We start from the raw sequence: 124,408 nt of genomic DNA, 5'->3' as shown, positions 1-124,408 counted from the left end.
GAATGTATTATTACTTACAAAAATAAAAATATTATTTATATAATGTTTTAAAATGTAATATAAATTGAATCTATCAAATCCAATAATCTATATTTATATTAAAATTTTATTTTTTATTTTAGAAATTTATAAAAATAAAAATATTAGTAATGAAATAATTATTGTGGTAATTAAAATTTATGAAATTTCATATCATATGTATCTTTGAAATTTAAACAGATTTGTATATTTTAAGTTAGGATTATATACTTATATAAACTATCAATTAATATTTTGATTTGCATTTTATAATAACATATTTATTATTTACAAAAATGAAAATATTGCTTACCAAAATTTTGAGAATTAATTTTTAGTTGACATTTTTGTTAAAGCTAAAAATTATTAGTAAAATAGAAAAATTTTATATAATAATTGAAATATAATAGTTACATATGTTTTGTGCCTTGAACTTTAATATAAAATAAGATAATAATGGCTTTATTTATATATTAATTTGTAAAAATCTATATAATATGTCTCTTGGGATCTTGATTAATGCATATAAAAAAAAATTGTATGATATCTACGCATTCCGCTATATTAATTGTAATATATTTCTTCGTATATACCATCAAATATACAATTCTTATGTATTTATACATTATTTGTTGCTATTTTGACATTAAACATATTGTCAGTAATATATTTATGAAATTAATATTCATTTTCCTAGGGCATCCAAGTATTTTCATGTTTTTCATCTATATCCATGCATTTCCAAAGTGTATTTGTACCCGAGATATCTGATACGATACTCGATACCGATACTTTAATCCTTGGTGCGGTGCTCATCTTTCCACCTTTTGTGTCATATAGGACCTGACCCACAAGAAGCTAATTGAAGTGGGTAAGTTTCGCAATGGCCTATACATGCTCTCCTTGATTCTCCATCAGCCTTTCACATTCAAGGATTAAAGTATCACTATCAAGTATCGTATCAAACAAGTTGGATGTGGATATTGATACACTTGGAAAATACATTGATATGGACAAAAAATATGAAAAATGCTAGGATACACTAAGGAAATGCATATAAATTCAATAATTATATTAATAACTTCAAGTTTAATGTCAAAAGAACTATAAATAATGTATAAATACATAGGAATTGTATATTTTAATGGTATATCTGAAGAAATATATTACTATTGATGTAACGGGATGCATTGATGTTATGCAATTTTATTAAAATCCAAGGCACAAAAAATATGCAACCATTCCACTTGCATTATTATATCAATTATTTTTATTTACTATTTTCAATTTTTAACATCAATAAAAAAATCAACTAAAAATTAATTTGCAAGTGTTCAGTAAATAACACTTTCACTTTTGTAAACAATAAATATGTCTATATAAAATTTAAAATTTAAATGAAATTTTGAAGATGCATATCATTTGAAAATTCATAAATATTTTAATTACTAAAATAATTATTCATTATTAATATTTTTATTTTTATGAATTTTTAAAATAAAAATTTAATTTTTATTTAAATGTAGATTAGTGGATTTGAAGATTCAATTTATATTATATTCTCAAATATTTTGTAAACAATATTTTATCTTTGTAATAATAAATATATTGTTATTTAATGCAAATTAAAATATTAATTAATAATTTATAAAATAATTATTATAATTTATCAAGTCTATATAAATAATTCTAAGTATTAAAATAGTTATTCTATTAATAATATTTTTATTTGTATAAATTTATTGAAATTAAAAATCATTTATATACATGTGGGTTTGATCAATCATTTATTTTATTGGTTTATAAAATGATAATTTTGAATATTATTCTTGTTAATTTGTACTTGGAGTTATTGAATATACTATTTGTTTAGATTAAATGTAAGAATTAATTTTAATAAAAGATAATTTATTTCATTTATTATTAGAATGTGGAAGGTGGCTTGATGGTTAAGATCCTTGTAGTTTTGGACATTACGCGACATAGGTTTTAGGGATGAAATCACGTTAAAATTCCTTCATTCCTGAGCTGCAAGTTAAGTCTTCAAATTCAGCTTGTAGTGATGCATGCAATAAAGCTATGTTGACACGATTACCATTTCCTGTCAAGCAAGGTAAGTCCAACACTTGTATTGCTACTATACATTGTGACATTTTGGGGGGGCTACTGTACCCCTTCTCTTTCTGGTGGCAACCTGGGTGTTTTTGCTTAAACATAAATCAGAGGCCTTATCTTATCTTCAACAATTTTGTATTTATGTTCAAGCTCAATTTTAGACGTCAGTTCGATGTATCGATCAAATAACAGACTGGAATTTTGTTCTGGAAGAATGGGGTCATTTTATGCTGCACATGGGATCGAACATCAGAAAACTTGTGTCGACGCACCCCAACAGAATGGGGTAAGTAGCACGCGCTCTGAGGCTATTTAATCAACTACATGTCTACCCCATTACTATCTGGTAAATCTCCATATGAAGTATTGTTTGGCAAATTTTTTTATTATGGCCATTTACGGGTTTTTGGGTGTTTGTGTTATGCTCGAATTCATGATAGCATTTATGACAAATTTTCCCCATGAGCAATCAAATGCATATTTTTTAGATGCCCACATGGTCAGAAAGGGTTTTGAGTTTATAACCTAAAAACTAAATAGGCGTTTGCATCCTGAGATGTTCAATTTTATGAGCATGAATTCCCGTTTCTTGAGGAATATCGGCCACTTGACCCAAACACACCCAATATGACAACCCCACCTGATTCTAGCCCCGTTTTGTGGGATGACATTTGACCCACTAATTCCATATCCATACCCTCCCAACCCACAACTGACCATGGCATTGGCATTGGCACAACCAATGAATTTAGTTCATCTGAACCATTACAGCCAAATCAGATCAAGGAATGGTTTTCTAATTCCCAACATTATCTCAAACACATTCTCGGCCCACCAGGATCACTAGAGTTCCTAAACGTTTCCAATAAGACTACATATGTCCCACCCTACCATCTTCAAATGCCGAATTGTTTGAACCACTTGACAGTTGTAACCATAAGCCACCTGGCTTAAATACTATATAAATAATTAATGAAATGCTTCATTGAAGCACACTATTTTTTTTTTTTTCTGTATTTCTGGCGTCTGAGAAACCATTTACACCATTCGTGCTCATATAACTGGGATTTTTAAGGCACACCTCCCCTCTGCAGCCTCATTGGCTTAGGCCTCCTTTTAACATTATCAAAATCAACATTGATGGGGCGTGGTGCCTGACTCATTCTGGTATTGGATTAACCATTAGGGACCACAGTGGATCTTTCATCCTTGGGAGGGCTCTAAGCCTAAGTTGCTCCTCTCCTAAACAGGCTGAAGTTTTCCTTTCTTCAAACACAACCTTGGAGGCTACATGCTATTGTTATTCTTGAACGCAGGCTCCTGATGAGTTCTCTGTTCTCTTCGCCAAGCTTCCTTTTCACATCTCGCTCCTGTAATAGGTTTCTCACGAGCTAGCCAGCTATGCCTTCAGGCATAAAAAATCAATGACCTGGTCATCTCCTTCTGATTTTGTCAGGTTTCTTGTATTGGACGAGATGCAGATTTGATGCAATGAATTCGCCTTTGGCTTCAAAAACACCAGAAATTCCTCCACTAAGTATTGGGCCCAGGCCCAACCTACATATTTCAAGCCCTGGTTCGGGCCCAAAAATTTGCCAACCAGATGGTCCGGGCATTTCAGGTTTGGGGTGTGAACTATGAATTCCTTCTATGAATATATCATAATATCCTTGCTATTGCTAAGCAATCATTATCATTCTCTTTCCATGAAATGATAAATCTGATCTCTAATCTAGGGGTGAAACTAGATGAGATTGAATTAGACATCCCTATATCCAAATTAATTTCATCCATTAAATTTGTACTGAAATTTTTCTACCACAAAATGTTTGAATTAATTGAAATTTAATTTATTCGTCAGATTCATATAGATGTGATTTGGTAATTGCATATCATTAATAGATTAAATTAAAATTAATAAAATGAGTAGAAATAAATTTAATATCATATCTCATGAACAAAACTATAAAAAAAATAGCTTCTACTAGACCTGAACATGTAAATACAACATAAAAACTAATTTAATTCATTAATAAATACTGTCATATTCATATCATATTAGATCAGACTGGGATGGATCCCAACTTGATCCAATTATAAATATATGTTGAATTCAAAACACCTTAATTGGATTGGACTTCAAATGTAAAGTCATACCATTTTGCAGTCTACTTAGTTATCTACCATAAATGGTAAATATAATAATAAGGGTGAGGAAAAAAGGACTAGAACAGATTCAATTGGCAAAATAAAGGAAAAACCAAGAAAGAAACGAACAGGATTCATTGATTGAAGAAAGGTTGGACCATTCTTGACGCAAATACTGGAGAACTGTGAGTTTTTGAATAAAACCAGAGAACACTACAACAAACAGGATAGTGCGTTCTTAGAAGTCAGCAAAACAAATAAAAAGAAGAGAAGGAAAAAAGAAAAGTTAAAAGATAAAAACTCCCAATTGAAGTAGCAATCTGAACTTCACGAGCTATCCAATCTGGGGCCTGGTTCGCTATGGTGCAATACCTTTATTTTCTCTTGGTCTTGGAAGGCTATGCAAGGCAGTAAAGGCTGCTCGGGCTTTGCCCTGACTGAAGCTGAACTCCCTCGGCTTACGTACCTCGGCTTACGTACGTGATAAATCGTACTGTATGTTAAGTTAACAACGTTATTGCCGAAATGGAGGAGCCCGATTGCCTCCTGCCCCCTCATATCCCCAACTCATGTTTTGCCGACATATATTCTGCTGGTTATGGTGTTTTCATTCGTGACTCTCAACAGGGTTTTTTAGCAGCTCTCTCTCTCTCCCCCTCAGAGAGATGTCCCATGTGCGGCAGTGTTTTCTGAAGCTAGCTGACGCGGTCCTTTTAATTAGGTTTGAGATTGGCCACCCATTGAGAACTCTGCAAAATCAACTCAAAAAACAATAACTGTGCAAAATCTGCTCCGTAATTGTGTGGGCTCACGTCAAAACAGGTCTGAAAACTCTATTACTCATTTCTTACCGAGCTCTGGTTGCAGTTCTGGCTGATGGATGGGTTATCCGCCGTTTTGGTTGTTGTCTAGTAATTAAAGAGGTTGCTGAGAGTATTGCTCGTATTAATCCCGATATTAATTAAGTATTTTTTGTATTAACCCCAGTTGGTAATGTTCTACTCCCGTTCATTCTGGTCTGATCGATGAATTATATTCCATGATTACTAAAAAAAGGTGGACCACTAATTCAAGTCATTGAACTAATTGACAGGACAAAAGAAGATTGCATTCGACTTCAAAGAATCAGATAATCAGTTGGCACCCGGTTTAGGTTCATTCTTTGCCTTCCAATTTGCTAGGTAAAGGCAGTAACAAGCTTCCTCTGTGACATTTCGTCAGTCTACGTCTACCTCTCTAATATTCCTGTAATTTCAGCTTTATATGAAGCATCCCCAATACTATAATCTCTCAAACTCGGCTGCCTTGTTTAGGGGTTGTCATCCCCACCCCCACCCCGCCTTTCCAGAACGCAAATGTCTATTTACCAGCAATTAAGTTAGCTATGCATCTTCTTATGTAGATGACCGTATAAACATCAATAACCCAAGAGTCCAAGACAATGTAGTCAGCAGGTTATGGTTCCAGGCTCCAGAAAATAAAAAAGAATTGCCGAAAGAAATATAATCTGAAACCACAATAAACCCCAAAATGAAATAACCCCATGTCCGCCATTACTAGGATCTGTCGGAGCCAATGTGACAACTGGAGCAGAGCCATTAAAAACAGAAGTTTGTGGTGGAGCCTCAGAGGGAGAGGGAGATGGTGACAAACTTCTTAACGGGATAACAGAACCAAATGTTGTAGGCGATGCCGAAGTATAATTACTTTGGTTACCTGCATTATTATAATTAGTATAACTAGAAAATGTCAGCTATATATCCTGAACGATTGATGACTAGAATGAAATACTCTATTTGGAATTATTGATGAAATTTAATACCTGAGCATTGCATCTGAGAAGAACTCACTAAACTGCAATATCAACCAAACAGATTAAAGAATAAAGACTAAATACAAATATATATAGTGCAAATACATAAAAAATAATACAAAATATAAGGTTTTGCACTCTATATATTTGTATTTGTATTGTTTTCAAATTGAGCCTAAGGCTCAGTTTGGAAGGAGTACAAATACAAAAAATGTACTGTATAAATACATACAAAATACAAGATTTTGCGCTCTAGATATTTGTATTTATATTCCTTCCAAATGGATCCTAAAGAAAAAAAAAAAAAGCATTATCTGAGATACTAAGTTCACTTTTTAAATGTTCTCTACATACATAAGTAAACTCGTCTAACACTGAAAGTGGCAAAACTACCTTTTGAAAATCTTCTGGCCTAAGTGGCCACGATATAAGCACTTAGTGACATTGCAACCTGTTGTTGTTTTCTCCTCATGGATGTCACCTACATAGAACTCTGTCCCTTTGCATTGCAGATGAGAGCAAGAGGACCCAACAAAGGATGGGGAACAGGTTAAGCTGAGAAAGTATAATATATAATTAATTATCAACCAATACTAAACATTTGAGTTTGGACCACAATAATCAGTTGGAGAAAGTATAATATATAATATATAGTAACAGGATTGAGGACTTACTCGAGATTGTTTGGACCACAATTGCATTTGATGCAATTGTTTGCAGTTAGGGCATAGCTACCGTTTGGAACTATCAAACTTTCATTGTGCCAATTCAGGTTAGCTGATGAACAGGCTGCATCCATGGAAGGAAATTGCAAATTAATTTATGAAGAGGAATTTGATGTTGTTGCTGTCATAGAAAATGTCAAGGGTCGGATTTATGGTATGAGTAGAGCTTACCACTCTAGTCTAGCCCGTGCATAGTTGCTAAAAGAACTTGTAGTAGGAGACTTATGACAACATCAACTGGGCCAAATGGTACCAAGTCTAACCCAAATTATTTTTGCGTTATGCGTTGTTAGATATTTTTTTCTGGGTCACATGTTGTTAGATAAAGTTGTGTTAATTTTATTATTTCTTTTAATTTTTATTGTATTGTTTTATTACATTTTATTAATTTTATTACTCTTAAATGCAATGCACAGGCTTTGTTGGACATTTCCAATTGAGCCAAAAGCTGAAACCTATCTATCTTAGCATTATTCTTGGGTTATGTATTGTCTAATAAATTTTAAAAAATAAACAAAAATCTATAAGGGATTAGGGAGAGGGAGAGTTACTCTTTTATTAAGTTAAATGAAAAATTAAATTTGCATTGATTCTATTTAAATTATGTTTTTATTAATTTGTATCACTTTTAACTAATAAAATAATTGTTGCTAAGTTCGTTAACAATTTTTAATTGTTTGTTAATATGTTATTTTTATTAATTATTTAAATTTAATTTTTTATAAAATTAATTTTACTAATTTTAGAGTAAGTTGATAAAACTAAATTATTAAATTTATTTTAATTAAAAAGCTAATCATGTAAAGTAAGTTTCAGATTTTTAATTTCTCTTTATATATATTTTTATGTCACTTTCTGATTTTCAATATTTTCTTAATAAATATTACTTTTCATATATACATATATATATATATATATATATATATATATATATATTCCATTATTTTTAGTAAATGTTTTATGAATTAATTAAAAAATAAGTTTCTAATTTTTTGTTATCTTCTTATTTTATTGTTTTTTTACAAAATTTGTAATATTTTTTTCTTTTATCTTCCCTTGTTTTTCTGAATTTTCTGATATTTTCTAACTAATAAAATTAATTTTAGTGAAAATTCCCCATATTTGCTCTTTTTATTTTCAAAATTGCATAACCAAGTTAAACCAATCAAACCAGATCAGTCCATTTTAATATGAACTGGCACTTGAAGCTAGTAGGTTAGATGGTTTTTCGGTATTCAAATAACCCAACCCATGTCTTCTTGATTCATAGCTATTTGATCTACCACTCAATTCTTTCACAACTTAAGTTCGTCGCTATGGGGCTATAAGACAAAGGAACAATTCATGTTCACAGAAAAATATTTTTAGAAATATAGCAATGAAATTTGTACATAAATTATAGAAAAATAATGTCAATTTTTAACATAATATTTTTGAAAATATAATAGAAAAATATTTTATTCAAACTTTAATTAATAGTTTAATAGAAACATGTTAATTAATAGTTCTTCTAATATTTATTTTCAAGACATATTTTCTACAAATTTAGATAGTAGATTTGGTAGACCAAACTGGGTCAATCAAGATATGTTCAAATTGGTAAGTAAAAATTTATATTTTCTTGGCCCATCCTTTTGCTATAGTGTTCAATAAATTTCAGCATCAATACAAATAGTGATGTGTGGGACCCAAAATGTCCCATGGAAAGAGATAGACTTTATAATGTCAATATTAAAATATTATTTACAATTATAATAAGATTTGTAATTAATTATTAAAAAATATTACTTTACTTTTATTATTTGTCTTATTGTATTATTTATTTTATATTGTCAATATTAAAATCTTATTTCAACATTTAAGTTTCGAGTTAAATATTATTATTTCAATACATTGATGAAAAATTAAATGCATGCATTTGGAATGCCGAGAGAGAGAGAGAAATAGAGAGAGAGAGAGAGATGGGGAGGGAAAGAAGCGTTAGAATTAGATGGTTTAGTGGGCATGTGAGATAGACTAGGAGATACTTTAGGTGCGAGAGATAGTTTAGGATATGACTTGAGAGAGAGGGGGGAATCTTAGGAAGAATTTAATATTTAGATTCTTAAGATTTGAATTGTTGAGAGGAAATGATGATGTGGCTTAATAAGATAAGCTAAACCCCTTGAGGCTTAGCATAATAAGAGGGATAGAAAAGGGAAGAGAGAGAGAGAGAGAGTTATGGAGAAATCAAGAAAGGGGGTTTGGAAAATGGAAATACATGATGATGTGGACTATACACACACACACACTAGGGGTGCTCACTGCTCATGTACCGGGTAACCGAACCGTGGTCCTTTTTTTGAACTGAACCAGTAGTACCAATTTTTGGAAAACTGGTAACTAGAACCAAACCGAAACCAACTGGTTAATCAATTGATCGGTTCAGTTAACCATCGGTTCAGTTCACTGGTTTTTTAGTTTTTTAGTTTTTATAATATATATTATAAAAATATATATAAATATATAATAAAAATATTATAAATATATATAATATTATATTTTAAATAATAAATAATATAATATATTATAAATATATATTTATATATAATGCATATTTATTAATTTATAATATATATAATATACATAAATATATAGAAAATATATAGAAAAACATGTATACTGGTCAGTTTGGTTAACCGCCGGTTTTTTTATATTGGTTAACCGAAATTGAACCGATACCTTCAGTTTTTTATAAACACCGAATCGACCAATTCAATTAACTGATTTTTCGGTTCGGTTTCTGTCAGTTCGGTTTTTCAATTTTTTTGCTCACCCCTAACACACACACTTTTTTTTTTGTCTAAGAAAGGGTATAAAAGTTATTTTATTATAGTTTTAATGTTAGCTTTAATGACAACTAAAATGCTCATATTTGTGTATTTAGTCTATCTCGGGTGGAAGTGTAACTTCAATTATTACTTTCCACCTCATTTAATCTCCTCTCATTAACTCTTATACTTAAGGCATTAACTACCATTTTCTCTTATTAAATCATATATTTAAGTTATTTTTTACTAATAAATGATACTAATTAGATCTATGCCAATATTTTTAATAATATAAACCTAAATGTTTTAAAACTGACTTAAAAACAAAACCATTGTTTATCCAAGTGGTGGCTAAACAATTCAACCATCCAAATCAAATTGATCAACCTATGAAGTCATAATTACGTAATAAAATTTTTTAAATAGAAACAAATATAGAAAATTAGAAAAATGTAGAAAAAATTAGACACGTTTATGATATTTTTATTAATCAAATTAAAAAAAAAGTGTAATAAACAATAATTATTTTTATTGATGATGAAAATGATATACATAATTTAGAACTTACCAAAAATGAAATTATTTTACTATTTGGTAAAGATAAATAATTCAACTTTTGGGTTGAATGTGTTAATATTTAATGTCATAAATAAGTAATTAAAATAAAAAAAAATGAAAAAATGAAAAATAGATAAATTTTGCAAAAAAAAACATTTAGGCACATGTATAATGTCATATGTTTATCATATTAAATAAAAAGTAATTGTGGCATATCAAAATTATTTTTACACACATAAATAAAAATATATAAAAAATTGAACACATCTATAATTATATATTTACACTACTATTAAAAATATGAATAAGATTATGAAACTTTCTTTCAACTAAAATATTTATTTTTTGAATTTAGTCCCTATTTAATTGTGAGGTTTAAATAGTAAATTGAACTACCACTTTTCACTTCATTCAATTCCCTCTATTCAAATCACCAAAAAGATAAAACATTACAAAAGGAAGAGTCCAGCCAATATAGAATGAGAGTTAATACATTAAATGTAAGACTTAACGAGAGGGGATTAAATGAAGTGAAAAACAATAATTGAAATTATATTTTTAACCCTCATAATTAAAAATAGACTAAATACACATATGGGCATTTTAGTCGAAAAAAGTTTCACACCTTCATTCCTACTTTTAATAATAGTATAGATATAAATTGTGATGGCATTACCAAGACCTAAGTTGGGAACTATGGGTATTGTTTTTTTTTTTTTGGTGGAAAAGGTTTTCAAAGTTGTTTTGTGTGCCAAAGAAAAGGGATGGAGTCCTATCATGATATGATCTGATTCATAGTGGTTATATCCATGGTTTTGAAAACCAGACTGGAGTAGATGATCGGACCGATTAACCCATAAATTGGTCACGCAACCGGTTCCATTTCACCCTAAAACCGCTCCTAGGCCAAAAAATGTTGATTTGTTAGCGACCCGCTAACCTAGGTGGTTGAACCATTGAATTATCGACCCAGACAACGATTTTTGTCCTTTTTATTTTAACTATTTTTTATTTTTTTAATCAAAATGGGTCATCCATTCAAACCGGATGGTCAAACCATTTGACCTGGAAACTGGTCCCCAAAACAGTACGGTTTCAGCTCCGGTTCAGTTTTTAAAACATTGGTTTTATCAGCACTCCTGGGTGGTGTGGTTTCATGGCAGTGTTTCCAAATTTTTGTGCAGATGATCCAATTGGCGAATTGTTCAATGGTGGCCTAACATACTCAAAGAAGAAAAGAAAAGGCACAGGATCAAACCCGCATAACTGTAGGCTCTATGTGGTAAGAGATCAGCTTCGGTCAAGGCAAATCTATGTTCACACTGTGCCAATAGCCTCTTGCAACCTTGCATCAGGAATATCTCACTATAAAATAAAACACATAATTACAGAGATATTCCCAATGCAAGCTGTAAAGATTGATCCAATGGGCGTTGCCTAACGAAGCCGAACTCATGTGGTAAGGTCAGTGAACCTCACTCACGTGCATCATGCACTGTCCCTATCCCACAAGTCCCGTTATGTAACATCAAAAAGCCTCAACATTTAAGATAAAATTAAGGAAAACTGTAGCTCTTTTGGACCTGTTTACTTTAAGCTTGTTACGATTTAATGACCCAACTTACCTAATGTCATGTGATCTAGTGATGGTCAGGAGGTCTGGAGGTGTGGTTTGATTTACCACCTACATCTTCTCGCGGCATACCCATTGTTAACAATACAGGCCCTTGAATCATGTTTGTGTATTTCAACCCATGTGCTTTTTGGTCTGCCCCAGCCCTTTGGACCCTTCAACCTGTAACAAAATTACTTTTCACATTTGCAGAAAATGGTTCATCATTTAAAGTTGCTCCAGCGAGGAGGGTTGAACTCGATATGGACCTAATTTTTTTTCCCTTCAGTGGTCAACTGGTCATTTTCAAACTTGAACTTTTTTCTGCCTGAGATTTTAACATTAAACCAATCAATTTTTCCTATTAAACATGATTTAAAAAAAAAATCATTTTTTTAGTTTACATGCAACCTAACCCCACCTAATGATATCCTAGTTCATGGGGAAATGAATTGAAAGCCGCTCCAAACAGTCAGGAAATAGGAAATGTTCCTGAAACCCAAAAGCATGCAAACATGCTAAAACAGACATCCAATTGCACAATATAGATTTAGGTGATTTCAATTGTCTTAATATTAATAGGTGATGTGACAATATATGTATGGATCTTTAGGGGCTATTTTTGCTGAACCTTGATAAAAAAAAAGTGCAACCACGCTGTGATGAAGCATCCGATTTGGGCTTAAGGTCCGAGCCTGAGGTCAAGTCTGATTTTTTCAACCTGAATTCAGCCTGTACTGTAATTTGTTGCATTTGGATTGGGCTCGGGTTGGTCAATGAATTCATTCTAAAATTTTGCACATAAACACACACACACACACATATATATATATATATGGATAGATAGATAGATAGATTGAGAGAAAGAGAGAGAGATGCAAAATTAACATATATATATATATATATATGTATGTATGTATGTATGTATGATTTTTGGGCTACCTACATTTAGGTGCGGGCCCGGTCCAAAAAATAAAAAAGCCCGATTTCTTAACCCAAACCCAGCTCAATGACCGAAAATCCAAGCACAACCCGTGTAAATTTTCAGACTGTTGTAACCCCATATGGGAGATGCTTTTAATGTATTCACACTTTTACTTTCAACAGATCGAGTTTCTCTATCTTTTAACTAAGGTGATGTTTGGCATGATGATAATTCCTCATACCTGATTTTTTGAATATTGATGATCATTGAAATTAGTGATTTCCCAAAAATTGCTCTTTTTGTTATTTGGTATCATTTCCTCCATGTCAACCAATTTTTTAGATATCACTTTTGAGATTGTTTGGTATTGATTTTCAAGAGTGATTATTTTTCGTTGAGGCACTGGGCACTGACCACCTTGCCCCTACCACATAGGATGCCACCTCACCCAACAAAAATCGGAATCACCTGAAAATCAGGGAATCACCAAATGTAGTGATCCCTCACCCAATCCGATTTCATGGATCGATTTTCTGCCCTCACCCAACAAAAATCGGAATCACCTGAAAATCAGGAAATCACCAAATGTAGTGGTCCCTCACCCAATCCGATTTCATGGATCGATTTTCTGCTGATTTCCCAGAAATCAGCATAATCGGCCAACCAAACAAGGAAAAAGACCACTGATACTTCAATTTCTGAAGTGGATCCAACATGGCACTGATTTTTGTTGAAATCAGCATCCATGCCAAACATCACCTAACTTACTTTACACCTAAAATAGAAGTATTCACCATCGTTTCTATTCCATGGACTTTTCAACTGTGCATTAACCACATGATAGTAGGCTATTCATTCTTTTGCTCAGGCCATGTGAATGTGAGGATTCCAGGCTTTGACACCAACATGTATCATTCAAGTTCTGGTACATAGCTTTTGACTCCTACTTTCAGTTTTGACCTCTGAGTCAAGGTGTAATAATTCAATTAGTGTAAGTTAAATGAACTGGAGCATTAATCCTCCATTGGAAACAGGATGAATCGAGTCTGGATCTGCTGACAGCAAAGGCCAAGCTGTAAGATGTTGCAGAGCTCTCAAGCTATCAAATAGGCAGATAAATAGATTGTTGAAAACCACCAGATGAAGGAATGCCTTGGCTTAATTGTAAAGTTGTTTTAACCTTTTACAGGCCTCTAAGACGTTGCCTCTGTGACCAAAGGCGCTAACCCTGATGAAACCTTCGCCACCAGGTCCAAACCCACTACCTGGAGTTGTAACTAAGTGGGTCTTCTCAAGAATCTCGGCAAATACATCCCATGAGCTTCGACCAGGGAAGTGGACCCACACATAAGGTGCATATTCCCCTCCATACACCTTAAAACCAAGGGAGTTGAAGGTGTCCACTATTATCTTAGTGTTCTCCCTGTAAAAACTAACCACATCATGCATTGCCTGCAGGATTTAGCAATCAGTTAAGAACTATAGGAGATAGTTCTGTACGTTAACTAGAAAGTAGAAACTAATACCATGGAAGCTAACCTTGATACCCTCTGGAGAAAGACAAGCCAGTCCACCAGTTTGAGAAATGTTAGATGCTCCATTGAAACATGTACAGACAATACGGTTGAAATCCTTGGCAACAGGAAACCCATCAGAGAAAAGAAGCTCTTTGGGAACCACAGTCCAACCAAGTCGGACTCCAGTAAACCCAGCATATTTTGAGAATGATGCCGTCTCTATAGCAACCTGCAACAAATATCTTAACATGTTAGACACATATGAATTATGTATATATATAGTTGCATCAGCTGGGAAGCGCAGGGAGAAAATTTCCTCCCTACCCATTATACGCAAATAGAATCACATGCAGAGGAGCATGGACTCACTGATTGGTTAATCCTGCCAACAAGAATGTCTTAGGCCAGAATAGGACCCAATAGGAAGACCCTTATAGTCCCAACCACTCCACTACTTAGAATTGTCAGAACATTATTGGCATGCTTGTTGAGAAAAAAAATTAAGGTTGGCACAATTCCATTATATTTTTCTTTTTCTTCACATAATACATACAAGATAAAATTCATTAGACATAAAAGAAATGGTCCAACAGAAAAACGTACAGTTAGGATTATGTTTAAATTTATTAACTTTGCATTTTCCACAAGTGGTGGGCTGCAGCCACATAGGTAGTGGTTGACAAAGAGGAAAAACATATCTTTTAACTGAGGCATTTACAATGCACAAAGCTCTTTTTCCCTCCCACAGTAATAAAACCAAAATATATTTACATTATAGGAACCCTATGCACATGAAAAGATACTTAATGGACTACTACGGTACTGCTTGAGCTCCTATGACCAGGTTCAACATTAAAAGCCTGTGCCCCATGTTTATACAACATAAGAATTATGTTCCAACTATATATGTCCACTAATAGCAGAGTTCTTTCTCGCAAAGACATGTAACTGTGGAAGTGTTCAGTATAGGTGACTCCTCATAATGAGACTAATCATTACATTGATATATGTTCACTCTACAGCATATAAAGCAGGTAATTGGTCACATCATAGTGTCATACAATTATGTAAACCAGACTCAATTTTAATCTCTAACATTCAAGGTAATGCAATGTTTTAATTAGTGAAGTTAGCCTTGTCAAACAGCTTTAGGATTGGTCTTTTGTAGTAAATGGGATGGATAAACATAAAATTGAAATGGGAAAAAAAGAAACCAAGGAGTTGATCCAATTGGGAGGGTTTCAACTAATCATTTTCATCCTTACCTTTTTTGCTCCAGGAATTTCAAATATAGACCGAGGTCTGTCATCCGATATGTACATGGCATATGCAGAGTCATAGACTATGATAGATCCATTTTCCTTGGCAAATTGTACCAGCCGTATCAACTGCTCTCTTGTTGCAGCGGAACCAGTAGGATTGTTTGGTGAACAGAAAAAGATAACATCTGTTGGCCGAACAGTTGATAAATTCGGAAAGAAGCCATTCTCAGGACTGCATCTCATATACTCGATGTTTCGATATTTCTCAACATCCTTTTGGAACTGACCAGTTTGACCCATTATAACACTTGAATCAACATATAAAAAAAGCTTCACTCTTTTGGTTCAAATAAATAAAAAAAACAAAGAAGCAGAATAAGGTATCTGTTTAGTCAAGAAACATATGTTCCTTAGATTTGCAGATAAGATAAATATCTAAGATGAGTAGATTAAGCTGCAGTGCTGCATACATTTGTCATTTCTGCTTGGACCAAAAATACATGCATGTAAATGGTATAGAACCTCCAGAAGCACAGAAGATACTCTCCAAACCCCAAAATGGGTCAATTAGGACTTAAATTATTGGTATTTCATAACAGGACCTTCTGATAGACATTCCTTAAAGATGTGGAGTCCATCAAGACAGGAATACCAAGTTGATCTAATTATTGATATTCCCTAAGTGGGGGTCAATGCATCAACTACATCCACCTGGATGTCTGCCATGTACAGAAATGTAGATAGACAAGTGAATTTTATACTGCAGTCTGTTATCAAATACTGCCCATCGACATTACGTGGACATTCAGAGAAACATACATGAAAAGGAAATATCAAATCAAGATGGTATAACGAAAAACTCATCCAAAAAGTTCAGAAGATTTACCGGATATGTGGGTCTTGCACTGCCATTGTTACATTAGAACCAAGTAATGTCTGCCACAAAGGAAATCAATGTCAAAATCAATTTCTGAGAAAGGAAGCATCCAAGAGTTTCTCCTAACATGTGCTGGATGTTAAACAAACTACAGTACATGTACATGTAAATCTCAATGGGAACTTGCTCGAAGAAGTAAACCTAAGGCCTTGTTTGGGAAGGCTATTGTTATTCAGCTTAACTTAATCCACTTTTCAAGGCTCGGCCATTTTTCTCAGAACTCTGGAAAAGTATAGGGCTGTCAACGGGTCGGGTCTGGGCCAGGACCAGCTAGAACCGGAACCAACCCAACATGAAATACCGAGGACCCGGAACCAAACTGGACCGATAGAATCTGTAATTTTTAGACCCAGAACTGAACCGATTGGTTCTTGAGAAAACCGGGTCTGACCCAATGGACCCGATTATAATAAATATATACATTTAATATATATTAAATATTATATATATTATACATTATATATATAGCTTGGGCCGGGCCTGAATCGGTTCGGGACTGGGTGGAACCAGTTCTGAACTGATAATAATCGGGACACTATATCAGGACCTGGACCCAGCCCATCGGTTCTAGTTCCTGGAACCAGAACTGACCCAATCCATTCGGGTCCATCAGGTCTGTTGGGTCAGACCCGACCCATTGACAACCCAGAAAAGTATCATGTTTGATGCATTTTTATAAAGCAGGAAATCTAGCATTCAACATTCCATGAAAAGAAAAAGGAAAAAAGAAAGATCCAACTTTCTGTATTTTTCTTCACCACATGAGGGCTTGTTGGTTTTCCAGATAGGTCACACCTCAGAAATCCCCAAAACCACATGAGAAGGCCCTCCTAAATGAGCAAAAGTTTTCCAAATAAAGGACAGTAAGATAAAACAAGACAGAATCCTATTAGATATCTGAAAAACCTGAAGACGAGATATTTAAAAAAGCTAATAATTTTTTTTTTTATGAATAACTGATTACTTCATTGAATTTTAAGGAAAGTGTACAAGAGAAAGTGAGAGAGGGACAAGCTCTCTTATCTCTCCCCTTTAACTTTAGTTATAATTACAATTACAGTGGTGCCCAAAATGTTTGAATTCTCCCAACCCCTTGCATGGCCAGTGCATCAGCCATTGAATTAGCTGTTCTTTTCACCCATTGTATTCTCAGTTCCATGTCCTTTGTGATTCATCTGAATTTTTTCTTCTCATTATTATACTTCCACATCCTACTTTCCTCATCCAGTAGCCAAGCCACTACCAGTTTGGAATCCCCTTCAATGATTAGCTTTCTAGCATTCATGGTTGTAGCCCTTTGCACTCCTTCCATAATGCACACACTTTACCCTCCTCATCCCTGATTAAAGTTGGAAATTGAATTGAAGTCATATTAGATTATAGTTGTCTGTCAATACTATCACACCATTGAGAATTGATTATTTTTTTAATTTTTTTATACTAACAATTTCCTTTCGTTTTGTGAACTAAATATATATAAGATATAGGGCAAATTTCTTAAACTACCCCTAAGGTTTAGTTGACTAACTATACCCCTACTGTTTCAGTATTGTCTTAAAGTACCCCTACTGTTTCTGACAATTGTCGCACAGCTCCCTTCCCGTTAAGTCTCCGTCACAGACCATTTACATGTGACTTCACGCATTAATTTAATTTAAAATTATACCCAAAATACCCTTTGATAACTACCACACCATCTCAACCATTTGATCCTCCTCCACCAACTCCACATATCCGGCCACCATCACTCCTTATTCATGGCTTCCACCGCTTTCCTGAAACTAGAGCTTGAAAGTAGCCGCTCCAAAGAAATTGAAGACAGCACACTCGTACATTCTCTTTGTAGTCCCTTTCTTCACGTATATCACATGTCTTCACTACCCATTATCCGGTGCTAATGCCACCGCCTCCTGCACTGTCTTGTAGTTTCCGTTGCTGTCTTTCACCACCACAACATTGGCTTTGATGTCCTTAGGCAAGGAACTACAAAAAAGTACAGAACAAATTAAAGTGTAAGACAACTGCAAAGCATCAAAAAAGTACAGAAGGTCCCAACTCTCGACATTTGTCCCGCTTTTCAGACAACGGGAGTCAGACACAGACAGATCTCGATAGATCCATTGTTGGAGCCTGGGCTATTTGTCCCAAGGTGATATCGATAATGTCTCTGTTAGAACGGAAGATTGAAGCTGATACAGCTGTAGCCTTTTGTGAGAGAAAGTCTTCCAAATGATAATTCAATTGTATGGTGGTAGCCTTCAATCGTCGGAGCCGGAGCAACACACCCCATGAGAAATGCAGACGGATACTCCATGACCATGGAGCATGGTGGGTAGTGATGGACGTAAAACCCATACACGAACATGAGAAGAGAGAGAGAGAGAGAGAGAGAGAGAGAGAGAGAGAAGGGAGGGCACAGTTTTTTTTTTTCTTGAAAACTGTAAAGTGATTCATTGAAAATCAACTAAAGAGCCCCCTGTACAAAGAGAAATGAACAGAGGATATACAAAAAACCAAAAACAGCCCCATACAGCCTCAATCCCCCAAACAAAAAACTACTCACTCCTTACAAACAAAAAATTAAACTAAAAAAAAAAGCACTTGGATGTCTGCCTTTAAACAACAGGTGTACAGTCAGCCATGAGAGAATCATCCCCATAATTTTCCTCAAAACATCTTCTTTTGAGTTTTGAATTCCTTCAAATAATCTGTTATTTCTCACTCCACACAGCCCACAGAACAGCTGCGGGAATAATGCTCCAAGCCACCTTTCCAGCTTTACTCAGACCACTCAGCCACCGAGCCTCCATGAGTCCTGTAACATCCGCCAGCAAAAATAGCTTAGCACCAAAAAATTCCACCACTCTTAACCGCATCCAGTGAGTAAAATTGCAGTAGCAGATGACTAGATGATTCCATGTTCCCAATACATAGGGGACATGCCATGTTTACCACTTCTAATCCTCTTTTGACTAATTGTCTTTGGTTAGAATCTTATCCAGCACTGCTGACCAGACAAAAAAGGCTACCTTTGAAAGCACGGTTCTAACCCATATTCTTTTACTTGGGAAAGAGATAGCTTCCTCCTTTGAAACTGCTTTAAAAAACGAGTTTACAGAGAACACACCTGATTTCTCAAAGCTCCACTCTTTTGTCTTCCCCTATTCCAGATATGTTCAAGTCATACAGAAGCTGGAGCAATCTGATTAGGGATGCCACCTCCCAATAATTTAAATTTCTCCTGAACTGAGGGTTCCAAGAGCAATGACCATTCTTCCTTTCCAAACATTCAGCAACAGTTGCATTTTTGTTTGTGGTGATTTCAAACAGGTCCGGAAAACATTCTTCAAGGCGCCCTCTTCACACCAGTTATCCTTCCAAAAGAGAACCCTCCTACCATTTTCCACTTTGTATTTTATTCCCCTAATAAACTGGGGCTGGATTTTTTGTATGGCCTTCCAGATTGAGCATCCATAGGGAGAGCTTATCTCCTCTGTTTCCCAATCCCTGCTACTTAGCCCATATTTGGCTACTATCAGCCTTCTCCATATACTTTCTGTCTGTTCATTAAACCTCCACAGCCATTTACCAAGAAGATCTGTGTTTACCTCTCTACTGATCTGATCCCTAGGCCCCCCATTTGTCTTGAAACAACATATTTTCTAACAATTCACCAAGTGGCATTTTGATTCCTCCCTCCAACCCCTACACAAAAAATCCCTCATCTTTTTTTCTAGCGTGGCAGCCCATATGGCCGGAATAGGGAATAAGGATAAGTAGAAAACTAGGAGGGAGGCCAGAACACTTTTTGATGAGGGTAGATTTGGCCCTCCTGTGAAATTGTGACACGTGGCACCTCGTGACAACTAGGAAAACACCCAGCCAACAAACTTACGAAGTTGGTGACCCACCCGGGCACCAGTCTGGCTAGCCTGGTGCGACTGCACGCGGCCTGACGCGCGCCTGCGCGGCACACACGCGGCTTGCGCGAACTGCGCGCGGCCAGCGCGAACTACGCACGGCCTGTGCGAGCTGCGTGCGGCCTGCGCGACCTGGCCGACCTGGACCAGCCTAGCGCATGATCCGGCCAAGCCGCCCATAAGGCGCCCACCGACAAACCTGGCCTAGACACTGACCCGCCGACTGACACAGGCGCCAGCTTGACGACCTGGTCTAGACACTGACCCGCCAACGACACAGGCGCCGACCTGACGACCTGGCCTAGACACTGACCCGCCGACTGACGCAGGCGCCCCCCTGACAACCCGGCCCAGGCGCCAACCTGGCCGCCTGACACAAGCGCCAGCCTGACGACCTCGAGGATTTCACCACCGTACCCCGGTTCTGACAAGATGCGACGAGTCTTACCGTTTGGAGGCTTTTCACCCACCTAACCCGCGAGGACTCCGGTATATAAAGACCTCACCCCCCAAAGGGGAGGGGATGAAAAAAGGGAAGTACCCTCGGGACCTCTGATTCAGTTCTCGCAGGTCCTTCAGCTCCCGCCGCCTACAAAGAGGAGGAAAAGATGGAGTTCTCGGAGGTCCCTCAGCTCCCGCCACCTACAAAGAGGAGGAAAAGATGGAGTTCTCGCAGGTCCCTCAGCTCCCGCCACCTACAAAGAGGAGGAAAAGATGAAGTTCTCATAGGTCCCTCAGCTCCCGCTGCCTACAAAGGAAAGAAGACCACCTCATGCTGAGGGCAGTCGGATTGCGCCGCACCAGGGAGCTCCATCATTCTCTAAGTCACCGGCCGCCTAGTAGGCAGTTCGCCACCGAGCAGTTCGCCACCAGGCAGTTCGCTACCAGGCAGTTCGCCACCAGGCAATTCGCCACCAGGCAGTTCGCCACCAGGCAGTTCGCCACCGGGCAGCTCGCCACCGGGCAGCTCGCCACCGGGCAGTTCGCCACCAAGTAGTTCGCTACCAGGCAGTTCGCCATCAGGCGGTTCGCCACCGAGCAGTTCGCCACCAGGCAGTTCGCCCTCAGGCAGTTCTCCACCGAGCAGTTCGCCAGTAGGCAGTTCACCACCGAGCAGTTCGCCAGTAGGCAGTTCACCACCAAGTAGCTCATCACTAAGGCACGCCATCACCGGGTCAAAAACGAGGTACTTAGCCAAAAAATTTTACATCACAAAACGACCGCCTAGTAGGCAGTTCGCCGAGCAGTTCGCCACAAGGCAGTTCGCCACCGAGCAGTTCGCCACCAGGCAGTTCGCTACCAGGCAGTTCGCCACCAGGCAATTCGCCACCAGGCAGTTCGCCACCGAGCAGCTCGCCACCGGGCAGTTCGCCACCAGTCAGTTCGCAACCAAGTAGTTCGCCACCAGGCAGTTCACCACCAGACAGTTTGCCACCGGGCAGTTCACCACCAGGCAGTTCACCACCAGGCAGTTCGCCCCCAAGCAGTTCTCCACCGAGCAGTTTGCCAGTAGATAGTTCACCACCGAGCAGTTCGCCAGTAGGCAGTTCACCACCAAGTAACTCATCACTAAGGCACGCCACCACCGGGTCAAATAACGAGGTACTTAGCCAAAAAATTTTACATCACAAAACATTGGTACGTGGCCAAAAACGGTTACATCAATTGGAGCTGTCTGTGGGAACACGCTACAAAAAGCTAAGTTCTCATCCTACAAAAGCTAAGTTCTCATCTTGCCAAAGCTAAGTCCTCACTTTTTAGAAATTGAAGCTATCGCTTTATGGTTTACATTTTTTATGAGCTTAGAAACTATGCAGGGAGCTAACAGACTAAGTAGCTCTACCAACCTTACTTTCAATTCAGATAATGCCACATCAGTCCTCTCCGCAAGGTCCCCCCTACAAAGATGAGCTCTTCGTGGCTTCTGCGGGAGTTGGCGGCCAACTGACTACATAGGCGCCCTTACCGGTCGAGCCTTCCAAGGCTCCCGTGTGAGCTGGCAACCTAAAGTTAGTAGTGCTGCCCCCGAAGGTTGAGCCCCTAGTAGCTTGTTGTAGGAGTAGGTGACCGGCATTACGAAGCTGATGCAGGCCAAGCCTACGGGCCACATTACTACTTAAGACCTGGTCGCCTCTCCGGCACGGGCAAAGTCAGAAAAGAGTAGACCACTAGTCACTCCAAAGCCTACAGGCCACATTACTACTTAAGACCCGGTCGCCTCTCCGGCACGGGCAAAGTCAAAAAAGAGTAGACCACTAGTCACTCCAAAGCCTATGGGCCACATTACTACTTAAGACCCGGTCGCCTCTCCGGCACGGGCAAAGTAAGAAAAGAATAGACCACTGGTCACTCCCAAAGCCTACGGGCCACATTACTACTTAAGACCCGGTCGCCTCTCCGGCACGAGCAAAGTTAGAAAAGAGTAGACCACTGGTCACTCCCAAAGCCTACGGGCCACATTACTACTTAAGACCCGGTCGCCTCTCCGGCACGAGCAAAGTTAGAAAAGAGTAGACCACTGGTCACTCCCAAAGCCTACGGGCCACATTACTACTAAAAACCCGGTCGCCTCTCCGGCACGGGCAAAAGTCAAAGAAGAGTAGACTACGAGTCGCTCCCAAAGCCTACGGGCCACACTAGTAATTGGATCAGCACTTACTAGCTCATCGACTTATGGGCCAAAAGAAATCTACTCCCTTCGCTGAGTTACTATCAGCTCGGGAGTGGGGGGCTATTGATGAGGGCAGATTTGGCCCTCCTATGAAGTTGTGACACGTGGCACCTCGTGACAACTAGGAAAACACCCAGCCAACAAACTTACGAAGTTGGTGACCCACCCGGGCACTAGTCTGGCCGGCCTGGCACGACCTGCGCGCGGCCTGACGAGCGCCTGCGTGACCTGCGCGGCGTACGCGCAGCCTGCGCGACCTGCGTGGTGCACGCGTGGCCTGCGTGAACTGCGCACGGCCTGCGCGAGCTGCGTGCAGCCTGCGCGAGCTGCGTGCGGCCTGCGCGACCTGGCTGACCTGGACCAGCCTAGCGCATGATCCGGCCAAGCCGCCCATAAGGCGCCCACCGACAAACCTGGCCTAGACACTGACCCGCCGACTGACACAGGCGCTAGCTTGATGACCTGGTCTAGACACTGACCTGCCGACTGACACAGGCGCCAGCTTGACGACCTGGTCTAGACACTGACCCGCCGACTGACACAGGCGCCAACCTGACGACCTGGCCTAGACACTGACCCGTCGACTGACGCAGGCGCCCCCCTGACAACCCGGCCCAGGCGCCGACCTGGCCGCCTGACACAAGTGCCTGCCTGACGACCTCGAGGATTTCACCACCGTACCCCGGTTCTAACAAGATGCGACGAGTCTTACCGTTTGGAAGCTTTTCACCCACCTAACCCGCGAGGACTCCGGTATATAAAAACCTCACCCCCCAAAGGGGAGGGGGATGAAAAAAGGGAAGTACCCCCGGGACCTCTGATTCAGTTCTCGCAGGTCCTTCAGCTCCCGCCACCTACAAAGAGGAGGAAAAGATGGAGTTCTCGGAGGTCCCTCAGCTCCCGCCACCTACAAAGAGGAGGAAAAGATGGAGTTCTCGCAGGAGTGAAGGAAAAGATGAAGTTCTCGCAGGTCCCTCAGCTCCCGCTGCCTACAAAGGAAAGAAGACCACCTCATGCTAAGGGCAGTCGGATTGCGCCGCACCAGGGAGCTCCAGCATTCTCTAAATCACCGGCCGCCTAGTAGGCAGTTCGCCACCGAGCAGTTCGCCACCGAGCAGTTCGCCACCAGGCAGTTCGCCACCAGGCAGTTCGCCACCAGGCAGTTCGCCACTAGGCAGTTTGCCACCGAGCAGCTCGCCACCGGGCAGTTTGCCACCAGGCAGTTTGCCACCAGGCAGTTCGCCACCAGGCAGTTCGCCACCGGGCAGTTCGCCACCGAGTAGTTCGCCACCAGGCAGTTCGCCCCCAGGCAGTTCTCCACCGAGCAGTTCGCCAGTAGGCAGTTCACCATCAAGTAGCTCATCACTAAGGCACGCCACCACCGGGACAAATAACGAGGTACTTAGTCAAAAAATTTTACATCACAAAACATTGGTACATGGCCGAAAACGGTTACATCACTTTTAATTAAGGTTACTTCGCTGCCCTTGGATAAATATTTTGTCTTCCAAGAGGCTAATTTCTTGTCTACCTTCTCCAAAGATAGGTTCCCAAATAGATTTGGATTTACAGTTCTAAATTGGAATGGAGATTGGTGTGGGATGATCACGCTCTTCTCTGTTTTTATCGGCCGTCATCGATCACTGCATTTGATCTCCTTTTGGTCATGTAACGAATCACTTTCTACTTTTTGGCTGATTGGATTCAGTTGATGGCTGTCTATGATTTACGTTATTTATAGCCTGACAACAAGGAGGTGACCAGCTTGAGATTAAAACAAATCAAAGAACATTGTTGAGAGTCGGGATCTTCTCTTTCGCCACTTTAATTTATGCTGTCTTTTTTGTAGTTTCCTCCCTAATGTCTTCTTTTTCAACACCGTAAGCTCCCGGAGATCAGTCTCCAACAGAGCTCTACTCATCTTCTCCATGGAATCGTCGCCAGGGGACACAGAAGCTGACAAAGCCGTCAACAGAATCGGTCAGGTTCTTTTTCAACACCGCAGCCTCCACCTATAACGTCGCAATTTTACAACTTAGAGGGTGATCGGCGAGACTCAACTGCTCAACAGCGTTACAGCTTTGAAACAGCTATGGCAGTCCATCATTTCCAACACCTTCTGAAGGTTCCTAGTCGCAAGAGACAAGTTTTGTTTGAATTGGTTCATCGTCTCCGACATCTTCAGACGAGTTTTATTTGAAATTCTTACTTTCAATAAGGTTTCAAAAGTTTCATTTTGAAAATTTAAAGAAGAATGATGGGAAAAGTAGTCTTTTTAATCCTTCTGTTAACAGACACTGATGGTAAGGAAGATATAGTCAATTGTCAGAAACAGTAGGGGTACTTTAAGACAATACTGAAACAGTAGGGGTATAATTAGTCAAATTCCTAAACCTAAGGGGTAGTTTAAGAAATTTTCCCTAAGATATATAGTACCAAACCTTGTTGAATGAAATCTTGCAAGTATCAGATAACCATATTCAGCATGAGTTACACACTAAAAGTAGATCCATAGCTTATAACATGATATCAACATATTTGGCTGATACTTGTATAATGTATCATGTACACATCACAATGTCAAAAATTGAAGTCATATCCTTCTCAGAGAATACCATTGCCTGTATTCGGATCCTCAGTAGGCATCTTAAGTGATGTCTATGGAATTATTGCATCTGGTAAATATACAGTGGATCCCGGTACAGAAAAAAAACCAATAAAATCAGAGGTATCTTTGAATTAATATATGAAACAAGCAATTCTGAATAAAAGTTAATACATACTTTATCACCTTGTCCATCTCCATAACCACTGTAACCCTCTAATGTTGATAATGCATGTGATCTCTACAAATATCAAATAAGATAAATATTAGATACAGGCAGTATTACTCTATTAGCCCCACGCTGGATACTTGGTGGGGAGTGTGTCCTGATACATGATTGATGGGATTTTACATATAAAGTATGCTCAGATGCAAAAGCAGTCAAACATGCAGTTCAGGTTATTGAGAAAAGTGCAATCTACGATGATCTTTTTGTGCATGCAGTTCAGGTTATTTATGGTTTGATTGATGTCAAATGGCTGGAGAGAAACCTGATCCTTGAAATAAGCTACTGATCCAAAAAAAAAAAAAACTTTCTCAAAAGAAATGCAAAAGATGAAGAAAAAGAAATGAAATGTACATGGCCTTATATAACATTTTGCTAAAATGACAAATAAAGGTGATTTACGAATAGATAGGAAAAGTAGGAGCATGTATAAAAGGTCAACCATGTTACTGCTCTCAATGATCTTAGTTGTTAAAAATTTATACTAAAAACCTGCCACTTAATGAATCTATTTTCTATTATCTTCCTTTTAAGAACAAGAATACCTGTGCCATGGCAGATGTTATAACTTCTGGAATGGGCTCAGTTGTATCACCAATTCCAAGGCTTCACTTGTGCATCAGGGTATTTCATCATGTGTGCTGCCTTTCTTCTGGCAATCTAATTTCAGGGAAAAGTTCAGGATCAACTAATAAATTTCCAATTATCACAGAGTAAACAAAACTAGCACATGGATAGGCAGGGATAAAAACAGAATGAGAAGAGTAAAAGCATAAATAGACGAGATAGCCAAAATTAGAGATGCTGAGGGGGAGAGACACCTCCTCCTTTCATTATTTTTTTGGATAAATTTCATGTTTGATTGTCATTCTCAATGACTTATGTCAGTTCATTTTTTTTGGTGCATTCCTCGATTACAAGCATTTACTATTAGCTGATGAAAACAGAATGCTCCTTGATCCCTATTTATTGATGTAGAGAGTAGAGTTCGTTTGGTTTTTTGTTTTCTTTCATTTTGTATAGATGCTTCTTACGTTTACATGTATATTTCGTGATTTTAGGTATTGTTGTTTATGTTAATACCAGCTTTTTATATTTTTTTCCTATTTTCCCCTATTATTCTCTTCTATTTTTTTAATCCATCCTGTTTTCCTCTGTCTACTATTTTATTTGTCTTGATTTCACATATTTATTCTCTAGTTTTGGAATGAAGTAAACTTTATTGTCTATAAATATTGTTTTAGTTCCTACCAGACTAGAACAAACTTTTCAAAAGTTCTGCCAGAATTTTAATACTGCACCTACATAGTCCATATCTTTTGTTATAGTGGAAGTAAAAATAAACCATAGTAATAATTTTCAGGCATACATCAGAATCACCACCAAACACCAAAAAAAAGGTAATGCCATAAGTTATATAAGAAAATATTTCACATGATACATTTTTTCCTCTTTTTCGTTTTTGGAAACCCAAATGCATCTTACATCAAATACAATTGATTCCTCTTATCTACAGGCTGACCATATCATCATGAAACAGTAAATGATTTTACAATTTCAAATAAACTAATACGCCACTTGCACAAAGCTCTACTAACCCATATCAAAGTCATAAGATTTGGTTATAACTGAATAAAAGCACTTGACAAAGTAGAGGTGGTGATTGATTGGACGAAGAGAGGTCCATCCACCATATCAGAGAGGAACATACTGACATCCAGGCCAAACAGCTTTTCCATTGGGTAATGCCATAGCTGATGGTTTGGGCAATGGTGAGATGATAGTATATAAGTCCTTACACAGGATCCTTTATCCTGGTAGTTTTGTTTATAATCTGATTGCAACTGTATTATTGAATGTCTTTTTTATATGTGTTATTTTCTCATGGGGCTCTATATATTATCTCTTGTTTGGTTTTGAAATACACTATCTTATTTATTGATAGAAATAAATAAATGTTTTCTCACTGGTTTTCCCAACAATAGAGTGGAAAATTAAAAAAAAAAAAAACAGAAAGAGTTTCATTATTTGAGTCAAATGAATTGAGTTTCATTGTTATTCATTTAAAAAAAAGAGTTTCACCATGCCTTCTTTAGAATCATCTTGTTCTTTGTGTCCTGTTGAGTAGGAGACCAAGAAGAAGAAGAAAAGAAAAAGGAGAAAAGAAGAAGAAATAAGGAGGAGAGGAAGAAGAATAAGAGGCAACTGAGTTAAGGCCTCAGCCAAACTTAGCTTCAGTGAGTGAAGCTTTCTATTTATACTATTCTGGCCGTACATAGCAATATGTCTACAGAATTACGAAAATACCCCTACGGGTACTAAGCCTGTGTGCAGAACATATAATACACCTGTTAACACTCCCCCTCAAGTTGGGGCATAGATATCAATCATGCCCAACTTGTCACAGAGACCTTGATGTCTGGAATAGTTTAGCCCTTTTGTAAATAAGTCCGCAAGTTGGTCTTAAGAGCTGATGTATGGAGTGCATACTTCGCCTGTGATGATTTTCTCTCTGATAAAATGCTTGTCAACTTCAATGTGCTTTGTTCTATCATGTAGTACCGGGTTAGCAGCAATACTGATAGCTGCCTTGTTGTCACAAAGTAGAGTCATGGGTTTACCAACTAGAAAACCCAACTCTCCCAATGGATTCTTTATCCACATACCTTCGGCTACTCCGTGTGCCATTGCACGGTACTCAGCTTCAGCACTGGATCTACCTACCACGGTTTGCTTCTTACTCCTCCAAGTAATAAGGTTCCCTCCTACAAAGGTGCAGTAACCACTAGTAGACCTTCTGTCACTTTGAGATACAGCCCAATCCGCATCTGTGTAAATTTCAACCCTCAAGTGTCCATGTTTCTGGAATAATAAATCAGCACCCGGGAACTTCTTAAGATACTGTAGTACTCTCTCCGCTGCTTCAAGATGAGTGGACCTAGGTGCATGCATGAACTGACTGAGGACACCAACAACATATGCTATGTCTAGACGAGTCATAGAGAGGTACAACAATCTCCCTACAAGCTTCTGAAATTGCTTCACATCCTTAAGTGGTTCACCTTGACTGTCACTTAACTTATGGTTGGGATCAATGGGAGAGTCAGCTGATTTAACCCCAACCTTTCCCGTGTCCTTGATCAAATCTAGGACATATTTCCTTTGGAAGATGAAGATACCCCTTTTTGATCGGGCAACCTCAATCCCAAGGAAGTATTTGGCGGGTCCTAGATCTTTCACCTCGAACTGAGTGGCAAGGAAGCCCTTCAAACTTTGAATTTCACCCTTCCAGTCACCAGTAACAATTATGTCATCCATATATACTATTAGGGCAGTCATTTTACCTTCTACTCTTTTTACAAACAGTGTGTGATCTGACTGACATTGCTTGTATCCCCTCTCCTGAACTGCAATATGAAATCTGCTGAACCAAGCCCTTGGTGATTGCTTCAGCCCATATAAAGACTTCTTCAACTTACACACCTTTTGTTCACTTCCTTGAGCCAAAAAACCGGGGGGTTGAACCATATAAACTTCCTCTTCAAGGTCACCATTCAAGAAGGCATTCTTGATATCGAGCTGATGTAGATCCCAATTCAGATTGGCAGCAAGAGAGAAAATGACTCTAATAGAGTTCATTGACAACAGGAGCAAAGGTTTCTGCATAATCAACCCCATATACTTGAGTGAAACCCTTTGCCACTAAACAAGCTTTATACCTCTCCAAGGTTCCATCAGCCCCATGCTTAACAGTGAACACCCATTTACATCCAACTGGATCCTTTCCCTTAGAGAGATCAACAAGTTCCCATGTGCCATTCTTATGAAGAGCATCAATCTCTTCCTTCATGGCCTTCATCCATTTTGGAACTGAGAGAGCTTCTGCCACATTCTTGGGAATAGAGATACTGTCAATGGAGGTAAGAAAAGCACGAAACAAAGGTGAGATGTTCTCATAGGAAACAAAGTTGGAAATGGGGTGTTTGGTAGTGCACGACCTAACCCCTTTCCTGTGGGCAATGGAAGGTCAAGATCATTAGCAACAGGGAGGTTAGGAGTCAAGTTACCTGAGTGAGTATGATCTTCCCCCAAGGAATTTGGTGGCATTTGAGGTACAGCTTCTGGATTCTCCTCAGCTCTTGAACCTGATTGGCCTTTACGACGACGAGAAAAAACATGAAAAGGTGGAGGATCAGAGGGAGAAAGGGGAGAAGGAGAAGGAGAAGGAGTAGGGAGAGGAGGAAGTTGAACCAGTTTCTCCTCATACCTACACTCCCTCTGAGGAAAAACAGGAAAGAAGGGTTCATCCTCAGAGAAGGTAACATCCATGGAGACATAGAATTTCCGTAAAACAGGATCAAAGCAACGATACCCTTTCTAAGAGAATGAGTAGCCAAGAAATATGCACGGGATAGCACGAGAGTCCAATTTTCCCCGGGTGGGGGTAAGGTTTTGGACAAAGCACCGACAACCAAAAACACGAGGAGGAATAGAAAGAAGAGGGGCCTTAGGAAAGAGAAGTTGATGTGGAGCTTTGTACTCTAACCAACGAGAGGGCATTCGGTTAATGAGGTATGTAGAACAAAGACGGCCTCAAGCCAAAAACATTTGGGAACATTCATGTGGAGTAGTAAACCCCGTGCCACTTCAAGAAGGTGATGGTTCTTCCGTTCAGCCACACCATTTTGTTGTGGCGTGCGGGCACAAGAGCTCCGATAAAGTGAGCCATGTGAAGCAAAGAACTCCGTGAGGTCACTATGAAAAAACTCTTTTGCATTGTCTGATTGAAACATTTGAATTTCGGTCTGAAATTGGGTGAAGACCATCTGCTGAAAATCTTGGATAATTTTTTGTACTTCCTCACTGGTTCGCATTGGATATACCCAAGTGTATCTGGAATAATCATCAATGAAGGTAATAAAGTACTTGTAGCCACTCTCAGAAGGTAAAGTAACAGGGCCCCACACATCCAAATGCACAATGTGAAAAGGAAACTCAATTTTACTATTTCTTTGAGGAAATTGAGTTCTACAATGCTTGCTTAACTGACACATTTGACAAGAAAAATAGGAAACAGACACGGACTTACACAGTTCTGGGAAAACAACTTCCAACGACTCAAAAGACAAGTGACCCAAACGACAATGCCATAAATACATTTTACTCTTTCTGAACTGACTCATAGACTCTGTAACAAGAAGGCCAGTCGTATTCTCCAGCATATAGAGTCCATCAACCATACGACCCCTACCAATCGTCCTCCCCGAGGCTAGATCCTGAATCACACAATAGAAAGGGAAAAAAGTAACGGAACAGTTTAAGGAATTTGTAACACTACTGACTAAAAACAAATTCATAGGAAATTTTGGAACATGAAGAATATTAGAAAGAGTAAGGCCAAGGGGAAGAGAGAGAGTTCCTTGACCAGCTATGGAAGAGTATGATCCATCAGCTAGTCTCACTTTATCTCTTCTGGAAAGAGAGTGATAAGTTCGGAAGAAAGAGGACATACCAGTCATGTGTTTTGATGCTCCAAAATCAATGATCCATGGAGAGTCAAAGTCGTGAAAAGCAACATGGAAAACTGTGGCAAGATTACTTAATGTGGATGCAAAAGAGGTGGTGGGAGGAGCATCCATCTGGCGAATTGTTCTACCATAAAGCTCCAAATGGTCACGGAAGGAGTTGACAATATCCTCCCTTGGGTCGGATCCAGAGTAGTTATGTTGGCCATGTAGTGGTTGAGTCACAGTGGAGGTGGAGGGCTGATTCTCCCGAGTAACCATATTGGCCATGTGGTGTTTCTTGGTACCTTGCTGCCCGGGTCTTCTAATACCATATGAGCCTTGCTTCTTAGGTAAATCCTGAGCCCACTTCGGTTTCCCATGGACATCCCAACTCTTCGGTGTGTCGGGGCTTCTGACAATTAGTGCACCACAATTTTTCCTTATCTTCTGCTTTCTTCTGGAGATCCCCTCTCTTGAAAGAAGGTCCACCACTAGTAGAGGGACCCGCATCCCCTCCGGTGTTGTTCATCAAGTTCCTTCTGCTCTCTTCAGACTGGACAAGTGCACAGACCTCCTGAATTGAAGGAAGATCCTTAGAACTTAGAATTTGTACTCTGATGGGTTCATAGATAGAATTGAGACCATGTAAAAAGGCAAACACTCTTAATTGTGAGACAAGTTTCTTATACAATTTTGCATCTTCCTCACACTTCCACTCAATATTCTGGTAATGGTCCAGCTCCTTCCAAACGGTTGTCAGGTCAGAGTAATAAACTGATAAACTCCTCTCCCCCTGTTTACAAGTAGATGAAGCTGCTTGCAGTTGATAAATTTTGGCATAGTGTCGAAGTTCAGAATATGTGGACTTTGCCTAATTCCATATCTCATTTGCAATTTCAGCCCACATGAAGTTCTTCCTTATTGCGGTTGCATGGAGATCAAAAGCCATGACATAACCATAGTGATCTCCTGATCCCATTTATCATGTTCTGCATTTCCAAAAGGTGGTTCTTTGATTCTTCCATTTATGTAGCCTATTTTTCCCCTTGCAGTTATGTATAGTTTGATCCCCCTTGACCACTCTAGGTAGTTTAACCCGTCAAGAGGAACAACAGCCATAGGGAATGATAGATCACTGTTCCCACTCATTCCATTCAGCATTGTGGAGATTCCGGATGTAGCTGAATCTTCACTATTCATGATTCTCATTTTAGAAATACACAAAACCAAAGCACAGTCTTACAAAGCTGCAACAGTCCACAACTAAACACTTGCTGATTTTCGGCCTCACAGAGAACTAAGCACGAACACTGCAACTGCAATACTAGGGTTTATGACCTACACTGTGTAGGAGTCCACAGAACACTATACGAACTGCACATGCAGTGTAACCAGGACTGAATGACCTACAGTTCATAACTTTGATACAGCTTCTCAGCCCCCAAAAAAAAACACAGTAGGAGCAGCAATACAAGTGGTGATTCACCACACCTAATCGGCTGTTATCCACTTTCCAGGGCAGCCAAACAGTCACTCAAGTTCTAGGGTTCATCAACAGCCCCTTAGAGAGCAGACTAGGGCAACATACAATCGGAGGAAGGGGAACAGTCCCTACTCAGATTCTGGAACATTAATAGTCGTGCAAGAAGCCATAAACAGGGAGAAAAAAAAAAGATCAGTACCAGCAATAGGCAGTACAGTCATGAACTCGAACTTCCCTTCAGGTCAAAGCCTTCCTTCAAACATCTGGGATGGATTTCTACAGTCCTCTTAGCCGAAGCAACCCAGTTACCAATAAAAATACATGTAGCCGAACCCTTTTTCTGTGCTAGAAAGTTGAACAGTCAGCATACTTGTAGCAGAGCCCTACTCGGCAGTGGAGACTAACCACAGCACTAGAAAAGCTTCCTCTTCCTTGTCTTCAAGCATCAGTACTATAGCTCCTTCGCAGCAGTGAAGAGAGACCTCAGCTTGTTGTTTTCTAGGCCTGGACGAACCTGCTCTGATACCATGTTGAGCAGAAGACCAAGAAGAAGAAGAAGAAGAAAAAAAGAAGAAGGAGAAAAGAAGAAGAAAGAAGAAGGAGAAGAGGAAGAAGAATAAGAGGCAACTGAGTTAAGGCCTCAACCAAACTTAGCTTCAGTCGAGTGAAGCTTTCTATTTATACTTTTCTGGCCGTACATAACAATATGTCTACAGAATTATGAAAATACCCCTCCGGGTACTAAGCCTGTGTACAGAACATATAATACACCTGTTAACATGTCCATTCTCATAGATATTATCAATCAGGTTAAATGAACTCAAGCAGTTTGATAATTGGTATATATGTGTTACCTTTCCAATAGAAAATCTTACAAATCCAAATAAGCAATTAGGTAAAATGCAGCATTTTAATTTTGAAAAATAACTAAGTAGCATTTTTGTTGCTACCAAAATGTCTTACAATGAAAAACAAGAAGAAAGAAAGAAAAAGAAAATATCAACTAGCAGTGCAGCAATACTAATTGAAAGTACAAATTTCTAACCTCTGGAAATAAATAACCAGCTTGAAGTTTTGCCATGTTTGCATTGCGAGAGACCTTTGTCTTGTAAACTTTACATCACATGAATGACAATGTTAGTTCAGTAGATGGTCAGATAACTAAAGAGATCTCCATAAATGAGACTAAGAAACATCTGTGAAATAGGAAAGGTTTTTGAATCTCCTTGGGTTACTGCACTCTACCTGTTTGCATGTGTATACATTAAACATCAAAAAATAAATAAATATTTATGCATACAGTTCTCATACTTACATAGTCTTTAATATAAATTTGCTTGTGTAGCAGGGATAATAGAACCCTAATAAATGTCTAAGAGAAATTGCAATGTCTAATTTGATGGCACTACACCATTCAATATCAGAATGCCAAAACCATGCCATAGAATTGCCTTACAAATTTGCATTGTCACTGCCACATACATGAACACTTTAGCAGGGCACTAAAACTTCTCATCAAGTTGGCAATTTCTATGATGCTGGAGGTTTGTGAAACCCAAGGAACTTTGACCAAGCAGAACCCCCGTGAATTTTGATGAATACCAGTTGATCAATTACCACTTTTATGTTACTGGTTGATTGGTTACCAATTTTTTTAGTATCATGCATTTTCTGTATCATAGTCAGGCTACACCAAGCTATATAATCAATTCAATATCTCAAATTCTTGTAAATAAATCAATGGATAAATTGCAGATTAGAACCCTGTACTTTGGGGCTAGTCTAACCTTAGTACCCGCACTTCAAAATGTGCCATTGTAGCACCTAAACTCTAAAAAACTATCAGTTTAGTCCAATATCCTTAACCATACCCTTCGAGTTTTGAATTGGCGAGAGAAACATTTTGAAATGGCCAAAATAGCCATGTTTAAATCCCTTTTTTTATGGAAATGTTTAAATCCCTTTTCACTGCAATTGAGTACCACTGTTCACTTTATACCCTAAACTTTCAGCCGCAGAATCAGTAATTCCTGTTGGAGAAGCTTCATGGAAAAACGTCGCCGGAGAAGAAGACATCATTATTAGGTAAGAGGGATTTAAACCAACATTGTTATAATCCTTTTTTCAGGCGGTTGTTATAATCCTTTTTTCGTCACTTGATACATATAACAGATGTACAACTAACTGTGGATACTTTTTACCCTTAATATCAATAAAAAATAACCCTATTAATATAATTTCTAAAACACGGTAACTTTTTTTTGAAAAATATCAAATAAGGGCACCAGCACTGTTCACCTCCTTCCTCTTCTGGCCGAACAGCGGGACAAACCTCCCCCACCTCCAGTCTCAGATCTTGCCACCAAGTTCTGAATAAGCTAAATGAATGTAAAGGTTCACTCCGCCAGTAGATAATTTCTGCAAATTGATCAAACTTTTGCTCCAAGACATACACCTTATGTTGTCATCATAAGTGTAAGCTATACAAGAATAGTTGTTTAAACACTACTCTTTACACTGCTTCTCATGATCATTGGCATACCAAGAATCCATCTGCTTTCTCTTTTTCACTGTTGCTGCTATTTCTCTCACATTGTAATTGAGTCCTCCTCTCACACCTACTGGACCAATTTCCCATACTCCACTCCTCTGTAGATTTGGGTATGAATCCATTCAAACAACTACAAATTGGTGAATCTACTACACTACAACTTCCAAACATCACACCTTTGCACTTACCATAAACATCACACTTCTACACTTGCAGAAAACATCACACTCTGTATTTGGGGCAGACCACTGAATAAACCAATCGTTTTTGGTTGTATTTCAATGATATTCTACCATTGAGAATTTGCATCTAAATTGAATCCGTCGAGGTATATAGAGTGCATATCCGGCACCCCTATAAAGACAAATCACTCTCTCTCTCTCTCTACACCACCCTCCTCTCTGCCGCACAATCTATGGGTTTAAAGAGGGGATTGTATTGCAGTGCCCTTATTTGATATATTTTCATAAAAGTTATCCTACTTTAGTTATTATACTAAGCTAGAACCCCTACTTTAATTGGCAGTTTTTGGGAGGGAAATTTCTCGATTAGTACCATGTACTTTGGGCCTAGTGCCACTTTGGTCCCCGAACTTTAAAATGCGATAATTCAGTATCCAAAGTTTCAAAACATGACAATCTAGTACCTGCTGTTAATTAGCCGTTAAGTGGCATTTGAAAAAGACACAAATGACCTTCGAGTGTCATCTAATTTTCTTTATCAACCATCCAAACATTTACAAAAAATTAATAGTTTCAAATACTTGCATCTTCTATTCAAGAAAGTTGGGGTCACCAAAATGCCCACTCAAACATGACCTCAACTTTTTTGAATGGAAAAGGCAAAGATTTGGGACTGTTAATTTTTTGTCAATGTTTAGATGGTTGACAAAGAAAATTAAATAACACTTGAAGGGCATTTGTGTCTTTCAAATGCCACTTAACGGCTTGTTAACAGCTACTTAATGGTAGGTACTAGATTGTCATGTTTTAAAAGTTTGAGTAGAGGGCATTTGAATTGTCCCATTTTAAAGTTTAGGGACCAAAGTGACACTAGGCCCACCCAAAGTACAGGGTGCTAATAGGAACTTTCCCTTTTTGAGAACTCATATTTATGGAACATCTCGGTACTTTTTTGGGGGAGATGCACGAATGCAATTATTGTGAGGACGGAGTGAGGACAAAATCCAGACATTTTGAAGTTTGGAAAATAAAGTGAGACTAGCCCCAAAGTACAGGGCCATAATCTGCAATTTACCCTACACCAATTAATCAGAATTTCAACTTTTTATTTTTGATGCAAATGAATCCATAGAAATTAAAGGGAAAAAGTAGAAACAATACCAGTTGTGTCCGATGGGGGTGTGGCCATACATTTGAATATCTCATTCTTTTTTGCTGATGCTGGAACCGAAACCTTTGAAATCCTGCATTTTCACAATACTAAAACTTAAACCCTCCTAATCTTCAGAGACCTGAAATTGAAATTTAGCTCGCCATAGACACATACGGCTACAAAAATTAAGGAACGTTTTTGTTATCGAAATTAGAAAAGAAACCTGGAATTATTGGTGCTTTGGCCCAAAAAAGCCGATGAAGTCGAAGAAATAGAAGCAGAAGGCTGCATCAACGACATTTTCTATAAGAATGCAGCTCGATACCTATCCATCACGATTCACAATAACTATTTTGGTTACTGAACTGAATTCAAGAAACAAAAAAAAAAAAAGGATGAATTACAGAATTATAGGATTTAAAAGGATTTTGAGAAGACCTTTCGAAGCTCGAAGATCAAACGAACCCAGCCACACGCTGTGCAAAGATCCCAGGACCCCTTTAATGGAGAAGAAGAAAGCGGAAAAGTACAGAGAGGCCCAATTTATATTTCTGAATTCTACTACAGAACTAAAAACATTCAAAATGTCAAAACCCCATGATGATTTGACCCGACCTACTCAAATGATGACATGTGGACCTGATTCAGCACGAGCAACAGTTCAGTAGCCTGGCTTGACCACGACCAAATAACAAATAGCTCGCTACGTCATAGCTCTCTATAGGGGGAACTCGCTACAACGCGAGTTCCAGGTCCTCCGAGCTACTGAAGAGGGAATATTCCAAGATCATTTCAACTCACGAGCTAGAGAAACCAGCTCGCTCCAACACTTGGGCAGAAGAACTGCCCCAAATACCAACCTTGATAAGAGTCACACCGAAGTACCCCTAAGAGCTTGCTACAAACTAGCTCGCTACGAAGTAACTTGCGACTGTGATGCAACGCATTCCGAAAGCTTCTATCTGACAAGACCGTACTTGTCAGATTGCGCCACGTCCCTCGACTGACAGTGTAGTCCCTGCTTGATTGACAGTCTGCCCCACGTCTCTCGACAGATGGTGATGTGCCTGTCCCTTCGAAGACGTGTCACTCAGACAAGCGGGTAGTACATTATAACGATCGTTTGCGCAACCCTAGTAGGTAACGGCTGCGACAGGAGCCCAGTGGCGATTACGCCTGATTTGATACTCTCTCGAATTGGATCTGAACTTGCACTCTTATTTGCTCACGAGCTAATCTCGAGATATAGTGATCTAACGCGATTTACACTCTTAACCTTTTATACTTTCTCTCATTCCTCCCCAACGTTCTAACTTTAGCTTCGAAGTATTCCCATCGGATAAATCCCTAGGAATCTTTCTTCTTCATCTTCTTAGGTGCCATTCATTGCCAACAAAGAGTTAATCAACAGCCAGCTAGAGTGCCTAGATCATACTGCATCACCTCCCATTCTATTAACCAATGCCCACCCTAAAAAATTGACATCAATTCCGAGCTAACAAGTACTCCAGTAGTATTTTGAGCCAAGAAATTTTGATGCAAGGCTGAACCGTCATTCTCCCAAGAAGAAAGTCCGTGGTAAACGAGCCGTGCACGTTCCGTAACACACGTGGCTTGGCCTTCGCATCTTCTTACGTGTCGCTATGTCACTGGTTAGTAATAGGCCTATTACCATGTTAGCAGGATATCTGAACTCCTAAGGACGAGCATTTGATATTTTTTGGCATAACTGAAGATGCAATTTTGCTTTCGAAGTTCCAACGAATTCGGTGCCAAGGAAACGATGTCGACGGAACGGTGGCCGGTCTCCGGTCAAAGCAAACATGAGGGATCTCCCCTCATAAGACCAATAAACCGAATAAAGAGGCGGAGATTAGCTTCCCTAGAATCCGAAGCCCATGTTCATTGCCTCTCTTTGCATCAAATTTCGAGTAGAGATGAATATCTCCCAAGTCCCAGTGGCAGAGACGTGAAGCTCTCGTCTGTAAGGCAGGTTAGGAATAGAAAAAGGAGGTCCAGTAGGAGAAAGAAACGAACCAAAGACGGTTATCGCAAATGGGTTTTCTCTTCCCACGATTGCTCACGTTATAAAGGTACTCTTCTTGGTCGTTCTCTAAAAAAGTTCGTTGTAAATAGTTTCGGCATTAATTGGAATGGCCCATCACGAAATAGTTGGGAATAATGTCTAATTCCTTCGCTGGAGCTCAAATCAGTGAAGATAATGTTGCATTATTGCTTTTAGATATCAAAATGTGCTTCTTCTTTGCACATTCGAAGTTTTTAAAAACCCCAAATTATATTGCGGAGAGAATGCACTGTAAATTTACAACTTAAAGTTTGTAAATTCTAAATTGGTAAAATTTGCGTTGTTATTTGAATTCCCTCAGTAAAAGATAGATGACGAAACCATCTTCATGTTTACATCGATTCTCAAACTACTTATCTGTTTAACGAAACAATATATACGTAATTAATTTTTCACGATGCTATCTTACCAAGACGATGGCATTATCAGTTGAGTATAATTCAGACATTTGTTACCACTTTGGACACTCTTCCACTCGAGTTTCAATGGGACCATTTGTGTTTCATTGAGCCAACTAGGCTTTACTTGCATTGATCATCGTTGGATTTGAGAATAATTTGCTCAACTAGTTTTAACTAAAAGAAGATATGCATAGTTCACGCCCACACGCCACTCATTATTCATTCATGCCTCATGAGCACGGCATACTTCTTATTTCTGTTTTCTGGGTGCCTCCTCTAAACCTCGCTTGAGGTTGGCCTTAAACACTTTTGGAAATGTTGTTCCTGTGTCAATTGTTTACTTTTATGGGAAGTTGTAGCACAGAATGCCCAATATTCCATGTGAAAACATGATAGTCATGTCTATCCCGAGAGTTTTTATTATATTAATCTGAAAATGCAGCTAAATTGATATATTCCATCTAGCTTTTCATTGTGATTTTTTTGGCTGCTTGGTTTGTTTGACCAACTCATTTTTTTTTTTATGAATTTTGATCAACTCAGTTTTAAATATTATGTTGGAAAGCTTGTATTGCCTCTACCTTAGGAGTATATTATATGGGGGTACAATCTATGTGTGTAGGCGTGCAGCCTTTTTCATTGTTTAGTTTTTTATTTATTCAAGTTGACCTCAATTGCCATAAAATGTGTTAAGGGTTTTGGGAAAGGCTCATGGAGGTTATTGCAGAAGTTGAATGAGATAAGATTTCTTTTTGGGGTCTTTGGGGTCTTGTGTGGTTGTTTCCCAGAAATTTAAATGCTATTGCTGGCAAATTAGCAAGGTTGAAGGTCAAAAGACTAAGGATGTAAAAAGGGTCCTCATTGCCAAAGTTTGTCCTTGGGTGTATAGCATTTGATGGACTCTAGGTATTCATCTGGTGTCCATCGTGGATATTTTTCTTGCATCTTCTTCCTTTTACAATTACTATTTATATCTTCATTATTACCTCTCATAAAAAGGTCTATCTCTCCCCTCTAATCAAATTGAATCTTTCTCCATTTTGCAGATAAAGTTGTTGTTGTTTCATATAATATTTTAGGTGTTGAGAATGTGTTGAAGCATCCTGACTTATATCCTCAAGTCCCACCCCAATTTTTAAACTGGGAGTGGCGGAAGAAGCTTATAAGGAAGGAGCTTAATCATTACATGCCCAGCATTGTATGTCTCCAGGCAAGTATAAGGGTCTTCTGCTACAGAGGTGCACATATTTGCTAATACATTAGGCATTGAAAGAAGTCTGGGTTGGTTCTGTATTTGGTCATCTATGATCAATGACAGAGAAATTTTCAGTCTGTTGTTCTGGAGAGTTATACAGTTCTAGGTTTTTAGTAATCAAATCACAAGACTGTGGATGTTGTTAAGTTGTGAACCTTGCCTATATTTTTTGTAGTTTCCCTTTCTGCAGTATCACCACTTTGGTTTACATGGCACAGGTGCCAAGTGCTCAGGTCTCCTCAAGTATCTTCAGTATCACCTTGATCTAAGTGCTAATAATTTAACAATGGATATGACATTAAACAGAATGAAATGTCGAAACAGGATTCATGTTGCCGACCCCATATAGTTGGCATAAGGCTTGGATGATGATGATGATGAAATAAGTAACTAGTAACTAGTAAAACAGTAAAAAAGGAAAATTAAATAATTTGTAAAATCCATATATTAGTTCCTTGCTGTAGTGTATTTTATAATTTGTCCAAGGGTGCTGAGTGCCCAATGCCAATACATGGTAACAATGTCTGTCTGAGATCCTTCTGAAATGGTCACCATCCCCTCTGATTTTTTTATATTATTATCTAGTTATTCTCCCTCCTAAAAGTTCATCACTTCAGGTGACAAAAACATCAAATCACATTTTAAAGGCAATTATGTGCTTGCTTTGGTCATTGACTAAATAAAGTCTATCATTACAATTTAAAGCATGAAACCAAGGATAAAAGAGTAGTTAAAAATTCTATCATGTGACATTTGTTTGTTTCAGTACCTTAAAACTAAAAGTGACCAATTTTTGATAGAGACTAAACACCCTTTGTTGTGGTGGTGGGAAGTTATATTCTAGATATTTATTTATCAAAAAATAAAAGTGTTAAATGTTGAAATAAGGCATGGACGATGATGGTGAAAAAAGTATTAAATATCAAAGGTGGTTATTAATATCTAAGAAACTACAGGAGAGGTTTTGTCAATTAGTCTTAGGTGAGCTTTCTGAAGCTTAAAATTTTCTTTTCAGTCATCCCTTCTTGCTTTGTTTTTCATTGCTCATCAAACATGATATATCATCCCATAATTGCCCAAAAGTTTCAAAGCAGAGAAATTAATAAAATTATATAGTATTTTTGAATTTGTTTTTTGGTAGCAAGTCCATTTAAGTTGATATCTTTTTTTTTTTTTTGAAAAGGTAAAGTATTGTATTAAGTATCAAACAGTATTTTTTGTGAATTTCCTTCTTAAAGGACTTTCTAAATCACTCAGATTTGTTGCTTGTATTATTTATTATAATTTCATTCTCATTAGCCACTGGTTTATCTGCAGGAAGTTGACCGTTTTAATGATTTATCTGATCTTCTTCAAAAAGATGGTTTCAGGGGTGTTTATAAGGTGTTTATGAAATCTTCTATTTTAAGTACTAGGGATTGGAAGAACTATATTCTTTTCTTTTTCTTTCTTTATTGATGACTGATGAATCACTGAGCACCTTGTCTCTAGGCTCGTACAGGAGAAGCATGTGATGGCTGTGCATTATTTTGGAAAGAAGAACTGTAAGGATTCTCAATCTATTTGTACATCCATTTTGAGAAACTTTTTAATTTTTCCATTTTAACTGATTTCATTAATCAAGGGAGGGATGTACAAGGCCTTGTCAGAAAAAAACAAAAACCAAAAAGAAAGCTCACTAATAATTTGGCAATGTATGTGCACTATACAAAACGTTCCTTCCCAACCCAAATTTATCAAGGCTATCAGCCACTTGATTTAACTCTCTAGGATCCATCTAAAATGGCACTGCAAGTAAGAGGCAAGCTCCCTGATTTCTAACAACAGGTGGGAGAGCTTCCACAGGTCAAGGGTCTGCCCAGAAGACCAGTTTATGACATTCCTTGAGTCCCCTTTGACTGCAGTGGAACTTAGCTGCTGTTACTTGGCAATTCTGAGGCCTTCAAGGAGGGCCCTAGTCTCTGCTTCGATTGCATCTGTTTGACAAACTTGGATTTGGCCAATCTTTTAGAAGAATTGTAGTCTTATTGCAAAGCCAGGTGGAAGGCAACTCATGCCCCCTCTTGTTGGACAGCTATTCAGGTGTGATTTTTCTGGTAATTTTGAGAGGTTGTTTTTCCTCAAATGCCTCACCATTAGTTGTCAAACTAGTTTATACAAACATATGCCCAATTAGGAGAGTCAATGTGTGCTCCCTTAATGCAAATACAACATGCTCTTCTTTTATGAGTGCATTGATCAGGTTTGTCATTTGGTGCCATGGACTCATTCTGAGAATAAATAATTTATTCTCATCTATACACTGATGATCCTTTTTAAAGAATTAGACTGCTATAAAATAGTTGTTAATGTAAGACTGTTGAGCAGCTTTGGTCTATGAACTTCTGAAAGTTGGGTAGGAATGGACTGGTTCTGGTTTAGGATTTGGAGCTTTGGAATCTGAGTCAGTGAAAAAGGTTGTCAAGAAGGGTGAGCAGGAATATATGAGAAAGGGTATCAAATGTCTTGGAAAAGACCCCCAAAGTCGGATCAGGTGCCCTATTTATAGGAAAAGGCTACCATGCAACCTGTGTGCATCCTAGGATAGGATTCTAGAATATTCTCTCAGATAATTAAGCCAACACAACATAAGTAGCTGCAAGTGAAGATGTGAGAGAATCTAGTACTAACTAGTGCAACTTTCCTGATCTCACCACATGCCACCATCCTATATTTTGCTAAAACTATTTCATCATGTGTCAAGAGACAAGGTTTTGTTTCAGTGTACTAACTAGCACACCTCTAGGTGAGGTGCCCCTAAAATGCCCTAGGGATATGCCAGAGGTGTTGATACCTTGATACCTCTGAGGCGTATGCCTCATGTACCTCATGCACACCTCATACAAAAAGGCAGAAAAGAAAAAAAAAAAAAGAAAGGAAAAGGAAAAGAAAGGAAAGGAAAGGAAAAGAAAAGAAAGGAAAGGAAAGCTATATGAGTTTTAATATAAAAGTTTTCTATTAAAAATAAATAAAAGTGAAATCCTCCTTCCTCTTCTTTCTCCTCCCCCTCCTCCTTCCCCATCCCCTTCCTCTTAAGGAGGCTTGCTCCTCCTTGTGCTTGGGAGGAGTAGAAATCACTGATTGCAGATTTAGTTGAATTTCTTGTGAAGGGAAAGAGGAGGAAGATGAAGATTTCAGCAGTAGAGAAGAAAAGAGGAGAAAAGAGTAGGAAGTCAATTAGGATTCTTAGATAAACCCTAGCCGTCAACCCCTCATTATAATTTATACTTAACTTAAAGGATGAGATATTACAAGGATGCCCTTAGTAGGGCGGCTACTAATGTAGTTGAACAGTCACAACTTAAAAACATAAACTAATGGGCCTAAAGCCCAACAACTTCCTAACTAAATAACTTAAAATAAGAATAAAAACAACTAGGCCCAACTCAACACTCCCCCTCAAGTTGGGAGTAAATGTCACACATTCCCAACTTACGTAGATCATGCTCCAGCTTGTTCTTTGCAACACCTTTTGTGAGAACATCAGTGAGCTGCAAATCAAAAGCAATGTATGGAAGACAAATTTCTCCAGAAGTCACTCCTTCTCTGATAAAATGTCTATCCACTTCAATGTGCTTAGTTCGGTCATGCTGGACTGGGTTATGGGCAATGTTAATTGCTGCTTGGTTATCACAGTACAACATCATAGATTCTTCTACCTGTACACCAATTTCTTCTAATAGGGAACGGATCCAGAGAAGCTCTAAATCTCCATGTGCCATGGCCTTGTATTCAACTTCAGCACTTGATCTTGTCACCACTGTTTGTTTTTTACCCTTCCACGGGACAAGGTTACCCCCAACAAGGGTGCACACTCCTGAAGTTGATCTCTTGTCATCGAGGCATCCTGCCCAATCTGCATTTTTATAAGCCTCTAGTTTCAACTGTCCATGATTAGTAAACAATATGCCTCTGCATGGGTGTCCCTTCAAATAAGCAAGAATCCTGTCAACTGCTTCTCAATGCTAGACTCGTGGAGCATGCATGTATTGACTTATCACACTTACTGCATAGGAAATGTCTGGTCTTGTCGTACACAAGTATAGCAGCCGACCCATAAGTCTCTGATATCTCCCAATGTCCTTTACTGGCTCATCTTCTGATGCATTGATTCTATGATTCCGATCAATAGGGGTATTGATTGCCTTCGTTCCAAGCTTCCCTGTCTCTTGAAGAAGATCTAAGGCATACTTCCTTTGAGAGATAAAAATTCCATGTTTTGATCTTGCAACGAAGTATCTCCGTTCTCCAAGATCCTTAATTTCAAATTCTTTATGCAGATTCCTTTTCAGACAATCAATCTCACTTAGGTCATTTCCCATGACAACAATATCATCCACATAAACAATTAGGACTGACACCAAAGATCCCCTTCGCTTCACAAACAAAGTATGATCAGATTGAGTCTGAGTGTAGCCAAAAGCAATCAAGGCCTTTCTGAATCTGTCAAACCATGCTCTGGGAGATTGTTTCAAGCCATAAAGTGACTTCTTAAGCTTGCATACCTTTCCCTTTTCAGCATCACTATAAAAGCCAACAGGAAGATCCATATACACTTCCTCTTGTAGATTCCCATTTAGGAAAGCATTCTTCACATCAAGTTGAAACAAGGGCCAAGAGTATGAGGCAGCAAGAGAAAGAAGTATCCGAACAGGGGTCATCTTTGCAACTGGTGCAAAAGTCTTTAAGTAATCAATGCCATAGGTATGTGTGTACCCTTTTGCAACAAGTCTTGCCTTGTACCTTTCTATACTTCCATCTACCTTATATTTTACTGTGTAAACCCATCTACATCCAATTGTCTCCTTGCCCTCTGGTAGATCCACAATGTCCCATGTCTGATTCTTAATCAAAGCTGCCATCTCTTCCTGCATAGTTGTCTTCCACTCAGGTTTGAAGAGAGCCTTACTAACACCCTTGGGTATAGACACAGAGTCAAGAGAGGAAAGAAAAGCACGGTAGGAAGGAGAAAGTCCACTGTAGGATAAATACTGTGAAATACAATGAACAATACACTTTCTCTTCCCTTTTCTGAGAGCAATAGGAAGATCGAGGTTATCTGTAACAGGGTTAGTAGAATCAATAGGAACTGAAACAGTAGCGGGACCAAGAGGAATACCTGAATCCATGTCAGTTGAATCTGGAGTCTCCAAGGAACCGACAGGAAGTGGTGTGAGTTCTGCTGTAGTGGAATCAACCTCCTTGCGAAGTCTCTATCCTAAGTAATGCTGAGAAGCAGGACACAAAGGAGGTGGTAAGGTAGGTGACATAGGAGAGTCAAGCACAGGAGTAGACACAGGGGCTGGAATTGGGAGAGGAATAGACTGCTGACTCACTTCCCCAAAACACTCCCCCTGAGAAGGATTCTTTGAGAAGAAGTATGTGGATTCAAAAAAGGTGACATCCATGGTAACATATCGGCTCCTAGAGACTGGATCATAGCAGCACTACCCTTTCTGATTTTTTGTATATCCAAGGAAGACACACTTCTTTGCCTTGGGATCAAGCTTCGAGCGGTGAGGACCAAGGATATGTGCAAAGCATACACACCCAAACACCCTGAGAGGAATATGAAACATCTCCCCCTTAGGAAAGAGGAGACTGAATGGGGTGCTGAATCCAAGTATACGAGAGGGCACCCTGTTAATCAGATATACTGTTGTGAGAATTGCATCACCCCAAAACCGAATTGGAACTGTAGATGTGATCATCATGCTTCTTGCAATCTCAATAATGTGTCTGTTCTTCCTTTCTACAACACCATTCTGCTGTGGACTGTAGGGACAATTGTTCTGATGGACAACACCATATTCTAACAGATATGAGGCATGGTGTTTTTCAAAATATTCCCTAGCATTGTCTGACCTGAACACCTTTATTCTTGTTCCAAACTGTGTTTGCACCATCTGATGAAATTGCCTCACCAAGGATGGTACTTCATCGCGGGATCTCATCAGGTAAATCCAAGAGTATCGTGAGAAATCATCCACAAATAAGAGAAAATATTGATAGCCTCCCATAGAAGAAACATGGGAAGGTCCCCACCCATCAGAATGAATAACATCAAAAGAAGAAGAACACCTTTTATTACTAGGTTTAAATGAATCTCTACAATGTTTTCCAAGTTGACAACCTTCACATTCCAGACTTGACAAACTAACAGATTCAAAAAGTTTTGGAAACAAAAGACTCAAAGAAGAAAAAGGTAAATGGCCCAAACGATTATGCCAAAGTATAATTTGACCCACAGACCTTGACTCACTATCCCTGCTGACATGATGACTCTGATGAGGAGGAAGCACATCCAAGAGGTAGATCCCATTCACTTCACGATCACTCCCAATCGTCCTCTTTGAATCCAAATTATGCAAAATACAATGACTAGGAGAAAAAATTACTGAGCAGTTAAGGTTCTTAATCAAACTACTAACAGATAACAAATTAGTGTTCAATCTAGGAACATGAAGGACAAAGGGTAGAGAAATAGAATAACTAATCTTGACAGATCCCTTCCCAACAATGGGAACATGGGATCCATCAGCTGTGGAGACCCTATCTCTGCCAGAACAGAGCTGGTAAGAAGAAAAAATAGTAGAGCTATGGGTCATGTGCTCTGAGGCTCCAGAATCTATAATCCAAGGAGGTCCCTCCTTACCTGAAGTAGAAACATAATTTGTAGTGACGTGTGAACTACCTGTGTGAGCAAAGGAAGTAGAGTGGACTCCACTAGTACCACCTGTACCTTGTTGTCCGCTTGCTGCTGAACTGGAACTGGTTGTATCCCACTTGTTCAAAAGTTGCCCATACCTCTCAAATTCGGCCCTTACTACAGCAGCTTCAACAGACTCTGGAGCAGCTGTAGTAGGAGGGGCCGGAATGTCTCCAGTAACTGCCATGTAAGCATTTCCCTTCTTATTTTTCAGTCTAGTCAGCACAAGATGTGGGTGAAGCTTTCAGCAAGTATCTCTTGTGTGCTTAGGCTTCTTACAGTAGTCACATATCAAATTTCTTTTTTCTTCCTTCTTGATTTCACTGCCACCCCGATCTCCACTTTGTCTAGGTTTCACAGTACTCACCATGGCAGACTGATCAGAAACAGGAGTTTTCATCATCACATCTCTCCTGCTCTCCTCCCTGACACAAAGGCATATGCCTGGGAGATGGTAACACTGTCGCTGGAAAGAAGATGTTGTTTTGCAATATCATACTCAGGATTAAGGCCAGCAAGAAATTCAAACACCCTATACTTCTCTAGATGGTTCTGATAGGTAGTTGCATCCTTAGTGGTTTCCCAAGCAAATATCTCTAAATGGTCAATCTCCTGCCACAGGGTTTTAAGGGTTGAAAAATAGGCTGCAACAGGTCTATCTCCATGCCTTGTAAAAGTAATTTGATTTCTCAACTGATAAGCCCTAGCAACATTCTCCCTCTGTGAATAGGTTTCCGCTACCCCATCCCATACTTAGCTATATTTGCCCATAAAATTTTTTTACTTATATGGGGCAACATGGAATTACACAACCAAGTCATCATCATATAATTCTCTTGTACCCACCGGGAGTTGCTAGTTTCGTGTTTCACTTCTTAACCAGTGATATACCCTAATTTCCCACGAGCACCAATGGCCATCTTTGCAGATTGTGATCATTCTAAGTAATTTTCACCATCCAACCTAACTGTAGTGTAGAGAAGATGGGCTGAATGGCCCATAGGCTGTTACTGTATGTTATCTCTATGTTCTTCTCTGTAATGGGCCTTATTCTGGGCCCATACTCTTTTATGTTTCTTTTTGTAATTTCTTGTCCAACTAAGGACCTCTCTTGTAATTACTAAAATATTAACTTAATAAAAGTGTATTAGAGAGTTAGAGGGAGGTTATGTTCGAAACTCTCATCCTCTAACTCTCCTTGCCGCAACTCTCTCTTCTTCTCTAATATTCTCTTGCTAGTTTCCTTTGTTTCAAACACAGTCCCTACTTCTAGGACTGTTTTTCAACTTGGTATCAGAGCAGGCCACTGCTTGGCGTGTCCCTCATGTGGTTCTAGTCCAGCCAACTACATGAGGAGGTTCTAGGGCTGAGAGTTTACAGTCATCCGCCTGATTCTTGGAGGTCATTGGAGGGTTCCCAAGCTTCTACACACTTGGAGAAGGGTTCGGTGGCCAGGAAGAATCAGAGAACAAGTTGCTTTTGCCTGATTTAAAATCAGAGAAAATGGTTTTTCGAAGTCATCCTAGAGGACAAGTGTTCGGCCTGGTTTATTGTACAAACCAGAGACTTTCTTACTGTAAGTCTTTGCTCAGTTGTTTCTGGGTTAATTTTTCACTATTCTGGACTGTTAAAAGGGCCGAAGTTTCCTTGAAAACAATGCTACTATTCGGCTATCCTCTGGTCTGACTTAATCCAGAGATTTCTGGGTTGTTTTTTTATCTCTTTTCTTGACTGTCAAGTAGCCGAAATACCCCTGGAATCACTGCTACTGAGACTGCATCATTCGGCCACTGTTGCTGGACTGCTCCTACCCAGAAATTTCTGGGTTGTTTTTGGAGGTCCTATTCGGCTGATTATTGGGTTGGAAAGTTGCACACTGAGTGTTCGACAGAAGGTCTCTCAAGGATTGTATTTCTTTTGCCTTCCTCTTGGGGCATCGGCTGTTAGAATCAGAAATATCTTGTGTTTGGAGGTTGCTGGGTGTCTTTTGGAGGCTGAAACAGAAAAGAAAAGAATTATCACCGAACTTTGCATGATGGATTTCTCAAACTTTGAAAACAAGAATACTGCTGAATATAGGCAAATGTTGGGAACCCCAACCGATTCTATGCTAGCTGTAACTACAGTCAAGCTTGATGGGACCAATTACTTAGCTTGGTCACAATCAGTGAAAATCCATATTTGTAGCAAAGGAAAATGGGGTTTTATTTCTGGGAGCAAGAAAGCTCCTCTAGAGGATGATCCATCTTATGAGAGATGGGTACAAGAAAACTACATTATGATTGGGTGGCTTGTGAACTCAATGCAGCCACAGATCAACATTATCTGTGGATGAATTCGGCTAAAGAGATCTGAGATAGTGTTGCAGAGACTTATTCCCAGAAGTTGAATGTTGCTAGATCTTACAAACTGAGAAGTGATGTGAAAAATCTAAGACAGGGGGAGAAGTCACTTGCAGCATACTTCTCAATCTTAAAATCTATATGGCAAGAGATTGATTTGATAGAGGCCGTGACTTGGGATACCCCTAAGGATGCTAAAACATACAGGAAATTGGTTGAATGGAATAGGGTGTTTGAGTTCTTGACAGGGCTGAATTTTGAATATGATATTACAAAGCAAAACATCTTGTCCAAGGAAGATGTTTCATTGTCACAAGCATATACTCTGGTCAGCAGTGAAGAAAGTAGAAGGCAAGTGCAGGTTCAAGGAGTTGGTATTAATGATCATTTTGCAAATATGGGAATTAAACCCAAAGGGGTTACAGAAGCTCACAGTGGCTCAGGAAGGAAAGAAGTGGTGTGTGAATATTGTAAAAAACCGAAACATTCAAAGGACAAGTGCTGGAAGTTGCATCCCAATCTTGTACCTGTCGGATTCTAGAAGAAGAATGATAGTAGAAGGCAAGTGCAGGTTCAAGGAGTTGGTATTAATGATCATTTTGCAAATATGAGAATTAAACCCAAAGGGGTTACAGAAGCTCACAGTGGCTCAGGAAGGAAAGAAGTGGTGTGTGAATATTGTAAGAAACCGAAACATTCAAAGGACAAGTGCTGGAAGTTGCATCCCAATCTTGTACCTATCAGATTCTAGAAGAAGAATGATAGTAGAAAGACAAGAAGTGCACATGCGGCCACAGGCACAGATACAGAGGTTGAATATACCAGTGCACAGTTGGCAGCCATGAAAGTTGAATATGAGAAGTTTGGAAAGATGATCAGTCAGCTTGAAGGTGCATCTTCATCATCCATCCCTTCTGGAAGTTCAGCCACCATTGCCTTTGCTCACTCAGGTATAAGGGCTTCCGCTAACCATGCATCTACCTCAGGTAAACACAAAACCCCTTGGATCATAGACTCAGGTGCTTCTGATCACATGACCAACCTTTCCACTTTATTTGTTTCATATGACTTACTTCCTAGCCGTGACAAAATCACCTTAGCTGATGGTTCTCTTGCCCCTATTTCCGACAAGGGAACTGTCAAGGCTACAAACTCCTTACTCTTACCTTCCACTCTTCATGTGCCTAAATTAAATACCAATTTGTTATATGTAAGTAGCCTGACCAAATCATTGAATTGTTGTGTAACCTTTTTCCCTTCTCACTGTGTGTTTCAGGACCTGAAGTCTCGGAAGGTGATTGGGAGTGGCCATGAAGCGAATGGAATATACTTGCTCGACACCCCTGGCCAATGCTGTGATCATCCCAAGAATGTTGCTTTTGGTTCTACTTTTTCAGAGTCTGTTAGTCAAATTATGTTGAGTCATGGTTGGGTCATTTACCTTTTTCTACTTTAAGCCATTTGTTTCCAAAACTGTTTAAGGAAGTCAGTGTGCCCAGTCTCAATTGTGAGTCCTGTCAGTTGTCAAAGCATTGTAGAAAAAATTACCCTGTGAGCAATAAAAGATCATCTTTTCTTTTTCATATTGTGCACTCTGATGTGTGGGGGCCATACCATTTATCCTCTATGGGGGGTTACAGATATTTTATCTTCTTCATTGATGACTTCTCTAGATTCACCTGGATATACTTAATGAAATCCCGGGATGAAGTCCCAAGACTTGTGAGGCAATTTCATGAGCTTGTTCTAACTCAATTTGGTACCAGAATTAAGGTTTTTAGATCTGACAATGCAAAAGAGTACTTTGAGAAGAGTTTATCCTTGTATCTTTCAGACATGGGGGTTATTCATCAAAGCTCCTGTGTTAGAACCCCTGAACAAAATGGAGTTGCTGAGAGGAAAAATAGACATTGTTGAAGTTGCAAGGAGCCTTTTGTTTGCCTCACATGTTGCCACAAAATTTTGGGGTGATGCTGTACTTACTGCTACCTATCTCATAAACCGTATGGCTTCCAGGGTTCTAGGGTTTAAATCCCCTTTCAGTCTTCTTCATCCAGACAAGGATTTCTTCCCAATTCCTCTTCGTGTGTTTGGCTGTACCTGCTATGTTCACATTCCAAATGTGCAAAGACACAAGTTTGAACCGAAAGCCCACAAATGTATCTTCCTTGGTTACTCCCCCACACAAAAAGGGTTATTGTTGTTTTGATCCAAAGACTGGCACCCGACATGTCTCTATGGATGTTACCTTTAATGAACTTTCTCCTTTTTATAGTTCCTCTCAGGATGGACTTTGTCCACAACTTTGTCCACAGGGGGAGAGTCTGTCACAAGTTTTTGCTTTTCCTCTTCCTGTCCTAGTTAAGTCTCTTGACAAACCTGTATCCTCACCAAATGAGTCAAAGGAGGATCAATCACTTCATACCTCTTGTCCAGGGGACCCTATTTCTTTACCCCCTTGCCCTATCCATAATCCCAAAGTGTATCAAAGGCAGAGATCCAGGAATGAGCAAGTGGTTTCCCTTACAACAGATGAAGCTCATACATTCCCAATCACAAATGAGATAACAGGTACTGCTTCAACTCCTTTAGAATCATCTTTTCCAGACCTTGATGTCCCCATTGCTCTTAGGAAAGGGAAGCGGAAATGTACTGCACACTGCATTTCCAAACACCTTTCTTACGACCTACTTTCTCCTTCATACTTTGCCTATCTCTCTTCTGTTGCTTCTAACCCCATTCCTAGGTCTGTCTCAGAAGCTCTTGGGATTCCAGAATGGAGAGATGCCATGGAAACCGAAATGGATGCTCTACATGCAAATGGTACTTAGGAGGTGGTGGATTTGTCTGAAGGGAAGGATCCGGTTGGGTGCAAGTGGGTTTTCACCATTAAATACAGGGCTGATGGAACTATTGAGAGGTACAAGGCTAGGCTTGTTGCAAAAGGGTATACATAGACATATGGGATTGACTACCTGGAGACTTTTGCCCCTGTTGCCAAGATGACATCTGTGAGGGTTCTTTTATCTCTGGCATCTCACTTTGATTGGCCTCTCTATCAGTTGGATGTAAAGAATGCATTCATGAATGGTGACTTACATGAGGAAGTCTACATGTGCCTTCCCCCAGGGATGTATGGGAAAGATATGCAAGGAAGGGTATGCAGATTGAAGAAATCTCTTTATGGTCTCAAACAATCTCCTAGAGCCTGGTTTGAGAGATTTAGAGCTGCACTTGTTAAATTCGGCTATGTTTAGACACAGTCGGACCATACTCTGTTTGTGAAGAGAAGTAGATCTTTGGCAGTGTATCTCATTGTGTATGCTGATGACATTATAGTGACTGGTGATGATGCCTCAGGCATTCTGGCTCTTAAGTCTTTCCTCCGTACAAAATTTGAGATTAAGGATCTGGGGGAGTTGAGATACTTCTTTGGCATAGAAGTTGCCAGATCCAAGGATGGGATCTTTATTTCCCAAAGGAAATATGTTCTTGATTTATTGTCTGAAACTGGAAAACTGGGTGCAAGACCAGCTGCAACTCCCATTGATATGAGTCACAAACTTTCAACTACAGATGGAACTCTGTTGGAAGACAAAGTGGTTTTTCAGAGACTTCTTGGGAAGCTCCTGTACCTGTGTATGACTAGACCAGACATTGCGTATGCTGTCAGTTGCATTAGCCAATTCATGCATGCTCCTAGAGGTACTCATATGGCAGCAACAGAACGGATTTTGCGCTATCTGAAAGGCTCTCCAGGGAAAGGAATCCTATTTACCAAGCATGACCACTTGAAACTTGAAGCCTATACTGATGCTGATTGGGCTGGAAATATGGATGACAGAAGATCTACTTCAGGATATTGCAGTCTGGTGGCTGGTAATGTTGTCTCTTGGAGGAGTAAGAAACAATCTGTTGTGGCCAGATCTTCTGCAGAAGCAGAGTATAGGGCCATGGCACATGGGGTCTCGGAATTGTTGTGGCTAAGGTCCTTAATGGAAGAACTTGGGATTGATCATGACAGACCCATGATGTTGTACTGTGATAATCAGGCTGCCATCAACATTGCTTACAACCCGGTACAACATGATCGAACCAAACATATTGAAGTTGATAGACATTTTATCCGAGAAAGAGTCTCCTCCGAAGAAGTGTGCCTTCCATTCGTTACCTCTGAAGGCCAATTAGCAGACTTTCTCACCAAAGGCATCTCCAAGGCAAGACTTCATCATGACACTGGCAAGCTGGGCATGATTGACATCTATGCTCAGCTTGAGGGGGAGTGCAGAGAAGATGGGCCGAATGGCTCATAGGCTGTTACTGTATGTTATCTCTATGTTCTTCTCTGTAATGGGCCTTATTCTGGGTCCATACTTTTTTATGTTTCTCTTTTTGTAATTTCTTGTCCAACTAAGGACCTCTCTTGTAATTACTAAAAGATTAACTTAATAAAAGTGTATTAAAGAGTTAGAGGGAGGTTATGTTCGAAACTCTCATCCTCTAACTCTCCTTGCCGCAGCTCTCTCTTCTTCTCTAATATTCTCTTGCTAGTTTCCTTTGTTTCAAACACAGTCCCTACTTCTAGGACTGTTTTTCAACTTGTAACAATGGTCCCAGTCCCGAAAAGGTCTCCAGCACCTTCTCCCACTGGTCTCATTTCACTCCCGGGCTTATTTTCAACTCCGTGACCCTCCATGCTTCTCAAAAATTGTAAAGAAAATAAATGAAATATGCAAGAAGATCAAATGAAACACTTCTGAAACCAACAACACCTTTCAGGTGTCCTAGACTATCTTCCCACAAAAGATTCATTTTCTGCGGGACAGGGGGAAGAGAGAGAAGAGGCAGCCACTCTCTCTAGAAGCCTCCAAATCAGGCAGGATTTGAACCACCCCTTATAGAAAACTCCAAGGAACCCTAAAAAATTAGGGCGCCACTTCCTAGGTCAAAATTGAAGAGTCCAACAAAAACATGACTCTTCCCCTTTCTCCAGTTTTTCCTAATTTTGATGAGAAACCCTAGACCAGCTACAGGGCAAACAGATCCACCAAAAGATCCAAAAACTGGGCTTACCTAAAATCTTTGATCGGCCTCTTAAATCACCATGTAGTCGGTCGATCTAGGGCTGCATGAGAAAACAACTCAAGGAACCTTTGGCCTGCTCTGATACCAAGTAGAAATCACTGATTGCAGATTTAGTTGAATTTCTTGTGAACGGAAAGAGGAGGAAGATGAAGATTTCAGCAGTAGAGAAGAAAAGAGGAGGAGAAAAGAGTAGGAAGTTAACCAGGATTCTTAGATAAACCCTAGCCGCCAACCCCTCATTATAATTTATACTAACTTAAAGGATGAGATATTACAAGGATGCCCTTAGTAGGGCGGCTACTAATGTAGCTGAACAGTCACAACTTAAAAACATAAACTAATGGGCCTAAAGCCCAACAACTTCCTAACTAAATAACTTAAAATAAGAATAAAAACAACTAGGCCCAACTCAACAGGAGGCTTATACCTCTTACGTTCTGAACTATACCTCATGCCTCCAGGCAGTGGCACCTCCACGCTTTAAAACATTGGTTTGTTTTGGATTTGTACATGATCGTGTGTCATGGTTATTGGAATGCTGGTTCCACATGCGCAGGATTGGGATTTTCTAGGTAACTTTAGTAGGCTCTAGTGGTGTCAGACATGTCTATGCTCTTACATTAGCCCCTTGCTCAACAATAGATATGCTTGTCTATTGAGTAGCAGCTGATTAAGATTGGGTCTAACTCTAACATTTGGCACTATATACTCAAGAATTAGCCCCCATTTTGAAAACGAAATCATAGAAATACTGTTTTCAAAATCATTTGAAAATAAACAAACTTTATGAACTTTGAAAATTAGACCCCTAGAAAGGCTGCTTATTTGATTGTTAAATAGGGTTTCAAATTTTTTTAGTGAAATTAACCCTCAAAATTCTGAGAATTTTCTGAAAACTTTCCCTAAGTAAATACCCTAGAAATTTTGAAAATTAGCCCCCAGGGAACAACCCCAAGGGTTTTAGACTCTAAAGATTTGGAAAACAGCCCCAAGGGTTTATGGTTTGTGAGTCCTTGTAATATGATTCCTGTCTTGGGTTTTGAAGTATAAATGTGTGGGGTATGTGAATTTAGAGGTTTTGCAAATCTTAGTTTCAACAGACCATAGTTTCCTTGCTTAAGAACTTTGGCAGGAATATTTAAAATGTATTTTACATGGAATGCAACATATTCAGCATGTGGACTAATAGCAGCAAGTGAGGAGGTACCAAGTGTTGTTTTCAGGTTAATGCATTTAGTATTTTATGGAAAGTAATGATTGCACATTGGGAGAAAATCCCATGTTTAAGAGATTTATTGGTTAGTCACCTTTACCGTTACATCTTTGTACTTGTTTGTGTGTTTGTTGAAGTTCCTAAGCAATTTCCTCTTTGCGACCTCTATGTTTTCAGATCCACACCAGCATTTGCTTTTTCTTTTGGGCAGTTGAGGTGGTTGTGTTGCTGAATCTTTTTATTTTTATTTTTCATGATAATAAGTACCTCTTTCTTTGTGCACAAGAACAATGGCAGTAATGGAGGCAAACCCTAGGGACTCCTCCCTCTTATTGTCGGAGTTGGTCTTCCCTTCCTATTTGTCAAATAAGCTTCTTTCCACAATTTTGTCCAATTGTGTCTTATCTTTGGTATCAGGGTAGTTCTCTTGACTGACTTGTTGGTGTGATTTGCACACACCACGGGGGCATGATGTGTAGTTGTTATGCCTTGGAAGCTTGGACCTCATTGAGAAATTGGACCTCGCGTTCAGCGAGGTGAGCATCCTTCTCCTGAAGCTCCTTCTTGACTCCCCAATGTGGTTCCTCTCATTCACCAACTTGTCCTTCAACTTGCCGATGACGCTGACAGCTCGCTCCACATGAGACAGATACTCACCAACCGTTGCCTCAACATTTTCAGCCCTCGCCAGATGCCGCGTAGACTGCTTGACCAAGGAGTGGACCATGGTGTTCGCCTGCAAAGGAAAGAATAAGCTAAGTATAAAGATATAGCTTGAGAATAGCACACTGAGGAACTCGGAAGCTTACCATCATGAGGAAACACATGGCCTTGGTGCCGAGCTTGCCGGACTACATCTTGGACAGGTCGGAAACCTCCTCGGGGAAGATAGCCTCCTTACTTTTGATCAGGGTAGTCCGGAAGTCCATAATGGACCGCCTCCCCTTTGGAGCTTCCTCGGGTGTTGGAGCCCTGGGTTGCAAAGTGTGCACCTCAGACGTCTGGGCCACCTTAGTCTCCTGTGAAGACCTTTCCACCTGATCTTCCCCGACTAGGTCGATCATTGGGACTTCGACAACAGCTGGTGCAACGGGTTCAAGTTGGACCGTATCTTGGACAGTCCGGAAGTCCATGATGGACCGCCTCCCCTTTGGAGCTTCCTCGGATGTTGGAGCCTTGGGTTGCAAAGTGTTATACGTTTATGCCCTTAGCTCCAATCAGAATAATGTACATTATGACATATAATGTAAATGAATAAAGTACATATTTGATTCATGTTATTATGGTATGTTTCTGTGTAATACCCTTAAATTGGACACATGAGACTCGTGTTAGTTTAGAATCTTCACAGTCGTTGGATAGATCTGGGGAGATTTATCCTGCCAAGGCTAACACTGATGTGTCGCCAAGTTGGTTGGGGTGGCTTGTCTCAGCTGCCAGGGTGAGACCTGAGGTATATGCAGTGTGGGTTTTCTTGAAACCCTGAACCGGACCTGAATTCCAGTATTGCCCTAGACCTTGGAGATAGATGGGCAAAACTGGAATGTTACACCTGAACCCTAGACTCGATTATGACACTACACTAGGTGTCGGATTGGGTTGTTTTTGATATGCCAATCAGTGAGATCCTTAGAAGGGGTCAAAACCTGGGTATGTTGGAATAGTCTGAGAATTCATTTGAGTGGGTGATCATAGTGACAGGATCAGTCCCTTTGTCGGACAAAGTGAATGATTGGGGATGCACTCTCTCTGATGGAAACCTAAACTGCCGACAGTTGATTTTAACCGTTGAAATTTCTTTTGCAAAATATATTTATATAGAGATATACATATATCTTATGGTTTCAAAATGTTTGCAAAAGGTTTTAATTCCCGGGATCCATGTGAGTAGAGAGTGCAGCATTGTACCTCGCAACTGAGGGAGAGGTCATCTCTTATCAGGTAGTGTTTGATTATTATGGGCTGAGAGGTTAAGTGTAAGACCATCGGGGGTAATACCTGATGGGCTAATCTTGCATCTGCCCACAGTCCTTGGGTTTTTATAAGATGGCTTGACCCAAGGACCATTTAGTGTAAATGTTGGGCCCTTTAAGAGCCCATGGTGATGGACTCAGGGGTTCATTGTCTCTTACAGTGAATTGGCCAGGCCTTGTAACAGAGGTTGGGCTGAACTCATGTTGCTGATGTGTAGATCAATGTTTGGGTTCTACGCCATACAAGGATAACTAACTAGGCAGCAGATTGAAGGGCTAGTGAGCAGATAGACTTAATGGGCCTAAAGCCCAATTCGAATTGGCTTAATAAGATTAATTAAAAGAGGGCGGTTCTAGGATTTGGATCAGCAGATAGGATAAGGGGTTATCCCTATCCACTCAGAGTTCAGATCCAAATAAAGATTTAGATCAGGAAACTCCTAATTAGATTAGGAAGGTTGATCTTTATCTGCAGATAAGATAAGGGATTATCCTTATTTCTTAAAGAGAGTCCAGATCCAAATAAAAGATTTGGATTAGGAAACTCCTAATAGGATTAGGAGAACCTCTCTTTAAGGCTATAAATAGAAGAGCAGGGCGAACCTCCAGATCATCTAACAGACTGCTGAATTCCAGAGAGAGACAACACAGTTTGACTGCACTGTCTCCTTCTCTCCTGCTCTTGCCGCCATACCAGTTCGATCTCCACCTGTGGGAGCGATCAAGAAGGGTTCTTGATATTACCTTTTGGTAGAAAAGGTAATCTGAAGTCATGCTCATTAGCCCTCCATCACATTCTTGCTGAAGAATTCGGTTCTTGCTGAAGAGCTGTCCTACTGATTCTGCTTCATCCTGCACCGTGTCATCTTCGGTGGAAGCAATCTTTGGATTTTTCCTTGGGTGTGAACACCTTCATTGGAGGTTATTATTACTTCGTATCATTTTATCCCTCCACTCCCTTTTGGTTTCAGATTTGGTTTGGTTTGGTTTCAAGGTTGATCCTTGAAAATGCAGTTTTCTAAAATAGGGAATGTGATTCCCACATGGGAGAGAAATTTTTGAAAATTCGCCCAACCTTCTTGCAGGGTTCGGCCATCCATATGATGGATCTCTCATCCCTTCAGTTGCAAAGTGTGCACCTCAGACGTTTGGGCCACCTTGGTCTCCTATGAAGACCTTTCCACCTGATCTTCCCCGACCAGGTCGATCATTGGGACTTCGACAACAGTTGGCGCAATGGGTTCAGGAGTTGATGCCCGAGGTGCATCCTTGTGGGTTACGTTTCTCTTCTTCCTCTTCCTCATGTTTTGGAGGAACCACGAAGTTGCAGCACCCGACATGTCTACTGCACAAAAAGCCCAAGAATTAGTCAAGTTAACACAAAGTAAAGAAGATAAGTACCCGAACCTGAAGTCATTCAAATTCAGCTGGCGGTATACCAGATTCAGCATCCTGGCCTGCATTTGCTCGCTCAACTCCTCCCTAACGTCCTTCACTCCCTCTCTCCAGTGCGTCTGGAAGGGCCACCCATCGGACAACTTAAGAAAGAAATATTTACTCTTCCAGGCTAGGAATTTGGAAGGAAAGCCTTGAAAAAGTTTGTACCCGGGCCGGTAAGACAGGTAGTAACTGACCTTGCTCGAGGTACTAGCAGGGTTTTGTTTGATTTGGTGGAGGCCGACAAAGGTCTTGATATCAAGGGGAAGGTCGAGGTGAAAGAAAAGAGAAATCGTACCGACCATGGTATGGGTGGAGTTTGGATGCAGGGGTGAAGCGATGAAGCGGAAACCGGAGACCTGCCTTCAGAGCCTCCTTGAAGACGACCACCTCGTCCTCATCATGTTCCCAAGGGAAACCCCCTATAGCAAGATAGTAGCTGTAGTGGTTTGGGAACTTGTACCGAACTGTGAGGCTATGGATCTCCTCTGCGGACAACTCAGTAGAACCGAAGTGGTCCGAAATCCTGGGCCTAGATGGTTGGTGGGAAGACGAAGCCCCTTTGTGGGAACCTCGTTGGTCTTGAACCGAGGCCCCCTCCTCGGCTAGACCGGACTAAACCCTTACCTCATCGGGCTCGCTACTTGACATAATGAAAGGAATGAAAAGAAATGAAACGAGCAAAGGAAGATGACTCACCTACAAGAAGGAAAGACTGACCTCGTCGACCGGATTGAAGACACTGACGACAACACGCTCCGTGACCTCCAAATGCAACAGAGCTCAAAATGGGACGAAGTAAATGGGTCCCCAAGTGCTCTATTTATAGCTGCCTTAAACGATCACATACAGTTCAGATGAAACAGATCTAATGGCTCCCACGGTTTCGATTGTTTGTATTTTGAGGCTGAATTCGGCTGAGCACGTTTTTGACGTCCGCGGAGTTTATAGTTCTCACGACGTCCATGTGTGCCTGAGACGCGACCTCGCCCCTTAAGTTCAATCCAATTGAGTTGATCAAGTTTGAACCGTTGGTTGGACCTTAGCTGAACCAAAGATCGGGCCAAATCCATTCAGCCCATTGAGACTCCCGCCTCGAGTTGACTACGTCGGGCTCGGGAGTGGGGGCAATTGATGATGGATAATTTGGCCCGTCCACGTGATGACACGTGGAGCGACGCAATGACTTGGCGACACTTCAACAGTTTTAGTCACCTCGGGCACCTTAGGTCACCCAGCTCGGCCCGAACAGCTTGCCACATTCATCGACCTGCCAAGATGCCACATAGCCTCCTTCTAGAAGCAAGCCAACTGTCTCCAATCTCCTTGGGATCACGACGCACGTCAATGGATCTTATCTCTAGCCCGCCCGAATCGGACAGACCTGGATAAGCTTTATCAACTTATTCAGAATCCATCTTCGGGTGCAGAAATAACTCCGGGTTAGATGGGCTGGTGATCTCAGACACGCATCGTGAGGTCCAAGGCAGCTTGCCTATATAAAGGCTTTGCCTCCAGCCTCACAAGGTACGCGTGATTTAACTCTTGCATTCTATTATTCTAAAGCTATCAGTTCTCTCAAACCTCCTTCGTTAACTTCAGCATCGGAGTGCCCACACCGGGTAAAGTACCCTGGAACACTTTGATCTTCTTGCCTTGCAGTTCGACCCAGCCACGTAGCAAGTCCGATGTCCGAGCTGCCTTCCAGTAGGGAGCGACCAGATCGCACATCATCAGTTCCTTAGTTAGTTAAGCCAGCTCAGCATAAATAGTTGCAGTGAAGATGTGAGGTACTAACGAGCATGGCTTTCCCAATCTCCCCACTTGTCACCATCCTACATTTTGTTGAGACTATTATGTCATCGCACGCCAAGAGACAAGGTTTGTTTTGGATTCACACATGATCACGCCTCATAAGCATTGGAGCATTGGTTTCGAATGCCTGTGATTGGGATTCGTAGGGTACTTTCATAAGCCAGTGGTGTTAGGCATATCTATGCTCTTACAATTCTAAATATGCCAATAAACGTAAGGCAAATTGCCTGAAATAATTGCTTCATTTCTGTTGCATGGTTTGTTAGGAGTCTTATGTTTAGTTTCATCATCATCTAAGCCTTGTCCCAGCTATATGGGGTTGGCTACATGAATTCTGCTTCACCATTCTATTCTGTTCAGTGCCATATCCATTGTTAAATTATGGGTGCTTAAATCATTTCATACTACTTCCACTAAAGTCCTTTTCAGTTTGTCCCTAGCTGTTCTATCCCCTTTAACTAGTAATAGATCACTTCTTTTAACAGGAGCTGTACATGGTGTTCTATGCATGTGACCAAGCCATCTCAGTCTACTTTCTCTCATTTTATCACCTATTAGAGTTACTTATAGGTTCCTTTGTATGACTTCATTTCTGACCTTGTCTTTTCTAGTTTTACAACTCATCCATCTAATCATTCACATTATCTACCACACTCATTTTTTAGCATGTTGCTTGTTTCTTAATTGCCCAATACTCCATACAACATAGCTAGGCATTACAACTATTTGTTACGACAAAACAAACCCAAGACCGAAATTGATTGGAAAAGAATAGAGAAAACAAAAAGAAAACTCAAAACAGAGGAACTAAAAAAACACACACACATACACACATACACAAATTACGTGGTCTGGCTTATAGCTAGCCTACATCCACGAGCAAAGGAGCAGAAATCCACTACAAAATCAGCAATGGGTAATACAATGTTGTGCAACGCACTTTCCAATTTACCTACCTATTTCCTCTCCCTTTTCCCTATTCCTAACAAAGTTGCAAGAAAGCTCGAAAAACTTCAAAGGAATTTTCTTTGGAGGGGTTGGGAAGAGGAGAAAAAAAATCCAACTGGTTAGTTGGGATCAAGTCTGCCTCCCCAAGGATGAAGGTGGTTTAGGAATAAGGAAGTTGAAATCTTTTAATTTTGCTCTCCTCTGTAAGTGGATTTGGATATTTGCAACTGAAAATGATGCCTGGTGGAGATTTCTCATTGCCGGTAAGTATGGAGTGAGTGGGGCAACTGGAGAACTAGGGACCCTCCTCCAAGTTGGGGAAACTCTCTGTGGAAAGGGATAATGAACATTTCTCTGCTCTTGCTGTTGGGATCTCAATTAAAGTTGAAAGCTAAACTATTGTAGCCGAAGTAGCAGAAAGGAGAAGAAGAAGAAGAAGAGATGCTGGAATGTCGAACAGTCTTAGCCAGTCGACCATGTTATTATTTATATTTGAATGTAGTACAAGATACAAGTAATTACAAGAATGCCCCTGATTAGTGATGGGACACCCAGTAACTTAAAACATTAAACAGGCTTAAGCCCATTAACACAGGCCCAACTACAGGATAACTTGAACTTAAGTATGGGCTAATAAGAACTCTTATCAGCCGAATACTCATACAAAGAGACATCATTCAACATTCTAACACTCCCCCTCAAGCTAAGCATGGATATCAATCATGTTTAGCTTGCCAAGTATGTCCCTGAACTTTGTTGTTGCCAGCCCTTTAGTCAATACATTTGCAATTTGCATCTCTGATGGAGTATAAGGCACACAAAGTTCTCCTGAAACAATTCTCTCTCTGACAAAGTGTCGATCAATTTCAATATGTTTTGTCCTGTCATGCTGCACGGGATTGTTGGCAATGTTGATAGCAGCTTTGTTATCACAATACAGCCTGAGAGGACCCTCAGCCTTAATACCAAGCTCATTAAGAAGAGTTCTAAGCCATAAGAGTTCAGCTACCCCGTGTGCCATAGCTCGGTATTCTGCTTCTGCACTTGATCTAGCCACAACATTCTGCTTCTTACTGCGCCATGTGACCATTTCCCTCCCACAAATGTACAATATCCTGAAGTTAATTTTCTGTTTCCCACAGAACCAGCCCAATCTGCATCAGTATAAGCTTCAATTTCAATTCTATTGTTTTTCCTGAAGAGAATTCCCTTTCCTGGGCAAGTCTTCAAGTACCTGAGAGTCCTTTCAACTGCTTTCATATGAGGGATCTTTGGAGAGTGCATAAATTGATTGACAACATGCACAACATAAGAAATATCTGGCCGAGTGAGGGATAAGTATATCAGCTTCCTTACCAATTTTTGGTATCTCTCTTTATCACAGTAGTCCTCCCCTACTGATTCCTGCAGGCCATGATTCTGTTCTATTGGAGTATCTGCTGGCTTGCACCCCATCATGCCTGTTTCCTCTAGGAGGTTAAGAACATACTTCCACTGACATATGTAGATTCCCTCTCTTGACCTGACAACTTCAATCCCAAGAAAATATCTCTAATGACCCAAGTCTTTGATCTCAAATTCAGAAGCTAGAAACTTCTTTAGTCTTTTTATCTCTTCCAAGTCATTCCCGGTAATTACCATATCATCCACATAAACAATGAGTGCAATAAATTTGCTATCTTGTCTCCTTATGAACAAGGTATGGTCTGCACCACTCTGAGTGTACCCCACTTTCTTCATGGCCCCACAGAGCCTCTCAAACCATGCACAGTGAGATTGCTTCAACCCATATAATGCTTTCCTCAGTTTGCACACCTTTCTACCAAAGTCATAGCCTGGTGGAGGTTCCATAAATACCTCTTCATGAAGGTCACCATTTAAGAAGGCATTCTTCACATCCAACTGATGAAGTTCCCATGAAAAATTTGCTGCTAGTGACAATAGAACCCGAATTGTGTTGAGCTTTGCTACTAGGGCAAAGGTTTCTTTGTAGTCAATCCCTTCTTTCTGAGTAAACCCCTTTGCCACAAGTTTGGCCTTGTACCTTTCAATGGACCCGTCCTCCCTGTGCTTTACAGTAAACACCCACTTGCACCCAACAATGGTCTTCCCCTCTGGCAGATCCACTAATTCCCAAGTTCTTGCTTTCATTAGGGCTTTCATCTCTTCATTCATAACTTCTTTCCACCTTGGATTAGACACAACCTCTGAGTACCTAGAAGGAACACGCACAGAGAAAAGAGCAGACACAGAGTGATAGGCAGGAGATAAATGTGAGTAAGAAACAAAATCAGCAATGGGGTGCCGGGTGGTGCAAGAGCGGATAGGCTTACGGAGAGCAATAGGAAGATCCAAATCAGAAGTATGAGAGTTGGAATTACCTTGGATTGTAGAGACAGATTGATCCGAGTCCAACTGGTTGCTGTCATGAGGTTGAGGGCCCCTTTTTCTTCTGTTATATGTAAGTATCTCTTTTTGTTGCCTACTGGAGCCTTCAGGAACATCTGCAGCATCAGGAGAGGTAATCGACATAGTGGGAGCTTCACTGGGTTGACCCAGAATGTCACAACAAGGAGTAGGAGGAGAGGATGGAAGACCTGAGGCAGATAGGGGAACAAAAAAGGAGGGAGAATGAGAATCCTCTTCCATCCCACTAGTCTCCCCCTGAAGAGGATTCTGAGAAGACTGGAAATAGGGTTGAGACTCAAAGAAGACCACATCTCTGGTGACATACTTTCTCTTGGAGATAGGGTCATAACACTTGTAACCCTTTTATGTAGGAGAGTACCCCAAGAATATTCCCTTTGTAGCCTTAGGATCCAGCTTGGTCTTCTTTGGATCATTCACATGTATGAAACATATACAGCCAAAGACCCGAGGAGGAAGGGGAAAGTCTGGAAGAGTGGGACACAAAACAGAGAAAGGGGTTTTCATACCCAACATCTTAGATGACATCCGGTTTATCAGATATGATGCAGAAAGTACAACTTGAGTTCAGTATTGCTTGGGGACTTTGTGCTGGAATAGTAAGGCTCGACCTGTCTCCAATAGATGTCTATTCTTGCGCTCAGCAACCCCATTCTGCTGAGGAGTATAAGCACAGAAAGACTGATGTAGTATGCCAACATCTTCCATGAATAAGTTCAAGGATTTTTCAAAGTATTCAGCAGCATTGTCTGACCTGAATTGCTTAATCTTCTTATTAAATTGTGTTTCAATCATCTTGCAAAATGCCATGGTTATCCGTGGTACTTCATCCCATCCTTTTAACAGGTAGATCCATGTGCAACGAGAGTAGTGGTCAATAAAACTGATAAAGTATCGGGAGTCATCAAAGGAAACAATGGGTGAAGGGCCCTAGACATCAGAATGAACCAAATCAAAATGAGCACAAATTTCATTACTGGAAATTGGGTACACAGTTCTACATTGTTTTGACATTTGACATACTTCACAGGTTAGACTCTGACTTGGAATGCCCTTAAACAATTCGGGAAACAACATTTCTAATGAAGAGAAAGACACATGACCTAGCCTAGCATGCCAAAGATGCAACTTAGCTATTGACTCCACACTCTCCGGACTACTAGCAGCAGATGCTTGTAAGGCTGAACCGATGTCTGCATCAAGGTAGTAGAGGCTTCCATACTCATGACCGCACCCAATCGTTCTCCTTGCCAATCTGTCCTAGAAGACACAATGAGTAGGAAAAAATGTTATACTACAGTTCAAATTTTTGGTAAGTTTTGAAACAGATAAAAGATTTGAGGTAAGACTAGGAACATGTAAAACTGATTTAAGAGAGAGGTCCTTGCTTAGGTCAACCATTCCCTTTCCAGAGATAGTGGAGAAAGACCCGTCAGCAATTCTCATCTTATCTTGACCAGACAACAAATGATATGAAGAGAATAGGAAAGACATATGTGTCATGTGGTCAGTAGCACCGGAATCAATAACCCAATAAGTAGAGTCAATAGAGCCAGTGGCACTGAAGGCAAAGGCTGTACCTGATCTGGCAAGAGATGTAGAAGCAAAAGAATTATTTCTTAGACGGGCTAATGCCCTGCTAAGGACCTCTACCTCACTAGCAGTGAAGCCCAAAGTACCAGTTCCAAAGGAATCAGCAACCTGTCCCATAGGAGAAGAAGATACTGTTGGTGTATTTTGTGAGTTGTCATCATTGTTGCTGGTGACAGAATTCCAACTTACCGCAGGCCTGTTATCTCTAGAAGAAACATCTCTGGGTATTGAAGACATCTTGACTGCAGCCACTGTGTAGGTGACACTGATTAAGACTAGCCGAAGCAGTTCTGAAGCAGATTCTGATTAGTCGAAATGATCACAGCAGGTTCTGACAGCACTCGACACAGTTTCAGACTTGCCGAGACTGTCACAGTTCTGAAACAGTTCAGTTACAACAACAAGCAAGGAGTTCTGGGCTGGTAACCGACCTAAAGCTAAGGATTCTCAACTATTGTGCTATGCAGACTCCACTTGAACTTCGAGTACTGCAACTGTAAAGAGAGTGCCCCTCCTTGCAGCCAATACTAGGACTGCTGACATCAGTCCTCAACTAGGGTTCACAGTGCTGAACAATCTGGAGCTGGCAGCTCCCTAGGTAATCTCACAGCAGTGGTGAGGGGTTTCGGACTGATAACCAACCTGAACTTGGAGCTGTTTACCATTTTGCTATGCTGGTAGAAGTGTTCACAGTGCTGGTAGAACACTAGACAGACTTCACTTGGGCTGAACCGAACTGCAATAGTTCGGGTACAGTAGCAAATGAACAGTTCGAAGCTGCAACAGTAGCAAGTGAACAGTGGACTCTGTAGAAGAAGCTAAGTCTGTGCGAGTCTTGCTGGAGCACCGAAGCTGCAACTGTAGAAGAAGCTAAGCCCCTTTCGGCCAGTGCTAGGACTGCTGAAATCAGTCCTCAACTAGGTCTGTCCTATACAGACCTCTCTTAGTAGCCAAATAGCTACTATTTGCTGGAAATAACCTAGTGGGGCATCTACTTCTGGGTCTTACTTCCCTTGAGTCCTACAACCAAGAGAAACCCTAGGTTTGAACTTGCTTTACTCTCTTACACCCCTAGGTCTTCACTGCAGCAACCCAGAAAAGGAAGAGAGAAGATGAAAAGACAGCAAGAAGAGAGTGTGTGCCGGCTGAAACCAGGAAGAAGCTAATGCTCTGATACCATGAAAGCTAAACTATTGTAGCCGAAGTAGCAGAAAGGAGAAGAAGAAGAAGAAGAAGAAGAGATGCTGGAATGTCGAACAGTCCTAGTCAGTCAACCATGTTATTATTTATATTTGAATGTAGTACAAGATACAAGTAATTACTGGAATGCCCCTGATTAGTGATGGGACACCCAGTAACTTAAAACATTAAACAGGCTTAGGCCCATTAACACAGGCCCAGTTACAGGATAACTTGAACTTAAGTATGGGCTAATAAGAACTCTTATCAGCCGAGCACTCATACAAAGAGACATCATTCAGCATTCTAACAAAAGTCGGCAATGGTAGTAGGACAAAGTTTTGGAAGGATTCTTGGTGCTTGGATGGCCCCCTTGCTGAATCTTTTCCTCTCCTCTTTCAGTGTGCATCAAACCAGGAGGCTTCTGTTGCTGAGTGTTGCAGCTTATCTGGAGATTCAGTTATTTGGTCCCCTTCCTTAAAAAGGAACCTTTTTGACTGGGAGTTGGAAGAGATTTTGAACATGTTAACTATTCTTCAGAACCAAGAGGTTGATTTCTGCTCAGGAGATAAGTGGTTTTGAAAGTGGAATTCAGATGGTGTCTTCTCCGTCAAGTCTTTGGCTTCTAAACTTTGTAGATTGGGTGCCACTGATTTCCCTTGCCATCAGGTGTGGAATCCCATTAGCCCATCTAAAGCCAATTTTCTAGTATGGACTATGGTTCTAAACAAATGTCTGGCTAGAGCTAATCTTGTGAGAAGGGGCATTCAGCTTTTGGACATCTCATGCAGTTTGTGTGGGAACAATTCTGAAACTACTGATCATTTGTGCAGTCACTGCCCATTTTCTTCTCAGCTGTGGAATCATTTCTTCAGCTCTATGAATTTAAGATGGGTTATGCCAAGTTCGGTAAAGGAGCTCTTGTGTTGCTGGAATGTTAAGGGGCTGAACAAGAAAAGGAAGATAGTGTGGAAGACTATTCCTATAACAAAGCCTTAAGTCCAGAAGAGCTAATCCAGAAAGCAGTGGGCATATTATTCTCTTGGGTGTCGGTCTCTGAGGAGTTCAGAAATTGTAATTTGTCTGTTGATTTTCATTCCAGTTCTTGGTGGAATATGTAATTGCTGATTTGGTCAGTCGGCCTTTCTGGGACTGATCTCAGCTTGCTTGCGTATCTTTTGATTTAATAAATATTATGTTACCTTTTTCCAAAAAAAAAGCACCCCAATACACCCAAGCTCTTATTCACAATACTTGCTCTTATCTTCTCACGCAAGTCAAAGATACATAAAAGAGAAAAAGCCCCAAGAACATAACATAACATATTCAGGTCAGACTCATAAGCCGAAAATGCATCAGGTCCATCTGTTCCCACCACAAACCACTACGAAATTTTGCCTTCAGGTTTTTCTCCACTAATGTGAGTCAGAACTTGGAGTAGGCCGCAATAAAGAATTCAAGGCCGCAATGTAGACTTTATCTTTTAGCCGAAGTCTTATATTTAGTTTGACCAGAAATAATAACTTGGCAAATTGGGTGCAATAAAACATATTTTAAAATGCATTCTTGTTTGATTTGAAGTTCGATTTCTATTCTTCATTTATCTATTTTGAAATGTAATTACAGGTTTACCCTTTTGCATGAAGAGAACATAGAGTTCCAAAAGTTTGGCCTTCGTGACAATGTTGCACAGCTTTGTGTTTTGAAGGTATGTTTCATTTTTGAGTTTGTCATGGACTTTTTGTTCTAATGTGTTTCAATATTCCAGTGTAGGAAATAACTCACTCAGTTTGAGATATTAAAATTACCATCCTGTAAATGCTGATATGTGATGTCAAATTGTTAATAGATATGTGGTGGAGTACCATAGTATGGTTGTGTTCATGTGTTCTAGTAGTTGCAGATGTCCTAACAATTATTGTTCCTAAATGCAGAATATTTTCTATATTTGTACCAATCAAAAAAAATCTATATTGGTATTTTTTTTAGCTATAAAATAAGCCTACTAATTACGTTTCCTTTTACCTCTAGTATATCCAACTTATCATAAGTGGGTATTTAGGTTGAAATGGCATGCAATTAACTCCACAAGTATTTGTAATAATGAAAATTGGCTTCTGGTTAAATCAAAAGTGTTAGAGCAATATTTATCAAAAAGAATGAACATACCATCTTTTCAAAAGAACAAGAGCATTTATACACATGTGCTTGCAACAGGATCTGTATTTCAGTTTTCCATGCACTTGCAAGAGCACTTATTGACATGCATTTTAATAAAACTGAGTTTTCCTTCCATGTAATGGTTAGATGATAATAACAGTGGCACACTTTTCTTTGGATAATACCTCATTACCTCTTAAATGAAGTTACTAAGCTAGTTTTTGGGTAAGCATTATCATATTAGTCTGACTTTGAAAGTACAGTTCATGTAACAGCTCGAATTTCTGGCCATTTTACCTATACATTACTAGCCACTGGGCCATGACCAAATACTATTTCTTTTTGGGCTGTAATGGCATGTCTCTAAGAGAACAATGCATGATATCCTCCTTAGGCTATAAGTGTTAGATTTGGACTTGTAATCTAATAGAATTTATTTAGCTTTCATTACCAGGAAAGTAGCCCTGTGATGCAAAATAGAATATTCCAGTGCCAAGATGCTTCCACATAAGAGTACCATCTCAGGATTGCAGCCTAACGTATTCTATCCAGTCTGAACCCATAAGTGAGGTAAGTTTCAATATAACCATTTTAGATTCGGAAGGAAAACTTCAGCTTGTATTCCAAGTAGAATACCATGCGATGGAGGTGTTGGGAAGAAAAGTCATTTAGTTAGTTGGAATCAGGTATGCAAACCTAAGGAAGCTGGTAGGCTGGGTATAGGGCACATTTTGGAAAGGAACTTAGCCCTTCTCGGAAAATGGTTGTGGAGATACCCTCTTGAGATTGAAGCCACTTGGACAGCCATCATTAACAGCAAGTACAGAAGGTATGCCAATGGTTGGGAAAGCAAGGTCCACTTGAACCAGGTGAAGGCGATTAACTGTCTAACTCCTGGAAAGGTATCTCTTCTAGCTATGACCTCTTCATTGATTTTGTTAGATATCAGGTGGGAAACAGAAACAAAATAAAATTTTGGACTGATCTTTGGTGGGGTGAGAGTACCCTAGCTAGCACTTACCCTAGAATCTTCAACCTTTCTCAAACCCAAGAAGCCACTGTTTCCTCGTGTTTTATTTCTTCACTCACCTTCAGAAACTAATTGGAACCTAAACCTCATAAAGCCCTTGAGAGAGGTAGAGATTGCAGAAATTGTAAACTTGTTAAACTCCCTTAGTGAGGTTACATCTTTCCTGCTACCCCTGACCAGAGGACTTGGAAACTTACTCCTGCCGGTAAGTTTGTTAATTCAGAAACTGATTTAATATTGTTAATTCAGAAACTGATTTAAAATTGTAATTTCATACAACATCCCATGGAGAGGCACGAGCTGCAGCCTCTCCCAATAGCTTCCAAGTAAATTAGTAATAAATTACATAAATCACAGCTGAGCCCAAAACAATTCTTCCCTATTTGCCCCTTGTTTGTCTAACACATCAGCCAAAGCGTTTGCTGATCTCCCCACCCACTGTATAGAGACCAGCATATTCCTTGTCAACCAATTAAATTTTTTAACTTCATTCTTGTAGCACCATATAGTACCCTCGGGGTTTTTCAGCCAGCCCACCACCACCTTGGAATCCCCTTCAATGATTAACTGCTCTACCCCCAATTGGAGCTACAGAAATGAAAAGAAAAAATTTGAATGGCTGAGTAGGGATATTGAGGTGAAGTACAGTTGGGTGAAGAGAAGTGCCAACTCAATGGCTGATGGGTTAGCCAAGCAAGGGGCGCTTAAGGAATCTATGTTTTGGGCTAATTTTTAGCTTTCTTCTTTGTTCCTTGTTGTGAGGGAGTTAAGATAGTTTATCTCCCCTTTCTTGTACTTAAAGTTTCACAAATTTTATTATTTAATAAAGCATCTTGTTACTGATAAAAAAAATAATTACTCCTGCCAGTAAGTTCTCAACTAAATATTTTTTCAAGGCTCTAGTGTTGGATGATCAGGGTTCAAACTTCCTAGTTAAGAAGGCTTGGTGCTTACACATCCCTTTCCTTTTCTGTGTGGGAGGCTTGTCATAAGAAAATAAACATTTGTGACCTGCTTCAGAAGAGCGCGGACTGTGTATTTTGCCTCATGTTTGAACTCTTTGCCTCAGTAATGATGAGACGGCTGAGCACCTACTTCTTCACTGCCTTGTAACTAGGAAGATTTGGTGTTATTTCCTCATTTAGTTGGCTACAGTTGGGTATATCCTGAGCAGGTTGTGGAGTTTCTATGACAATGGCAAGGCAAAGGCTTAGGAAGAAGAGGAAAAAAATTATTGGAGCACAGTGGCTTATGCAGTGTTTTGGGGCATATGGGAAGAAAGGAACAGGATATTTGAAAACAAAGCCAGGAATGTTGAAGACATGATTTCCTTCATTACCTATTTATGTAACTTTTGGGCGGTTAATTCTGGAAATTTCAAAGGTATCTCTTTGAATAATCTTCAAAGAAACCCAGTAGAAGTCCTCTATTCTTCACCTGGGAGTGTTCTGATATGTCCCGAAATTTGACACACAGTTCTCAGATTCACAGCAGAATTCACACAACTAGAACATCAACAAAGGAACTGGTATTCATTCAGAAGAAAAGAAGAACATTAACAGTTGGTCGGTTCTTCGAGAGACCGCTGGCTCTCCCAATCACTCACAGTATTCTTCACTCAACAAAAGCCTTCTCTCCCCCATCCCCCAAAGCCCCTTCTTATACTCTTCTCACAGCATAACTGACTCCCTCAATAAATGCCCAGCTGGCCAAGTTATAAATGCCCATACTCTTCTTATTCCTAACTGACATAGCTATAAATGCCTCAAGACTCTCCTTATTCCCTCTAGCTATAATTGCCCCCCTTTTCCGAAAGCTGACCTTTCCCCTTCCTGGCATACGTAAAGTTAATTGGGGGCCTATCCTTACCCGCCGCCCAAAGTCTAACCTTGTCCTCAAGGTTAAAATGAGGAAATTGGTCTCAAAACAAGTTAAAAAGGCTCCCAAGAATCTTCAACATCAGGTAGACCCTGCCAATGAATAAGCACTTCCAAACTAGTAACTCCAGGCATAGTGGATGGATGCACACCGCACACTAATATGTCCTTGCACAGGCCAAGCAGCAACATCGCCCAATGCACAGATGGTGTGTCTGCTTTGTCACCTCTTGAAGCATGTCTATTTCCTCCAGCTTCGCTTTTCCAACCTTCAGCCTCTCCATGATCATCCACAGCTATCCTGTCCCCTCCCTGCATGGTGTGCACTACCCACAACTTTCATGCTTATAGAAGTAAGAGAGCCTAGCAATTGCATCCACAATATCAGTTGACGCATCCATCACAATTACAGCAGCTGTCCCTAAACCCATTTGGACAGCCTTGAGTGCATCATAATCCATCAAGACATCATCACATATGTGCTTTGGAATCAGTGGAACAGAAGAACCCCCTGGTATCACTGTAAGCAAATTATCCCATCCACCTCTAACTCCTCCACAGTGCCTCTCTATCAGCTCCTTCAATGGAATACTCATCTCCCCTTCAACTGTACAAGGCTTATTCACGTGGCCTAAGACACAGAATAGCTTTGTCCCAGAATTGTTCTTCCTGTCAAAACTAGCAAAGCATTCAGGACCACACCTTAAAATGGTGGGGGAAACAACGATAGTTTCAACATTTGTAACAGTTGTTGGACATCCATATAGCCCTACATTAGTTGGAAAAGGAGGTTTCAACCTTGGTTTTCCTTGTTTTCCTTCAAGGCTTTCCAACAACGCCGTCTCTTCTCCACAAATGTAAGCATCAGCTCCATTGTGGATATGAACATCAAAATCATATCCAGATCCACATGCATTTTTTCCCAAAAGTTCAGCTTGATAAGCTTCCCTCCTTGCTTTCTCAAGGTTTTTCCGCTCATTTACATACTCTCCCCTTATGTAGATATAAGCAGCAGTGGCCCGCATACCAACCCCTGCAATCAGGCAACCCTCTAGTAGTTTATGTGGGTCATGGCACATAATTTCTCTGTCCTTACATGTTCCTGGCTCACTCTCATCAGCATTGACAACAAGATAAGAAGGACGGCCATCAGATACTTTTGGCATGAAAGACCACTTCAAGCCAGATGGAAAACCAGCTCCACCACAGCCTCGAAGACCAGATTTCTTCATTTCATTGACAATCCAATCAGAGCCCTTAGGTACCAAGTCTTTGGTTCTATACCAGTTACTCCGCTTCATGGCACCGTTCAGGAAAAGGTCGTTTAACCCATTAACAAATGCTGCTTCAAGGACTGATTCTGGCAGGTCACGTAAGGGAGCGGAGAGCAACTTGAATTGGCGACGATATCCCTTAATAGTAGAAGGCTGATGTAACGAGAAGAGCTGCTCCTGTAAATTACCCTCCTGAGTCGATCGAAAACTTTCAAGGAGAAGCTTTTTGAATTCTGTCCAACCACAAAAAGGTCGCCGACCAACTTCCCGGTAATACCACGCCAATGCATCGCCCTCTAAATAGACAACTGCAGCTCGCAGACGCTCTGCCGGAAGCAATCCATTAATCTCAAAATAGCGCTCCGCACGAAAAAGGTAGTCGTCTGGATTTTCCCCATCAAAAATAGGTAGCTCCAACTTCCGAGGAAGTGAATCAGGAGTATGTTTTGGCACCGGCATCAAGGAAGACGTCGGAAATGCTGCACTCTTCCCTTTGTCAGTCGCACGACTCGATGCGACTAAAGGAGGAGCAATGTCAGTCGTAGACAAAGGAGCTGAATAGGCCTGTTGCTGAAGCAACATATCAAAACGTCTCACCAGATCTTGAACGCCTCCTTCCAGAGATTGTACCGAGCTTTCTAGAGACGAGATCTTTGAAAGTCTAGCTGCTACCTTTTCTGGATCGAGTCGCTGAATCTCATTGCGTAAGCCATCCATCTCCACACGAAATTCAGAATGCAGAGAAGTCAAGCATTCTTCGAAACCCTCCACCTGCGATGCCACTTCCTTAACTATCACCATGGCCGAGGAAAGATGAGCTCTGATACCACTGATATGTCCCAAAATTTGACACACAGTTCTCAGATTCACAGCAGAATTCACACAACTAGAACATCAACAAAGGAACTGGTATTCATTCAGAAGAAAAGAAGAATATTAACAGTTGGTCGGTTCTTCGAGAGACCGCCGGCTCTCCCAATCACTCACAGTATTCTTCACTCAACAAAAGCCTTCTCTCCCCCATCCCCCAAAGCCCCTTCTTATACTCTTCTCACAGCATAACTGACTCCCTCAATAAATGCCCAGCTGGCCAAGTTATAAATGCCCATACTCTTCTTATTCCTAACTGACATAGCTATAAATGCCTCAAGACTCTCCTTATTCCCTCCAGCTATAATTTCCCCCACGTTCAATTATTTCCCCCCTTAGCCGAAAGCTGACCTTTCCCCTTCCTGGCATACGTAAAGTTAATTGGGGGCCTATCATGTTCTTACACTCAAGACATTGTTCAAGGGAGGAGGGAGTGATGAAACTAAACTTTGATGGAAGTGCTTTAAGGGACTACAGGTGCAGCAGGAAATGGTGGAGTAATCTGGGGAAGAGAGGGGAATATCTGTTGGGCTTTCAGTGGTCCGATAGGGAATTCTGATTCTACAGAGGCAGAGATCTTGGCTGCACTCGCAGGGCTTTGGAGGTGATTTTGTCAATTCTATAAAATGGCTTAGGGATAAGGATGGTGGGCCTTGGAGGCTGGCCCATTTTGTGGCTGAAGCTAGAGATATCATGGACTCAATGAATATGAAGCTGATTTGGATTCCAGGGAACTAAACACTGCAGCTGACAGCCTAGCTAAATCTGGTGTTCATAAAGTAAATATGTTTAGTAATAGAACTCTACCTGTGTAATTTTGTCTCAGCCTTCTCTGGCTCTTGTACATCTTCTCATGTACCTTTTTAATGAATAAATTCTCAGTTAATTTTGCTCAAAAAGAAGGCAATAAATCCTAGGTTTAGCCTAACTTGAGGTGAAGTGTCTTCAAGAAAAGTAAAAGAACTTTGGGATATTATCACAAAGATGAAATCTTCAAGGGAATTTTTTTCTTTATAACTGAGACTCTAAGAACTAAGTGTCAATTCTTTCTACAATTTTCCCTACCATACATATATTACCAAATTATTATACATCACCTTAACGGCTTAACCTTTCATCATGTATGGTTTTCTTCTTGTTTGTGTCACCTAGGCAAGGATAAGTTGCAGACCTCCATGACATTTTCAACCAGAGGTTTCTGTTCTCAAGAAATGCCTAATGCACTATGAGTTGCAAGCATAATCTGAAGCATCTCGTGATACAGTATAAAATGCACCAGCAATAATTTATTTATGAAAGGTACAGATTGTTGTGACTTCATGATGTCCCATGCATGTACCGTGTCTTAGGACATAATTGAAGTTACTTACCATGACCAAAACGGACATGGGTTTAAGTGATAAGAAATGAATTAAGCACCCATAATTTAACAATGGATACAGCATTAAACAGAACGGAATGGTGAAATAGGATTCGTGTAGCTGACCCCATATAATTGGGTGTTCATTTTTATTTCTATATATCTATCGTAGGAACTTCAACTTGTAAATTATCAATGACCTTTTTGTTGATCTTCTAGCTTCAAACAGAATGGCTGAAATTAAATAAAGGCAGATTATTGAAATAAGTGCAGGAAGAGAAGCATGTTGATGCTGCAAATTTAACTATTTCTTGTTACTTTATTTCAATATAATTATAGTTGTTTTTATCCAGTTATTGTTAATTACATTAAGCTCCTTTAGTTGTGTTTTTTTTTTCATGGAGTTTTTCTTTAATTGGTTTATAATTTTCATATAAAAAGTCCATACTGTACATCTCATTTGTTAGCTTTTGTTATGTTTATCATCTTATGGGTATATTTTTTTAGTCTTGATTGGGTGAGGGATGAATATGGATTTTTTTTTTTTTCATTCTAGCCGTGTGGACAATTTGTTGTCTATTAGTTCCAATATCTGTTCTGCCATGTTTTCTCCTTTTCCTAGAATATGTCATCAAGATAAATGCATATAACTGCTGTTAGAAAAGCAAGATGGAAATCGTTATGCTTCAAATTATTGATTTTTCTCTAGGGTAATAAAATACCATTTCTCTCCTATGTTGTTTTCTCAATTAGATTGATTTTTTTCTCTTTTACTTTCCTTGGGTCTTTAATACAGATGAATAACCATTGTTCAAGCTCACATCATGGGTCAGAGGCACAGGCATCAGAGTGAGTAAAAGAGAAGCCTTTGTTCCAAGTATAGATTTGTTTAGAAAATATTCATAAAACATAATTTAATAAAAGATGGCATTCCATATGTATATCTTATACATATGCCCATTCATACTTATCCAGAAAAAAAAATACATAGAGTCGTGCATCCATCACCTCAGACATCATCATGCCTTATCCCAACTATATGGGATTGGCAACATGAGTCCTCTTTCACCAATCTGTTCTATTTAAAAGCCAAATCCATGTTAAATTATTAATGCTTAAACCATTTCTTACTACTATCCATGTCCTTTTTGGTCTACCCCTAGATCTTCTAGCCCCTTCAACTTGTAACAAATCACTTCTAATTGGAGCTGTTAGTGGTCTTCTATGCATGTGACCAGACCATCATAGTCCACCCTCTCTCATTTTATCACCTATTAAAGCTACTCCTGGGTTCATATTGGATGACTTCACTCTTGATCCTATCCTTTCTAGTTTTTCCATTCATCCATCTTACATTTGCATTTCTGATACACTCATTTTCTGGATGTTATCTCTTGACTGCCCGCCCATCACCTCAGACTTCACAACATATTAGGCATGTCTAATAGATTTGGACATTTGAACCGATATGATCTTTTGGATTTATTTTTCTATTTTTGCTACACTTCAAGGAGTTTCAAACAATTGAACTACTCATTGAAATACCTAGGTTGGATATTATGTTATGTTGGTGAGCTATAGTTTCATATTGCTAATTCTTTTTTGATCCAATATTCGAATTCAATTTTGCATAGGACTTCACCTGCTCGAAGTCTCCTTGTCGGAAACATACACATGCTATTTAATCCAAATCGTGGAGATATCAAGCTGGGCCAGGTATAATGTTTTCTGATCTCTTATACATATTTTCCATGGCTTCCAGTGCATCTATCAAGTGCTGGTATATTTTCTGAATTGAATCTTTTTAAATACAAAATCCTAGGATATAGAGGCTTAGGCCTGGATATTGGTCCATGGACAGTTGGACATGATGTACATACAAACAAATAAATAATAATTGCTATAACAGCAAGCAGGAATGCAGAATATATGTTATAATCTAGATGTGTTTTGTGATTTAAATAATCAAGGGAAGTCTGAATGATTTAATGTTGAACTTTCAACATGAAAATAAAAACTCAGTAATCTTTCAAAACTTATTATCCATGAGGTTAGATAGGTTAGAAAAATTATTTTTCCAGCATTTTAGTAAAGAATCTGTCATATGCCTCCTATAGTGTCCAAATCTTAGATTCTTTGGATGACTCTTATGGAAACAAAATCTTCTACTTCAATTCTCATGGGATCATCTCAGTTTTGGAATATCACAGCATTTATCTCCTCCAAATCCCATAAATAACAACATACATAGTATCTTGCATTTTTGCCCCTAAAACTGAAGGAGAATTAGTGCTAATTCTAAAGATAGGGACATTACTATTTAACAAAAAAAAAAAAAAAAGATAGGAACATTAATTCCTATGCTTTGTTCATTGAATTGGTGAAAACTACGAAAGACTACATGTTCCATACTCCCAATAACTAGTGTTTCAGATATTCTCATATATATCTGAGAGTAAGAATGCAGAGGACTATGCAGTGCATAAAAAAAAAGTTGGTGTAGCTACTGTCTGGAATTTGTGAAATTCTTTATGGAGTGTTTAACTTTCAGATGTAAGAATTGATAAGTCTCTTTTAAGCGCTTTATGATATTGTCTATGACTACTCATTTGCAAGCCATTTACCTTTTTGTTCTCATTCTTCCCATGGGCATAAGCACAATTATACTGAACATGTTTTGCTCAGACCATGGTTTAAAATGTCCATAAATTTCCATGAAATATTTCCATTTCCATGGGTACCAACGCTTAATATTACTAAAATTGACATATTCCTCAATGAAAGCTATTGGTGCAATGTGGAGTACAAGCGATAGTATTATAACATAAGTTGATATTTGATAATATTTTAGATATGTGAAAATGTTATTGCCCACCTGACGGACATGATTACCACTTTGAACCAGCTTGAAAATTATTTTCAAACATGAAGTTAAATCTTAGTTTTGTTGTATGATAAATTATTTGGTTGATTTATTAGAATCATTGCAACTTATGAGTTTAAATTTTGCTTGAACTCACTATATCATATAGTTTTGATGGTTTGGAAGAAGATAATATTTTAAAAGGGTCTACCTATGCATCTTTTATCATTACATAAAATAGCATGCTAGATTTTTGCATGTTTCACAATGTTTCCACCATGTCTATAATTTTTATAATATTTTATGATGTTTCTGACATTTCCAATATAGTTCCAATATTTGGATGCCTGATATTTCCACTGACACTGACATTCTAAACCTTGGTTCAGATCACAGCATTTGGATGAACTTATTCAAAGGGTGTAGATATTGTATTTTCTACCTTTTTCTTTCTTCTTTTCACCATCCAAATAATTGGGAAATGCCACATCTCTAGTCATCTAATTCTTGCACTTGGTTTCAAATAGGATTTTGGATCCACATGTTTTCTCCACAAGATGCATTAGCAGTGCATGGTTGCTGATATAACTCCCTATTTGAATTTAATGAACTCTGTGAATAATATACTTCACATCTTTTAGACATTCCACAAAATGATTACCACCCATTTTGGTGGAAAATTGTTCTTATGTTTAATAATGGTAGTGAAGACCACAGGAGTTAGCACGTTAATTACATAGATATGAGCCTTGGCGTCCCATATGAATTTATCAGTATCAGGTCCCCTGGGATCCATAGGTAATCATGGGCCACAGGGCTAGACCTGGCAACTAGTTTAAGGGGTCTTGTGTAAGCCTGGGCACAACCCAGCCCACACACTGGGCTTGAAATATAGGCCCAGGCCTGTCCCATCTTATATGTGGGTGGCTAGACTTAGACAGAAAACCTAAAGCCAGACCCAGAAATTTTTGGCCCCGATGAGGGTGGATCTTCTGTGCCAGGCTAGCAGTAATTATCCCCAAGTCTGTTATTCCTCCTTCCAAGTTGTTATTTGGGCCATATATTTTGAATGGATGTTTTGCATACATATATTTGGAAGGAGACAGCATTGGGGTCAGGGGGACCTTGACTTAATCTAGAAAGGCCATTACCCGATGTTGGTCCCAGCTATCTGGGATCTTGGCAGGGGTAGGCTGGATACGGTCCTAACTTTTGGCAGTTTTGTTTTTCTCATACTCGAACCTGCATTTGCATGCAGCCCAAATGAGATGCAAGACTACATATGTGCACCTTCTCTAATCAATGTATTACATGCTACAATGCTCTCTTCCTTTGTCATGTAAACCTAAACAGGGTACTAGAATGTTTATGCTGTCTCTCCTTCAGGAACGTTTTATTTCCGTTGAATTCCATTTTTTCTACAGTTGTTTATATCAAATTCAAATGGTGGTAGCATGTACTAATATACTATCTATGCCACAATGTCACAGATACGACTATTTCTTGATAATGCCCACAGAATATCACAGGAATGGGGCAACATCCCTGTTGTAATTGCTGGGGACCTAAATAGCATACCACAGGTGGTATCTCATAATGCTTCAAACTTAACAATCCACAGAAAAAATTCAGATTAAGTTGTAAAATCCAATATGACTTTCTGACACAATTGGAGATGTGATTTCTTCTTATCAGAGTGCAATATATCAGTTTCTGGATTCATCTGAGGTAAGTTTTATTTGTAACTTAGTGTCATGTGAAGCTTGTATCTTTATCCTATCAGTATCTTCCTTTTTAGGTATCCGAAAATGTCAGGTTAAAAAATTCTTGCTGGAGGAATAAAAAGGATATTGCCATTTATTGCAGTTGGACATCCTATTACATGATCGCAGAAAAATTTCTGGTCAGGTTGAATACCCAATAGGACTGAAACACTTCAAAACTCAGAGGGAGGATTCATACAGGTCTCTATAACTCCCCTGTGCTGAAAATATTCCCTGTTCATTTATTTCCTAATTAAAAAAAATGAAGTAAATACATGTCAGGTTTCTTACTTATCTTTGTTGATCTACATATATTGGCGGTGTTCAAATGTCTATATCTTAAGACCATTGAGATATAGATGGAGCCAAGAAGAAATACGGCTTGCAACTGGCTGTGACGGCATCACTCATCTCCGCCATCATTTAAAGCTCTCCAGTGTGTATAGAGGAGTTGCAGTAAGTGCTCATGTGAATCTCATTTTTTCCCATCTGTTGATTCTTTACCTTTCTTATATTTTGGATCAATTCACCTCTCTCCTAATATTATCATACAGACCATAGTTGTCAAGGCGACAAGGTGCCCTTGGAGGCTCGCCTCACCCAATCGCCAAGCAGTTTTGCATACTGTGTAATAAAATACTTTTATTTTGTTATTTTTTGAGATTATAATTATAAAATAGACATTATTAAAGAAAATTATTCATTTTTTATGTTTATAAACTAATTTCTTTTTATTATTTTCTTATTTGTTAGGGTTTAATCAACACAAGCATTGCTAACTGCTGTATTGAACCCTCAATGACCACAAAATCTGAATCAATAAGGGAAGAACTTAAAATTTTGTCTAATCAACACATTTCTTCTTCTGCATCTTCTTCTTCTTCTTCCACCTTTTGTTTTCTTTTCCTATAGCAAAATAGGGGTTCAGCCCCTTTTTTTTTTTTGAATTTTCTTTCCTTTCTTCTTTTTCTTCTCATAAATATGTTGATTTTCTAGACTTAAACATGAAGTTTATAATTTTCTTATGAAAATTATGGATAGTTATTAAAGGAAGTTGGTTATGGAACCTAGGGAACTACCCTAGGATATGTGATTCTTACTTAAAAAAAAAATCCATCGCCTAGGCGAGAAGGCGCCCCCCTGTCACCTAGCCTCGCCTTGGCGCCTTGAAAACTATGATGCAGACTATTAATAGTTATTTCCAGGTAATAACACTTGTGGTTATAGGAATTCCTCCCTTTCCATTTCTCATCTTAGAAATTGTCACTATACTCTGGATCACTTTTCCTTTATTAAATATTTTTTTGTTCACTATTACACAGTACTGTTGCTTATCAAAAAAGAAGGTTTGCCATTATACAGGGGAGTTGCAGAACAAGAGACAGAAATGGAGAACCATTGGCAACTTCATATCATTCCAAGTTTATGGGAACTGTTGATTATATTTGGTGACCTAATTATTATCATTAAAAGCATTTCTTTTCTTTTTGATTGGTGGATTTGGAATTCTGTTTCTTATTTCTATAATTTACAGGCATTCTCGAGAACTCATTCCGGTAGGAGTTATTGAAACGTTGCCAGTCAATATTTTGAGAGAAACTGGAGGGCTCCCAAGTGAGGTACTTTTTCTCTAGGCTTTGTAATTCATATTTCAGTTGAACAATGATAGAAGGTGTTTACTGCGTATTTTATGAAAGGGACATGTTTTGCTTTAGGTATCCAAATGCTGCTAATTGCTCATGAGCATATTCAAAAAACATATTTATTTTTTTTATAGAAAACCCATATGGAGGATTAAGGGGTTAATAAGAATCTCAACCTTAGAAGTTCATTAAGAGGCCTTGAAATTAAGTAAACTGTATTCTCTTTGACTCCCTTGAGGAAATCTTTCTCTCTTCTCCAGAAACTGACCACTGAGTATTCTCAATGAAATCTTTCTTCCTCCCTAGTTTATCTTCTGACCCAATGGTCTTCCCAGAAGAAAACAGATCTTCCCATTTGTTGTGCCACCAATAGTTTTCTTTTTGTGGGTACCTGTGAAAATATCAAAACACTTGATAAGATTGTTCAAGAAGAAGCTAGTACCTTTCTGTATCTTCCTTGAAGTTATCCTATGTGACTAAGGGAGGAAAAACCTATCTCATATCTAGTCTTGCATTGCACCATTAGTTGACATCATTGAAAGTTTTTCTTGGATCTTGTTAGGTTGGAATTTGTGGCCCCTAGGAGTCTAAAAGAAATGCTACAATGGTCGAGACCTTTGGGATTAGGCTCAAACGATCTAGTTTATTAGAAAACCATAATTCATGCAGTGACCTGGGAGGCATGGGAGGATAGACTTCTTTGAAGCTTTAAAGAGTCAAGTATCTTTATGCTACATCTTTGGATGTTGGCATCTGATGAATTCAGAGGTCCGTGTTATAATGAATTTGCGAGGAGCTTAATAGAGATTCTTTGTTTCGTAGTTTGCTAGTGAGAAGGGCTCAACTAATACCAGAGGGGAGATGAGGTTGCAACCTGACAGCAGTGCCACTGGCAATAGCAATATAGCATTTATAATATCTTGGTGTTTAATATCGTACAGCATCAAGAAAGTTCTTTTTGCTATGTTTATTTAATAGATTACCCAAACCAAGCTTTTTGAAAGATTTCATGGTTCTGATTATGTGAAAGGTTGGGCTTGAGTGGTGGGATAAATTTGCTTCTTATATGCTAAGCTCCATTCTTATTTTATTAAAGCAACAATTTGTCAAGAAACAAAATAAAATAGAATGCATGGGGATGAAATTGAGGTAGTTCTGGGTCTAACTTTATCTCAATTTATGAATTGATAACTACATGTAGCATTTGATGTATCTATGTGAAAAGTGGACAATGGCGTTCTTTGCATTTATATCAAAGTTAAATAATTCTCTAATATATTTTATCCTAGATAATTTCTTGTTTTCCTTTTGAGATTGCTTTTTTTCTCATGTGGATTTGACATTATTTATCTGCAGAAGTGGGGTAGTGATCACCTTGCTCTGGTATGTGAACTGGCATTTGCAGATAACAGCAATTGGCCTTGATTAGCATATCCTGTCAAAATATCTAACAGAGGATGCATGACCAACTTCTGACTGATTGGACCTGCTATGATTTTTTTATATATGGACCCGTTCAAAATACTCATGCTTGATGATGTCGAGGCGTTGTGCTTAGTTGTCACAAAAGGAAAACAGTTTCAGCAGTATTTGTTTGGCTTCTCTTAAAATCTGAAATTATTCACTGTCATGAGTATCTAGACTTCTCAAAACACAGTTTCAGCAGAGGCAGAACTTAAAGAGGTGCATTTTCTGTTGTAACAGAAAAAAGAGAGGGGTCCTAAGTGCTAACTCCCAAGAGGTGTATATTATGTACTTATTTCCATCAGATGAACACAAGGATTAACGGAAGCTTCAAAGTGAAACTGTGTCACAGTATCTGATATCAGGATTAATTACCAATATGTCTCATGTCCACGAAAGCTTCAGTATGTAAACTACAGTTCTATCAAAATTGCGAAGTTTGCACTTTTATGGAAGTTCTGTTCAGGATATGGGACTCGGAGTGCCTTCAAACTGTCTATTAGAATTAGATCGACTCTGCACCTCCTCCACTTACTATAGGAACAATAAGCAGAAGTTAAAGGTTTTTTCCCTTCTCATTTTCCCCCAGGTTTCTCTGGTTCTTGCTCTGCCTGACAGATGTCATAGTTGTCTTTGGCCACGTGGTAAGGTGCATTCTTAATAGAGGAATTATAAGGCCTTTCATCGTTGGGGAATTTATGCAGGAAATGTAATTCTATTTGTCAGCATCAAGATAATAGTTGTGTTTTGGCCTTGAGTTGGCACATCCAAAAAATATATATACAATCTGTGGTCTTCGCCATCTGGATATGCTGGAGGAAAGTAGCCTGCAGGTTTGAAATTTAACATCCTGGATAGAGAGCATGGCATAGGATAAGGATTGTAACATAAGATTTGCATTTAGGGGTGAACCATCAGAATCTGAATCTGGTCAAATGGGTCTTCTTGTTTACTTTTTTTACTGGGTAAGGGTTGGAGTGCGTAAGAGAAAGTTGTGTACTTAACAAGAGGTTAGCAATGGATGCATTTGTTGCCACTTTGCTAGTAGAGTATTACAATTGTCTTACTGACCTACCCACTAACCTCCCCTTATTCGCACACGCTCAAAGGGCTTTGGACTGTGGAGTTTGGAGAGTGGAGACCAAGCTTTCCGCTTCCATGGTAAGAATTTGCTATAGCCTATAGGGTGGAACACTGACTGGAGCAACAACGTCAAGCTAACGCTGGGACTGTTGGTCCTGTCAAATCGTTTACCAACGAAAAAGTCTTGAACGGCAGTTAGCATGTCCAGCACATAGCGCTCTCTCTCTCTCTCTCTCTCCTTTCCAGTCAGAATCAGTCCACCCCTAGAGTGGAGCTCTAGATTTCTAGTAGATACTTAGATACCTAGCTAGTAGAAAAGAACACTAGTCACAGCGATCTTCTACACATTTTTCTTGCTTCTCACATTCAAAGAAAGACATAACAAGGACCGCTCACTAACTAGAGTCTAGAGTTCCCTTGTGATCTTCTACACATTACTCTGCTAGCCCAAAACAAACTTTGGTTGAATTGAACGGTTCAACCTATTCCGTGTGTCTGCTTGTTCCAACAGTAAGCCAAAACAGTCCTGATTAAATGGATAATAAAAGCTGTCCATGTCCATGTCCATGTAGAGATGATTTTGGATTATTGAATAAAGTCAGCTTCAGTTTCTGGGATGGTAAGACCTGGGTGTCATGGGCCGCAGACATCTAAGTTTGAATTGAGTCTGACTTGTTTCAATCGATTGGTATGGATATACATAAAATGAGACCCTACACTACACATTGTCCATTTTGGGCTCTCACGCTCACTTCAATTATTGTAGATGTAGATAAATTCTTATTAATTGGATTATTACATTACACGATCGATGTGGATTCGTTTCAATTGTTAATACAGCGATGCTGACTCAAATATAATCAACCTGCACATGATTTAGACTAATCTCTGTAATCCGGCAAACTCCAAGCACGTTATTTTCATGCAGGCGGCATTTAGAAAATATCCCTGGAAATTATACATTGTCTAGTAATATTGGTTTGTCCTTTCCTGGGCTAAATTCTCCGACTCCGTGCCCAGCAGCCACAGAATGATAGAATATTGAATAGCTAGCTAGCTAGTCATAAGACAGAACGTTTTTGGGCCACAAAATAATGGCCTGCCATACCAATCTGGGCCAGACCGGAGAAAACCGGATAATCTTCTTCCTCTTTAGTTTTTACTTTTTAGTCAGGGGCATGAGATGAGACCGACTTGGGATCTGCTGCTCGCCACGATATATTTGTGTAACCAATCATGAGTGAACACGTCAGTGTTCCATACACACAAGTATGGATCCCATCCCATGTATATGGCGTCTTGTGTTGGTGATTTAATTACGTAACCCGTGAGTCGTGACACAGCGTGGCAAGCAGCAGAACCGGACTCCATTGGGACCGACCGACCATTAAGGCTGCTGGTGACTGGTGAGGTGACTCATAGTTATCTCACTGTTCCCTCGTTGGAGATGGATATATTATGTGCCCTTCATTTTAACAGCATCCCAAACGGTGTGGGTGTGGTCCATATGATATGACTATAGATGTAAGATGTTTTCCTTCTGCCTTCCAAATTAGGCGTAATAGAGCGATTAATTACCTAATTAATTAAACTAAGCAATAAGGATTAGGGTCACGTTTGGATTAAAATAATTAACAAACTGGAACGAGGGGGACCGGGGGAGCTGAGTAAATAGTAAAAGACGGCAAAGCAAAAAGATTCTAAGGATTCTCAGAGCGTGGATGTTGGCACAGAAACGAAGATACCAAGTAGCTACCAGTACAACAACAAGTGTCCCCTTCTCTGTTTGATTTTTAAGCTTTCTCTCTCTCTCTCACTCTACCCAACGAAAGCACATGCACAGTACTGTTTGTTAAGGAAGTTGCAAAGAAAATTCGAGTGGGAACGTTTTAACAAATGGGACTGACTTGTGTCGTCTGGGGCCACAAACAGTGGATACTTAGAAGAAGCGATGATGGGTCAGATGTACACAGCAAAAGTTATCATCATTAAAAGATTTAATACAAATTTGCTCCACCGTTGAGACTTAGGTAGCTGTCTGTGGTTGATTTTCTGGTCCAACTGATGTCCAATGGAGTCTTAGCGCCCACTTGATTTGATTCCACGATCATCGACATGTTCACAAGATTCACATTAAAGAGGGCCCCAGAGTCCCTGCCGGAATAGTCCACGACTGCTCGCCGGTAATATTCTTTTACATTTATGAATTTATGATTTTATACTGTTTGGGTGGACAGACGGTGGGCCCCCATGGTTTCCGGACGTTGGGACTTTTCCTCTACAATTGAATGCTGGGACAGATGCTGGTTGGAAATCAGTGCACTCCCGCCTCCCCCAATCCCCATTTCCCATTACATATACTGATATTACATACACTTTACACTTAACTAGTTCAATGGCACGTGCAACTGCACGTGAAATAGGGGGAGGGAGAGGAAAAAAAAAAACAGGCCGGGCCAGGTTTTTAGTGTTTATTAACAGAAAAATAATAGGTCCGAGCCTGAACCCAACCAAACCAACGGGCCTAGAACTTGGGCCCATGCCCGGCTCTGATAAAAAGCCTGAAGCCCAAGCCCAAGCCCAAGGCCGACCTAATAAAAGAAAATCAAAATTTTCCATATTCAAATAAACATTATCTATTTTAATTCAGGTGTTTTTCCCCTATTTAAATGAATGGATCTAAAAATGAATAAACAACCTTCTCAAATCAAAAAATGTATTCAAATCGTCATCACATAGGATTTTTACTTAGGTTTAACTATAGGTCGAGCCAGGTTTAATTAAGTTTAACTATAAATCAGGCCAAACTAAGCTTGGGCCGGGTTATTTTGGCAAAGCCCAAACCTGACTCAAATTTTATGCGAGCCGGGCTTTTTGGCACAAAGTTAAGCCGCGGGCCAAAAAGTCTGTTCAAGTCCGTGAAGTCGTAAACCAATACCATGGAGTAAAAGATGGCATGAAAAAATGTTCATCCATTTCACAAGGGACTAGGGAGTCACATGAACAAGTAATATTCCATTATTTAATTAGAAGAGCAGAGCAGTAATGGCCCAGTGCTCCCTGAACTGAAATACAAGCAAAAGGTGATACAGAAATCAGCTCTAAATATCTTTCTCAGTTCAATGATAACTGGTGGAGCTTTCACCACCACCCAGAAGGCCAGAAATTTATTTGTTAGAGGCCCTGTCAAAGGAAGAATAAGAAAAAGTCGCTGATTCAAGGCCATGCGTTGAAAACTTGGAATTGCCTCTTCTCAAAGCAATGACACGCTACAGCCTACAGGTTGAAATGAATCATCAAACCAACTAACAAAAGTATTTCATATTCTAAACAGTGGTCTCAATACAAAACAACAAACCCGACACATGGCAGCTGAGGTGGAAAGGTATTCAACAAAGGTCCACAACCACAACCACATTAGACAGATAACCAGCAGCCTAGACATACCCCCACCCAATCTTATCACTAACATAGGTACATCCATTTGAACGGCTAGGAATAAAGACTAGAATGATCCACCACCCCCACCCCCACCCCCAGAAGCCAACCCGACCATAAAGCAGTGCCTCATCTGCAAGACTGCTGCAACTCTGTCAAAAGAGCAGAGGAGCCGTTCCCCAAGGCCAGCCAAGCCAGATGACTGTCAACTCTGTACACTCTCAGGCAGCCTCAGACCTCAGTACCTCGCACGACCAACTCTTCTCCTCTCATAATACCCCAAAAAGCTGTTCTCCCTCACATAACCCAGAGTTGACATAGCTGAATGGCCTTAACTAGAGATTGCCATTGCCAGTAGTCAGTAGCAATCAACTCTACCATATCCTTCACAGGGATTTAAACACTTCAGAAAAGGAAAAGCCTGTAATAATTCATCAATTTAGCTAATACCTTCCCATTTGAAGATATACCCCTCGAAATAACAAGCACAATAGAAATCCATATTAACACTTTACGCATATATACCATATATTATATTAAAATAGAAAATCCAAATACAGAGTTCAATGACGGAAAATCAAAACGGAGGGATGGGATGGAGAAAAATTTTCAACGGTTCTCTGACTACTCTCTATCACTCTGATCGGGGAGAGTTGAAAATCTTGGGACGGCTCTATAAGCACAGAAAAACCCAAGACCTCTCTTCAAACTCTGTGAACCCATCTCTCTATACAAGCAAATAAACAAACTCAGCCACAAAACAATCTCTCACAGAGCTTTTTTCCTTCAAGCTCCTGAGACTTCTTCACATAACCCGGATAAAAAAAAGGAAAAGAAAAGAAAAACTATAACTGCATTGACAATAGTTCTAACTCCTAGCTACAAAACTTATGGGCAGGCAACACCAAGGGGTTCGTCGATCCAGGCCAGCTCTTCAGTGCTGAGATCGAAGTCAAAGTTGGGAAGTTCACTGGGGTCACGGTCCTCAAATCCACACAGTGGAATGTCACTGAAATCACAGAAATCTTCGAACGCCTGCCCAAAATCATTGACAAGGAACGAATCAAGTTGGAACCCCAGCTCAAGATCCTCTGCCATTGGAGACGTAATTACCGGCAAGGAGTCCTCCAAGAAATCAGAGATGGCTTGTTGGTTTTGCTCTTCAGATTGTCGCTGGCGAGGCTGCTGCAACTCGAGATTCCTTGTGGAATGTTTATCTTCATTGGTTTGGGTGCCAGGGCCAAAAACATGTGATACTGCAGTTGAAACATCGAGGACCGAAGAAGGGGATGAGTGAGAGAACAGACTCTCTGAATCTTCCGAGACACATGATTGAGACATGGAACCTGCTGCGGAAGACGAAGATGTGTTGTTGCAAGCCTTCTGTGCATGAGATACACTTTCTAACTGTAGTTTCCTCGAAGCGGCTTCATAGGCCTCAGCAGCCTCTTCAGCAGTACCGTAAGTACCCAACCAGACTCGAACCCCTCGAATAGGGTCTCGAATCTCAGCAGCCCATTTGCCCCATCTCCTCTGCCGAACGCCCCTGTACTTGGAAGAACCGGATCTGGATGTCTTCGATAAAACCCTTCTGCCAGGGTTTTTGCCAGTCTTGTTAAGGGTTTTGCCCCCATTATTACTGTCTTGAGAAGAGCTCTCTGTTTCAGCAAAAGAAGATTGAAATTGAGCCGCTGGAACACGAATCTCCCGAATCAGACGCTTACATCGGACCCTTCCACTCTTCATGCTCGCTTCGTCTTCGCTGGACGAAGAATCGGTCGCATCTGGATCGCAATAGATAACACGGATTTTTCTCATGGTTTTGGTTTCTACGTCCTCTAGTCCACTAATTAGGCAGGGTTTCTTCTTCTGCTTCTTACAGACTTTGTCCTGATTCAAGAGTGGCCTCTGAGGTCCTGGCATTTATAAAAGAATGCGAAAGAAAACCTTCCGCAAATCCCAACTCCACAAAAAGAGAACAAAAAAATTTTCAGAGAAAAAAACACGATAGAAAGAAATCACTCTCTCAAAACCCCAGTATCAAGTAAGAGCCCCTCTCAAGAACAAAAAGAGATATAAACAACGCTTTATATGAAAACCCACAAAGCATTCTACTCCAGAACCAGTCCTGCAAAACCCCCAAAACCCAAAACCCATTAAAAACCCACGTCATAAAAAACAGAATGAGTAAAGAAAAACAACTGCATATGAACGATTCATCTACGAACATCACGTACCGTTTTAACCTCAAGCACATCGAATCGCTTGGCAGCCCCTTTTTCGACCAGTGAGGGAGGGACCAAAGACGCATGCAGAGACACTGAGTGAAGAGGAAAGCGCAGAAGCTTGAGAACAAAAGGAACAGAGAAGAAAGCCAGAGCTGCTCAATAGCTCCAATCAACAGATCAAAACCAGCCGACATAAATCCGTCAATCCCACCTCCTTTTTCTCCTCTCTGTTCTTCAGCAAAACCCCCTGCCCCTCCTTGTAACGAGAAAGGGAAACCCGATAACCAACTGAAACATTAAAAGAGCAACAAAAGATCAAGAAAACAGGGAACAGGATGACGAATCTATGGCTGCGATTTATCTCCTCAGAACATGACAAAGATATTTTTTGGGTTATTTCCGATTTTTTGCAGATAGGTGAAGTGGACTTGTGAGAACTGAAAGAACAGCCCAAAGAAATAGATGTGCAGGGAGAGAGAGAGAGAGGGGCGACACAAATCTCAATAGAAGCACGCAAGAAAATAAGAAATACCAGAAAATAAAAAAATAATTCTTGATAATAAATACCTAGTTTGCTTCTGTCTCTACTGCAAATCTCTGATTTTTTTTTTCTTCCTTTCTGCTCGGTTGCACTGCTCTTTTCTCCCTCTCTGTTTCTACTCCTCTTTGGTTTGGCTCTCTCTCTGATGACTTGATGACTCCCAAGCGGTCAAATAATAATAGGAAATAAGCAAATGGAAAGCAGATGAGCTGGCAATTGACACGGGCTGACATAAGGAGGAGAAGCATGCACATGCATGATGCATGACTCTCCGTCTTAGCAACCCATACATAATTAACCACCATCATCATCGCATTTGCATGGCATGCATGACATGACATGACATGACATACCATTCGGCGGCAGCTCTTCTGTAGGAAGGAAGGAGTACAGCTTGTTACGGTTTTCTCAAAAGGAAAACGCAGTGGCGCGATCTGCGAACGTGGTGGAAGTTTTCTATCTTTTACACCTCCGAATTTGTCTTTATTAGAACTCCTTGTTTATTACGCTAATGCCACTGAGTTTTGTAAACGGAAACAGTCTTCCCCGGTTCCATCTTCGGATTTATGCTTAGAGAGAGGTTTCTGGGGGACACATTTTCAATTGCCTCTCGTGGCCCTTGCTTATTTGGGGCTATCTCATTTTTATGGGGAGCACATCCTTTGAAAAGACAAAAGTACCCCGACTTTTCGACTTTTTTCATTAGATTACATTTATACAATCAATCAATGCTTTTTTTTTTCTTTTTGTGTTTGTTAGGCTGACTTTATCAGGTCCATGAATCCAAGGGTTGGAGTTCAGGCAACAGTTTATTCTTCTTCACGGGGAGCTAGATATAAATACATTTGAGAAAATAATTTCCCAATAATTCTGAGGTGGAGTGGACTGTAAAAAGGGCTAAAATATAAGTGAAGTCCCTTGTCCTCAATTCTTACTCCTAACCTCCTAGTATTTGCTTTATTAAGAAAAATACATTCATGGGCCTCCTCTGCTTTGTGGATTGTGCCATCTTGGGCTTTCACCAGATTTTCTTACAGACAATGCTAAGTTGTTCCTAATCAGCCAAACAGCCATAATCGTTTTACTCTGAGTGGGCCCAACATGTTACATGTATCTTTTTAATTGTTTTTGGTGAGCCGGCCCAACATGTATTTATATCACACGCTCACAATGTGCCGTGATTGACGGTATGGGCTTCCTGTGCCATTCGTCTATAGTAATATGTTAACATTTGGGTCGTAGGATCATCGAAGAGATGCAGCGATTGTGGACCCGTTTTTAGGTCCAACTGTCCAAGTCAAAAGAAAAAAAAAAACAAAACAAAGGAAAAAGAAAAAGAAAAAGAGGGAAAAAGAAGAAATAAAGACGAAATATCATCATAATTCACAACCATCCTATGTCAGTGTAAGTCTGTGAGATTTATTTTCCTTCCCTTCCTGGTCATTTTGTAATATTTGGGCCAAGCTCCAAGACTGACAGTTAGACTGCAACAAGTAGAAAGATTGCAGGTCAAACCTGAGCTTGAAGTCCGTAGATACCAACCGGCTCAGTTGGTTAGAGACTTAGGATCGAATCCCGTCAGAAGCAGGCCTGAGAGGGTTATTTATGGGTTTTGGGCTTTTGGGGATAGCCCGGATTTTTTTTTTTCTTTTTGAAAAGCAAAAAGAATGACAAAAATAGATAAAGCATGCAACTCCTTTCTGAGCTCTAGAAAAACTTGGCTTGTTTGCATTTTATTTTATTTTAGGTTTGTTTTGGGGGGATTTTTGTGAAGAAGAAGAAGAATCAAATATGGAAGTCTACTAATTAATAATTGTGGTGGAGGACGTTTGGCGTAGATAATTCAAGTTTCAAGCCAATTTCTTATAATAACTGTATTTCTTTCTTTTTCAAGTTTCAAATTTTTTTAATAATTGTAAATTTACAACAAATAATATTTCTAGTTGCACATTATAGGCTTTTAGATTTTCACATTTTCTCAAAGCTTCCCTTTCTATGAATTTCTTTTTATTTATGATAATTTCAACCATTGGTTTAAAACCAGCAATTGGACCATCAGTTATTGTTGAGGGCTGTTCTTGGTTTATTTGAAAAACAGCGACTAAGTTGAAAACATGCGAGAGAAAGTGCTAAAAGCATGGTTTTTAAAATCGATTCGGAGATCGAACCAGTGAGGGGTCCATTTATCAGGTTGAATGGTCTAATTATTCGAATTCAACTATTGGACTATTCTGACAAAAATTTAAAAAAAATGAAAATCGACCAAAACCATTCGAACAGTTAATCGCCCGAGTCAGTGGTTTACTGACCAAAATCAACAGTTTTTATGAAAATTCCGTTATTGGGAAAAACCGGAACTGATCACCTGACCGATTCCTAATTTTTTCGATCCAACCATCTGATCCGGTCTAGTTTTGAAAACCATGGATAAAAGAATTATTCAAATTCTCTCAACTTACCTTGCTCACACATGTTTTCTCCATAACCAAGCAAATCATTAATGTTAGATACAAGTACATTTAATACTATGCTTCAGTTCACAACTTTCGCTTTCTCACTTGTTACAAGATCAATCAACATCATTTTGGTCAGTAAAACGCCTTCAAATTTCAAAATCCCCATAAATTAAGCCCCTATAATGATAGGCAAAAATGGAGATGTGCATGCAAGGTCTTGTGTGCTAAATAAATATCACTTTTATGCTAGAATGAAAATTTTACAAAATGATTTCAAGGCCAACAATATTATATATGCAAATGTGCATTAGTTAACAAATAAACATGTCCAAAAAAAATAAATAAATAAGTGTGACAAAGTTAGAAACTAATTCATTTGAAAGAATCGAAGACATTTAATGATAGAATGAGGTAAAGTGGATTAAGATAGTTTTGTCAAATGCATAAACAACATTCACAACAATTGTAAAAAGAATTGATCAAGTGGATGGAGCTAGGGGTGTTCATTTGACCGATTCAGTTTGGTTTGATTTGAAAATAGAACATAACCAACATTTCAGTAATGTACATCATTTTCATGAACCGAATTGTATTTGAAAATCAAATCGAACCGAACAAAATTCAAATCAGTTCGGTTTGGTTTTGATTCGATTAATTTGGTTAGTTAAAATATAAATGTATTTATATTTATATTAATAATTATTATTAAAATATATCAACATTTATAATTAAAATATATATTATATATTATATATTATTAATAAAAATAGTAATGCTAATACATATTAACATTAAAATTTATAATTAAAATATAAATATATGTATTTATTTTGCTTAAGTTGATTAATTTGGTTTGATTTGATTGATTTTTTTTCAAACCAAACCAAAACTGAAAATCGATATTTCTAAAATCATAAAATCAAACCAAATTAAAAATCGAAGTACTCAAACTAAATTGGCTTATATGATTTGGTTCAATTCAATTTTCGATTTAATAACCAAATTTGAATACTTCTAAATAAAATCAGAAGAGCCAAGGATAGACACACAAGAAAAAAAAAAAAAAAAAGACATGGGTGGTGTGAATAAGGATTGATTTAAGAGTTCATAATTTAACAATGATCATCACATTTGAAATGGCCAAACAGGATTAACGTAGCTGTTGTGTCCCATATAATTGAATTTGAGAGAAGGCTGTGATGATGGTTATGATGATGATGATAACGGTAGTATTTTTCTTTTTTTTTTTTTAATTACATGTATCACAGCAAATCGTTAGGCATGATGTATCCACATACCACAAATGGGCTAATTGACATGAAAGAAGCTCTAACTTATGAACTCTATGCAGAACAATTTATGCAGCATGTGTTGTGTGTGTGCTACCCACTAATATCTGGTGACTTCACAAAATCTGAGTTAGAGGTGTGGGTATTTGATGAAAATTCTCTACTTGGCTGATAATTCAAATAATGGAGGAAACCAATGTTGTCAGAATATTAAACTTTAGTCCCGTCCATGTATCTGTTTATGAAACATGCATTAAAAAAAATCTATGTATGCATTAAGTTTCTTTGTCCTTCTTTTCCACAACAATAAATGCACTCAATTACTATTTTTAGAGCTGCAAAATTCAGGATACAAATTCAATCCATTTATAATTGTATGGAATTGAATGTGAATCCACCCCTATCAAATCCAATAATAATTTCATCATTTTTGTTTTTTTTTTTTTGTTTTATAAAGATTTTGTCGCGGTTAATAAATTAAGTACTATATTCCCCATTTTAAGATGGAAAACAATGGAATCAAAAGTTTTTTAGGCTACGTTTGGAAAGGATGTAAATGGAGTGTAAATCCTGATTCAGGATTTACAATTGCAACTGCCACCAAGAAACTACAACCACCACCAAAAACTGCAACCGTGGAGAAATTACCCCTTGTACCAATACAGCAATGGATTTGGGATTCGGGAAACAGGCATGGATGGCAATCAAAGCAGCAATCATGGCCACCACCCAACAAGAAAAAACTGAAGAGTTCACTCCCTGAACCAAGTTACCTGCACAACATAAGCAAAGAAAAGAGCAAAGAGAACAAGGTAACAAAGTAAATTTGCACTCTGCTTCACTTTTGCCTGTGTTTGACAACATTACATTCATGCATAACAAATGACAGACCAATACACATTTACATTGATAATAAGATGTAAAAGTACATCAATAAAGAAGAAGTAAATTTGCATTCAAGTGGAGTTTAGATGAAAAAAAAAGCATATGCTTAATTGGAATTCATGTTTGTATCCATTACAGCTAAAAGTCTGTTTGGTAAGAAGATAAATTTGTTAGTGCAAAACTAATCCAATTTTGTAATTTAGGCTCAATTTAAAAAGAGTACAAGTGCAAATATATACAGCATAAATACATACAAAATAATACAAGATATAAAATTTTGCACTCTACATATATGCATTTGTACTCCTTCCAAACTCAGCCTTATATAAAACATTTTACGTTCTACATATTTATATTCGAACTTATTTGCATTGTTTCCAAACACAATCTTTGGGATTAAACAAGCAGAATAAAGAAGGAAGAGAGGGAGTCACACGAGAGGATACCAGCATCTATGTAGAGGGAGTCACGAGAGAACAAATGCTGGCCTCTTATTAGCGCTACAGCATATATAGAGCAGATCTCGACTCTCTTAAGTCTTAACTACATAATTTAAAGTAGCCTGCTGGTAAAGTCTCTATCTAGTTGTAGCAGGGACCTGGGTTAACTCCTGGGCACGGGGAGTAAGGGATTGGGGAGGACTACCCTTGTATATAATACATCAAAATTTATATATAAATCATCAAAGTACCTATGGCTCAGCTTGAAAAGAGTATAAATATAAATAAATAAATATATATATATATATATATATAAAATTCAAAGGGAACCTATAGCTCATTTTTTAATGGTCCACACTCCATTCTGCTGACTACTCCAGCAAAAGAAAATAACGGTTTAGAGTAGAACTTTATAAGGACAAAATGGTATGTACATTTGACATTTTAAATATAATATAAAATATACATAATTTATATAAAAGTTTATATATGGTATGTTAATAATAAAAGTATATCAAAAACTTTGGTTAAGCACAAACTTTAAACAAGTGATACTATTTTTTTTCTTTTGTGATGTTTCACAGATAGGCATGTCAGGAATCAGGATGGGCATTAACATTTGAGACAATTAAAATACCCATAATCTCAATATCTAGGCATGTGATAATGATATAATACACTAGATAATTTCATATCTATTGATACTTTCAACCTTGAATAAGCATAAGGCTGTACTAAAGATAAATACGCGTTTACCATTTATTAAATTTTTTGAATAACAAGAGGAACAAATCATGTATTTTCAAACATATGTGGAATATGTGAAAAATATGAGTATATATACAAAAAGAGTATTTTAATTCAGATTAAAATTTGAAGAATTATACTTTTGCCTCAATCATGGTTTAAAGTATCGATACGCAGGGGTTATTAGTACTAAAAAATAATTGCTTCATGTTTTTTTAAGTATTATTTTAAAATTTGATTGTTGGAAATATTTTTAAGTCCTTTTTTTAATTGAAATAAATGGAATCCCAAAACACTTATAAATAAGTATATTGAGACTAAAAGATACGATACCATATGCTCAATGTAGAGCATATTATATCGGTACTTTGAACTTTGATCCCAAGTTTAAATTACTTTTTTTTTTCTAAAAGCCCGTAAATAAATCCATTAATCAAGAAGTCTCAGTGGAATCAGACTTAAAAGTAGGCCGAAAGGGTATTTTAATTTTTTTCCTTGAAAAAAAGGGGGATATTACTATTTACTAGTAGAGAAATGCTGGGAAACCAGCTGGTGCAACTCTTGGTTTTCTTCGCCTTATAGATAAGGTGGGATCCATGAAAAAGACATGTTCAACCTTTTTTTTTAATTGGGATTCGGTGGCCCCGTTATGTCTCGCTATTACTATTATTATTACTATTTTTTAAAAACATAAGATGTTATTATTTAAGAAAAAATGATGTTGAAAAAGTTTAAATAAAAAAAAAATTGCTTTCTTTTATAAAAAAGATATCTTCATGGTCTGTTAATATCATTGACCATTCCATCTAAACTCTCTCCGCCCCCACATGCAAAATGCTATTTATTCTTGTCAAAAATGTGTTACGTTAATGGTTTTTTCAATTCAAAGGATTGAATCCACTGTGGATTGGGGTATTTATCTAAATCTAATCCCATACATATTTGAATTTGATTCATTTATTTATCTATTCATTCAGATATTTGATTTGATTAAAAATATTAATGAATCTTTATAGAATTAACATAAACCTATAATATTTTGCATACCCACCTATAATTGGATCAGATCAATCTGAATTCAGCTCGAATGATAAAACGGATCATATTTTCAAACTCGATTTGATCTGATTATGACTAATGTACACCCGAATCCAACTCACAATTTGAATTGGATTGATTCCGATCCGCACCACTAACCATTATAAGTGGAGTGTGGGGTGTGAGGGCTTGGCTTGGCAGGTTCTGGGGAATCGGATCTGCTCCTCACGTATGGCGTCTCAAACCTATCTTACAGGTATATTCCACCATATATTGAAAATATTTTCTATATTTATGTGTTATTATTTAGGGGTGAATATTATTCGGTTAAAATTGAAATATCGAATCAAAAATTTAGGTTTCAGTTTTTTTAGTTCATTTTTTCAGTCTTTAGATAATTCGGTTTGATTAGTTTGATTTTAGGAATTTTAGTTTTTAGAATAAAAAATTCGATTAATTGAAAAAAGCAAAATAACTAAAAAAACCAAAAGTAATAATATAATATGTAATATATAAAATACAATATATAACATATAATATATAATATACTTTATATTTATATATTAATATATTATATATAATGTATTATAATGAAATTTAATTTCATAATATATATTATAGGTTATAATATATAATTTTTTATATATTAATTAAATTCGGGTTTTAACCGAAATAACCAAAAACTGAACCGAAAATTTCGGTTTTGGTTTTTTTGTAATTTGGTTTTCGTTCGATTTTTATATTTTTATTTTGATTTTTAAAATTTCGATTTATTTGAATCTATTTTTAGCGGTTTATCACCCCAAGAAGATATTTTTAATACACGTTTAAATGTGGACGATGAGAAGTGACTATAAGGATGTAGTGAGATTCCAATTCGGTTGCTGGATGATGAAGAATAGGATTGGAAAAGGTTATTAGATAGGCTAGGAACAAGGAATATCCGTGCAGCCAATGTATCTGCACGTGGCAAAATATCATAACCGTTTTTTTCTTTATTTAGATAGATTCTTCTCAAACTTTCACAACACTCAGAAATACGTGGCACCATGTTGTATTTCCACGTGCTACCTCGATTGGCGTCCGCAGTTTCACACAATGCTTCATACGCGTGTCACACGCTTCGAGTATATTTTTTTCCAAATTCGGGATTATCACGTGACACCTTTTTACACTTGTTGTGCGCAGGGCAATCTCCGTAATCTGGACGGCTATTATTCCTCCACGTCACGTGCTCGTTATAGAAGTTCGTTCCCTATCTCGACGAATCCTCATTCTGGTAGGCGTAGCCAGCGCCACGTTAGAGTAGGGAAAAAAAAATCAACATAAGCAGAAATAGACAAAGAAAGGAAAAAGTGGAGATATTTGTCCTAGTCATGTGGTGTATTATATTATTATTTGATGATGATGATGGTGATAATGGAGCATATACTATGTCATGCATCATCATAACATAACGTACTATTCTTCATGCATGTCTCGGGTTGGGATTTGGTAAGATAGTGGATTACGCAACTGCAGATGAGTGGACCGAACTCCGAAGGATGGGTTCTTTTTCCCGCCAAAAAGAGGGAAAGCCAACGTGGAGCCCACTCCATTCTTCCCGCCAAAAGAATTATATTCTCGGTCGATGGTTCACAGGTTTTCGACACGTGTATTTTTCTAGTACAGATGTCATTCGAAAGCTCAAGGAATGATGACGTGGGGCCAGGCTATAGGTGGCCGACCTGTTGCTCTGCTGAAGTTGTCAGCTCTCAGTCTTGGGTGGGTGGGGAGGGTAACTTCGCTTTCACACGCCTTACGATGATGACCTGCTTAGTTAGGGAGAATGCTCTCTAGCCGTTGGATTGGTAGGAATTCAAGCGGAGTGTACAATCTGAGTCCCGAGGATCAAGCCCGTGTCTCCATGAAATGTCTCTTTTTCAGCCGTCAGACAAATGAGGTATAGCGTAAACATCAATACAAATCTGGTACATGATTATTCAGATGGATTCCAATCTGACGCTAAGGATTATACAGAAGAATACCATACACCCTGGGAGGAACCCTAGGAAATTTACGGAACTTCTATTTGGAAGTTGGAATTCCACTGTAATTCCATCTATTAACCATCACTTCTTCACGACGACCTAGACCACCCTTTTTTTTTAGTGCTTAGTGCTGTGTGAGTGTGTAGCGATGAGAAAATGAAAAGCGGGATCTGTTTCTTACAAATGGGCGCCTCACAGATACATCCACCGTGAATTAAGAATATCTTCTATGAATAATAATTAATAAATATAGGAAATGTTCTCAATGCATGGTAGAATATGCCTGTGAGGCATTATATATGAAGAGCGGATCTATGCTTACGTTTAGACGAATTGGGATGTATTCCTCGCACAGAACGTCTCATAAATACATCGCTCTGTACATGAAAAACATTTCTCGTAAATAATAATGCATAAGTACAGAAAAATGTTTTTAATATACGGTAAAATATATCTGTGAGATCGGTGTAAGGCGTCATTTGTGAGGAGCAGATCCGGTCTCCGTCCAGACCATCATGCAGTACTTTTTTTATCATTTATTTTCTCGCTCTCTCCATCCTATCCCTCCCTGTGCTGCACTGCCAGTTAATGAGTTTGGTTACTGGGAAAAAAAGAAAAGAAATTTGATTTAATATATTTCATATTTAATAAGCAGGACATATCCCAGAAATACAGAAGCTTAGGCTCGTTGGAAGATTCCCTATTTATAAAAAAATGGATGTACCCGCATCACTATCCTACAGAAGAAACGGTGGGCGGGTCGGTAACCCGATCAGGTTTAAGATTTGATTCTGTCAAAAGTGACATGAATTGCCTTAAGATAAAAAAAAAAAATAATAATAATAATAAATGTAATCAATAATATTATTTTCAGTCAACTGAGTTGATGACTCACTCATTTCATTGGTTCATATCTGTGGCTGGTTGTTTGACTTTGGACCAAGCCAAAACAATTTTAACAGTTAGGAAGTGTGGCGCTGATTCGGGCTTTTAGAGCATTTCATGAGGCATTAGCTGCAATACTTTCCCAGCGATATTCTCTCACCACCACTATTTCAAATGTTTTTCTTTAACTCATTCAAAGTTCTACCAAATTTTAAACTTTTTTCTTTTCATAAGAAAGAAAAAAAAAAAAAATCAAATGTACCAGCTTACCCATAAAGCAGTTTTCTGTGTGTAGTGATCAGACAAGCATCGTTTAGTGTTGTGTTCTAGGGTCTAACCATGAGCTCGCCTAGAACTCATCACCCGTGTTTGGTGGATTGTTCAAGGCTCGAGGTCTGTGGACTGTGGAGGTGATGAGATCATGAGGGTGAGGTTTGGAATTGGAGGGGACACTCCTATTAATCAACCCATGACTTTTCATCATCGAGGTTGGCAAATAGAAATTGCCAAAGAGGAGCTAATATAGATCAGTTATTAGGAACAGTTACGGGAATGGTGATGGATGCCAACTTTTTCTTAGAAGTTTCTCTACATCTTCTAAAAGCTCTCCCACTCACTGCCATATCGCACCTTCCTTTCGTCTTCTTCCGCTTTGTCAACTTTTGCGTCTCCAACACTCTTGAAGACGGAGAGCAATGGATCTCCATCCAATCAAAACAATAGACTGTAGATAGTGGTTTTCTCAAGGCCCTCCTCAATGGGGCCCATTCATTGGCTGCTTGCCTGTTTCCACGGGAAGACCAATAAGTAGACGACATGGGTACATCACCCTTTTTTTCTTCTTCTTAATTTTGCTAAATCTTGTTTACCAATTGCTGTCCGACTTGGATTGGACTAGCCCTGTTCCCTTCCAACCCAACCTGAGCTTTAGGTTTTTGAGTTTGGGCTTGTTCTTGGCCACATAGCTTGGGCTTGGGTTCAAAATACCAACCCGGCCCACACTGTTCCCAAATTGAATTCAGCCTAGTTATCATTTCTTTCTGGCTTCACTACTTCAGTGACCTTGGGTTGAGCTCTCCAGTCTCCACCCTGTAAATGTAATATACGGCCCAACTTAAGATTGGATTGATGTGGGGTTTGTTAAGAACAAGAACAACAAATAGCACATCTTCACTAGTCACTACTTTTTACAAGGCTAAAGATGGAAACACAAACTTGAGGGAAAGTTTATTATGTTTGTTTATTATCAAACCAAACACAGCTTAAGAATTCAGAGCTATGCCTTTAATTGCCACATGTCTATCGTGCAGAGAATCTGCTATCCAGCATTGAAATAATTGGGCTCACTGCCCAGTGCCCATCCAAGAATTGCCCTCAACCAGATCAACAGCAACGAATTGAATGACAAGCGGACAGCTATTTTCAAACGTAATCGTTCGATCAAATCTGTCAGCAAACCAGAATTGGATCGGTCAGATCAATCCAGGTTTGACCCTACGCCATCCATCCATGAAGCAGCTGTTAAAATTGAGACTTGAGAGCAATAATATGACATCTGAATCGAAATAGTTCATATGGATTTTTCAGGTCAAGAATGTCTTACTGAACGATTCCATCTTACTTGGGCTTTTGGGTTGCACCTGGGTTCGAATCAATACTGACCACCGACAGACTCGTAATGCAGTTAATGCTGGCCTTAACAGATTAAATTAAAGATGCTCATCAAGAAATCCAACCAGCAAACCATCTTGCCACGTGGAAAAATCACAGTGATTTAATCTGTATTTGGTTTGAAAGAAAAGGTAGGAAAAGAAAGAAAAAGATGGGGAAAGGCCGGAAAGCTATACAAGATTTGTACAGGTTTTCTTACATCTTAAACACAGCTTTCGGGAAAGCTCACAAGGAAGGCAGAGAGCAGCAAAGCAGCTTCGTTGCATCGAGGTCCATACCTCATTATATCTTACGTGGTAAAGCAAGCAGGGGAAAGAGACCCATTGTTGCCATAAGGTCCATACCTCATTATCTCTTACGTGATGGGACCCACCATTGGATGGTCGCTCTCTCATCCTCTGTTTACCACTGTATCATGCCGTAATGGACATATTTTACAAAGAAATACTGTCCATGACGCATGAGCTGTCACTGATATTCGGACAGGATGGAGGTACGGTGGGCTTGACTGTTCAAATGCACGGTCAAGTGCCGACATTTTCTTTTTTCCCCCTCTTTTGGGGTATGCAAAAAGTTGGGCCAAATTGTGAAGCGGGGCCCAAGTTACCCCAGGCTGGCTGGGTCCTGGGTATTATCTCAAACCATGTAATGTTGATCAATGTATATTTATTTTGTATAATAGCCACTTGAGTAAGTTAAAGGAGAGGCGAGAATAATTAGGATGTTGGTACACGCTCTAGTTCCTTAGGGTACGAACTGCGAACCTGTGTGTGACGCCCAAAGCCCAATCTGACAGTGTAGAGCAAAAGAGTAGTAGGTAATCCTCAGTAGGACCCTTCACAGGTCACAGCTCCTTCGTTGACGAAAAGGTATCAAGTTCAGCTTCTTTAATGTGATGATCCATGGGCTTCCAATGTGGAGAGGAGGGCCCTCCATTCTTGACATCCACAGCTTTCACTTTGTTTTCCACAGTCTGATCTGTTGGCTACTTGTCTGTTCCAAGTTTTTACTTTTTATTTGGGAAAGTTCAGAAAAATAACAATTGAACATTTGTCTGGGCGACCAAACCAAGGGCCCATGTAGTAGGGCAGCTTAGATTTGAAATCATATTCATATAACCAACTTTAACCCCTCTTTAATCTCTCTCTCTCTCTCTTTTTTTTTTTGCAAGCAAGTAATAGGCTTTAGTGGACTGCAAAGAAAGCTGGAGCGGCTTTAGCTCGGGGTTCAGCCCAGCCCAATATCATCCAGGGGAATCGAAAAAAGCAGGGAGCTCTCAGCTTTGTTTGAAAAAGCCCATCAAGTAGCAGCTGCTCCAGTTTACTTTAGCATCTACCGCAGTGGAATTGGGTTAGAACTCTGAACTCATTATTGGGGCCGTCCAAAGTCCAAACGGAGGGGAGATTGTTAAAAGGTGACAGAAAGCGTTGGTGTATAGGTTCACTTTTGGGGACAAGGGTACATCTAGGAAGGTGATCCTGTACCGACAAATAAATGGATGGGAAGCTGGAACTGATGCTTCAATAAGTGGTCTTCTCACAGGGTTACATCACCAGTACTGAAAGAAAAAAAGAGAAAAACCATGGGAAGTGGTGGCCGAAAGATTGAAATAAGAAACATGTAACGTGATGCATTCATGCCCCCCTGCATAGGATGTGGGTTGTGCCATCATGAACAACTGAGCTGAGCATGCATACAACTTACACAATCCAGGTATTCAAGCTTGGTTCCTTATTTTTCATCTATCTGGGATATATGCACCTTGTTTCAATGGGCTTGAAAAGGGGCCAGGCTATATTGAAAACATTAGGATGTGCTTTGGCTGAGCCTTTTGGCCCAGCATCCATTTAAGGCCCATACAGGTTGCTGTTTGGTAGAATTGCTGTTTCTACCTGAAATATATTGGGTTAATCAATATAATTGGCATTCAACTGTTATTTGATGAATCTGTTTATAATCGAAACAGGCATACCTTAAAAATGCAACTGTTGCTGTAGTGACTCTCATATATATGATCCAACAACACATATCTGATCAACCAAAAACGTTTCAGGTAGAAACACCAATGGTACCAAACATACTTATATTCAAGCTGCATAGCTTGTGTGGGGTTCACCTCACAAAGCCAGAAGCACTGTGTAAAAACCCTCCCAAACGAGTACTATGCAACTGTAGATCTGATAAAATTAATGCCTACACTAATGATAGCTTGATGTCCGCAGTTCAAGTCCAATTTAGGCTGTGTTTGGAAACAATGTAAATAAGTGTGAATGTAAATATGTAGAGTGTAAAATGGTCTATATAAATTGTAAAGTTGGTTTATTTTTGCACAATCAGACTTTTAGCTGTAATGGATGCCAACACGAATTCTAATAAAATATATGCCTTTTTTATCAAAAGCCCACTTGAGTGCAAATTTACTTCTTTTTTTATTAATGTACTTTTACATCTCATTATCAATGTAAATATGCATTGAAAAATATGTTTTCTATCATTTGTCAATGCATAAATGCATTTGTTGCCAAACACAACAAAAAACGAATCAGTGTTTCAAACGCAGCCTTAGAATTTTGAAAGAAACTTAGGTCATCGTAACAACATTGTTGATTACTTGATTTACCAATTCGAACTTTGCTTTATCACTGATTCAATTTTTTTCTTCTTCTGCTGCACCATAGATTACAGACTTTTACAAAAAGAAAATAAAAATTAACGAAGAGCTTGATGAATTGACAAAATGAGATACGTTTAGAAACAAATTGTAAAAACAGTGAGCGGGACAAAATGTTTTTTTTTTTTACCAAATTGCTCGCCCTTAAATTTCCTTACATTCCATCGAGGAAGCACTGAAAAGTTGCATCGTCCAACTTAAAGAGAAAGACGAAGACAACTATTGCTGAATGGTGATGTTGTTCAAGAACTTGAGTGAGATCTCTCTCAGTCCATAATACGGAGCTGCTTTCTCTTCTTCTTCATCCTCCCTTTCCTCTTCATTGGAAGAAGATGATGGTGACAACAAGGCAAACTCAGTTTTCACCAGTAGATGAATCTATTGGGTCTTGGGTTGAGGTGGGAAGCCGGCCATGTCTGACCATCCAAAACCCTCCCATTAGCAAACCGCCTAAAACAGAACTTACAATTGAACTCTGAAACAGAGCTTCTAAGTCTCAAAGAACCGTTCAACATTAAAGTTTAAGCTGTTGCCTGTTAAGTGAGGTCTTTGACTTGAATAGGTTTTAATCTCAAACATGCCCCCTCATAAAAGCCGATTGGGCTTGAAGTGTGAACAAGCACAGGTCCATTTATACCTTGTGCTGAAACTTAATTAATTGCTAGCGGGGACCCGTGCAATATACGGGATTTATTAAGCGAAAACTAAATAATAGAAATAATCATTTACTAAAATACCCCTTATAGTTTCATGGATTTACTAAAATCTATCCTATAGTTAGCATTTTACTAAAACATCACTCATAATTTACAATAGATTTACTAAAATGACAATGTTAATCCTAATGTTCATTTAAATAAATTTAATCAAAAGAAAATAAAAATAAAATACCATTTTTTCCCTTAATAAGACATGGACAACCACTCTATTAGCTATATTTGGTCACTGTACAAAAAAGTGTTAAGGGTATTTTTAAAGTAAAAAACCATGGGCCTAATGGCAAAACAAACACTCCTTAATGAAAGGATGATTGAGTAAATAAGTTGTAAAATATATTGATGTTTTAGTAAAATGAAAACTATAAGGTAAGTTTAAGTAAATATGTAAATTAAAATGTGTGTTCTAGTAAATGACCCTAATAGAAACACATAAGACTATACAATTGTTTTATATTTTCAACTTTTTAAATAATTAATAATTATTCATATTTTATATACTACTTTTAATAAATTTTTATAATAAAAAAATAACAATAATTAATTTTAGTTAGGTTTATTTAATCAAACTGATGAAACCGACCAACCCGATTAACTCGATCCCAATTGGTCAGTTTTCTAGTATTTTAAGTTGGTCTCAGTTCAAAAATTTCTCAATTCAACCAAGTTGGATTAGTTTCACCTTGGCCATTTGTAAATTGACCAAAATCGAACGACATAACCATGGATATATATTAATATTTTATATTCTAAATATAATTTTTAATATAGAAAAGTGAGAAATTTCTCATATTTCTTAGTCTAAAATGTTTTATATCATAAATCTAATTTTTAAATTTATTTTTTAATAATTGCACTGTAATTTTTAACTTTAAATCTTTTGAACTTACTGACCAAACAAAAAAATCGACCCAAATCGATACAACTTGAGTGGGTCGATTTTCACAAAAGGTAAGTTGGTTTCAGTTGACCAAAAACTTACTAACCAAACAAAAAAAATCGACCCAAACCGATACAACTTGAGTGGGTCGATTTTCACAAAAGGTCAGTTGGTTTCAATTGACCAACTTTCCAACCTGACCAGGTCAATTTTGTTGGCCAAATAGCCTACGACCGAACCGAATCAACTAATGAACACTCATAATTTCAGCTAAATAAATAGTCTCATCTCTCATAAACAACAATAGTTTAATCTCTAATAATTATAAAAAAATTATAGCAAAAATACATAATTATTGAAAATATAATGATAATGAAAAAATACAATAAGTACTAAAAATATATTAACTTAGTCAATAAATAGTATAATCTCAAATAATAGTTTAATTTCTAAAAAATATTAACCAATAAGTTATAACAAAAATACAATAAATACAATAAGTACAATATATTAAATTAAAAAATAGTAGTTTAATCTCCAATAATTATTGAAAGTTTTCTATTAAATAAAAAAAATAAATTTATACATAATCATTGAAAATACATTTATCACAAAAAAATAAATAATTACTGAAATACAATAAATATTCATTTTAGTATATATAATTATATAATAAATACAGATTAAGAGATTAAAATTATAATTAATAAATATTATTTTTTTGAAAGTTATTTTATCAAATTATTTGATTTAAGTGAAATTAGTTATTTACAATATTATGTAAAAAATATTAAATTATTATTAATTTCAATATTGTGTTAATTATTTTTCAACTTTTCAGAATTTTTTAAAATTTATTACATAATTTCTTTATTTTAACTATTTAAAATCTAGTTATGTTAAATATTTTTCTATTTAAAATATTTAGTTATTTAGATACTTAAATAATATATAAAATATTTAAATTTTAAAATACTAATTACTAATTGACTTTAATTATCCATAAAATCATAATTTATACTATTATTACTATTATTACATAATTTCGTTATTAACTTTGTAATATATTAAAATATTAATTTCAATATTATGTTATAGTTATTTTTTTTACTTTGAAGATTTTTTTAAAGTTTATTACATAAATTCATTATTTAAACTATTTAAAATCTAGTTATGATAAATATTATTAAACCTACTTAAATAATCTATAAAATATTTAATTTTTTTTGTTATTTGAATTTTATTTTATTAAGTGATTACATACTTTTAAAAATTTGAAAAATATTTAAATTGATTATCCAGAAAAACATAATTTAAATTGTTAGTACATGATTTTTTGATATATTTTGTAAAAACATAAAATTATTTTTTGTGTTTTTAATAAATATTTTAAAGTTATTATATAATTTTGTTAGAATATTTAAATAATTCTTAAATTTTTTATCCAAACTTTCTTTAGATAGATATAAATAAAAAGTAGGGGAGAGGATAAATAGGAATTAGAGATAATTTAGGAGAGAAACTCTATACTAAATTAGATATAATTTTTGAGATAAATAGGAATTAGAGATAATTTAGAAGATAAATAGGAATTATAAATAAATTTGGAGAAAGTGGAGGAGATAATTTAGGAGAAGAGATTATTTAGGTTATTGGGAGAGTGTATCTGGTTGTTTCAAAAATGACATGGAATAAAAAAAAAAAAAACAGAAAATTTCTTGACTGCTTTGTTTGTATATATATATATATAATGGGGACATGGGGTGACGAATAGTAGACCACTTGGTCAAAGTGGCTCTGATGTCCTTGAACCATTCAACCTAAAAGCTTAAATTTTAAGTGAGGTCCCTGAATAGGTTTTATTCTCTAACACTAAGCACATTTTAATCTTGCCTTGCACTTCCTCAGTTTCTCTATTCTCTGAAAGAGTTCTTCACCAAAAGTTAACTTGGTCATCTCCATTAAGCTCAAATATATCAGTCATCTCTGAAAGTGACGAGTAAGAAAAACAAGAAATAATAGAAGGTGGCTTCTAACCAGTCATCTCTTCATATCGCTATCTTTTCTTTCGTGTCCTAAGGCCACACCATCCTACTCCTCCACCTTGTTCACCACCTATTCCTCCATCGTATCTCTGTTACTATCTTCACCACCCCTGCAAATTCTCCCTTCATCCATTAATCCTTCGCCAGTCATCGGCACAAGCTCCACCTCCGCCCTTCATCCATTCATCCATTAATCCTTCTCCCCAACCATCTGCCATATCATGGTTCAGTATCGGCTTCTTTCCTATGTTGGATTCGATGACGAGTTCTTCAATATTCTGCCTTCCGGGGCTCATTCGGGCGTGATTTCACAAAGGGCAATTCGGTCAAAAGAAGTTATTTATCCCACTCACTCTTTTTGCAATTTGTTTTCAAATATATAGGATTTTGTCAATTCATAAAGCTTTTGTTAATTTTTTTCGTAAAAAGCCCTAGATTTCACTATAGAATTCCCATGGCATTGCCACTTATGCATAAGCTAAAATTTTGGCTGTATCTTTGCCAGCAATTTCACTCAACTAACATTATCATAGAGAGCAAGAGCAAAGCTTTGGTTGAAGTCTTAAATGGTAATTCCTCTTGTACCTTGGGCTGTTCATTACATTCTGCTGAAGATCATGAATGTTTCTTTGGTTCATGCTTTCAGGGAGGTAAATAAAACCAGCTACTCCTTGGCTAATATAGGTATTGAGGAGGGTACTCTCAATGTCATAAGCATCTTACTAATACTGAGCTACTCGCCAGCACTAGACATCGTCTTCCTTCCCCACAGCAAGAATAAAATGGTATTTCTTTTTTCTTCGTTTTTGCATGCTTGTAAGGGTAGGGTTTAACAAGGTTCAAAGTATTAACACGTATCAGCTGATACATATTGTTTCGGGACCCCTCCTATATGCCCCTATAGTGGGTGTATCAGGGGTCTGACTGGTTCAAGGGATGGAAGAGCCTTAAACCAGTCCCCCTGCACCGGTTTCAGAAAAAAAATACTAAAAATAATAGTAACGATTCGCCCGATATTTTAAACCTTGGGGTTGAGGTCGTGAAAAGAGTTTTGTTCTTCTGGGTTTAGGGGCAAGGTGGGCTACATCTTTCCTGTAACTTTATATTTTCCCTTTGATAATGGTTAATAAAATTTTAAAGTAGCTACCCCTCCACCTGGAGTAAAGCTTGGAGTAAAGCTTGGAGTAAAAAAAAAAAAGATTTTACTAAGAATTGAAGTTAGAATTGACAATTTCACTAATGTGCTTGGAGCTTCAAGACTTGGAGCCAAATATAGAAACCTTAATAGAAAGGAAGTACCAACTGAGATGCTTCAGTTGGTAGGATCTCTGACTCGTTGAAGCAGAGTCCGGGGATTAAATTCTGTTGCCACCAGGGTTATCCATAGGAATGAGTAGTTTTCTTGCTTATATCCTCTTTCTTTCAACCTATGGCAACAATTGAAACCATTACTACTATTCTAATACATCAACAGTTGTAGCAGATAAAAAAAAGTTGGAGGCTCCGCCTTATTTCAACCTTTGATTCCCATTTGCCATGACATGGCGAAGTTCTTTCCTAGAGGCAATTCCAAACCTTTAACCTCAACCATCACAGTCTTCTGTTTATCTCCTCCATCCTCTACCTCCTCTAAATACCTCAGGTCCGAAGCACTAATCTCCAAGTTTGAGATGCTGGAAATTGGCTGTCCATCAACCTCAACAGCCAGATCCTCTGCCATTCCTTTCAACCCCAACACAGTCACTTTCTCTATAATCCACCCATTCGCCAATGCGAACTTACCCTCTTGAACCTCGGACCACACCTTCACCTTTTGCTGGCTAACGCTAGCATACAAATCTATGTAACTGGAGTAACCATTTCCAAGCTTCATCTCTGGAAGCTCATCATCATCAAGGAAAAGCTTTCCTTTGGCCTCTGCATCATCAGCCCCTGCTGGGAGTGTCACCACAAGGCTAAATGGCGTCATTCTCGCTTCTTTGGATGTCATACCGCCCCGTTGCATTGGAATGATGGCGTTCTGATACACATGAACGTTGATGACATGCAATGGAGCATCGAGCGCGAAGTAGTGTCCATCTTCTGATACAACAGTCTCCGTCATATCAAATAAACTGTACCAAGTGCCCGGAGGAAACAGAGCTTTAACCTCTGATTTCCCCTGCTCGAGTACCGGTGAGACCATGATACTGCTGCCTAGCAAGAACTGTGTGCTCAACCCATAACATTTGCTGAAATTTGGGAATGAGAAGAATAGCGGCCTGGCCATTGGGGCGCCACTGGTGTGGGCTTCATAGTTCAAGGTATACAAGTAAGGGAGGAGCTTATAGCGCATGCCCAGTGCATTTCGGGCTGACTCTGCCACAGAGTCCCATACGTAGAGCTCCTGGCTTGGGGAATAGTAGTTGGCATGATCCCTGGAGAAGGGGTAGAATGCACCTAGCTCAATCCATCGGTTGCAGAGCTCTTCTGTGGGCTGTGGGTAGAAGCCACATATATCCGAACCAACCATGGGTATCCCAAATATACCAAAATTGAGAATGGTGGAAATGGAATACCTTAGGTCGTTCCATGTGCCCTGGTTATCACCAGTCCAGTGTGCAGCATACGATCCTGACCCAACAAAGGTAGAGCGCGATAGCACAAATGGACGCTTGCCCATGAGTCCTTGGAGCGCCTGATTAGTGGCAATGGCATGAGAGAAACCATAGATACTGTGGGCGTCGTACTCCAACACTCCATTGTAATGAAGAGCACTTGTAGCAATAGTTTTGTTGCCAATTGGCGCTAGCGCTCCCGATGCATTTATCTTGTAAGGTGGATCATCCCACCTGGTCTTGTTTATGATCTCACAATCCAAGCAACAGACCCAGCCAGGGTTGCCAGGACATGGCCTGTTCTTTGGAATCGTGCATTTACCGGTGCAGAAATTGGAAGCCTCGTTCATGTCAATCCATAAGCCATCGACAGGCACAAGTTCACGGAAACGTCGGATTTCGTCAGTCCACCAGGACACAGTTTTGGGGTTAAGGAAGTCTGGGAAATAGACTGGCCCTGGCCAGACTTGAGCTAGGTAAGGCTTTCCCTCATACTTGATGAACACGTCGTTCGCCATACCACGTTGGTATACGCCATAAGAGGAATTGACTGCGATGCCAGGGTCGATGAGCACAATGTATTTCATCCCTCTGGAATGTAGTTTCTCCACGAAAGCCGAAAGCTTTGGACGAGGGAAGTTAATGGGGTCGAGGGTGAAGTCCTTGGCCCCGTCCATGTGATCGTCATCCGTCCACATCACATCGAGTGGGATCTGGGCCTTCCTGTACTTCTCAACAACAGATTCTAGGACGGACACATTACGGTAACCCCACCTGCATTGGTGGAAACCTGTACAATAAATTCATGATGAGATCGAGAGTGTTCCAGCTTCTAACTTCCAATCACCAAAAAACAGCTAGTGCTTCCCTTCCTTTTTATTAATAAGAATAATAACAACACAGCTAAACAAGAAAAAAAATTTCATGGATGATGGATCTCCTTCACCCATCTCTAGATCACGATCATGGAAGGGAGGAGGACCATGGACATGGCTGAAGTGAACGTCTATATAACAATGGAGGTGTTTAGTAATAACTAATAAATTCAGTTTGAGTGGAACAGGAAAAATTTAAAAACTGTGGTAAGCAACTTATTGTTCCATTACTCACTGCCACCAATCTAGACTAATCAGCACTGTGTTTTATTAATTGCTGTATGAGACGAAACTAAAACCATATCAATTATCAATTGGAGCTGAAGCAAGGATGTTGACCATACTATGTGGAGCTGAAATTTGGTCCAAGAACAAGAAACATGTGGCCAGTCAATCTGATTTTCAGAGTATGGCCAGTCATGAGACGGACCATCAGAACAGTGGGTCACGGGTATGAAACGAACTTCAGTACAGAAACAAGTTTCAAGACAGTTGTGATTATCTTAGAAGAATCAAAGGTGAAATCCACTGACTTGTTTTGCAAAAGTCAAAGGTGAAATCCAAGGATGGTATGGGTTTTGAATAAAGATAATGTTAAATCCACTGTATCATGTGAGAATCCCATCTGATTAAGCATTAATTAGGCTATATTTGGTTTGACAGAAAATAAGAGAGAAACGGAAAGTTTGGACGGAAAATTTTCAAGGAATTTCACAAAATTTGTTAACAACTTTGCCTCTACTTTCTGATTCTATCTTATTTTCCATCGAACCAAACACAACCCAAGGGATCCCCCCACCCCGGTCCGGCGGTCCCCAATAAGAAAATATAACAGAAAAATATCTTTATTTCACACATAATAAGGGAAAAGAAGGATTGGCTCAATTTTGTTTGTGGGTCGTTTGGAAGGGGTGCGGATAAGTCCAGAACCGAGGGCCCCACCCAACAGCAAACTCATTTTGGGAGGAGGGATTAGGGCACATCCCACTTCTTTTTATGGATAAATTACACACAGTCACTCTATACTTACAGAGTAATGACACTTAACCACTGAACTTCTGGATTCCAGCGCTTTGCCCCTGCTATTAGCATTATATTGGTTAATTTAGTGGAATATTCTTTTAAATATTTCTAAAATCCCAAACTACCCTTATATTATTTCAAAGACCATTTTGTCCTTTTAACTTAGATTTTCTAAAATTCTAACTCACATGTTTTTTTTTTTTTTCAAGTTTCTTTCAACAAAGTTCATTTTGAGAATGCCTTAACAATAATTGATTCATCATGGTCTTGAGAACACGTTTTGTGCTTTGGGGTTTTCTTTTATTATTTTGACATTTATTGCTATTTTTTTATCATTATTATTTTGACATTTGCTGCTATTAACCTATAGAGTCTCCAATGGTCAATTTAGTGATTTTACTTTTTAACCACTCACATTGTTAATGGGCCAAGGGCAAAGTGCTGCAATTCATAGAGTGGTTATATGTAATTTACCCTTTTTATCCATAGAAAAGATTTGGGCACGTTCCACTATTCCAGTGTTGATAAATGGGGCATATCCCCAGTAAAAAGTCCAAAAAAAAAAGGCACCATAGAAGTCAAATTGTATCGGTATTCTTTCTTTCTAATGCATGCAATAAAAAATATCAAATTATTGCATGTAATAAAAAAGTCGGATATTCCCATATCACTTATCTTTTATTTTGTCAAAAGTAGTGGCTGCAGTCATTTTTCCCCTCCACCTTTAGGTCCTCGTGAATATTGGAAGTTTGCAACTGTGTTGGTTGAATCTCCACGTCATGCAGGGGAGGAGATAGCTCTAACAGGGCAAGAATGAGCTCAAAGAATTCTTTTTCCTTTTTTGGTGAAAGTAAATGAGCTCAAAGATAAGATATGCAGTGCAATTTTTTTTATATATATTTTTTTGTACCAGTACAAATGCATGGGAATACAAATGAAAAAAAATGTAAATTCCCGTTATTTTTACTTCATTTTTACTGCAATCAAATAAAAAAAGATAAAATTTGAAACAAAAATAGGTCAGAATTTACACTCAAATCATTTGCACAGCTATAGTTTTGCATCAATCCAAATTTATTTGCATTGCAAGTTGCGACCAAACACAGCCTTAGTTAAAAAGTTTCGAAGGGATGGCCTAAAGCCTAATATTTATTTACAGACAACACGGATTTAATAAGAAGTGCAGTGTTCATCCAGTATTTCTAAAGGAAAATTGAATGCTCAAGAAAAAGATACCAATTGAAACACCAGCTAAAATGGTGAAGGTGAAGAATAGAGCTGGGTTCAATGCAACAACTATGTCTGTATAAAAATAAGTATCATTTGCTATCAACCTTCATTTCATAATTCGTTACTCATCCCAATCGAGGACCACACCATTAATCATCAACTGCCCGGATGGTGGTCCAAGTCCAATCAAATGATCCTGATTTTAGGCTGTCTTTGAATTATAAGCCTGAAAGTATTCCTGAATTTTATGTTCCGTTTGGGTCAGGCGGAATAAGATAAGGTAGCCATTATTTTCATTTTCCACCAAAAAAAAAAAAAGAAAAAGAAAATCAAGAAAATCGGGGAATCCCAAAATCCAAACACAGCTTTGTGAAATGTACAAGCATAATTAGCCAACCATGTTTATTAGAGGGTTAATTAGGTCATTAGCTATGTTTATAGCCTTATAGGGAATAAATAACTGTATGATGTACGACACAGATACTAATGACTACTGGTAATTCAGTTTATCAAACTAGCAGAAAAAAAAAGGGAAAAAAAGCTTCCACTCAGCTAAAGTAATAATTAGAATAAGCAGGAGAATCATAATAAGTATCATAGCACCGAAGAAAAGCTGAAGCTGAACATACCTAGAGCCCAGTAAGGCATTGGAGCAGGACGACCCACCAAGGCTGTGTACTGATCAACAACAGACAGAGGGGTTGGACCTGAGAAAAAATAGAAATCCAACACACCCCCAATAATCTTGTAAGTCAAGGAGCTCTCTCTGTAAAACACATCCATCCCATTGCTGTTCAGCAACAGAACTGCATGTGCTGAAGCCTCCCCACCAACATTTCTAAGATCCATGTACACCGGATGAGACCCATATAGGTCCATGTTGAGATTGATTGCAGATATATCTGTGGTATACAGAGTGTAGGGATCGTTGGGCTGAATCTTAATCCCATTTGGTTGGGTGTTCTCTCCAAGCCCGTACAGTGAAGCATCTTTAGGCAATTTGGTTGAGATTTCAAGATACTGATCTTTGAACACCAAATTCCCATATGGGTCTGACTCATCGGTGGTTGAATTAAAAAGGACTTGCCCATTTGATTTCCTCCTCACTGCAAAGCCAAATGGGTCTGTCGTGTAGCTGAAGATAAGCTCCTCTCCGGAGTAGTCAGAAGCTGCAAAGGGAAGTTTTCTGGACTTGCCAACAGTTTTCTTCAATGGAGGAGGCTGTTCTCTTGGTAGCAAGTTGTACGGAACCTCCCATCTTTGCTTATCTGCATCAGTTATGTGAACCCTCAATCGATCTTGAGTTTCATGCCTAGAAAACCAAACAGCAAACGCATTCATTCTCAGCAATGTCTGTTAGAAAAGATGGCCATAAAAAGAACCAGAAGAAATCAGTGTAAAAAGAGGAAAATATACTTGACAAAGAGCTGCAAATAAGGAATATCAGGACCATATGTGGTAGTCTTTTGCTTGACTTGCAAATAACCCACAAGACCCCCATTTGGAGACTCTTCAATGGAGATGAGTCGGTACCCCTGCCCAATCTTAGTGGGCGATGCGAGAGCACTCACACATAGAAGAATAAGAGAGACAGCAAGAAGAGGTAGAAGACGAGGAGGTGATGGATAAGGAGAAGAAGAAAACATCTTTACTGTGAAGACTGAAGAGGCTTAGAGGACAGTTGCTTGGACTGGGGGGGGGGGGGGGTTAGAATAGGTGAGTATGGTAAAGGGCCATCCCATGCATTTGATGCTGTGGAGTAACCTGTAACCGAGTAAACAGTAATGGTTAGATGTGATGATAGTTCAGTCCGTAGGTCCTACCAGGTTATAAAGCCTTGAGACTTTAGGCTTCTCTTTTCTTCCTTAGACAGACTTTATTACTTTGAAGGATGTACAAGAAAATAATATCCAAGGCTTGAGACTTGAGAGAGAGAGAAAAATCTCTTTGATTACATTCTTTTTTTTTTTTTTATGAAAACATGGAATCATATTAACATCAAATGAAAGAAACGTCCATCATAAATGCCATCTCCTGACAAACTCCCAACCGTGATTCTCGCGGCTTCAATCCCCAACCCCTCTCACAGAGTTGGACTAATGGACTGGGAGAGTGGGTTCTGATTCAGTGGACAACCTCTCATATTACAGGGAGGCCGAGTTCCCCCATCTCTACCCCTCCCTCGTCAGTCGTCACCTCATCTAGGGGATATATCTTTTCTGGGCCATGAACAATTAATCCATTTTCTCTCATTTTTCTTTTAATTTTGATATTATATACAGAGGTGTACTAGATCATAATACCATAGACAATATGAATGAAAACCCATTTCCCAAGATGAAGATAAAGATAAAGAGAGGATGTTTGGGACATGATTGTGTTGAGGAAAGGTAGTATTTAATCCTTGTGACCATTGAAGATTGTCTTTATTTTACTAATTCAATAATATTTATTAATATTTAAACCAAGGGTTGCTTACTTGCTTTCCAATCAATGTCCCCGAATCTTGGACATGCGTTAAACCAGCCTTAAAATATTGAATGGATAAATAAAAAAAAAAAAAAAGAGACCCATATGACATCAGAAAGAATCAAAGAAATACGTGCTTAATTCTTGTGGTTGTGGGAAAGCATTCATATTCATGTGACGTGAGAGACCAATTTGTTGACAAACATGTTCAATGAGAAATGGGTATTCAGGCCATGTGAAGACACATGTTTTGGATCATTCACTTGAACTATGCAACATAATCAGGAATTTGTCGTTTCTCTTGGAGATTGTCATTGTGAGTTTGTCAATTGAAATTAAAGATTTCCGATATTTGACTGATTAATGTTTTTAAGGAATGAGGAGGGCCCAATCTCAATCTCACCTCCAAATAGCCCTAAGTATACAACGCCTAAAAAAAATCGCCCTTAATACAACAAATATCAATTTGCCTATTTGATCTTTAAGTTAAATGGGTTTTGGGTTTGTCTATATGAACATCATTTCCTTTCTCTTTCGTTTCTTTAATCTTCTTTGTTGTATTTGTCTTTTATCACTTTGCATGTGGCGAAAGGATCACATCGATGATTCCGGATTTCCTGCCCACAAAAATTCTACCTACAACATATTATTCCCGTGATTTAAAAATATCTCATCGTATATAATACTTTGTGAGAGGATGAGATATGTGAAGAAACATGGACAGAAAATCCTGACCCCACATCAATAGGGATAATGTATTAATGACGTTTTGGCATTCAAAAGTTGCTATATACAAAGAAGAATCAATTGACACCGGAAACCTGAGGAAATTAAATCTGCTATAACCTTGTTTTAGTTGTGACTTAGCAAAAAATATGCCTTTTTATTATTTTTTCAGACAAGGAAATCTTCATTTTCTTCTCTTTATCAATTTTCGTTCTCTCTTTTATCATTTTCATCATGATCATCATCATTTTTTCTTCTTCTTATCTTTCTTTTCCTTTAATTTCATTTATTTCTTTATTTTCATGGGTCCCAAATAAGTCAATTTTTCTGTCTTATAATGCCTATTCCTAACGTGCTGAAGTTGGGTAACTTATGATGTATCCGAAAGAAACATTACATCATAGAACTATCTTTTTCTTTCTTTCTGTCCTTCTTATGCATTTGTTCTTAATAATTATCAATTTGCATGTGATGAGGGGATCAACTCAGGGGGAACGTTCACATTTGATTACTTCTCTACAATTAAATGTTATTATAAATAAGGAATCAAATAATTTTAGAAGCTTAATCCCTTACCATGTTTTGGTTGTGATATTATATACTTATTAATATAAGCAAAATTTTGCTTAAGATTTTATTTATTCATATGTGGCACAACCTCGCTTGAATACGCCTTGGTTGATCGGCTCATGCAGCATGAACGAGTCTTGACCTAGCCACGTATGTCCATTGACTGCCATGAGCACCAACCTACCCCTCCGACCTAGGCAACCCACGTGTGACCTAAAGCCATGTTTGGTTAGAAGGAAAATGCAGGGAAAGGTAGGAAAATCTTTACAAACCTTGTATAGGTTTCCCTGTCTTTCCCTTCCTTTCCCTATCTTTTCCTTCAAACCAAATATAGCCTAAAGGATCACTTCGACCTATGAGGCATGTTCTCCCTTGTCTATTCCCACCACTTAACGACTCTGAAATGCACGTAGATACGATGCTCATCTAGCAGCGACAAGCCTAGTTTCCTCTGCTTCATGGGGAATTGGATTAGGGCAACCACAATGCCGTGTGGGCATTCACCGTAAAGAATGGGTGGATAAGAGTGATCCTTCACTCTCGAGGTCTATAAGGGTGACCCTTCACCCTCATAAGGTATGTTCGCTTCTTCGTGCACTTACTCTGCTTTGATTTCCTACCCATTAACTCTCTTTCTACCTTGTCAGGTCGATACTAACTTGACTATCGGAATCCCCTCACTGAATCGTCACCCTTGCTGACATGTTTTTTCTTGTAGATCCGACTTGTCAATCTCATCTAGTGCTATTCGAGTTGTCACTGCCAGTGGGGAACCAGCGCTCACTCTCTTCACCTTCCTTCTAAGGAATTTAAAATTCATAGTTTTGGATTTCTACTATTATAATTCAAAGTGTGCTTTTGCATATTTGAACAGATCGGTATGACAGTATTCTGCTATTCTATTTCATCTTTTTCCTGAACTTATTTACCTTATATTTTATTTAATTTAGAAAGTTTAAGTTCAGAAGTAGAACAAAGCAGTGTTATGATGAACACAATAACCATGTATTGAGAATTTGTGTGATTTAAGAAAACTTTTGTCCACTGTCAAAATAAATACAATAACCATGTGTTGAGAATTTATTTGACTTAAGAAAATTTGTCTACTGTCAAAATAAATACAATATTTAAGATGGCTAGTTTTTAAGAAGATTTTTACTCCTGATGATCTTTTAAAATAGGACTCATGATTTTTTTTTTTTCTTTTTTTTAGTAAAGGCTGTGTTTGGTAAGAATTAATGCAAATGCAAAACCAAAGTGAGTTTGTGCTCCTACTGTTGGATTTTGCAGTTGTTTGATAAGAATACATCTTTATACTACAAACAAAAGCAAACATTTTTTTTTCCTAACATATTTGCATTCAAAATTTATCAAAGCAAAATAGGTAGATCCTAGTCTTGAAATTCATGCTTTGTACCCATCACAATAAAAAACAGTACAAAATTTTTATTAATGCAAAACTGAACCAAGCTTGATATATATATATATATATATGCTTATTTCTCTCTTACCAAATTTAGCCTGAGGAAAAACTACTGATAAAGACACTTTTTAAGTATGACTTACAATTAAAGAATGTTAAATAAAACCTTTGCAAAAAAATCTCCTCTGATGGGAACTTCTGCCCACTAGATCATCTTTATATTTAACCTCTACCCAACTACTTCTAAGACAGGTATTTTAAACATCGAATAATCTTTGCTATTGATTGTTATTATTGTTTACAAGAACTTCACCAAAATTCGATTGTTTTTTATTTGTTATTTGAGAAAAACTATGTTGCGGAAAGACATGATACTAGAAGGAAACCCCCATGGATTTGGTAAATAAAATTGGCTACCAATTTTATGATATTGGTTGGTTTGTTATAAGTTTTTTCTAATATCATGTCTTTCCGATATCAAAGGTAAACCCTTTTTATTTTTATAACTTTTACAATGTTTAAATATATTTCCTTTTATTTTTCTTATCATTTTCATAATTATTTGATTTAGTTAACCATTGTCCTTTTGGGGTTTGTTGTACAAGATGATTCTAAGGTTAAGTTTTATTGATAATAAAAGAAATAGATAATATAAAGCAATTTATTTTACTTTTATGCTTTAACTGATAAAATATTGAAATAACACATGGGATTTGTGCTAGATTGAGGACTAGTAGTAGTAGGCATAACTTTAAAAGTAGGGAAAATTAGTGCAAACAGTTTCTAGCAGTATCTTTGCTCTTTAATTAGTTGGCATAGAGAATTAAAATCATACATTTTAATTATTTTCTTTTGTAATTTCCCCTTTTTATAACAAAAAAGATCATCGGTTTTATTTTTTGCATGCTTTTAATATTTTCCTTTAGACAGTATTTTTAAGATTCTTATTATTGTACCTATTTAAATACATTATTTATGTATATTGCACAAAATGCCCATAATAAAATAACCCATATAATGTTCTTGTTGGGTCCGGGTCCAACTCTATATCCGACCCAGATACTGGGGAACTTGATATATTTACATTTTTGGAACTTCAGATTGGATTGCAGAGCAGGCCTTAAGTACAAGGAAAATGCATATTAAAAGGATCCAGGTCCATTCCAAATTGTGTACAGATCAGATTTATAGTATTAATCCGGCCAAAACCACTAAACACATGCAGATACATCTGAACCTGCTCTACTTTATGACCTATCGTCTGATACTTTGTTCATGCTATTAAAAGTGAATAGGATATATGGAGTAGAAGAAGTGCATACATTTGGTTAGGGCTACAAATACATCAGATCGAATTTGGTCAGGGGTATAACCGAATCTGATCCAATAATAATCCAAGTCCTATTTAACTAGAATATCAATACATTTGTATAAAATTAACCAAATTTTGCAAAATTAAATGTAAAAAAATATGTGTACTTTAAATAAAAGATAGATTTATCTTGAATCACAAATTCTACTTAATTCCAAAGAATTTTAAACAAATATTCAAATTCAATCCGATTCAACATGATATTATTTCTGAACAAATATCTGAATCCGGCTTAAATGATTTAGATTCAGATTTGAGGTCTGACCGGATTAAATCGGATCAAGTCCAATCAGTCCAAATAAAATATAAGTGGACTGGATTGGGTTAAATCCAATTCAAAATGAATCAACAAAATAACATGAGAAATTCAGAAAATTATATAAAAAAATTACAATATACTTGTTCCAATTCAATCCAGTCCAATTAAAATGCAAATGAATCGGATTGAGTCCAATCCAATCCAAAATGAATGAACAAAAGTGCTTTTGTAAAAGTACTTTCATAAAAGTGCTTTTGTAAAAGTACTTTCATAAAAGTGCTTTAATAAAAAATGTTTTTACAAAAGTACTTCTGTAATAGTACTTTACAAAAGTACTTTAAATGATTTAATAAAAGTACTTTCACAAAAGTACTTTACTTTCATTAAATTACTTTTATAAAAGTGCTTTTGTAAAAGTGTTTTCATAAAAGTACTTTTATAGAAGTGTTTTTATGCTAGATTCAGTTTTGATCGTTTTCAAATTGGACAAGGTTTGGCCTCATGATTGGATTATTGGGAATATGGTTTAGGTCCAATTTAGATGAATAAGAATATGGACCAATTTATTTTGGATTGGCCCAATCCAATAATTATAGCAAACCGTCCAAATCTGATTTGATAAGGTTGGATCCAATCCAAAATTGGTCCATCAACACCTCTATTCGAGAGAATTTGTTTGGCAATGAGGGAGGTGTGACCACAAGGAGAAGTAGATGGCCATGCCATAAGCACTGCCATTGTTGAAGATGGAATGAAATATACCCAAGTCACCAATGACCTTGACCAACCATCCCAAAAACAGAGGTGTAAATCAATTCGTGCTTCTCTCCCTTGGGATATTTCAGGGGGTTGGTTTAGCATGGTCCATGTGGGCCCGTGCCGTGCTATTGGTCGGGCTGGTTTGCGGGCCAAGTTATGAGAGGTATATTTTAAAAAATAAAAAATTTTAAGTATATTAACAAAATAGACAAAAAATAAAAAAATTAAATTTTTATTTTATATTAATTTTCATGTATGAAAATGTTTATATATGCAATAATAAAATGAAATATTATAATAAAATTGAAAATAAAATTATATATTATATTATTATATAATTATAAAATTATTATATATATATATGGGATGTGTTGTGTTGTATCGGCCCATGGACCTGAAACCCCAAGCCCGACACAACCCATACAATTGTGTTATGCCTGGCATGACCCACATTCCGTCGTGCCGGACTGCGGGTGGCACGACCAAATTTACACGTCTACCAAAAGCATGTCAGCGATAATGTAGAGGAGGACGGCCATTTTGTTGATGGGTGATATTCGAGAGAAGGCATTTAAAATAGGATTAGAGAGAGAGACTAGCTTCGAAGAGGCAAATGGTGAAATGTCGAGAGCTTTAGCCTTCAAGGTTTCTATGGACTTTCAGACGGTTTACAAATTACAAAGAAATTGATTTCGTCGATTTTGGTCCGCTAATTATATTGGACAATAAAAACGTGGGTATGTCCAACCTGATATTAAAATTTGGACCATCCAATCCATCCAATTTAGATGTGAATCGGACGAGGTCCAATTAGAATACGGTTCATTGATACCCCTACACACAACCATTTAGAGGGATCTCCGCATCTCCATAGACCTCTTCCACTAATTTCATTTACAGCTGAAGCAACATTGAGCAACTCCCACATTGGGAGGGCTTTCACACAGCAACTTGTGAGATGGGCCTTACCTTGGACAATCTAAGCAATTCTAAGGGCTTGTTTTTTTTATTTTTTGGATTTTGAGAGGGAACATATTGGTTAATGGGATTTTAGTTCTCATTTCATCAAGATACCCATGTTCTTTTTTCATATTTATATGGGGTCTAGGAAAAAATATTTTCACTTAATAATGATTTTTATGATTAAAACTGTCATTCTCTTATTTACCTGAAAAATAAAAGAATATGAATAAATACACTTATCCGAGTAAGCATTTCCCAGGGCTAGGAAACACTTACCCAGGAGTAAGTGCACTTGCCCAGCTAAATAACTTCCTGAAAAGCGAACAGGACCTTGGTGAAAACCCTAGAGGGCTCAAAATGATTGCTTGAAAATCAAAAACATCTGTAGAAGCTTCTTTTTAGAGGAATTTGGATTAATTGAAGGCCATACATGTTCAATGGATTGTGGAACCGATGATAACGTTCCATGCTAGTAATAAATTCATGGGTCTCATTGTTCAACTTATCCTTTTTCCTTTCAAGGCTTCTCCAGAGAGGTTCAACCGACACTTCAAACCTCCCAAACAAGTACTTAGACTATGTGTAAAAGTCAAAATCTTGGAAACTACAACTGCACATCAGGAACATTTCCCCGTGATGACAACATTCAACTACAAGAGACTTAAAAAGTTCCACGAAACCTGGGAAAAATAGTTAAAATCAGACCCTTGCTCTTTCTTTTGCACTAATTCATCCATCTTAACAGGGACACGAGTGAATTGGGTTAAGTGGTAAGTCCACTTTGACTTGACTCTAAGTTGAGCCTTATTAATTGGGCTTGGGTTGGGTTGGATGAAGGTAGGGGTGTAGATGGATCGAATCAATTTTAGACAATTCGATATCTAAAATTGATTTGATATTTGATGGATATTGAAAATCAACAAGTGTCCGGGAATCTGGGTACTGAGACTTAGAAGGGAGGTAAACGATTGGGAGTTAGACTCTCTAACATGGGTCTGCTGAATGTACTGGAGATGGACAAAATCAGATGGAATCAAGAAAAGTTTGGTATTATGAAATCGATGTTGTCTTCATTACTGTCAACGGAAGAACCAAATTCCCCTTGGACCTGGCTGTGGAAAACCTCTACACCACAAAAAGTTCAGTTTTCATCTTGGTAAACCGTTGCTCTCTATGTGAGGTGGATGAGGAAACTGTGAATCATCTGCTAATTTACTGCAGTTTCTCTTATAGAATATGGGTCCATGTTTTAAACTTGTTTGATCTGAGTAGGTTTACACCTCAGAATCTGAATTCTTTGTTGGCTCATTGGCGAAATCAGGCGGCTTTCTCTAAAAGAGGCAAATTATTATGGCAAGCCTTACCGGCAGTGGTTTGTTGGTGAATGGTGCTTATGGAAAGAGACAAATAACCGCATTTTTTAAGACAAGATCAGTTCCCCAGAAAGTCTGTGCTAAAGTGGAGAAAATGTTGGTGAAATGGTATCCATCAACAACCTCTTTAAGGGGTTGTAGCTTTTAAGTTTTTTGTAGAACATTTGAGCTCGTTGTTATGG

At 38.6% G+C, this 124,408-nt stretch overlaps 4 protein-coding genes and 2 pseudogenes across 11 annotated transcripts; 1 reads left to right on the top strand and 5 right to left on the bottom strand.

Annotated features, from left to right (window-relative positions):
* Positions 1-5,728: 5,728 nt before the first annotated feature.
* LOC148863617 (lysM domain-containing GPI-anchored protein LYP6-like) lies at positions 5,729-6,893 on the bottom strand. Its single transcript, XM_088976272.1, has 4 exons — positions 6,769-6,893; positions 6,488-6,649; positions 6,104-6,135; positions 5,729-5,997 (listed from the first exon to the last, which is right to left on the bottom strand). The coding sequence occupies exons 1-4, from the start codon at positions 6,891-6,893 to the stop codon at positions 5,729-5,731; spliced, it is 588 nt and encodes a 195-aa protein (XP_088832398.1).
* A 6,657-nt stretch (positions 6,894-13,550) lies between these two features.
* Positions 13,551-37,308, bottom strand: LOC148863616 (LL-diaminopimelate aminotransferase, chloroplastic-like; annotated as a pseudogene). Its single transcript, XR_016109567.1, has 11 exons — positions 37,177-37,308; positions 36,962-37,063; positions 36,747-36,829; positions 33,898-33,965; positions 26,408-26,522; positions 25,815-25,877; positions 25,473-25,528; positions 18,322-18,423; positions 15,507-15,840; positions 14,264-14,470; positions 13,551-14,176 (listed from the first exon to the last, which is right to left on the bottom strand). The product of XR_016109567.1 is annotated as an LL-diaminopimelate aminotransferase, chloroplastic-like (transcript).
* A 976-nt stretch (positions 37,309-38,284) lies between these two features.
* Positions 38,285-84,580, top strand: LOC148863614 (DNAse I-like superfamily protein). 6 transcript variants are annotated; one of them, XM_088979691.1, is made up of 14 exons: positions 38,285-38,831; positions 40,272-40,435; positions 41,798-41,863; positions 41,972-42,024; positions 68,867-68,948; positions 76,608-76,660; positions 77,446-77,527; positions 80,165-80,257; positions 80,370-80,402; positions 80,541-80,638; positions 80,782-80,893; positions 81,800-81,885; positions 81,972-82,056; positions 83,437-84,580. In XM_088979691.1, the coding sequence occupies exons 1-14, from the start codon at positions 38,474-38,476 to the stop codon at positions 83,503-83,505; spliced, it is 1,434 nt and encodes a 477-aa protein (XP_088835817.1). In that variant the 5' UTR covers positions 38,285-38,473; the 3' UTR covers positions 83,506-84,580. The 6 variants fall into 6 exon arrangements, 4 of the variants coding, with proteins under 4 accessions (XP_088835817.1, XP_088835816.1, XP_088835819.1 ...); XR_016110328.1 differs by having other exon boundaries at positions 38,431-38,831; positions 81,760-81,885; XR_016110329.1 differs by having other exon boundaries at positions 38,431-38,831; positions 81,760-81,885; positions 83,486-84,012.
* LOC148863615 (NADH dehydrogenase [ubiquinone] flavoprotein 1, mitochondrial pseudogene) lies at positions 72,426-74,382 on the bottom strand (annotated as a pseudogene).
* A 3,988-nt stretch (positions 84,581-88,568) lies between the features above and the next one.
* On the bottom strand, positions 88,569-91,154 carry CRF10 (Integrase-type DNA-binding superfamily protein). 2 transcript variants are annotated; one of them, XM_088979564.1, is made up of 3 exons: positions 90,861-91,154; positions 90,303-90,581; positions 88,569-90,193 (listed from the first exon to the last, which is right to left on the bottom strand). In XM_088979564.1, the coding sequence occupies exon 3, from the start codon at positions 89,986-89,988 to the stop codon at positions 88,954-88,956; it is 1,035 nt and encodes a 344-aa protein (XP_088835690.1). In that variant the 5' UTR covers positions 89,989-90,193; positions 90,303-90,581; positions 90,861-91,154; the 3' UTR covers positions 88,569-88,953. The 2 variants fall into 2 exon arrangements, with proteins under 2 accessions (XP_088835690.1, XP_088835691.1); XM_088979565.1 differs by having other exon boundaries at positions 88,569-89,955.
* Positions 91,155-109,778: 18,624 nt separating this feature from the next.
* Positions 109,779-116,412, bottom strand: XYL1 (alpha-xylosidase 1). The gene is made up of 3 exons (XM_088974553.1): positions 115,729-116,412; positions 114,942-115,624; positions 109,779-111,974 (listed from the first exon to the last, which is right to left on the bottom strand). The coding sequence occupies exons 1-3, from the start codon at positions 115,956-115,958 to the stop codon at positions 110,101-110,103; spliced, it is 2,787 nt and encodes a 928-aa protein (XP_088830679.1). The 5' UTR covers positions 115,959-116,412; the 3' UTR covers positions 109,779-110,100.
* Positions 116,413-124,408: the final 7,996 nt, after the last annotated feature.

The sequence above is a fragment of the Nelumbo lutea genome, chromosome 3 (assembly GCF_056320005.1).
Source record: "Nelumbo lutea isolate HS-2025 chromosome 3, American lotus-T2T, whole genome shotgun sequence".
In the NCBI taxonomy this organism is placed as follows: Eukaryota; Viridiplantae; Streptophyta; class Magnoliopsida; order Proteales; family Nelumbonaceae; genus Nelumbo; species Nelumbo lutea.
Note: the sequence above shows the minus strand (reverse complement) of the source record. Positions and strands in the feature narration are given on the sequence as shown.

Bases quoted from the DNA above. Each gene is read 5' to 3' on its own strand.
- LOC148863617 (XM_088976272.1), bottom strand. From the start codon at position 6,893: ATGGATGCAGCCTGTTCATCAGCTAACCTGAATTGGCACAATGAAAGT. The intron at 6,650-6,768 runs GTAAGTCCTCAA...ATACTTTCTCAG, and splicing joins TGTGGTCCAAACAATCTCGA to CTTAACCTGTTCCCCATCCT. The intron at 6,136-6,487 runs GTAGTTTTGCCA...TTGATATTGCAG, and splicing joins GGCCAGAAGATTTTCAAAAG to TTTAGTGAGTTCTTCTCAGA.
- LOC148863614 (XM_088979691.1), top strand. From the start codon at position 38,474: ATGCAATTTTGCTTTCGAAGTTCCAACGAATTCGGTGCCAAGGAAACG. The intron at 80,258-80,369 runs GTGGTATCTCAT...TCTTCTTATCAG, and splicing joins ACCTAAATAGCATACCACAG to AGTGCAATATATCAGTTTCT. The intron at 80,403-80,540 runs GTAAGTTTTATT...CATTTATTGCAG, and splicing joins AGTTTCTGGATTCATCTGAG to TTGGACATCCTATTACATGA.
- CRF10 (XM_088979564.1), bottom strand. From the start codon at position 89,988: ATGCCAGGACCTCAGAGGCCACTCTTGAATCAGGACAAAGTCTGTAAG.
- XYL1 (XM_088974553.1), bottom strand. From the start codon at position 115,958: ATGTTTTCTTCTTCTCCTTATCCATCACCTCCTCGTCTTCTACCTCTT. The intron at 115,625-115,728 runs GTATATTTTCCT...TTGGTTTTCTAG, and splicing joins TATTTGCAGCTCTTTGTCAA to GCATGAAACTCAAGATCGAT. The intron at 111,975-114,941 runs GTATGTTCAGCT...TTTATTGTACAG, and splicing joins AATGCCTTACTGGGCTCTAG to GTTTCCACCAATGCAGGTGG.